Raw genomic sequence first — 135,460 nt, forward strand, 5'->3', positions numbered from 1 at the left:
GGGTGTTTGAGTCCAACCAGTGACCTCTGCTCTATGCTTGCCATAAAATCAAAGCTCTAGGAACACTTGAATAAGGGAGGCCATGGTAGCTCCCGTGGTTGTTGCTACAGTAGCCTATATCATGGGAGTGCCGCGGGGGACGACAGAGGCATCAGGGCACCATGCAGCAACCATCTCCATCCATCTCCATCCATATATTACTGTACTGCAGTCACAGCACCCCCCGTCCTTATCTCTGAATAGTACAGTCTGGGTGTCTTCTGTGTCATCGCTACAGTACGTCTCCTCGCGTTACTTTCCAAATGTCTTCGAGGGAGGGGAAGGAGATCATGAAGTAGCGGCCACATGACTGCCAACTATTATTAACTATCCTAAGCAGCCACACAGGTCAATGCGCTGCTTTGGGTTACATTTGTAAATAGTTGTACATTATAATCAGACTTTTTGTTTTTGATAATTTATGTTATATTTATGGTAAATTATACCCATTCTCATTGTAATCATTTTTACAACCAAAATGTTCTCTGACACAGAGATGGTATGTTCCTCACACATGATGCTGGTCAAACTGTTCTACCTCATGGCAAAGACCCAAGCTTGACTTTAACATGTCTTGTTTTTGCAGAAAAACAATAAAAAAAATATTATCAATAAAATGTAAAGACTGGGAGAAATACACCTGTTTCAGCAGTCTGTTCAATACACGCACTGTGAAAGCTCATTTGATCAGCATACAATCTGTTTATCTGTTCATATTCTCATCATAGCCCTGCCTTCCGTCCTGCACACATTCTGTTTTCAACTTCAGATGTTGTCCCAAAATGTTTAGATGTACATTCTTGAACTAGAGGAAAACGGCGTAAATGTTTAATGCTCTTCTTTATTGCAGCAGTATATTTGGTGTCAGCTGTGGCCAAGAAACTGCTTAGAGGGACAACTCAGTCATTATTGTGCCATATATCCACAGAATGCTCTCAGCATTTTCAGTGGAGGATTTAGAGTTTCACGTTTTAGATATAAATGATGCTCACAGCCATCTGTAGAGTTAGTGGTTATCATTTCCCATTGCTTTAGGACTGGGCATAAAATAGCAAATGTAAAACTGTCATTGGAAGAGACAGTTGAGAAAGATTTGGATGGTACACTTTTCACATATTATATCCAGTGTGTATACTAAGTCACCAAAGCTGACTATCTGTTGAATAATCACTGAGGAAAATTGGAAGCCATGCAAAAGAAAGAAGATTGTCGGCCTGACTGATATCTTGAGAATTTTCATGAGATTCTCAAAGAAATCATAATGTTTTTCTGGTGTTAAATACCCTCCCCTCTATGCAACATGTTGCACTGTACATTTTGCTGCAATAATGTGTGTGTGTGTGTGTGTGTGTGTGTGTGTGTGTGTGTGTGTGTGTGTGTGAGAGAGAGAGAGAGAGAGAGAGAAAGAGAGAGATAGAGGGAGAGAGAGAGAGAGTTTCTCCTGTGTTGGTCAGGACAAGCAGAGGTGACTGTGAGGTCAGCAGACATTCAGAATAACCTTTTCTGGGTGGGCTCTAGGTTTTCTAAGGGTCCGACACACACACACACACACACACACACACACACACACACACACACACACACACACACACACACACACACAGGGACAGAATGGCCTGGTGCCTGGGATTTCCCCTCGTGTGCTAGACCTGCATTCAGTCACAATTTGAAGAGGACAATAACTGGAGAGAGGGCTCTACCATCAGATTATGGTGGCTTTTTGTACGGAGGGTCAGAGGTCAAGTGCCCTTTTGTCTGGACACTGTGTGTGCATTTGAAAGGTACACAAGCACAAGAGAAAGAGGAAACCCTGAAAAGAAAGCAAGAACAAGAAGGAAGAATGTGTGTAACTTCCCTCAGTATTTCTCTCTCTCTCTCTGTCTGTCTGTCTGTCTGTCTGTCTGTCTGTTTCAGACTTAGGCCTGATCTTTATGTAAGACAAGATTGTATGGTTATCTTAGTCAAATCTAATTTTGGTTTTCTTCACTGTGTTTGAATAAAACTGTGTGTTTGACCAAAAGATCACTTTGGGGCAGTTTCCCCATATAGAGATTAAGCCTAGTTGTGGCCTAAAAGTAGCCTGGGTGTTCCCATCCTGCTTTGCGCGGTGATTTCATTCACGCTGCTAAGGCAGCCTGGAAACTAACACCCAAATTTTCGCCTGATGTTGGCGACCAATCACAGAATAGGGGAGAAAGCAAGACTACACGCAGAGACGCATTTGATAGACATCCGTGGCGCCAAATGAACGGATCTGGGCATTTTTTCAAATACGAGAAAATTAACGTCTGGTTGCCAGACCACGTCTCATTTGAGAAGTGGTAGGCGCTAGCCAGGCTAGCCTAAAAGAGCATTTCAATGGCAATTTCCATTGGCAGTTTTGAGAGACAGTATAGGACTAGGCTTAATCCATGTACAGGAGACCAGCAATTAAATGTCTCCTCAACCAACACAGCACTCAGAGGTTCAGGCTTGGTCTGATTCTCCATGGAATGGATCCATAACGTGCAACAGGCCTGTACCACAACCCAGCAAATGCAAACATATATATATATGTATATATATATATATATATATAACATATATAAATATATATATATATATATATATATATATATATATATATATATATATCTCAAATAAACTCCTGGCACAGTTAGAATAAGATATTGTATGGCGTCTTCAAAAGCTAGTTTTTATTAGAGCCTCTACTTCATGGCAAAGCTGCGTAACATTCTCATTAACCTCCGTGAGCCATGTGAGCATGGAGGAGACCTGACCGCTCTGATCTAGCGATTGGCCGGAGATAAACAGTCGCAGAGTAGCGTTTGCGCGCTTGAGAGCGCCTGTTCTGATGACAGTGGTCGGTCGCAGTGTTGGTTTACACGCCGTCCGCACTGGAAATGCGAACCAGATGAGACGGTTTGGTCGGCCGAGAATCTCCCGCGTCGGTGATTAAACGAGTCTGACCACACGCTCGTTACCACGCGTCACGCCCACGGCTCACAAGTAACCTCTCCGTGGTCCGCTCTACATCAAAAGGAAATGACATGAGATGCGCCGTAAAACCACTCGCTCACAAGTTTCCTTCTTTAAAGATCACAGACATGCATTTAGCTGTAATCACCCACAGCTTGCTGTAGTACAACTCCTACAGATTCTCTTTAATCTCTCATTGCTGGATTAATTTGGTCTCAATCAGACACTTGATCACCAATCTCGTCTCCCCTGCTACTCTACAGATTGTTTGCACATCTCTCCTACTGATCAGGTGTTCTTGAGAACTTGACGCAAAGCCACACGTTTCTGGTCCACCTTCCCTTTTCCCCACACACACTCCGTCATCATCTGTGCACCTTTTGGAGAAAAAAAGAATGGCCTTATTGGTGTGGAGGCCTGTGATGTTATGTGTGGTGAATTTGCTCCAGGGATATCATATACCTACCGTTGGCTGACAGGATTGGTTTGGTCCCCCAAGACAAACCAGAGGCAATCATTTCATGCCGCTCAGTGCATTACATATGCTGTGTACGTAGCAGAAAAGTGTTATTGCAGCAGGCTGTGGATCTGAGCTGAGCCTGGTCTGGCCATGTTCCACTCTTTCACCGTAGACTTGATAAAGAGGGCTTCAAAAGTCAACACCATAAGGTGAATGAGAGGATTTGGGAAATTTGAGAAATACATTTGAGGCTGGGTCATTTTACACGCTTGGACACTGCTCAGGGGCCTTCACGCCGAAGGTAAAAATCATTCTCAGATGTATAAACCCCCCCCCACCACCACCACCACACACACACACCCTCAAGCCAAGACACCCTCTGTGTGAGTGTAGGCCTATACCTGGCGGAGGTGGGGAATTAGCGGTATTCTTAGTGACAGGATCGATGTGAGCTTTCAGGTGGGTACAAGTCAGCGTGGGCTTTATTGATTGTGAAGTAGCTGGCCGCGGAGGTGAAACGCGAGCTGTGGCCGGGGAGACGACTCCCGCGTCTGCTCTCCAGGGCGGCTGAGAGCGGGGAGGAAATGCGCTCTGACATTAACAGGAGGGCTGAGGAGGAGGTGCTGATGGGTTCAATTAAGTGCGTGTGTGTGTGTGTGAGGGGGGTAAGATTGTGTGTGTGGTGTGTGTGTGTGTGTGTATGTGTGTGTCTGTCTGTGTGTCTGTATGTGAGAAAGTGACAGAGAGAGAGAGAGAGAGAGTGTGTGAATTATGTATTTATTTATTTATGTATGTGTGTGTGTGTGTGTGTGTGTGTGTCGGTGTATGTGTGTGTCTGTGTGTGTGTGTGTGTGTGTGTGTGTGTGTGAGTCAGAGCCAGTGTGTGTGTGTGTGTGTGAGCCGCATGAGATTGTTTAACCTGAGATAGGTAAATGTATACATGCCTGCATAATGAGCACCTGAACGTCTATGCGAAGAAGGTAGTCATTCGTGTATCCCATTCTCACCAGCGAAACACAGCGCCATCTTTTACAATCACAGCGCTACATTTACTCACAATCACTCCCACGGCATGGTTCCAATTATTCCCTTCAAACTGCCAAAGGACATAAACGGCCATTACACCAGAGTGTGTTACACATGTGACAGTTGTAATAATAATAATAATAGTGGATTTTATGTCTCATCAGTTGTTCTGGCCTCTGTGTTTAGTTACTCCCTGGTTGTTTCATATCCCTATGCACCCAAGACGTAAACGGTTGAGAGTTTACGACAAGTTTTAAATACATTGTTTTCACATACATCATTATCTCCCAAGACGAAACTTAGTATTTGGCAAAGACTTTGGTTGTAAACAGTATAGTTAAACGTTATGTTATGGTTTAGCTCAGGGCATATTTGTAGTGTATGAATTTCTTGAGAAGGTAAAGCTGCCGTGTGAAATACTATTGAACAAATAAGGTATGTGCAACGACTTCATCATCAACAACTCAACCTATTCAGTGACAACTCCACTCATGTCAACATTGACACAGTGTTGCAGCCTTTGAAGTAAAGGGTAGCTCCTGTTGGATTTGTTTAAGACCCATGGTTTGGCCAACACAAGTTTTTAAGCCAACTTACAAAAACGGGGCTTAACAAGCCACACGGACAGAGGTCAGTGTTGCCCGGCGGGCCTTGTGCTCAGCAGGAACTAATCTAAAGTGTCACGTCAATGAGGTGGGGAGCAGCGCCTGTTCCGTCACCCGCGGAGAGCCTGTCAATCTATGGACACCTTCCTTCCTTCCTGAACGGGCTCTGCTCTCGTCAGAGACGCTGGGAGATGGGTGTTTGTCAGTGAGTTGGCGTACATCAAGGGAAGGCTATTGTGACGGATCACAAATGGGTCAAGGCAAAGTTAATGGGGTTGAGGTTGGGTTTGAATTGGATTGGGTAAAAAAATGCAAATGCGTAATTTGAAAATACTATTAGTTGTTGTGTTGTGTTAGTGTCCAGAATATCTCCTGTCACCCGCAGAGAGCCTATCAATCGGTGGACACCTTCTGTCGTCCACTCCCCAGCCTCTGTTCTGAGTCTGACAGAGACGGGTGCCTGTCGGTGTTTATTGAAGATTCTAGGAAACATGCAGGGCAGGGCCATTGAGAAGGATCAGGATACAGCTTACAACACAACCAGCCACCCACCTGAATGCTTTAGGATTAAATATACACTTTTTAAGTATTGATACAATACTCTTCACCAGCCGATGTCTTTAACCTATTTGCATTGCATTGTGTCATGTATTTATCTCTGAATATCTCTTATTATCTCTCATTAGTGTCTGATAAGTATTCCATTTTAAATTAGATTAAGTTAACTTAAGTTAGTAAGGAGTGGTTGGGGGAAAGGAATGAAACTTGATTTGAAAATGCAAATAAATAATTTGAAAATACTATTATTTATAGTGTAGACACCTGTTGACAGCCTTCCAGTCGGTGGATATCCTTCATCCTGAGCAGCCTCTGCTTTCATCTGAGGAGATGGGTCTCTGGCAGTGTCATCAGTGTTCATGCCAAAGACTGTGAAAAACATTGTAGGCTCTTTTCAAAAGAGAAACAACAGAATGGAGATTTGTAGTTATTCTTTTTTTTTTTTACAAAGTATTGGTCAGTTCTGACCAGCTCCCTTGGTGATCAATAAAGTATCTATCTATCTATCTATCTATCTATCTATCTATCTATCTATCTACAGTATATCTATCTATCTATCTAGCTCTGATTGATAGCCCTATTCACGGAGTAGCTGATCATGTGTTTGTATTTTACAGTAATGTAAGTTGTAGTGTGGTGCACTAACACGCTTCAGAGCACAAGGCTCTCTCCATGAATGCTGCTCTACAGTAAATGAGATAATCCAGTTCAAAAAATGCATATTACATTTAATCCAAGCTGCTGTTTATTTGCTTTAGTGGCTAACAACACACTAGGTTAATCCTATCATAAGCATTAGCGCACACACACACACACACACACACACACAGACACACACACACACACACACATGCATACACTCAGAAACACACACACACACACACACAGGCATGCCATACTCTCAGAAACACACACACACACACATACATTAAGTCGAAAGGATGCTTAGCACCCAGAGAGGGAGACCCTCAGCCCTACTAGCTAACCTCTAGGTGTTGATTGCTCCGCAGGCCCTAAACCCAGCTTTGCCCCCCCCACCACCACCAAACCCCCTGCCCCCCCCCCCCCCCCCCCCCAGCCTTCCCATGGGATCACAATGCCTCTGGCAGCTCCCTCTAAAGCCGTTTCAACTGCCCGCTTTCAGGGCCGAGGTGAAGAGGTCAACTTCAGAGCGCAGCCTAATGGTGCCAAATAATGTCAGTCACCTTCAATCAGGGACCCGTCCGATGCGGAGCTGGTGGCTTTCCCTCGGATCCCGAGCGGCGCAGAAAAATGCCAGGAATCCGACTGAAGGGGGTACCGCCGTGGTGCCGTGAGGTGACAGACACTAGGCCCCAGGCCCCGGGGGAACACAGGGGCCCTGGTCCCTAGCCTGCTGCTAATCAGAAATGCCGCTAGTAGCAGTAGCAGGTGTTTCTTCTGGCGTTCATGCGCTAGACGTTTCTGAACAGTGTTATGAGTGAGAGTGAGTGGCTCAACTATGTTGACATTGTCTGTGGCATGTGTCTTGGGTAGAATTAGCTGGGGATGTTTTTTTTGGTGTAATGTTTAACACGTTGACAGAAACTGTAATTAAAGACGTGTTCTAAAAAGCTATGAAATGTTATTACGGTAGGCTAAAAGTAATGCAATTTTGTTTTCTTTTATTTTCTTTTATTTTCGATTAGAAAATATCCTTCATTGATTAATTTTAAGTATGAATGTATAACACAAGCTGAATACAAGTTGCATTATTCCTATTACGTCAAGTAAACGAGTGTTTCTGAGCTTATTTGTGGAATCCTCATTACTAGAAAGAAGAAAGGAAAAAATGGTTTATATGCACCTGATGTGCATTAGATCATCTATCATATCAAATGCAAACAGATGAAAATGTTAGCTTGATCACATCTGAACTCCACAAGAATTCATCAGTGATACAAAAAGCAGAGGCAAATCTACACATCCTATACATATACTGGAGCAGTACGCGCCCTCCACCACACACACACACACACACACACACACACACACACACACACCTTGTCTCTCTTCTGCCCGTCTCACATTCACCTGGGCCACATCCATATCCTTGTCATACTGAATGTGTGTGTGTATGACCGGGTTGGTGTGTGTGTGTGTGTGTGTGTTCCCTTTCCCCCTTAAGAAGCGCAGGCAGCCCCACTGATTTGAGAGCACAGCCTCTCTTCCAAAGTCAACAGTGGAGCAGCCACTTGCCAGTGTTCTGCTCCCTGCTGCGTCCATGGCGGAGGCTGATTGGGCACTATTATCCCCCTGAAACAAATGACATCAACTCCACTCAGCCAGCCGTGCATTCAGACGGACTTGATTATTTGTTTAGGAACAGGCCACTGACCATTTCATTCCCACTCCCTTTCAGATGTGCCGAGGGATAAATTGGAGGTACTGTAAAGACAAAGACATCCATCTTTTGACACAGACATACTGCGTACGTACGTAGTATACTTGTGTAGTTGTTGTAATACAGTACACTGCAAAATGAAGACAACAGCCACACAAATGTTAAATATGGTGTTTACATTAGAACATCCTTCAAGCTGAATATGCTTAAACACTTGTCTACATATTTAAGAGTGTACCGTCACACCGGTGTGTTTGGAGTGTTGGAAAATTAACATTCTAAAGAATGTCTGGGTTCATTGAATTCAACATAGAATTTTAGAATGTTGAATTGTTGCGGAATGGAATCTTGTGTTAGAATGTTCAAAACCCACCCTTTTAAAGGTTAACTGGATTGAATATTGTTTATTCCAACTGAGACTGTATTGAATGCAGATAAACATGTATCGCGGTGTAATAACAAATATTTACATCCTGCTGTTGACCTCAGACCTCACAGCTCTGGGTGTCATGCGGGGCAAGGGAGAAGCACGGCTTAGTACAAGTCGCTATCTGGACCAAATCAGCTCGTTACACACACAACGTCCATTCAGGGGCAACTGATATTTGACCACTGAGTCCGTCAACAGAATGAGGTCTGTGCCTGCTTTAAGTTATTTCGCATTCCAGTCGAATGTCGTCCCCCCGTGGAAAAGGAACCCGGCTATTATCACACTGCATGCCAAAGCATTAGAGCTGCATCATTGCACTCAATGGCAGGTTTTTAGAGGAGAGACAAATTGAATACGGTCCTCAGTTAAAATTCCTCGACGGGGGCAGGACACGGAAGTCGGCCCTTTTTTTTTCCCTGGACATGTTTATGGCGGTTGGCCTGACAGCTGGTCAAAAGGGAGGATTGATGGCAGTCCTGGAGAGGGACAATCAACTGTCCCTGCCCTACGTGGTGGATTCAATGGAGCCTCACATCTGACCCTACCAAGCACCTTGGACCTGAAAGTGTAAATACATACCAATACATTCCAATGCATTCCCACCTAAGGAATGAGATGCAATTTGAACAACTAGCTTCTAGTTTTCAAGAAAGTTTTGAATAAAATTCCATTGTATTTCCATTGTATTCTATTCTCCTCTATTTGAAATAAATAGAAAGGAATGGAAGTTATAAAATGGTTGTTTTGTTACTGTGAGTTTATTTAGATGTATTTGCATGTACATAGGTTTGTTTTTGTTTTGAATTATTGTTTTTGCCCATGTAATGCTGTTTACATCCCCCCCCCCCCCCCCCCCTGCCATCATTGATGTATCTTGTGTTTTAGGCACAAAATGGAAAGCACATTGAATAACGATTGTGAATGGTAACGTGCTTTAAAAATAAAACTGAACTTGAACTAGAGAGCACAGTCTTCCTGCTGGCCTATTAGAGATGTGTCTTTTGTACGTGTCCTGCAATGAAATGATGTGAAGCATAAAAACATCTTTCCCCAAACATTTTCCCTCCTTAAACTTGAAAGGCAGCCGTTTTATCACCCAGCTCTGCAGAAGAAAAAAAAAGGACACGAAAAGGCACTTTTTTTTACAGTCTCCAAGCATCACTGGCCAAACGCAATAGATTAGGCTAATTGCACTCTTGGCCTGATTATCGGCGGACCTTTTAAAATTCACCAAGGTGCTGCTCCAAAGGGTTAATGAGCTGTGTGCGCCACACTGGCCTGGCCCTCTGCCTTTCAAAGGGCCACTTTATCCCCCTGGACAGACCCATAAACACATCCCATATAGACGCCTAGTAAAGTTCGCAGGCTTCCATGTCTCGTCCTCTTTGGTCACTCTGAGGTTGCTGCTAACAGCAACCGCTTACTAATTTACAGTCAAATTGTTCACTTACAGACAGAGGTATTTCTGTAGTGATTGTGTCCTGACAGACGCTCATTACTGATGAAGATGTGTAGACGTTGTTGTTATTTATTGGTTATAATGTGGTTGGTTGTTTATAAGCGCTACCAAAGTCTCCCTGCCTCACTTGTGCGCTGTGGATGAAAGGAAAAGTGAAAGAGGTGCGTGAAAGAAAGTGTAATCGTGTCAAGACACTCTCTCTATCCACCACTACAAACAATCAGCTAGCCTAACTGTTCCCAGTTAGGTATTAGCGCTACTTATTAGTAAATCAGTAGTAAACAATTCTGTATTAACCTGTTGAAAGGAAGTCAGGGAGGAAGGAAGGAAGTATGGAGGGGAGGAAGGAATGAAGGAAAGATAATGCATGTGCTGCTGTAGAGGCCTCACCCTCACCATAGATGCTGTGGGACTGAGCTGTTGTTTGTATTGCAGCTTTAAGTTAAAGGCCAGCATGATGGGTGTAATGCTGTTTAGCACAGTCCCTGACAGAAAGCACACCACCCTGGAGGCTCCCCTCAGATACAGGCCAGATCTGGCCCACATGTGCCCTGGTGCCCGTCTGTTGTGTGTGTGTGTGTGTGTGTGTGTGTGTGTGTGTGTGTGTATGTGTCGGACTCTGTGCTTGGGTGTGCGCTGACCCGGAATGACCCGGGAGTGTCCTGTGAACCCGGGACAAGAGGCGGGATCAGAAAACTCATTCAGCAACCCCCCCCCCCCACCCCTGCCCCCCCTGCTAATGCGTATCTTTGTGGCGGCCGTGAAAACAATCTAATGAGGACGCCGTAATCTACACGGCTTCGCTCTGCTCCCCGCAAATCCTCACGCTCCTCAGCTAGGAGGGGCCGTTGGTGTTCTTACATAGAGTCTAGACAGAAGTTTTGGGGTCACAGTTTAATTTCAATAGCCCATTTGATATAATCTTACGGGAAAAGTTTCTAAATTGTATCTATGCATATGCTTATATAATAGGCCTATATGATAATTGCGTGAAAACATACAGTGTAAATATGCCTCTTTGGAAATGCATATGCTTTATATATGACCTACTTTGCGTGTTGAAGAGCATTTTCAAAGGAAATATGCTAGCAATGCATGCAATTATTATACATGAAAGTATTATTCCTGCATACAAATTTTTACAGACATTTTCAATATGAGGTAAATAGAACAAGTATTATAATGAGGATGGATGATAATCTAAACTGCACCGCAACTTCAAGCCTCCTCAGTTTAAAGGAACTGAGGTTCTTCTGTGTGGACACAGACCAGGGACAGAGATGATTTTTGAGTGACATTTCACTTTACTCCCATGAGCCTACCCACTGTACGGAATAATGAAATCAATTGTTAGAAATTAACAGTAACAGCTGATTGATACTTGTGCTCAGACAAACCCTGTGTGGCAAACGATACGTATGAAACGCAATGTGAGGAAAGTTCACAGGTCCGAGGGCAGACACGATGACAGGACAATCAGGAAAGAGCCTTTCAGCATGTGCTGATGCAGAGATCAAACTCCCCTATAGCCCTATGGCTCAAGGTGACAGGTAACCGCTTTGTTTTCACTAATATCTAAAACAGACTGTGTCAGGCCAGGTGGCTGGGAGAAGGCTGCTCTCAGTAGGCTACCACACACCCTACTGTATGCCTTTCCCATGTTGAGCTGAGCATGTAGTGAAATAGACATGTACTGTATAGCACATTGCTGTGCTTGAAGCACTGGTCATTTAGAGTGGATCACCACTGAACCCAGTGTATGGTGGAATACCACAGTGTTTTAAATGCTTTGAAATGTTCAACAATACGCTGTCCCTACATTGTTGTGCATTTGGCATATATGCAAAAATCAATAGCAATGTATAATACTGAAATGTCAACTCAACAGTAATGTTACAGTAATGTTGCAGTAATGTTACAACACAAACATATTCATATACAGTACTGTTATATATATATATATATATATGTGTAACATATATTCCAACATACAACAGTCTCAAAGCACATAGAAATCAAACTGCAAATGACAGGAGACAGATACATATCCCTAGAAGCATAACACATGTTATATGATTGATTATAAGACATTAAAAAAATTGCTCAGCTAAGATCTTTGGTTTGTAAGAGTGACAGGGTCACAATTCAAGAAAGGTAATTTTCCATTACCACTCCAATCCCAATGGGAATAAGCAAGATTGTAGCTGTCAGCTTAATATATCACTCACATAGTGTGATAATACTAGTTGTCCTTAATCTCACAAACATTCCCTGTGCATGCAGTGTGTGTGTGTGTGTGTGTGTGTGTGTGTGTGTGTTTCTGTATGCGCGTGAGAGAGAGACAAAGTATACAGACTGTCACAGAGAGAGAGAGAGAGAGAGAGAGAGAGACTGAGGTACTGTTGAGATACTGTTATATGACTATGTTGTATATTCTGTTATATTATGCTCTTATATCATTGTATGCTATTTCATTTTGATGTTTTCAACATTTCTGCATCGTGCATGCTTTGGTAACAATGTTTCTTTTTGAATGGACATGCCAATAAAGCATATATAATTGAAGAGAGAGAGAGAGAGAGACAGTGAGAGAGAGAGAAAGAGAGAGAGAAAGAGGTGTATTGTGTGTTTGGGTTCATTTAGGCCATTACAGTAAAATCTATGTGATTAAGGATGGATTATAAAATCAACAACTCTGCAGAAACAACAACAATGTGTGTGTATGTGTGCGTGTGTGTGCGTGTGTGTGTGCGTGTGTGTGTGTGTGTGTGTGTGTGTGTGTGTGTGTGTGTGTGCATGTGCATGTGTGTGTGCATGTGTGTGTGTGTGTGTGTGTGTGTGTGTGTGTGTGTGTGTGTGGCAGTAGAGGGAGTATGCAGTGATGGTGGGTGGGTTGGAATTGTTTTTGGCATGTGAAAGAGCTTGTGCTTCTTAAGGGATTGGTTAATTATGCTATTATGCTGTGCTTTACAGTAATCTCTAAGCAAAAAAAGAATTCCAAAAAAATATTTAAAATGTCAAAGGTTCATCTTTGGCTTTATACAATCATGCTCTACTACGGCAAAAGGAAGTGCATTTACCCAAAACCTCATGATCAAAATGAAAGTCCACTAAATAGCTTTTCCAAAGTCTTGAGCAAGAGCCCTTCAAATAATTCCATACTAACACAGGTGTTATAATGTGTCAAATTGCACAACCTGTTTCAGTGAACAACAGTTCATATTTATAACATATAATGATGCTTTAGTAGAATAGCAACATTTCAGTGAAGAATATCTGATACCTTATTTGTACAGTCTGACTATTTTGCATCAATTCATTCTGGATTCAACTATCAAAAGCTATGGATCATGCTATGGAAATGGCTGATGGCTTTCAAATGTTTGCTAAATTCTCAGATTATCCTTAATGATCATTTTGATACCAACTCAAATTAATAATTGGTTTTAATAATGTAATGTACATTTAAGTAATACATTCTAATGATCTTCTCTACATGTTTTCTCAAGGGGATGTCAAAGTCACTTGCATGTGCACAGCGCCATGCTGTGGCCAGTTAAAGAAAAACTAGTCTCCACATACCAAACGTTTTTAGAATTTTTTTACAAATTTTAATTTAAAAGTAGATTATTTACAAAGTACAAATTGCAGTCATATTGTGCATATAAACAATAATGGACAGATATGTAAACACAGACAATCGTTATTGGATATATACTGAGTCCATTCTCAACATTTTGCCCAGATTACTAATCTGCAGCCTTTATTTACAGTTTTTCTCAGTTGCTTTGCTACATTTCTCGAATCATCCTTGAGATTTGCAAAACAGTAAGTGCATTTCTCAGAACAAGTTGTACAAACAGCAAAATACCATGGATTACCTACAAAAGCGAGTTTCTTGCTCAAAAGCCTTAGTTCATCTCTCAAAACGAAATATCTGTGTCAATGAATGTCAGTGCATCAGAATGACAAGTCCTTATGTCATTGTGTACGGATAAGACAGTCAAATGACATAGTCATGTTGTCAGTATAACAGTGTACCCTGTTCTGATGTAAACTATGGCTCAAGTTTTGATGACAATTTTTGGAAATTGTAGGTTACACCTTAGTGTAGGTGGGAGTTTGATTGCAAGAGACTGGACAGGATTCACATTTACGCTTTTACTGTTTTTTACTATAATTTGTTGACAGATCATGTCATTGCGATTCAAAGATGAAATGGGACAATCCCCTTAGCAAAAACTGTACATGCAGTGCTGTAGGAATAACAGTGCAGTCTTCCTCCACCTCCTGACGTTCCTGTCTTTTGGGCCACAAATTCTCATGACAACATGTTCAACCATTTTGCATGTTGTGGGGGTGAGACTATTCAGCAGAGAATATCATAATATGCATGGATGTACCAAAACATTTGCAACTTGTTGAAAGAAAATGAGAAACTGATTTTTTGATGTGCACAAGTGACGCAATGATGTGAAGATTGAACAAGTAGTTTTGAGAATTTCAATTCTGAGAAATGTACTAAAGCGACTGAGAAAAACTGTAATTGCAATAAATAATCTTTAATTCAACTGCTGTTCCTGTGGAGTGAACAAAGAATGATATGTATTCGGATATGAGTTGTTGTGAAACCCACCTCAAGGTCAGGCGATGGCAAGTAGCTGACCACAGTCAGTCTGAGGTCTTCTCATCATTCCATGCAGCTGACCACATTGTCACGGTAGCAGGCTGAGGACTACCCATCACTGCATGTGGCTAACCATGTTGTCGTGGTAACAGTCCGAGGACTCCCCAAATCAGGCCAGGTCATCTCAGGTCAGGTCACTGCATGTACTGTATGTGAGAACATCATCATGGTCCCAGTCTATGGACTCTCCATCACTGCAAGTAGTCCACGTCGTCATAGTCACAGTCAGACTCGTCCTCCGCCTCTGGCGGCTCCATGCTCACGGGGGAGTAGAGGGGGGAGTCTTCTCCACTAGAGGGGCTTTCTGCCGCCACCCCTGAACAGAACCAAAGATAGAGAGATAGATAGTTAGATAGACAGATAGATAGATAGATAGATAGACAGATAGATAGATAGATAGATAGATAGATAGATAGATAGATAGATAGATAGATTACATTACATTACATTTGGCTGACATGTTTTAAATCAAAGCGACTTACAACAGAGTAAACATTTGAAGCTTTTAAAAGCAATTCTGACATCAATTCCAGGACAGACAGAGAAAGCATTTTGAATTTGAATTCCTAGACAGACCTGAGATCTGGTTAAACAGGAAGGAGAGCTTCAGTGCCCAGACATGTGAATATGGCTCTTTTCTAGTTAATATAGAATAGAATAGAATAGAATAGAATAGAAGCTTTATAGTTTAGAGTTTAGTTTAGCTTTATAGTTTAGAGTTGTGCTAGATTATGGGCCAGGCTACTCCTACAAACATATCCTGTCATATAGTAAAAAATATATAGCTGTGAAAAAGTTGTGTTTGTGCTTATGCACGTGTTTATTGTCTGGCCACATCTTTTGGTCTCACTTGTAATCACTTTATATTCAGATTTTTGCTATCAATTAAAAAATGATCATTCATTTAAGACTATTTGGTATGCTAAGAATACCCTACAGTACATTGGGAGAGTTAATTTGCAGACGTCTCATATTTGCACAAACATTAAATCATGTTGTACACTGTAACTATAGTAAGTTTCATTTCATTTCAGTAAAAACAAACAAACAAACAAAAAAACAGATGCAATTTGATGTTATGATATGATGAAATGATTTATGAATATTCATCCAAATAAAGGACAGTTGTTTCTGCAAATGAACTTTTGACTTGAGTTCAGCTCAGGTACTCTGGGTTGAGAGGTGTGAATGTCCTTATCTACCCTGGCTGAAAGTGTGTGTTGCCGTGAGCTCTCCGTGGTTTCCATCATGTTGCAGGAAGTCATCTGTCTGGTCATAAATTGGTGCCTCTGAGAGAAGAACAAGAAGATACAATTGTCTGTGAAGAGGATTTATTATTGAGCAAGATATTCATAACAATGTTAGTGACTGTTTTTACGTTTATGTTTATGGTGCTAGCACCACATTACAATGTCAGAATAACTGACAATAACAACAGTGTCTGTATCAGTTTGTAGCAAAACAGTTAAAGTACATTTTGAATAATGACAAACCTAATAATGATGACAATTTTCACAATAACAATAACTTTTCACGGCATACACAATTGTGTTCAGAACAATGTGAGTGATTGACTATCATTCCAGTGTACGGTAGATATGTACTTCCCCTAGTAGTCATGGGAGGTGCCATGACATGGGCCATTTGTTTACATTTGTGTCACCAGCAAACCCTTTCATACAGAGAGAGCTATAGTCTTCTGTAGCTAGGTTGGACGTTTGTATCCATGTATGCTGCCTGCTTATGACCTAGGCCAAATTGTTGAACTAAAATGACACCCCATGATAGCAGCAGTACGCTTTGCTGTGAGTGAGTTTACAACTCAAAAAGGTTGTTGTATGCAATTGGCTCATTCACTCTCTGCACTCTCCATCTCAAGCTGATGCGTGTGGTGAGTGTGCTGGCGCATAATGGCTGCCATGCATCACCCAGGTTACATCGGTGGTGGTTAGTGTGGTGTGGTCCCCCTTCACTGTGAAGCACTTTGAGTGTCGAGAAAAACATTATATAAATGTAACATGTTGCTGTTGTTATTATAACAGATGTGTTGACCTGACCATATTCCATCTAAATCAATGTGATGACATGACACCAAAGGAAGCTGCCGGTAAAAGCACACACATGTAGGCAGAAGGTAGCAGATGGTGGCATACTGTAACAGTGAGCATCTCACCTATGTCTGGTAGTGCAGAGCTGGCTGCTTCTACGTTCTCATAGCATTCACCAGACGAAGTGCTGGAAGAGTCAAAGGAATCCACTGCCACAAAGAACACAGGTTTTAATCAGTTTAAATTGGCTTCTTTCAACACTGAACACTAAGCATTCAATAAAATAACGTTCAACGGCAAATTAGATTTAGACTTTTTACATGTGTTTATTTAGTTTTGTAAACACCAAGCATTTGTTAAGATCAAACCTATCAAACCCTCTAGCATCAGCAGTAAACATTGTTGAAAATAAATGTGAATGTGAATATGGAGGTAACAATAAGGGATACAATATAAATCCTAAACCATGATAATGATGCTCTCTTACCACTGGCTGTGCCTGCATAGCTTGTCCTGTTTGGCTGACAGTTGTCCACTAAGTACCCAGCATGCAATGTGGCCATGTCCCCAGCAGGGTTGCAAGCTAAAATAAGACTATAAACTCAGAGGGGGACATGACACATCTAAACACATTAGATCAAAATTACCGCTGAAATGTATGATTCCAGGTTTCTTGTCAATGGGGATTTTAAGAACGTTTGTACTCATGATTAAAGTCATCGAAAGGTTCCAGTTTACTCACCTTCCTCTGTGAGACTGCTCATGTGTGAAACTCCTGCAGTCGGGGTTCTTCTTTCTGAGCTGTATTTCCGTGAATCTGAAGACCAACAACAAAAAAAAAACACAGATAAGAGCACCCACAAAATCATGAACAATCGCAAGTCAGTGGGTAGACTATTACTCCAACTCAGTTTAAATGTCAGATGAATCATTTGCTTTTGTGTGTCTCTGCAGAAGAATTCCAGTGTTGTGTACAGTATGAGATTGTGTGAGAGATTGTGTGAATGTGTGAGATTCCAAAACATCGGAAATCAAATTATTACAGGTAACCCAGGCCTAGCAGTAGAAAATGAAGTACTTTCGTAGGAAAGTATTTCATCTGGTGACTTAAATTGAGATTGTTCATTTTCTTCAGTGCTGCTGTTTTTTTTGTTTTTTGTTTTTGAACAAATTGTGTCAGTTGTACTCTTTTGGCTATGAGTTTGGGTACTGGTTTGGTTTACGTCATAGTGTCTTATTGCATTTCAAACTTCATCCGGTCTGTTCATCCATACTTATGACTCACCATAGCTAACTTCACAGTTTTCTTTCTGTCTTTGTTTTTATATTAGATGTCTTATGATACACTCATCATCAACAACACATGAGCTGGCGTAAAGAGCAGCCACTCACTGCGGAAGGTGGAGAGAGGGTAGGCAAGCTCGACGCTCAGGCTTCCATCACGGTCCGTATCGTAGGACACCGAGCTGTCGATGCTGCTCTGGGGGTAATAAGAAGGGGCAGTCTCCACTGGACAAAAGAAAAGAGTAAAAACAAGTCAAGAGAGTGTGTCTGCCCGCTCTTTTCAAAAGCAAATAAAAACAAATAACGGAATGTACTGTGAAATGCTGTGAGAGAGCATGTGTGTATGAGTCAAACTGTGTGATTAAGAACTTTTTTGCCAGTGGCACTGCTAGAAAATGTGGGCCTTATGACAGACAACAACAATTCATCTTCTACTAGATGTGCACCTCTGCACTTTGCCTGATCCAAATGTGTAATGTGGCACTGTCTGACTAGGGCAACATAGGTAGGAATCCACCTCATCAGCTTTCAAGCCACTGGGGTAATCATTTAAGTCAGAGTAACATCAAAATGAGTTTGAAATGTATTCTAAGGTAAAAGAACGACACTGCGTTGCTTTAATGGACTGTAAAATGTGTAATGTACCCGAGTGATCGGCGTGGTCTGCCTCGTAGTTGTTGCTGGTGACGTTGACCAGGTCGATGCTGTCTCCGTAGTCATTGTTATGGTGCTCACCTGCGCTCTGAAGCACAGGGTGTTTCCGCTGAATCAAAAGCTCTGTCGACGGCACATGTTTTAGTTTAGCACAGCTCAGATGAAGGTGCATCATTTTGTTTGAGTGTGAAGCAGTTCTACCAAACAGTTCAAAATATGAGCATCTAACAGTGAAATACTGTAAATGTGTGACGAAGCAGAGTCCTCTTCAAAGACCAGATTCAATGGGACTTCAAACAGGAATATACAGTACATATTTACACTTTTGTCTATTTTTCCCAAGCAACTTACATACAGTATGTCGATTATGTAACAAGAATTGTTACATTGTCCCCTGAGCAACTCAGGGTTACAGTAAGTGCCTTGCTCAGAGGCACAACGGTGGAAGCCGGGAATTGAACCCACAACCTTTCTTGCTACTGCCATATTAGAAAAAAAATATCACCCACTGTCTTGCCTCCTGTATCGGCAGCAGATGATGATGTTTGCGATCAGGGCGATGAGGAGGGCTGCCGATAGGCCCACACAGCCCAGCTGCTCAAGAGAGAGGGGGATCAACGGCTCTCCGGTTGTCACGGAGACAGAGACCGTGCTCGTAGACGGAGAAACATCTGGACAAACAAAATCAGAGACTTGACGGTCTCAGTTCATCACAATAAGATCATGTGGTACAACTGAAAAGCACATATGAAATATACATAAACGGATAGATGATCACTGAATACAAAAAAAACAAAGACTCAGACATATCTACTATAGACAACATAGAAAAAAAAAAAAAACCTATAGATGTTTTATATACTTAAGACAGATGTTTGACATGTCATTTAGTCAAGGCATCTTTGGTTGCCGGCCCTTTAGAGGAATGAGCTGTGGTATTGGTGTTGTCTTGCCTTTTAGTCTTGTGATCGTTGTGTCCTGAGTAGGGGTTGGAGGCAGCCCGAGTGAGTCTGAAAGCAAAGGGAGGGAACGTCTATTCAGACATCTGACTGAACTCTAATTTACCATTTGGCATCATGGACAAACTGTCTTTAAGATGGCCTTGGGTTCCAGACAGAGGATAAACATACTGTATAACATAACACATAATACAGATAATAATACAGATACACAACACAAATAGGATGCATACCGTATCCATTAATTAATATTCATTCATATGTATGCCTATATGGGCATTTAAAATAAACTTGAACCAAGCCTGATAACAATTGTACCTGCTTCCAAAAAAATCAGTTAAAACTACTGTATTTCAGGATAAGACCAAAAAGTAAATACATATGTGCCAGAAGAAATTTTTCTAGATTTTCAATTAGTTAAACTGGAAACACTCACTTTCACAAATTAATCCTGCGGCTTTTGAGTCAGCACAAAAAGCTGGGTGGTTGGCAAATTCCTCACAAGGCCACAAACTAGTGTTTGCAGTCTTACAGAAGTAAAACCACTTGGTGCTGTTGTCATGGGTGAAAGGTGGATTGAATGCAGAAAAATTGACAGCTCTCCCACAGTTTAGCATTGAACACACAGTGTTGGCTTCTTCCTTGGCCCAGCAGGTATCACACACAGTTCCCCATGTCCCATTTCGATGGATCTCTACCCGACCTGAGCACCGATCAAGACCTCCTGACAGCCTGACATCCTTAAACTCTACAATAAGGTGAGAGAAGACAATGACTTAGTTATGACAAGATGACAATTGTGACTATTTTGTCTTGTGCTATCCAGATGAACCCCACAAAACTATTTATGTACATAGTGATCATGCTAAGAGTTGTAGCAGTTAATGTGAAGTGTCTTGAGTTGTCATTGGCACAGTAAATTATATTTTAATTACAATAAATACATAAATAACTGAATAAACAAACAATATATAACATACAACTGAACTGAATGTGTTGCTGGCTTTGAGTCATACCTGAGCACACCACCCCAGCATCCTCCTTGTGCCCACAGTCATCTGTGCCTCTCCGACCGGGACACTCCCATAGGTTCCCCTCTTGGCCGGTGCAGTTCAAATTGTCCAATAGGATGGAGCCCTTGCCTGGGCCGAAGCGACCATCTTGTCCCGTCACCATGACGGCATAGCCACAGCCCAGCTGAGAGCAGACGATGTTGGCGTCGTTCACGTCCCAGTCATCATCACACACAGTGCCCCACTGCTTCCCCTGCCAAACCTCCACACGCCCTCCGCAACGATGATCTGCACCAACCAGACGAACTTTACTGTGTCCTGGAGTCAAAGGTGGAGAACACAATGAGGTTGGGTTCATATGCACATCATATGTACAGTAGTTGCATATATTTCCATGGAATGGTGATGTACAGTATCTATACAGTAGAAGTCTGTGGGCCAGAGGTCAAAAGGGCATTTTTTGTGACTTGTGTTACTAATTTTGGTCATAGAAAGACAAGTTGAAATCTAGTTGTTTATCCTCTGCCCCTGGTAGCTTTACCGTATGGCAGATCACTGTCAATGTCAAGATGTGCCTGCATCTTTGGGGAATTTTGAGGAGTGAATTTTGGCCATCCCACACTTTTCGCTCTACAATGGGTAAAAGTCGGGTATGATGGGATTTGGTAAATCTCAACCTCTTGACTCTTGTGAGTATATCACTGCTTCACTTCTTACCACATGTGACTTTGGTCAAGACTTTACAGTCATCGGCCACCACCTCTGAGCAGTGGTGCAGTCCTGTATGATCGACTCGGAGGCAGTGAGACAGACACGTGCTGTTGAGCGGTGCCGATGTCTCACTGATACCGTCCACATCTCCGCAGCCCAGGGACTGGCAGATCTGCTGTGTGATTGTCAACCTCAGCTCCTGGGTCAGGCTGATGTTTGACCTTATGTCCCGACGTAGAGTCCACGTGCATGTGTCCTTCAGCAAGGTCACCCAGGGATGAGCTGTTATGGATGCTATAGGGCCTAGGCAGAGGAATCCGGGTTAGTCTGGTCAGAGCTAGAATGTATTTAAGCATCCACTGCAGCACAAACTCCAATGTTACAACCACTGCACAACAGCCACAGCACTAACTAATAGAGGGTGTTTTTTTTTAGATATTCCTCTTGTCAACCCCAAGAAAAATAATGAGAACGTAATGGAATATTTGTATGATAACACATCTTCTCAAGTATTTTGCTTTATATCTGACTTGTGTGCCAGGTAGCTGATTGATTTAAATGTTTCTGAGTAATGGTGATGCACCATAACACTGTCAGTTGCTTAGCACTGTTAGCATTTATGAGACCCGTTTTCTTTTTTTCAAATACAGTGGGCTAGATTATACCCCAGATACAGGCCATTGTTTTTTTTCACAGCAACCAGAATCTGATGTAGGATATCAGCTGCACCTGCACACTATGAAGTGCAATCCGCTACAACAGAAAGCCACATCCTGTCATGCTGCAGAACAACTACAGGAGGTTTTCAGCAGGAGTAGGAGGTTAAAGCTCAACTTATAGCCAATGGTTTAGTTCTGCACTAGTTATTGTACAATTCACACAGTGCAGTTCAGGTGCAGAATTGTACAGTAGATTCAGAATGCGTCATACTGTAGGTGTGATCTGCAGAAGCTGGTTTTCTACTGTGTAGAATCTTGCCTGTCATGTCTCTTCCTCTTTGTGTTCAATGTTTAGTGTTTCACTACTGTGCCAGTTTGTATTTAAAACACTTACTAAAAAACACTAAAACACAAAACACACAAAAAAAGAATTAATCACTTACTTTCTTCCTCAGTCAGAGTTGTTTCTGCAGTTGGACTGGTGAGATATTGGTGTGCTGGGAAAAAATAAAGAAATAAATTATATACATATAAATATGTGCACCAAAAATTCACATTTTAATAAATAGGTATTAGAAAGGTTCACTTAAATAGAATAAAAATCAGCAAATTTAAGTTGACCTTTTTTAGATTCTAAAGGTATCGCACACTCTGGCTCCATATGTTTTTCTGTTTATTGTACATGATAAATATATAATATTTTATGCATATTGTATTATAGTGTAGTATAATATGTTTCAGCCTTCATACTGTCTTAACATCACATCAAACTTCTTGTAACATTTGTTATATATATTGATATTAGAACTCAAGTTGTAATATCATAGTAGCAATTCTGGCCTGTGAAGTATTCCGTTTCAGACCAATGAGGCAGGATCCTCATCCCTGGTTGAAGGATGCTTACTAATGTTTTTGATCATCTAAGTCCACCAGAATTGTTCACATGTATTGTTAAAATACCAAATAAAGCGGTAAAGTGAAATAATAGTTTTATGACTGACATGGTGTGGGTAGCGAAAACAATTCTGAAGTTGAGGACACAAAGACAAATTAGACCATTTACAGTTCATATTGAACTGTATTTATTTATTTATTTATTTATTACCAATTGTAAGGTAGTCAATAAGTAACATAATATAATATGTATATATTCATTATGACATTTAGTGTACAAAGTGCTCATGCTATACCATAGATAAATAAATACAATAAAAACCATTGGTTTACCCCAAGAATTAAAAAGCGTAGTATGCAATGTAACCAAGTAAGAGTATTTATTTATAAATGAAACATGCTACATCATTGCCACTTTGTGACTATAAACGGCGCTATTCCCACATAGAGTTTTGTGTTCCTAGTATGATTTTATTTCAGTTAGCCTAATAGCTGGCTTGATTTGCATTGAGAGATAATCTTATGGAAAGTATCCCCATGCCAATCGCTAGGTATGGGTACGCGATGATGTGGGGCTATTTTAATTCCAAAGCATATCCTGGATCCATGAAATAACTGGCCCTCAATGGGAATTTAGCATGGGGGTGTGTACTGTACTTATGACCCCTGTATTTTAAGACAGAACATTTATTTATTTATGACACATTATTCATTCACAAAGACAATTGGTGTCCTCAAAAGTTGGATTTTTCCTGTTTTTTAAAAGTTAAGGCATTAAAATAAATGTTGAATGATTTTTATTCCTCTTTTTAGTCAACTTTAGCATGGGTTCATGAACATATGACCACAGCTGTAGGCCTACTTTAAATATGGGCTTCAAATTGATCAAGTATTGCACATGCAGACAAAATACTGATTGATGCGATGCTATATGAGAACAAAAATGAGTTTACAAAACCACCAATATCACTAGTTTTGCATTTTGATCCAAATAGGGCTTATGTAAAACTAATGGGCATGAAGTGATTCAGTTATACTGAGAACATGTAGCAGGATAGGAATAAAACAATTGTCAAATTTGGGACCTAAACACTAGGTAGACAAACTCTGAGCAAAATCTGAGATGGTGCAACAACCATTTGCCTGGATTCTGTCTGATTTGTCATGGAATGACCACTTCATAACTCATTCGTAAACAGTACAAAAACAATATTCAACAGTATGAATAATGCTGAATTATTTCAAGAAAGCTTAAAAGTCTGAAATCATTATTATGAGGTATCTACATATCATTTCAACAGTAACCAGTAACCAGCACCAGTAACAATAGCACCATCGCGTGAAGCATCACAGTTAACTTGTGCATGCAAGTATATCTCTGAATACACCTTTTTGGAATACACATTCATTTGTGTTTTTTCTAGAATATAAAAAAAAACATTTGTTGACCTTACCTCCACATCTAAGGATCTGCAAGAACATGATACATATAAACAAATACATCCTTTTCTGTTGAAAGCCTGCTTGACATACATGAGCAAAGGGCGAGGAGAATGAAAGCATCAAGGGAGGAAACAAAAATGACATAGTGGCATTGTGTGTTTTTTTCAACTGCAGTTTCCTCTATGCCGCTACTTTTGTGTCATGTGATGGTATTCTAATTTACATGCTACTGGTTTCAGGAGGATTCTGTGTATGACTGAGAAGTTCAGCTACTCAAAACCCAACAGTTTTCAGGTGAGGAAAGCGATAATCACAATCAGAAGGATGGCTCCTAGCCTGTATGCAATGTATTGTAATGACATAGCCTATATTTGAGGGGAAACCAGTGTCTGTTGCAAATAAGCAGGGTGATTAATGCGTTGTGTTGTGTATTCATAAAGTTGACCCAAGCCAGCACTGAATACTGGATACTATTTTTGATTATACTTTATTTGAAGTTATCTACATAACTTATTAAGAGTGACGTGACACTGTAATGAATGTGTCATTACACATTCACATACACATTTTTACAACATTAAAAACAAGTCATAAATGTTTGTTGCATAACGTTTTTGGCATTAAAGGTCATTCAGTTTTTGTCATGACGAGTTAGGGTTAGGGTTTACAGTTAAGGTCAGGGTCAGGGTTAGAGTTAGTGAGTAAGTTAATAGTGAGAAAGAAGTAAAACCATATACAGGGGTGCTACACATTATTTCTATAATCACTACAGTGTGCATTTTCAAATATTAAAGGGGAACTATGCAGTTTTCTTTTTGCGGAATTTACCTCAACTGAACAGCTTCGGAGTCATTGGAATGGTAATATGTCTTTTTGTCAGCTTGAATGGTGGCTATCTCGCTTCCACCTAGCACCTGTGAGCGGAAAAAAAACCCTTGCAACTTTGGGCCGGCGGGCCGCTGCACTGGCAAACAGAAAGTCCTGCAGCCTCGCGATCATGCTCAATGTAATGAATTGCTTTACTGCACTACACACATACATGCCCGGCACCGTCAAGAACAAGGTAGTGGGCCCCAGCTCTGGCGCAACTGGCTGGGGCACCTGCACAGCGCTCCGGCGAACCAGGTTTGAATCCCGCCTCGTGGTCCTTTCCAGATCCCACCCAGACTCTCTCTCCCATTCACTTCCTGTCATTCCCACTGTCCTATAACATTAACGGCATGAAAGCCCCCAAAAATATACTTACAAAAAAACCAAAAAAAACAAGGTAGTGATGGAGTGTCTCAACCATTTGTCATGGCAGAGCCAGCGAAAAGAAGCAGAAAGTAAACCATTGTTTGAATAGAGAGAGAGGAAACAGCAGACTGACCGATTGAGGAGTGTCTTAAATCTGTAGGGGGAGCTCTGCAGAGAAATCTGCGAGCGAAAAAAGAAATTGTCCAAACTGCATAGTTGATAGTTTCTCTTTAATTTCTAAAGAAACACTAACTTGAAGTATTGATTCATGCTACATTGTTACTTTGACACAGTCTAAATGGTTCTCATAACACCCTTTTGCTTAAGGCATCACCAATTTCAACTTCAATTTAATTTCACTTATAGGCCATCCCCAAACTGTTCTACAAAGTTGGGAGCATGGAATAGCCTGAAGAGTTTAAGTTGTTATAGCTGCAAAGGGTGAACCAACGTCATATTAAACCCTATGGATTAAGAACAGAATCTGACTGAAGTTCATATGGGGGTCAAGGCAGGTGACCCAATACTTTTGGCAATATAGTGTGTGTGTGTGTATGTATATATATATATATATATATATATATATATATATATATATATATATATATATTTGTCTCCCATCTCAGAATCTGCGAGCTGAAGAGGAGTCATGCTGACTTCCATCACGGTCTGTGTCACAGGAAACTGGAAACCGGGCTGTCGATGCTGCTCTGGGGGTAATATGAAGGGGCGGAGGCACTCATCTCCACTGGACAGAAGAAAGAGTAGAAACAAGTCAAGAAAGTGTGTCTGCCAGCTCTTTTCAAAAGCAAATAAAACAAATAATGGAATGTATGAAACGTTGTGAGAGATGAGTCAAGCTGTGTGATGAAGAATTTTTTTTCTAGTGGCACCGCTAGAAGATTTGGGCCTTATGACAGACAATAATTCATCTTGTAATAGATCCAAATGTGTAATGTGGCACTGACTGACTAAGGTAAGATGTGGGAATCTCCCTCATCAACTTTCCAGCCACTGGGTAATCATTTAGCGCCTCAAAAGGGGTGTCCGATTCATCAAAAGGGTCATACTCCTACCTGCAACATTCTCCTTATTTGTGACTTAGAGTGGCATCAAAATGAGTTTGAAACATATTCTAAGGTAAAAGAACTACACAGCGTTGCTTTAATGGACCGTAAAATGCTTAATGTACCCGAGTGATAGGTGTGGTCTGCCTCGTAGTTGTTGCTCATGACGTTATCCAGGTCGATGTTGTCTCCGTAGTCGTTGTCATGGTGCTCACCTGCGCTCTGAAGCACAGGGTGTTTTCGTTGAATCAAAAGCTCTGTCGACAGTATGTTTTAGTTTAGCACAGCTCAGATGAGGGTAGTTTGAATGTAAAGCAGTTCTACCAAACAGTTCAAAATGTGAGCATAGTGAAATGCTGTAAATGTGTGATGAGGCACTTCAAAGACCAGAATCCATGGGACTTCAAACAGGAATATATAGTACATATTTACATTGTTACATATGTTGATTATATTACAAGAGCATTGTTACATTGTCCCCAGAGCAACTCAGAATGAAATGCCTTGCTCAGAGGCACAATGGAGGACGCCGGGAATTGAACCCACAACTTTTCTTGCTGCCGCATGCTAGCCGTAGGCTGGGTGAACCCTGCCTGAACTTGCGGCGAATTTGGATTTCGCCCGGCAGCTCAGGCTGGAAACCTTTATAACTATCTCCTCTGTTCCCTGCCAGAACTTTGGTTCCAATCAGAAACTAGCTAATCCAAAAGACATACCGGATCGCTGGTTTGATTGGTTGAGGGACTATCCAAGCATACAGAGTCATTTGAACAATGCCCATTGATCAACAAAGTGCAGTCTCCCCATACTAATGTTCAATCTTAAAAGATAGCCCAGCTCCTTAACCACTACTCTACCAACGGCCATGCTATGCTACCACACATAAAAAAATAAAAAAAAAACACCCACTGTCTTGCCTCCTGTGTCGGCAGCAGATGATGATGTTTGCGATCAGGGCGATGAGGAGGGCTGCCGATAGGCCCACACAGCCCAGCTGCTCAAGAGAGAGGGGGATCAACGGCTCACCGGTTGTCACCGAGACAGAGACTGTGCTCGCAGACGGAGAAACATCTGGACAAACAAAATTAGAGACTTGATGATCTCAGTTCATCATAATGGATACAGTAGATAGATAGATAGATAGATAGATAGGTACTTTATTGATCCCCAAGGGGAAATTCAAGAGTCATAAGGTAATGTGATACAACTGAAAAGCACATATGAAAGAAACATTAACAGATAGATGATCACTGAATATAGAAAAAACAAACATATCTACAGCATATCTACAACAACATAGAAAAAAAACATAATATGACATGACATGTCATTTAGCCAGGCATCTATGGTTTTCAGCCCTTTAGAGGAACGAGCTGTTGTATTGGTGCTGTCTTGCCTTTTGGTGTTGTCATCGTCGTGTCAGGAGAAGGGGTTGGAGGCAGCCCAAGTGAGTCTGAAAGCAAAGGGAGGGAACTTCAATTCAGACATCTGACTGAACTCTAATTTACCATTTGGCATCATGGACAAACTGTCTTTTTGACGGCCTTGGGTACCAGACAGAGGATAAACATATAACATAACACATAATACAGATACACAACACAAATAGGATGCATACTGTATTCATTAATTAATAGTCATTCATATGTCTATAAGGGCATAATAAACTTGATCCAAGCTTTATAACATTTGTACCTGTTTCCACAAATTTCAGTTAAAACTACTGTATTTTAGGATAAGACCCAAAAGTAAATCAATATGTGCCAGAAGAACTAGATTTTCAATTAATTGAATTGGAAACACTCACTTTCACAAATTAATCCTGCGGCTTCTGAATCGGCGCAAACAGCTGGGTGGTTGGCAAATTCCTGACAATGCCACAAACTAGTGTGATCAGGATAACACATGTAATACCACTTAGTGCTATTGTTGTGGGTGAAAGGTGGATTGAATGCAGAAAAATGGACAGCTCTCCCACAGTTTAGCATTGAACACACAATGTTGGCTTCTTCCTTGGCCCAGCAGGTATCACACACAGTTCCCCATGTCCCATTTCGATGGATCTCTACCCGACCTGAGCACCGATCAAGACCTCCTGATAGCCTGACATTCTTAAACTCTACAACAAGTTGAGAGAAGACAATGACTTAGTTATAACAAGATGAAAACGATCGTGATTATTATGACTTATGCTATCCAAAAGAGCCCTAACAAAACTCTTTGTTGAGCTGTAGCAGTTACTGTAAAGTGTCTTGAGTTGTCATTGATACAGTAAAATATAATTTAATTCAGATAAATACACAAATAACTGAATAAATAACAAACAAAATGTTTAAAGGAATAAATACAAACACACATACTGTACATATAACATACAAAAATACAACAGAACTGAATGTATTGCTGAATATGAGTCATACCTGAGCACACCACCCCAGCATCCTCCTTGTGTCCACAGTCATCTGTGCCTCTCCGACCGGGACACTCCCATAGGTTCCTCTCTTGGCCGGTGCAGTTCAAATCGTCCAATAGGATGGAGCCCTTGCCTGGGCCGAAGCGACCATCTTGTCCCGTCACCATGACGGCATAGCCACAGCCCAGCTGAGTGCAGACGATGTTGGCGTCGTTCACGTCCCAGTCATCATCACACACAGTGCCCCACTGCTTCCCCTGCCATACTTCCACACGCCCTCCGCAACGATGATCTGCACCAACCAGACGAACTTTACTGTGTCCTGGAGTCAAAGGTGGAGAACACAATAGGCCTCTGAAGTTCGCCTACAAAAAAGCTACCATCTTTGCCCAAATAAGGAGATCCGGTATCTTGAGATTTTTTTCTATGGGAAAATAACATGGGGATTTTCAATTATCGCACCTGTTAAACTCTCACAGGGATGATGACATTGGAAATGCAGACGTTTTTCGCTACACAGTTTTGTCCACTGCCGTCTAGTGGATACTGTGATCTTCGGTAGGTGAAGACGGCACACTTTGATCTTTGCTACCCCAGAGCTAAATTACAATGCAACTTGCCATAGGCAGTTAGCTTCAATTAACTCCCGGATCTCCTTATATGGGCAAAGATGGCAGCTTTAGATCCTTTTTGTAGGTGAACTTCAGAGGTCTATGAGGTTGGGTTCATATGCACATCGTACAGTAGATTTTTTCAGGGAATCGTCATGCACACTATCTAGTAGTCTGTGGGCCAGAAGTCAAAACCCGCCTCCACATTTTTTTTGTGACTTGTGTAACTCATTTTGGTCATAGCTTTATCTTATGGCAGATCAATGTCAATGTCAAGATCTGCCTGCATCTTTAGGTAATTTTGAGGAGTGAATTTTGGTCATTCCAGATATTTACACTACAAATCTATTGGGTATGATGGGATTTGGTAAATCTCAGCCTCATGACTCTCAAGAGTATTCATGGATTTCATCAGGTCCCTTTCCACAGGTGTATACAATCAAGCACCTTGATTATCAATGCAGACTGCATGGTGCTTGATTAATACACCTGTGCAAAGGGACCTGATGAAACCCATGAATATCGCTGCTTTACGTCTTACCACATGTGACTTTGGTCAAGACTTTACAGTCATCGGCCACCACCTCTGAGCAGTGGTGCAGTCCTGTGTGATCGACTTGGAGGCAGTGAGACAGACACGTGCTGTTGGGCGGTGCCGATGTCTCACTGATACCGTCCACATCGCCGCAGTCCAGGGACTGGCAGATCTGCTGTGTGATTGTCAACCTCAGCTCCTGGGTCAGGCTGATGTTTGACCTTATGTCCCAACGTAGAGTCCACGTGCATGTGTCCTTCAGCAAGGTCACCCGGGGATGAGCTGTTATGGATGTCAAGCAGAAGACTCTAGTTACTACCACAGCACTAACTAATACAAAGAAAACGAGGGTGTTTTTTTTCCCAGATATTTCTCATCTCTTGTCAATCCCATGAAAAATAATGAGAATTTAATGGAATACTCTTATGATAACACATCTTCTAAAGTATGTTGCTTTACATCTGACTTGTGTGCCAAGAAGCTGATTTATTTAAATGTGTCTGAGTAATTATTAGTGATGCACCATAACACTGTTAGTTGCTTAGCACTGTTAGCATTTATGACACCCCTACAGTGGATTAGATTATACCCTAGATATAGGCCATTGTTTTTTTCCACAGCTGCACCGGCAAGAAAAACTTCTATAAGATCGCACTTCTCGAGACCAATGAGGGTCATTGGTCATCTAAGTCCATCAGTATGTTGACATACATACCAGATAAAGTGGTAAAGTGAAATAATGTGACAGCAACTAGGCTACGTGACACCTGACTCATCGTAAATTAAAGGGAACTTGAAGAAAGAAATACCCGAGGCCTTGACCTCAGTGTCCTCTATGGTAGATACCGCAACAGATTGTCAGTCGTGGGAACCAACATTTCTCCAAAATTTCCTCTAGCCTTCTCATTGTTGCCTTCATGATTCACTATAAAAAAGCTTCTTATATCAAAAAAGAGATATCAATGACAAGGCATTGACATGACATGCCTCTCTCTCTCCCTCTCTATCTTGTGCACGTTGAAGATGCATTCCCAATTACAGTTGTTCAGGGTCTGTCATCAAATTACAGTAAAAAAACAGTAAAAGTGTAAATGTAAATATTGTCGATCCAACTCCCACATACACAAGGTGCAACCTACAATTTACAAAAAATGTCATACAAATTTTAGCCATAGTTTACATCAGAACATCCCTCCAGAGTACACTGTTATACTGACAACATGACTAAATTTGACTGTCTTATCCGTACACGATGACACAAGGACTTGACATTCTGATGCACTGACATGTTCATTGACACAAATATTTAGTTTTGAGTGATGGACTATGATTTTGAACAAGAAGGCTTTTGCAGGTAATCCATGGTGTTTTGCTATTTGTACAAATAGTTTTGTGAAATGCACTTACTGCAAAGGATGATTCGAGAAATGTACCAAAGCAATTGAGAAAAACTGTAAATGGAGTAGCATAACGTTGAAATTATATCTGCTCAGACATCCCAAACTGCAAAAAGTAATTTCAGGGAGGGAAAAAAATAGCCTTTTTAGATACTGAAATACAGATGAGACATCTATAGGCCAGAACTAGGTTTACCGCAAAATATGACCCCCGCTCAGTCTTGCAACTTTGGTGCTCCCAGCGCCCCTTGGCGCCCTACACACACTGCATGATGCACGTTGTGGTATCTATGATATTTTTTTATTCCTCTTTTTAATCAACTTTAGCATGGGTTCATAAACTTATGAGCACAACTGTGCTTTAAAAATTGGCTCAGAATGAATTAAGTTATATGTAGACCAAATATTGATTGATGCAATGTGAGTTCAAAAAATGAGTTAACAAACCCTGAATATCACCAGTTTTGCATTTTGTTCCAAATAGGGCTCATATAAAACTAATGGGAATGCATGACAAACTTTTAATGATCCATTCATACCAAAACACGTTTGGGTAGGCTAGGAATAAAGCTTTTTAAGATATTAAACATGGCCAAACATGGCCTCCAGACATTTTTGAGAGTGTAAATTTATGACAAATCAAGGGTGACACCCTTTTACAAAAACATTGAAATGGAACAAAAACATGTCTTAGTTTTGAGACCTAAACATAAGGTAGACCAACTCTAAAAATAATCTCAAGAAATGTTAAAAGTCTGAAATGATGATTATTAGGTATCTTATAATTTGAACAGTAACAGCGCTTACACCATTACACCAGGTGTGCACCTTACACCATATCACAATTAACTTGTGCATGCATGCATGTCTCTGAATAGGCTATAGCTCAATTTGTTGACCTTACCTCCACATCTAAGGATCTGGAAGAACATGATACATATAAACAAATACATCCTTTTCTGTTGACAGCCTGCTTGACATACATGAGCAAAGGGCGAGGAGAATGAAAGCATTAAGGGAGGAAACACAATAACATACAGTAGGGCATTGTGTTTTTTTTTCAACTGCAGGTTCCTCTATGTCTCTCCTTTGGTGTCATGTGGTATTCTAATTCATGTGCTTTTGGTTTCTGTAGGATCCTGTATAAGATTGAGAAGTTCAGTTCCTCAAAACCTTAGTTTTAGCTGAGGGGAACGATAATCACAATCCTACAAATGTACAGCCATATATGCAAATTATAGTGTAATGTCATAGCCTATGTTTGAGGGGAAACCAGTGTCTATTGCTAAAGTAACCACGGGGATACGATTTTTGGTTACTTTACTTGAAGGTACATAAGACTGACATGACCCTGTCATGAATGTGTCATAAACATATAAACAAGTCATAAATGTTTATTTTTTTGAGCTTCATAATCATTCACCTTAACTGAACAGCTTTGGAGTCATTGGAATGGTAATATGTCTTTATTCAGCTTGAATGATGGCCATCTCGCTTCCACCTATAGCACCTGTGAGTGGAAAACCCCCACCACCACCTTTGCAGCTTTGGGCTGGTGGGCCGCTGCACTGACAAACAGAAAGTCTCGCAGCCTCACGATCATGTTCACAATGTAATGAATTGCTTTACTGCACTACACACATGCCAGGCATCGGCATGAACAAGGTCATGGAGTGTCTCAGACATTCATCATAGCAGAACTAGAGAAAAGAAGCAGAAAGCGAGTAAACCATTGTTTGGTAGAAACTACAGGTTGAGAGTACAAATTGTTGCGTCATTCATGGATATTTTGTGGTTGTCAAGGTTTCAAGTGCATTAGCTTGGCTGGTGACTTTTGCAACAACGTATGAACATAATTCAGATTTAATATAGAGGGAATACACAGACAGCAGTCTATTGGAAAAAAGATCTCAGAAGCATGGTACTGTAGCTATTCTGCATTTTGATTTCGGAGGGGAAAGGCTGTTTCCCATCTGAAACAAGAAAGTTGCTATCGGTAATCACCAACAGAGGGCCGCTCTGACAATGGCAGAAGTTCTGTTCGTCATGTTATGAAATTATGTGCTATCAAAATTATTTTGGAAATGTAATGTTATGCTAAAAAAAACTGTTAGTGGGGCCCTTAACAGTGGAGAGAGAGTTTGAACGACGCAACACACAAAGAATTGCAATTAGATTGGCTATTTGTTCCAAGTCATGCAGCCCTATAGGCTAGTTCCAGTTGATAAATGACACTGACTAACACTACAACCAATTTTTATTGTTGTTGTTGTTGCATTTTTGACCCGAAATTACCATCACCTTGACCATTGCAATATGAACTTCACAGTGGCGGTACACAACTGCACGGAGGGCCCTGGTTAATAAATGCTACACTGTCACTTTAAGACAGTCGAGACGGTTCTCCTAACACCCTTTTGCTCAAGACTCCACCAACTGTAGCCTGGCTTGCTTGCACCACACTGATATCACAAAATTAAGTTATTATGAGCAGCCTTCATTTGCAACATGCAATGACATGTTTCAAGCTTTACATTTCTGTTTGCAATTGAAAGTGAATTATAAGGTAGCCACTTAGCTATCTGAGTGGAATGCGTTTCAACTATAGACTGTAAAAAATAGGCATATACCTAACTAATGAAGACTCACCAATTTGATTCTTCAGATGCAAAGTAGAAGGCTAGCTAATCTAATATCCTTGAGCTTGTTACAAATCACAGTGCAGCCAATATGAAAGAGTACTCTCCTCCAGAGACCCTCAGCACCATCAAAAGTAAAGTATAAAGTCTAACCTGTTACAAAAAGACAATGGAGACATTCAACTGTTCGGAAATAGTTTCAATAGCTTTGAAATGTTTTGCTGTGGACAGCTGAGACACCTGGATGGGAAACAATACAGGCTATTGGGTTTGTTTGTTTGTTTGTGTGTGTGTGTGTGTGTGTGTGTGTGTGTGTGTGTGTGTGTGTGTGTATCTGTGTGTGTGTGTGTGTGTGTGTGTGTGTGAGAGAGAGAGAGAGAGAGAGAGAGAGAGAGCCTTCTAAGCATGGCATGTTTTTGTGTGAAATCTAATCTAAGGCAATACTGGGTTTTACATTTAAATTATTATAATTGTTTGCATTCATCACATTACAATGAGCAAAACTAATAACTGTTTTATTTACAATATTTCTATTATATAACAGGGATCACTGATATTGACTTCTACAAAATATAGGTCAAGGTCATATCCTCAAATGGCCTCTGCGGAGCTTCGATTCCAAAAAATAGAAAAGTGTCATCGCCTACTTATGACAGCAGGGGGCGACATGTGCTGTGTGAGAGAGAACGTATGTAAAACATCCATAAAGTTTTACAAAAATAATAAGTGCAAGTATATATAATATATATAATATTTGTATAATATTATATAAAGGTATATACAAATCTATTGCTGCTATGAGGCAGTTTGGCAGGTGCGAAGGCAGAGATGTGATAGTGGTAGAACTCTCAGCTGTCATTGTAGAGAATTAAGCCAATCTACATTTTTACGACGTTTTCAAGGCTATGGCAAATTATATGCATATTGATTCCAAACTGCATAACATGCCAGTAGAAGAAGAGGGAAGCATATGAAAACTGACCACGTGTGGAGCAGTAGTTGCCACTATGTAGCGTTTGTTTACGTTCTGCTAAAACGCACGTGGCCAATGTGCGTGCTGCTCCTATTGGCCGACACACAGATCAAACTCCTCCCAGTTGAGGAAGTGCAACAGGACTGTCGAGAGAAAACTTTTTTGTCAGGGACCGGGTTGATATTTATCATCAAAAGATATCGTATACATGTTCAGAGACACATGCTTAATTATTTGATTGACAGGACATTATATTCAAGTGCATGCGACGTGCTTGAAATTCAACCGGGAAATAATTAAGTACATGTAAATCTACAAAATAGTTGTTATGGTCTATTTTTGTCAGTATGGGGTGCTTTGAATGAAGGAAACACATAATTTTGTCCTCAGACTAGACAAATCAAGTGTCATATTTGTAAAAAAATAACTATCATTGTAAAAATGCTGTGGCGGAATCCCAGAAATTCTAAAAATTAAACATCTCATGCACACATGCGCATTGGCAACTGTGTTACGATATAAGTTCTTGGCGCCGGCGCGAGCTTGGATACATTCATTCTGCAGAACTCCCGGGTAAGAGACTGGCTTATGTCCTGGCTTGGCATAGTTTATAAGCAGTCTTTATATTTGTTATGTGTGACCTGCCATCATTGATCAGTTATTACTTAGCTATCCATTTTAATGCATTTGTAGTGCACACATATCTGACGTCTAAATAATTTGGAACATATAATCAAGACTGGTAGCAAAATGGCTAGCTAGCATTGAGATTGGTAATTTCAGATGGTGTGATAAACTTCTCGTTTACGAAAACATCGATAGCTCTAGGTCCATAACAGACCAATTCGCACTTTCCCGTGTGTATTTGGAGAACTTGGAAGATTATTGCATGGACTTGGCGCTTTAACTTGGCACAATTACGCTAATCTTTTGGAGGGAGAAGTCCGCATGTGTAATAACTACATCTAGAGAGTTATGTTCATAACATGTTTCATATCAAGCAATGCCATTAATCACTCAGAATGAGTGTTTTATAATATTTATGCAGCGGAGAGACAATAATACCTACATATTACATTTGCATTTCTATGTCGTCGATCGAGCTAATCTTTACTTACAGTTCGACTTCCAGTGACCGCTCTTGGAAAATTGGCGCGTGTGTGGATTCTTTAGCAAAAAAAAAAAAAGGGGATCGAAGCTTTGCAGATTGCTACATGCACCAAAGTATGGATAGTTTAAGTGTGCAAAGTAAACTGTTTGGATATCGACGGTTTTTTTTCGCCGTCTAATTGTCGAATGTGTATACATTCGTCATTTGTACAGTACGCTCGTGGAACAGGAAACTAGCTAAATGTCCCCATTGTTGAAAGCGAAGGTGGACAAGAAAAGCACATCGCTTTATGTTTAAGTTAGCAGTACAATGACTGCATTCTCCTGCTTGTTTTTTCCAGGAACCTCAAACTCGGCAACCTTAATTATTTTTAAGCAGAAATGACAAGACGAAGGTAAGGTTGATTGCTGGGTTGGCATGTTAAAGTTTACGTTAGCTGTCTAAAAGTTGCAGGCCTGACGTGTCTGATCTGACGCCTCATGTGGTAGTCCAATTAAATATAATATCCTGTTCTGTGTTACAGTGGTCGCCTCCAATCCAAATCCGAAAGTGTAACGCCACAGTCCAGGAAAATGACCAGAACGAGAAGAGAGGTTTGTAACCATTCTGGCGTTGAAAATGTAGGCTATGCAATTTTGGTGTGCCATCATTTTTTTTACAATGGGATTGACTAAAATGTGCTCATTTTACAGCAGAGTTACAAAAAGAAAACATCAAAGAGACAAAGTGGTGATGTGCAGGTAAGGATTTCCAAAATCTTCATGTTGATAACTGATTAATATTTGAGCCAATACTCCTGGGCAGCCATTTTGAACTCTCGACCACTGCCCAATGTTGTGACCCATGAGTATTTGTTATGACTAGAATTTGCTTACCATCATGTATGCATGATATGATTGGGCTGCAATGTAGCCCTGTTGCCTGCCACAAATGTTATGTTTATGTTAAGTACACCATTGCTATGTGGCATGACCCAAAGACCTAAATTGTTTAAACCTGTGTTCCCCGCAAACTGTATAATTCTCCCCCCCAAACTGTATAAATCCCCCCCCATTTGAGTCACTGAGGGGGGGGGGAATTCCCCCCCGTTATGAAAAATGAAATTCAGGCCCTGCAAAGTGCATATGTAAATTGCTCCCATTGGACCTTTATGTATTTATAATTGTCACCCATTTCAGAATCAACGGGCTGAAGAAGAATCCTGCAGTGATACCCCAATGGTCGGGATTGAAACCTTAAATGAAATTGTGCTACCTTCACCTCTTCCTACGCTTAGGTTGGTCCATCGAACTACTTCATACTCATGGCTATGCAATGTGTGAGCAGTGTGCAATTTGAAGTAAAGTTGTGTGTGTGTGTGTGTGTGTGTGTGTGTACTGTGTATATGTATTTTTGTATGTGCCAAACAGATATGCATGTAGTTAAAACCTCTCTCTCTTTTCAGCTGGGGCTGTTCAGAAGATGTGTGGGTGAAGATGTTGAGTAAAGACCTGAAGTACCAGCACAACAAGAGTCTCACTGAGCGCCACCCCAGTATACTGCCCAAGATGAGGGCCGTCCTGCTTGACTGGCTTATGGAGGTTTGTACTGTAGGCAGAGGAAGTGGAAAACTATTCGCCACATACCACAGTCACAAGCCACGAGCACTGGAGGGGGAAACTGTCATATCAGTCAGAAATCTTTACGATCGATATCATACCAATTTGATTAAAGTCATGATTGGTCAGACATTTTGAGTAGCACCATTAACAATTGACATTAACTCAAGGTGCTTTACAGAGCTCAGCCTTTTCCTGGTTATGTAAATCTTGGAGTACAGTTACTGTTCTGAGTGGGAGTACAACATTCTGGGCAGGTTCCTGACATCTGAATGAAGCTGGAGAACTAGCACTCTTTTTGGGGAAACTCTGACTTTAAGATGGTAGTTTGGAGCACGTCTAGGTAGCGCTATTGGTATGGTATTAACTGCTCTCTATCTTCCTAAATGTCCAGGTTTCCGAAGCGTATATGCTCCATCGACAGACCTTCTACCTGGCACAGGACTTCTTTGATCGGTATATGCTGACCCAGGAGGGAGTTGACAAGAATCGCCTCCAGCTCACAGGCATAACTGCCCTCTTCATTGCCTGTAAAATGGAGGTAGGCATACAGAGAAAAGAGATGGATAGATAGATAAATAAATGCTCTAATGTAACCTTTGCTCAGGTGGTTACGGTTTGAAATGGGAGTGGTGCTATTGCCAATGTGCTGTCAGTGTGATGTGCCACAACTAGTAATTTAATTGCTTACCCTTGCAATTCCTGTTCCTCTTTACTTGTGTGCAAGGCTCACACAACTGCAGAAAGATCTATAGAACAAGCATAGTTTATACTCATATTAAATAGTTCCAGACTTAATTAAGCAGAGTTTCTCAGTAGCTACTGTGTACCAATGGACATGTTGCTCAGTTTTGCCCATTAGCATTGAAGGTCCATGACCGCAATAACATTGGAGGTCTACTTGCATGTGCACAGACGTGCACACACACACCATTGTTTGATATGGAACTCTTTGGAAATTTCAGGAAATTAATCCGCCGAAGCTTCTGGACTTGGCCTACGTCACAGATGGGGCTTGTTTTGAGGAGGAAATCCTTCATATGGAGCTCATTATGTTGAAGGTAAGTTTCTTTCATCAAACAACCCCCAATGCTATAAGCTCTGCAGGTCAAGTAATATTGACACTTTTAGTCTTGAAGTTCTTGATGGCCTGTGACTGGTTTTTCATTGTATATGCCCTTGAACTTCAGATTGTTGTTCTTTTAAAACCACATGACCGTTTCTTTCTTGATGCACTCCTTCCTGATTCTGTTTAAATTGGATCACTTATGTGCATGTCTGTGTCTTTGTATGCATTTTAAACTTTGCGTGGGGATCTCTCCTTAAACCAGGCCTTAAACTGGGACCTATGTCCTGAAACGGTGATCTCCTGGATGAAGCTCTATCTCCAGATGGCATCTCTGTATGACCAAACCAACCTCCTCGTTCCGCAGTTCTCCACGGAGACGTACTTAAGGGTCACACAGGTAGAGAACACGGCCACGTTTGTTTTGCGTTAAAAGCATGCTGCATGGCTCTGAATCCCAGGCCTAGCTATGTAGAGAGCAGTTAAAAAAATGTGTAAGAATTGGAACCTTTTGGTGAACTAAAACCAGTCGTGCCTTATCCTCCTGAGCACCTAGTTTTCCCACTTCAGCCATCCAACTCGGCAGTACTGTACATGTCGAGCTATACATTATTTGTCTTGTTAAAAATATACTTTCCTTCCTTAAAACTTGAGTCAAAAACGTGTGTGTTTCTAAGCTGGGTAGTAATAATTTTCTATTCTTTCCTTCCTCAACTTGAGTCAAAAACGTGTGTGTTTCTAAGCTGGGTAGTAATCATCATTTTCTGTTCCTCAGCTCTTGGACTTGTGCATCCTTGATGTGAATGCTCTGGACTTCTCGTACGGACTGATTGCTGCTGCTGCTCTGTGTCACTTTACTCCTGTGGAGGTTGTCCAGAGGGTTTCTGGTAAGGACCCTAATTATGCCTGTGGTCTCATAAGAAAATGCCAGTTGTAGTTATTGCATAAGGTCTTAGAGGTATATGTCTACACACTTGACGTGATGTTTCTCCACCTTAACCTATGCACATTTTTTTAAAATGCTGCGAAGTAGTTTAAGAGTCTAGCATGGAGTAAATCTATTTACATTACTCTTGTAGAGTGGATTCCAGCTGGCCTGTATTACTAGTGCAGCAACTTGTGCTTACAGATGTGGTAGAGGTTCTTGTGGTGTGTGTGCACATGCACATTCATGCATGCGCAGGCTGTGTGCGTTCTCAGAATCAAACTCTGCGAGTGTGTCCGACATGGATCTTGGGTTCTCACGGTCTTGGAAGTCATGGGGGGGGGATCTATATTTTGATTGAGCAAAAATATAAAGTATTTGCTTGTAATTAGTAGGCACATGATAAAACTCGAATTGGCAAAGCAAGCGCCGCACACAAATTCAGACGGAAGTCAACAGAAGTTGCCCAAGTTGTGTGTGTAATGCTGGGTTTAATTGAAGTACCACTTCATGTTCAGGCCTCACCTGGGAGAAGCTGCTGCCGTGTGTGGATTGGATGGCCCCGTTTGTGGAGACGTTGGTTGGATACGCAAATGTCCCACTGAAACAGTTTGTGACGGTTCCAGAGGACGACTGGCATAACATCCAGATACACGGCAACTACCTGAACAAGCTGGTGAGTCTAAATTTCAGCGATAAGCATTTGGGCTGAGCCTTCATTGAAAACAAGGGTGAGCATGTATTCCAGGATGGGCTGTATATTTCAAGAGTGTGTAAATTCTTTGCCTTGATTGTAAAGCCGTTTTGGTCAACCCATTTTTAAATGTGCTATAAAAACTAAGTGACTTGGCTGGAAAACAACTTTCAACTTCTGCAGTTCCATGTCCCGCACTCTCCATATGCATCATAGCAGCTATAGCTACAGTATACGTGTCTGTGTGTGTGTCTGTGTGTGTGTCTGTGTGTGTGTCTGTGTGTGTGTCTGTGTGTGTGTCTGTGTCTGTCTGTGTCTGTCTGTCTGTGTCTGTCTGTGTCTGTCTGTGTCTGTCTGTGTCTGTCTGTGTCTGTCTGTGTCTGTCTGTGTCTGTCTGTGTCTGTCTGTGTCTGTCTGTGTCTGTCCTCTGTCTTGGATGGTGACTGAGTGCTCTCTGTGATGTGTGTTTTCAGGATGAGGCCCAGCAAAGACAATTTGAGAGCTCGTTTGTTCCCCTCACCCCACCCAGCAGCTCCGAGAGACCCGCCTTGTCATCTTGAGACCAGACACATGCCGTGCCTGCTGGGAAATGCAGTTCTTCTGTGACCAAAATGGGAGTTCTTTCCCCAAAAATTCTGGAACCACTTGTTTGGGAAAGACCTAAAAAAAATGTAGTTTTGTAAAAGATTGCTTAATTCCATATGGAAATCAGTTGTATTATTATTTTATGATTGTGTGTGTGTGTGGTGTATATATAAATTCATCTTTGTTTTCTTGGGATGGAAAACTGATGCATTACGTGAAACAAGTGTTTTCTATCTTGTAGAGCTCAAATATTTGAGCGAAAATGCCATTATTTATTGTGACTCATCCCTTATTAGTTCCAGTATGTGGTTTCGGCACTAGCTGGCTGTCTTAAGTGATTTTGTTTTGTTCTGTACATCACGAGAAGTTATTTTTGTACATATTGTATGAAACAGTGTAAATGTTGGATAGTCATGAACTATATTGAAGTGCAAATAGCAATTAATTTAATTTTGTTTGAAAAATCCACCAGTCTCCAGCTCTGGGAAAACTTCAATTTGTAATGTGTAAATATGTAAAAATGTTCATAGAATTGTGGACTTGATTGCTGTATTTATATATATAAAAATGTTTATTCTCATGCCCAAATGAGAAATAAAAAAAAAATGGTGCTAATGTACAAGACACAGGTGTGGTTTTTCTGGAGCTAGAAATAGAGCTTGGCCATAGCCTGTAGGAATCTCTTCTTTCTCTTCTGCGCGGCGAGCTGCAGCACGTCCTCGGGGTTACTGGCATTGAGCTCAGACTGACCAATCGCTTTGATCTGTCGGAAACACACACACACACACACACACACACACACACACACACACACAGCCCTTATTGATCTGTATAAATGCAAACAAGAAAGTATCGGCTCTGTTATTGCCTGAATCTAAATGTACTGAATAGTTTCACTTCAAGGCCAGAACACTGATACAAATTCATGTCTTCACTGAACTTTCTAATGTAAATTAGAGGTTATAACAGCACAGAAAAGTTCACGCCTGCCTTGGCTGTGATTTGCTTACAAATATTTGTAAAGGGTGTTACCTGCATTGTTCATGTTAACAGTCCAGAAAACATACTTTTCCAGAGTTTAAAACAAATGAGTTGGTGACCAGTTCATTTTAAAATATATATACAGAGAGAGAGAACGAGGTCAACTAAAGGTTACGGAGCTTCATGTTTAACAGAATATGGGAGCCATCAAAACCACAGGATTGCAATTTGAGGGCACATGGTGGTAAATACAAGTGTGTGAAACTGGGTACTGGGAGAGCTCACTCTCACTAAACACCATGGACTATGTGAGTCATTCGGCAGACGGAGACACTACATCACATGGAAAAACTTAAGATATAAAAAGAAGAGGTGTACTTACAGCTACTTGTCTTTTGTCTGACTCACCCCTCTTATGGTGGATATCTATGCAGTCTGGTTAAGGAGAAATACATTCTTTTGCTCTTGTTGTTGTTCCCATACAGTCTCTTCATCAGGAAGCTTTCTATGAATATTTTTTAGCCACACTGAGACTTGTTAGATCAACAAATGACCATCAATCAAAAGCCAACCAAATTTCCTTCAGTTCAAACAAGGATTGCTCAGTGGGCAATCAGAGCTGAGACTTGTGGATCCAATTACAACTACTACATTCAATCCATACCTGTACAGTACCTTTATAGATCCATACCTCCCTATATTAGGAGAACAGGGAATAAAATGGCCCCGGCGTCCCGCCCATTCAAAATGGCTGCAACATTATTCAGCAATTTCTCACTTTCATAGGACAGCTAATTGTCATTCAATGCTGGAAAGGTCACAGACACAAGTTACTGTAGTTACTTGAGAACTTAACATCAACACTTGCAGAGACTTGGGGCAGGAAGTTTGCATTTTGTTTCAGGGGGATCAAAGCCTCAGTTTGAACTCGTCAGTTTCATCTGTCTTCATTACCCTCAACCTTTGGTCCTGAGTGGTCTACTTAGCTGGGCTAAATTGGATTTTGCTGCAAAACTATGCCTCTGAGCAGAAGGATACGTGTGAGATACTCCAGAATGGTCACGTCCCAGATGTAGTCGTAGTAGGAGTCCATTCCGTCATGACTGTGAACGACATGGGGAGGAAAACGGAGTTGAGAGCACACTGTCAAAGAAGAAGTGTGTGAAGTGAAGTGTGACACTAGAGTGACACTTGAGGAGTCACACAGAAACTCATTTGAATGCTAGAGACCAAAAAGCAAGACACACTTTAAAAGACTGAAACATAAGGCCCAGTAAATTAGAGGGGAGAGTTCCCACTCCCATTTGATTGACTGCTAACCCTTAACCCCAGCTTTAAGTGATGGTATCTCCTGTGTATTAGCCGCATTGTGTATAAAGCCATAGGACAGTGTTTTATGCATGTTAAAAGAAACAAAACCATATTAATGCTATATTAACTGCTCCCATATATTAACCTCATAGCTGAAGGAATTTTGCAAAATCAAATGTATAAGCAGCGGCTAATAGTTGGGAAATGACTGTATGTAAGTGGCAGTGTATGAAGGTGAGAGGGTCTGTACCCGCTCTGCTCCTGCAGTGCTTTAAACGCCGTCATGTAGTCGACCTCCCTCAGGAACTGGCACAGAACAGCCACCTGGAGACAGGAGAGACGAGAGGGGGAATAATTCAAACACAGGAAGAGGAGCACAAACAGAAGCTTAACAAACTAAGCAATAGCATTAGAAACTGAATATTTATTTATGAATTCTGTATTTAAAAGTTCCCGACAGGGGAAAAAGGAGGAATGTGGTGTATGAGCTTGCCTGAGTGTGGCAGTTTAACAGCGAGCAACACTTGATCATTCTCTTCAGGACCTGCAAACAAACATGCACATAAATGAGAAAGTCACATCAACATTTGTCAGAATGGGAACAGATAACCTAGACCCCACTAGGACGCACAGAAATACTAATTTGATTTGCTTTGTGTGGTCAATTCCACCTGTAAATGCAACAGCTGTTTGGCATTTTTCATTCAATATATAACGGAACCCTTGAGCTCTGCTTGTGTGACGCGTACCTGATCAGTGTAGACGTCAGGAGGAACGGCCTTCGTGAAGAAATCTGAAGACACGGCCCCCGCCTGCAGGTAGTAATGCATGGCAGCTGAATATTGGCCTGTAACTACAGAAAGAAAGCAAATATGACCCAACTACTCAATCAGTGAGGCAGCCGGCATATTACTCTTTCTTAGTTTCCAATGACTACTTAACAGGAACTTTATTCAGTAAGACGTGTGAGGTGTGAGCAATTTAGTTTGGTCAAATGTACAAATGAATCTATGTGTATGCGTGTGTGTTTGTTGGTGTGCGTGTGTGTGTGTGTGCGTGTGTGTGTGTGTGATCTTGAGGTGCTCCAGAACTTGCCGAAGTAGATATCTGCCTGTGTGATGAGCCAAGATTGGTTGTTGGGGTTGAGGGTCAGAGCATAGGTCACCAGCTCCTTAACAGTCACAGCCACCGCCTCCACGTCAACTGCCTGCATACTGTTGCCACACACACACACACGCACACAAACACACACACACATACATTCATTGCACCGTCCTCTTCTTCAAATCTGACATGACCATCACTGCCCTAACCTGCAGTTTTGCATGCAGTTCCATCACACTGATCGCCACACTATTACATCTGTCAGATGGTTATGCGCCGTGAGTCTAAAATCAATATCATAATCTAGGCTTTCACTACATTGATTTATTCTAAATGCGCTATGTTCTTACACAACAATATGGGCTGAGGGCTATTTTGGGAGCACAAAGAACTCATACATATAATCACCATTTTCTTTCTAGCTTGTGTCTGTACCAGAAGTTTTGAGATTGAAATACGCATTATTTAATTTAACTTGCCCCGGTCTGTGTTTCCTAACCATGCTGAAACTCATACATACAGTACATCAATAAACCCTTCTCCTCCGTATTGTGTGTGTGTCTGCAGTAACAGAAGTGTCAAGTTTGTGGTGGTGTGTGTTATGTAAACTGTTTGCTAACAGTGCTGGTGGACTGGTGTGTGTACAGACGGCCGGACCATATGACTCACTTAGCCAGTGTGGACGGCCAGATGGACAGATGCTCAGCTGTCACCTCATTAACAATATCGTCCTGGGGGGTACCGAGAGAGAGAGGGAGACAGAGAGAGGGGGAGAGAGGAGAGAAGAGAGAGAGAAAGAGAGAGAGGAGGGGTACGGGCGGCGGAGGAGGGGTAGAGAAAAGCAGGGGGGGCAAGTGGAGTGTGACAGACAAAGATGGGAGGGAGTGAGGGAGGAAGCGAGAGAGAGAGAGTGAGAGAGAGAGGGGGGGGAGAGAGAGAGACAGACAGACAGACAGAGAGGAAGAGAGCAAAGTCAGTCAACTGAACTGTCCAAAAACTATTCTGCTTAGTCACAGCAGGAATGCAAATTTTGGCAAAATATTTACGACCGCTTACCAACTGTCACTAGTTCATGATTAACTGCGTCCTCATAAGCCAAACAATCAAGATCCACATTAAAGAATAAAAATACCACATCTATGGTAGTAGATAAATAAAGCTGTTTTGAGGGTAAACAAATAATAAATCAAGAGCCTAAAGTATCCTAGGAGTAAATATTCCCTCATGTCACTGGTCAGAGCTCATTCCAGCTCATATCTTACAACTCAAATCATGGACAAAATAAAATGACTGCCCTAACTTTGCCTGGTTTGCAGAGAGTGTATATATTTGGTGCTAACTTGTCTGAAGTCTCTGAAACTTGGATCGCGCCATCCGGTCATTGGCAATGTTCCAAATCAGAGCTCCACTGAACAGCACTGATGTCGTCAGTCAACCACGGATAATATTAAATCTAATTAGTCTACAGTCTTAGTATCACAACTCTGTGAACGCAAGTTAACTGATGTTTACCCCTTTCAAGCATTTATATGGCATTTATTCTATTTCACGTTTTTTCCACAAAAAAACAGATACACATACACACAGACATACAGAGACGCACACAGACGCACACACACCCACACACCCACACCCACACTTACCCGGACTAGGCTGTGCAGTCTCACAAACAGCGAGATGAGGGTGGTCAGGACTAAGGGTTCCTGGTGGGATCAAATCAAGTCATCTGTTGAATTAGGCTTGTCATATCACATAATACAATTAGAGGGATTAACATGACTAAAACCACATTACAACTCAATTAAACTTTTAGACACTAAATCTCACATATCCATTAATCTTTTTTTTTTTTTTTTTTAAATCAGAGCAGACATTTGTGGCGAAACATATATGAGTAGAGACCAAAATGTTTGGACTACCTTTACACATTTTGGTCATAAGTATCGGTAGGCATATACTGCACTATGGCTTTAATTTGAAGTTTATTTAGGCTCATTTAGAGTTTCTTCAGGCTATTTATGGCTTGAGATTATTTTACTCAATTCATATTGTTATAGTTCATTTACAACATTATGGCCTTTATCTAGAGTTAATTCACTGTTTGTTGTCTGTCGGAGAGGAATAATGATGGTCACTCACCCTCAGCTTCTTGATGAAGGTGATGAATCTATTCCTGAATAAACCACAGCAGATGCCAAGAATTAGAAAGAGAAACAATCTAATCTGGTTTGAAACACTTCAAAACGTATTTAAAAGACATTGTATCAGACACTCACTGTGCCTACAGGGTGCCACTAACTCCTCCTGGGTTTAACTAGACAGGATATGTTATGGTTATTGTCATGGGAACTGGAAGACTCTTTTGTCCATCGATTATGGAGATCAATTGCCCTCTCCCTTAACAAGATGCCCATAGCAAACATTTATGTGCCACGAGTCATAAAGCCAACATACAGTATATGCCCCCATGGTATCATTACTGTGAGCATGTTGCCCAGTATTCGGTTTTTAAGTGATGATGTGATAATGGGATAATAAATCTCTTTCTGGGACCAACGGCTTTCAGACTCACATATTTTTCTCCATAGACAGTGAAATAAACATGATTTTTTTCTATTCTGAGTAGCTGAGTAGAAAATTGTCATCTTACTACTGACTTGATGACAAAGTTTACAGTACAAGTTGCATAAACCACCTGGCTGCGCTAGTAAACGTCTTTCCACGAAAAAAGCTTTTGGGCCCATGACGTCGGATTTAAGAACCTACAAATTGGGGCATCTCCGTGCTATACGCTGACGGGGCGTCCAGAGGGGTCCTCACCCCACCCCTGCATCTTCTGGGATCCGACCCAGGTGAGCTGCTCCCTGGGAGCGAGCGCGAGCGCGAGCGTGTGCGGTCCTCACCTGGGCATGATGCCGAGCGTGTACTCGCGGTGCTTGATGAGGCTGAGGCGGCCGTCGCTGGCGCGCTTGTGCTGCGTGGACACGCTGCAGACCAGCACCACCAGCTCCCACAGCTCCTTCGCCGTGCGCCGGCTCTCCTTGGGCCCCGGCAGCTCCTTGCAGGTGGACGCCAGCAGCTGGCCCAGCTACACACACACACACACACACACACACACACACACACACACACACACACACACACACACGTGGAGAGAGAGAGGGAAGAGGGGAGATGGGAGACAGAGAAGGTGGGAGTGAAAGAGAGACAGACACAGAAAGAGTGAGCAAAAGAAAGTGAAAGAAATAAAAAACAAAAAAAAGAAAAGAAAGAAAGAGAAAAGGAATGAAAGATAGAAAGAGTGAGCAAAAGAAAGTGAAACAAATCAAAGGGAAAAAAAGAAAAGAAAGAGAGTGAGCACAAGAAATAGCAAAAGAAAAAAAAAGTTAAAGAAAGAAAGCAAAATTAAAAGAAAGAAAGAAAGAAAAAGTAGATCATCACAAAGTCTGTCGTCTATGATCAGACCGAGACTAATAAAATGCCATCAGCAAACCCTTCATGTCTCCTATGCCTGTTGCTGTGAATATCATACATATTATCAACCAGTTTAGAGCAGCTTTGGGTGCCATACGTATTATTAAGCTAAAAGCTGCTTTGAACATGGTGTAATCTTTTTAAATTCTACAGTCATGCCCATAAAGCAGGTTGGGGGAAGGGTGGGGGATGCTTAAACAAAGAAAGATGAGACAAAAAGGAGAGATATTAACAAATTAAAAAAGACAGAGCGTTATAAAGACAAAAAGGCCTAATTAAGACCCAGATTAGTGTAGATGACCATATGCCCAAACTGGCCATCCATCTCCTTAATCAGGGCCATATGCTGCTCAACTATTAAAATAGGAAAATGAATACAGGATTTATTCATCATTATCTATACAGCTTTGTGCGTGTGCGTCCGTGTGTGTGTGTGTGTGTGAGTGTGTGTGTGTGTCGTCTGTATCTTGATGCAGAGACTTTAGTACAACAGAGCTGCAGCGTGGGGTACAGGTGTGTGTGTGTGTGTGTGTGTGTGTGTGTGTGTGTGTGCTGTCTGTATCTTGATACAGAGACTTTAGTACAACAGAGCTGCAGCGTGGGGTACAGGTGTGTGTGTGTGTGTGTGTGTGTGTGTGTGTGTGTGTGTGTGTGTGTGTGTGTGTGTGTGTGTGTCGTCTGTATTTTGATGCAGAGACTTTAGCACAACAGAGCTGCAGCGTGGGGTACGTGTGTGTGTGTGTGTGTGTGTGTGTGTGTGTACCTTGATGTAGGGGTTATTCTGCACCAGTGCTGAGGGCACCTGCAGTGTGAGGTACTCGTTCTCCCTCCAGTTCAGCATGAAGGCCACGCACTCCTCCCCCACTATCTGACGCAGAGGGAGGTCTGGGAAACGGAGGCAACACAGATGCATTCAAGCTTCAGTTAACAAAGACAAAACCCCACAAATCCCATCAAACAACTCCATCAATGGTGAAGGACAACAGCCTCTTGTCAACAAACTGGGGTGATGAAGTTCAGATGACTGTAGTCCTACCTTTCTTAGTTGTTATATGAAATACCTGCTGTCACTGTATGTATGACTGTGTTTTTATGTGTGCCTTCTCACTTAAATGCATCATTCATTGTCTATTCTTTTCATCGCATAATAAAAGCGGACATACTCTTATGGTTTTACTACTGTTGTATCAAAATCCCCCATTCACAGCAATTTCATTTCCCTCCTCAGCCCACACACTGATGTCCTCCCGTGACCCATCAGATCACAGTCAAGAACATGGCCCCAGTCCAGCACTCGTCTGCCTGCGAGACAGAGCTGACAGGTATCTGGCCAATTTGGACAAACAAAGCCGATTTTATTCTAATCAGATTTGGACCACTTTCAGATGGTGTCGCAGACCGGATGCAAACCTAATCTGCTAAAATGAGACACCAGTGAAAAGGCTCAAGTCAGATATGATTTGGAATTGTTGTTTTTTTCCCCTTTAAATACTGTACCAATAATTCAAGGCATGTGCATATGCTACGATCATAACCATTTCACGGGACGACACTTGTGGATTGCACATGTGACCCAAAGCACACGCGTGTGTCATTTTCGACAATGGAGTAGTTCCATTTCCAGAAATAACCCTGACCGTGATGGATGGATCATCACACTGACCATAGAACCACCCACGAGCCATGTTTCAGACTAAACTGAGTGTGCGCATATATGCTCATGTGCGCTCAGCACACATTCTGAATAGCAGACATATTATACATAGGCAAGTGATGTGTGTTGTGGACTGTAGGCATATTGCTGGTACAACAACAGCAACAAAAAAAAAACTAAAATCTTACAACAACTAATCTTGATCTTAGAACAACTACAGTAATTTCCCGCATATAAGCCGCATTCTGTATAAGCTGCAGGACAGTGTTTTATGAGTTAAAAGAAACAAAACCATATTAACACCATATTAACTGCCCCCCTGTATTAACCTCATAGCGGAAGACGTGTGTGTGTGTGTGTGTGTGCACACGTCTTACCGTGTATCCTCATTTCCAGGTACCCCCTGACGCGGCTGACCAGGTCGGGCGTGGGCTTGTCGGTGGAGCCCTGGGCGGCGGCCGCCTCGTGCGCGCGCACCTCCAGCAGCAGCATCTCGTTCAGCATCACCTGCCGCAGCTTCGGCGAGAACTCCGTCACCAGCTCCAGGCACGCCGAGAACAGCTGCCGCGCGTGCCCAAAGTCCTGAGGGGAAGCGCCACAGGAAGGAGCGTTAAAGGGACACTTCAGCGATTAGCATTAAGCTTTGTATCTTTAGAAAACCAGTCATGTTTTTGAATGGTCGTGCATCATTCCCTCAGTTTGCCTTGAGATGGGAGAAATACGGATTTCAATGAAACCCATGAATAGGACTTCCTGCTTTCAATGATGTAAAATGATGATTTTTACATCATTGAAAGCAGGAAGTCCAACATTGAAATCCGTATTTCTCCCATCTCAAGGCAAACTGAGGGAAAGATGCACGACCATTCAAAAACATGACTGTTTTTCTAAAGATACAAAGCTTAATGCTAATCGGTGAAGTGTCTCTTTAAGAGATAGCGCCTTTTACGACAGGTTGAAAGATGTAATTGAAATGAAAACGGATACGGAAAACCTGTATTAAGCGGTAGGCTCTCGACTTTCTTTTTTCGCCTTAAAATAAAAACGTTAGCCTATTTTGCAGACTTCTCAAGATACTTTGGAAAAGAAAGTAAGCAACTAGCCATTAAAATGCGTACATTTGCATTGCCGTCTATGTCTGCTTTAATTTCAATGGCCAAAACTCCTCTGGTGCGCACTGCGGACTGTCTAAAGTGAGTGAATCATTTGAACACGGACATGTGATATGGGCCTCTCTCAAACGTACAGTAGATGTCAACAGGCAGTCCAAAAAATCGGATATAGGCAAGACATCGGAATTGTGCATCAAGGCCTGCCAGTGTAAATGCAGCCTATCTGACGGCGTACACACAGCCAAAGTGCCACTGACCTTTAAAGTGATGCAGTGGAGACCTTTAGCCATGAGGATGTAGACCAGGTCACGGGTCAGGTTGTCTTTGATGGCCAGGATCACGTTGATGTAGTCTACAGGGACCTCCCACTGGATCAAGCACAAGCACAAACAAACAAACAAACAAACAAACAAACAAACAAAGGAGCATTATAGCCGAGTGAAAGACCAATGAAAAGATTGAAAAAGCAGCAGCTAAGAACTGACCTTAATCTTTCCCTAAAGACCACATCATAGGAACAGCTGAGAGCAGAGTTCTAAATTCTAGGCCAGTACAACATTGCACCAAAGACAACTAGACCAACCAAAAAATATATACATTTGAAAAACCCTGTGTGGTTTTTTTGCACCACAACTGGGCCAAACACCATTACAATACTGTGCAGAAGTTTCAGGCATGTTTGAAGCACTGCTGTAGACTGAGCATGCTTCCAAAACGGCATTAATAGTTTTTGCTTACCAACCAAAGTGCATACAAAAGAATGTTTGAAATTTTACAGATATAGACACCCTAATGCAGAAGACAAATGCTGAAAGCCTTCATACAGTTGTTATACACTGTGATTTATAGACTTCTGGCTGTAGATTGTGCCGCTGTAAAGGCTGACTGTATTAATGGTAAATATAGCGCTTATGTAGCACTTTTATCGGTTTCTGTAAGCACCCAAAGTGCTTTACATATCATGCCTCACATTCACACACCGATGGCAGAGGCTGACATGCAAGGCACCAACCTGCTCATCGGGAGCACTGGGGTTAGGTGTCAAGGACACTTCGACAGGGTCAGGAGGAGTTGGGCTCAAACCAACAACCTTCCAGTTACTGGACGACTCCTCTACCTCCTGAGCCACTGCTGCCCCATTAAACAAGGATGGCTAGATATTAAGGACAGTGGCTTTACAGTACTAAGGGACATGGTTATCTCTGCATATAATAGCCTAGGACATGTTTCTCTCCTGTCTTTACTGATGACATGGCTATCTCTGTATAGTAATCTAGGACATGTTGGTCTCCTGTCTTTACCGATGACATGGCTATCTCTGTGTATAGTAATCTAGGACATGTTGGTCTTCTGTCTTTACTGATGACATGGCTATCTCTGTATATAGTAATCTAGGACATGTTTCTCTCCTGTCTTTACTGATGACATGTAGCCTAGAAATCTAGATGCCCCTAGCGGCAGCAAATGTAATTTGGCTGGCGGGGCAGTCTAGCAACGCTCCGTAGAGCTTAGGAGCTGAGAACTGGAAAATCAAGCGGGCCAATCACAGCGTGTATAGAGTCGGTGGGCTTAACATAATGGTGACTGACATGCGACCAGAAGTTGCGACGGTAACGCATCTGTTATTTGAAAACAAGAAGATGACTCGTTTAGCGCTATCCTATTGCGTGGAGAGGGAAGGTTACGCATCCTGCTACTTGAAAACAAGAAGATGATTCGTTTAGCGTTATCCTATTGCAGGGAGGGAATTTGAAAGACAACTGTTTATCCCACCCCTCCGATTGAGCCCTGTCTACGGTGAGTGTCCAGACCCTACATCTTGATGTGGGTCTGGCTCGTCAGGCTAGATGACATGGCTATCTCTGTATATAGTAATCTAGAACATGTTTGGTCTCCTGACCTTGCTGCTGACCCTCCAGAAGGGTCGCTCCGCCAGGCCGTGCAGCTCCATGAGGATCTGGCGGATCCGCCGCGGCTCCAGAGAGAGAACCAGCTGCTGCTCCAGCTGACCGATGCTCACGTTGGCAGACGCTGGAACAAGGAGCGCAGAGATCATGCACTCTAGTGGGTTACTGTGTTTGTGTGCTTTTACACTGTGCAAACAACAACAACAACAACAACCACCTTTGACTGAGCTACATTTTCTTGTCTAAAATACAGTGCTATATAGTGGTCTTTATTACTCAGTATTTAAAAGAGAGAAAAAAACATTGGAAGAAGACAGACTCAAACAGTTGGGATAACATAATCAATTCATCATAAGGATAGAGACCCATGATGAAATCAACACTCAACTGGTTGCTCCCAAATCACAACAACACAATGACACATGGGAATAGAAATGTCTTCTAGAACAGCTCTCCTAATTCTCAATTCGCTACTTGCACTAAAGGCTCTCAGTGCTGTCGTTTGACTTCCGGTGGAGTGTTAACTATATTGAAAAACTGCATCTTCTGCTATATTCTGACACACCGGAAATCAAATGAGCGTATTAGAGCCTTTAGTGCAATCAGCGAATTCTTTACTGACCCCATGCAGTGTGTGGACACACCTGGAGCAACGCACCTGAGTTAGAGCTGGCCGTACCTGGGATGTCATAGAAGGAGGGCAGGGGCTTGGCGCTGAGGTTGACGGTGGACGAGCGCTTCCTGAGGTGCTCGAGGAGAGCCTTCTTCTCCTCGTCCAGCAGGAGCTCCATGAAGACGCGGTGGGACGACACCATGTAGGCCAGAGGCACTTCCTCCAGGCCCTCGCACAGGTTCCTGAGGAACGCCACACACACACACACACACACACACACACACACACACACACACACACACACACACACACACACACACACACACACACACACACACACACACACACACACACACACACACACACATACATTTCAGAGAAACTAAAGCACACTTGGATAATATAAGCAGCCTTTTGCATTCAGAAGACTGAATTCTGAGACTGTGGAATAATATAGGGTGTGAAAGACACATCACATCACAGACATATAACTTTGCATGACAAAACAAACAAACAAATAACTATGAACAAAAACAACTGTCAATGAAAAACAGCAAATTACCAAAAACTACTCTGTATCTGAGAGCATGAACACCCAAGGTGTCACCTAAAAACATAGTACTTCTTACTTGAGGAAAATGCCCATATTTCTCTTGGCAGCATCAGACACGCGATCTTTCTCCAGTGACCTGCTGCACACCTGCAACCATAAAGTGATTAGCAAAAGCCATCGGGAATAAATAAAGAAACCTTCAGACAGGCAAACAATCAACACAGGACAAACAAATCAAGCTATCTAGCTATTCACTAATTCACAAATGCATACATAAATCTTTTTTTTTTCCATTGTGGATAGCTGGGTGAACAGGGCAGTATAATAGGTAACGTGTTTGACCTTTGCCCAGGCGGCGACTGACCTCTAAGAGGAAGCTGATGGTGCGTTTACTGGGCTTGAGCAGAAGCTGCTGGTAGCTCACGCTCAGCACCTGACCCTCCAGAGCGTCCCGCACCGCGTTACACACACACAGCTTATGGCACACCTCGTCCAGGGTCCGGTCCCTACACACACACACACACACGCACACACACACGCACACACACACGCACACACACGCACATACACAACAAAAATGTTAGCAGCTGCTGTTTAACTTCAATAGCACATCTAAGACCTATTATATGTAGAATATTCATTCATTCGATCACTCATCTCTACACAGACTTTGGGAGCCAAGCGGGAGAACAGAGGGTTTCTCATTCTCACCCGAGCTGCACTTTGTGTTGGAACTCAAGCAGAACTGAATGTCTGAAGCTGTTTGGCAAGCTGAGCTGAATGTTGTCCTTCATGAAGGCCTCCACCAGGGCCTACACATAGGAGAAGGGGAGAGGGGGGGTAAATAAAGAGAGATTTAAGGACGGAATTAGGCTCCATGACTCCACTAACGAAAGTCTTCAGTAAAAACAGCCAATTGGGGTGTATGGTTATGGCTACGGGTGAACAAATATCAGAGGATAACCCCGCCCGCCCGCCCAACACACACACACACACACACACACACACACACACACACACACACCTGGTGGTTGTGTGAGCGGATGAAGCTGTTGATCTGGCCGTAGGGGGTCAGCTGTGTGTCTGAGGGGTCAGAAGCCCCGGTCAGGGCTCTGCAGGCGCTCCAGTAGCCGGCCAGCCGCTTCTCGTCCAGGTGACAGTGCAGCGCCCCAGAGTCCATCTGTCACATACACGCACGCACACACACACACACACACACACACACACACACACACACACACACACACACACACACACACACACACACACACACACACACACACACACACACACACACACACACACACACACACACACACACACACACACACACACACACACACACACACACACACACACACACACACACACACACGCAGTCAGAGAAGTGGCCAAAGTGGAGCAGCGACCTTGGTGTGGCTTTTGGATAAAAGCTTCTGTTAAAGAACCAGTCAGCTTTAACTTCAACTTCAAATTCAACCAAATACACTACATCTGTATGCGAACAATGTCATTAAAGTTAACCAGTCACATCATGTTCACAGAGAGTCAAACAGGTTTCAGAGTTATACGAGTACGAATATTCAAGAGGAACTCCATCACAAGGATTCCTCATGAACCATTCAGGACAGCTGTATGTGATTAACAACAAGTTTGAACACCGAGTATACTTACACAAACATCCATAGACACAAGCTCCTGTACCTTTGCGTAGAGCTCCTTGGCTCTCCTGAAGTGCTCCCTGGACTTCTCATAGGCAGATGGGTCAGAACCGCCTTGCTGGAAGTAGATGGCCCCTAGGTCATAGTGCACCTGTACAACACACCAGAACCAGATCAAACCTCAGGCAACCGCATTTGACCAAGAAAGAACGTCTGGATCTGCATCAGTTAATAAAGTTCAATCACACAAATGTTACAAATGTTTTTTTTTTATGTCAATCTGATTTTTTAAAAAAAAAATGTACTCAAAAGTCCTACTAGGGACAAGTGTTGTGAATTAGCGTCAGCTAAAAACACTATGATGCATGCATCAGATAACTTTTCAAGCTTGTCTATGTTTTTGTATCTGTCCCTATCTAAATAAACCATAATAATAATAGTAATCCTGCCTTTAAATATAAAATGCATACAAAAAAAGTCTGGGAAATATGGGTATGTATGTATCCGGGTATGTTATTTTTTTTTAATACATATTCAATTGCATCTATATAGTGCCAGTAACAAATGAACTCATCTCAAGCTGCTTAACAGAGCCCGGAACATGAATACTCCAGATCAAGCATTAACACGAAGGTGGCCAATTTCTACACTCACAACTCCACAACAGGCATACAGCTCTAAGCCTTGCAGACAGGTCCAATTAGCACAACAGGTAAGCTCCTCACCTGGCAGTGCAGCTCGTCGGCACTGATGCACAGGCCTGCGGTGGAGGATTCTGTCTCTCCGTTGGATGTGGACGGGTCAGCAGCCAACAGGTCCAGTGTGCGGACAGTGTGGAGGTAGAAGTCCTTCTTAATGGCCAGAACCCCCTCCAGCACCATTATGGAGTCAGAGGCCTGCTCCTTCAGCTGAGGAGAGACCAGGCGTTTGGAATATCTCATACCATTCTCCACCAAACACACACATACTATACATACCATACTTTACTGCACCTGACACCTGAAACATTTCAACATATGAAATAGCTCCCCGGTTGTCACAAGTATGTGCATGTTGTAATGGCACAACTTCTCAAAACGAAGGACTTCCAAACTCACTCACCACATTCAAAATGTTTTCTGTCAACTCCTTTTCCTGCTGCACCAGATTCATCCTGAACATTAAACATCAATGGATATCAGTCAGTGGTACAACACTCTCTATTGTACAAAGATTCTTTAGAACACAAAAGGCTTGGCCCCGGCAGTGGCGCAACTGGCTGGGGCACCTGCACCGTACGCCGGCGACCCGGGTTCGATTCCCGCCCCGTGGTCCTTTCCGGATCCCACCCCGACTCTCTCTCCCACTCACTTCCTGTCATTCTCTCTACTGTCCTGTCCATTAAAGGCATAAAAAGCCCAAAAAAAAAATAAAAAAAATAAATAAAAAAAAAAGGCTTGAGAGAGGAAATGGAAAACCCACATGTTCATCTGATGGGGTCCCGGTTTCGTCTGTTTCTCAGGAAAGCTGCTTAGCACAATTGTTCGAATGGCCCTTGAAACCCACAAGAAAATGCATTATTTCCAAGTAAGGGAACATGGACGGAACACATGGTAAGAAAGCACTCGTTCTTCAATGTGAGTATAGTATCTACTACAGTAAATAAATGAATATGAGAGTAATTTCCACAGCGCACTCTGACAATACACTTTCCACAAGGCATTCTCAAACCTTTAGCCGCCATTGGCCCGTGCTTACCAGCGGTTGTATATGACGACAGCCATGGCTGTGGTGGGAGGTAGAGAGGACAGATCCAGGTCCACATGCTTGACACCGGGAGGAACTTTGCTGACACACAGGAGTTCATTGAGCAGCATGTTCAGAACAGGAATGGTCAGCCTGTAGCCCACAGAATAAGGATACAGAACCAAATAGATTTTTTTTATTTAGGATTAAGGCATGATTATGGCTTCTTCTTTAAAAAAAAACTACTAACTAAAAAACTACTAGTCTGGCTATCACTGTACTAAGCTAACTTTTTTTTAAGATTGAACATTAGTCTTGGGAGTCTGCGCTTTATGTCTACTGCACAAGAAGCGTGATCAATGCATAGTTCAAATCAAATGACAAAATGCGTTAGGATACTAGTCCTTCAACCAATCAGCCTTTGGATAAGCTAGTTTGTGATTGGACCCAGAAGATGTGGACTGGAAGCAAGAGCGATAGATGTGCAGATGTCCAGCCTGAGCTGAGGTGTAAACCAGCATGAAGGATCGCTTATTGTTAATGTATGTACAACTTTAATGTATGGAGTTGCTGATAGGAATTATGTACTTTCATTCTTTCCCCAGGTCACAATTAGTGAATACAACAACTTTGTAACTATCTGATGTATGGTGGGTTTTGCCTGAGCTGGTCAGATAAGTGATGAATCTCACCCCTTCTCCAGTACATCCAGGTCCCATTTCAGATGAGCAGACACTTTCAGGGCCAAAACCTTTAGGGTCCGGTTCCTGCGATTATCTATTGGTGGTTGCACCTGGTTTTGTTCATTCACAGATGGCTTGGAAGCTTGCTCTAAAAACTGGATAACAAGCGTCACCGGTGACGGGTCTGAAAAGATTAAACGCAAAGAGAAAAGGGGGAGACAAAGCGAAGCAGAGGTTTATTATAGAGAGACGCATTCTATGAGTATACATTGGACACGTTATCATCATGGTATGTGCACACTGACAGTGTAGATATTTTTAGCGATCAAGACCTGGGTTGGGTTTTTGTAAATGTTTCTCCAACAATTCCACGTCCAAAATGAACTCGAACCAGGAGGTCTGCGGTGGCGTGGAGGGTCTGCTGCCAGTAACCGCCTCCCGGTCCGCGGCCTCGGCACTCATCTTCTTGACGTGTTTGAGCTATCACAAACACATCGTTTTAAAAAAAAAGAGCAGTTTCTGTACATGGCACATACTGACAGACAGTGTACTTGGCAAACAACAGCTTGCTATTTGGCGATGACCACAAAGTTCATTCATTCATGATGACTTTCAATTGACTCAGACTAAAGGGAACTTACGCTCATTTTAGAGACAAACCAACAGCGGTGTTTTCCAAATTGTAGACACTACAACCAGTTACGTGCACGCACCACCTCTCAAACTGAAATGAAGAGTAGTAGTACGCTTGCAAAGTTTGCTAGCTATCTAAATAGCCACTGGTTAGCTAGCGATGCTACTCCGCTTGTTAATCAGAAATAATTTGTTGCTTACCGTTTAAATAATTTCACCGCAAGTCGATTATTGTATGTGTCCTTCTTTATTGCAGGTATAACAGATACAGTGTGTTGTTGCACAATAAACAGTTTTATTTAAGACATTGGTTATTCAACCGCACAGGTTTCTAACTTGCATCTTTCTTGCAGAAAATATTCCTCTGTATACTACTACTTCCGGGTCATGAGTTTAAAAACAACATGCATGCGTAAAATCTGCGCATTTTTGGTTCCAATGAATGGTCCACTCTCTACGGGCACCACTAGTGAGAAACAGAATCACGACAGGTTAGGTGGGGTGCGACAAACAAAGTGGACATTTCTCTTTTTGTGTCCATCTTTATTAATGCCTTCCTTTTTTGACAAGGAATATCATACATTCAAAACAAAATAGTTACACAAAACAGGCCTATTTATATCAGAACCTGAAGACAGACACTGGTAATGCACTGTAACAAGGAACCAAAATGGGGCATGAAAAAATCCCCCACTTCCAAACTGGGCAATGAAGTTAGAGTAGCACTTGATCATATGATTTAAGAACAGGCATGGTCAAACAAATGTTGGACTCGATGTTGCTTTATTGTGTTATCATGTGTATGACATTATCTCACAATTTTGCCTTCCCTCATTCATCATTCCAGTAACGTTTTAACAAAGCCCCTGGGAAACACAGCAGGGTCACAGAAATATTTATTCACTGTCCAGTACTGAGAAATGGACGTCCAAATTTTAATGTGCATGTCTTCACTGAACAGACTAGACTCTACATAATGTTTTATAAACATCATGACACATTTAGGATGAATAAAGGCCATGGCATATTGTTTCAGTTTCCTAGCAGCAACACTGTATCAACTGTATTTCCCCTCATTCCTCATCATAGGATCTTCTTCAATTGTCACAAAGCCATAAAAGAGCACATAAACCATGTACGAAAGAACAGTTTCCCTGACATACTGCAACATTTTATACTTTAAAACCCGAACTTGTGATACAAAATATTTATAACAGCTTAAACTGTCATAAACTCCTACAGGTCATTTATCCAAGCTCTAAACAAACAGCTAATGCAACTTTCCAAGTTAACTTAGAAGGTTGCCTACTCACCAGGTTACCTGCCTTGGGCAGGGTATGCAGAGTGACACATGGAGACATATGGGTGTACTAACTGACCAATAACATGGCTGCTATTTCCTTTTTCTATAACATTAATGACCTTAAGTGATCTTCCCAGAGCTTCCTTCCCCATTTTAAGTATAGGGGCTCTAATTAAATAATACAGGGACTGAGCTGCAGGAAGGTCAACATACAGAAACTACATCATTTCAGTACTTTAACTGTTAAATTACCCTTGGTTTTACACGTATGGCATAGAACACATATCTGTACTTAAAGCCTTTACTTCCTTGATACACATACAGAAACAGACTATTCAAAACCAATAAAATACAACCGTCTAAAGAGTTACAGACTTAAGTTGTTTGTATATACTTTGAGACATTGTTAGCCCATTAAGTAAGAGGGGGGTATGATCTTTTTTCCCCTAGTCCATACCACATGTGAGTGTAGCTTTGTGCATTTTAATGTCCTTAAAAACTCTCCCCTACACATTGAAAGGCATAGTAATAATCATTAGGCATGGTCATCAGCGAGACTCAGTAGCCTCAGAACCAGTCTGTGCTACTCAATAGGCAATCTGAGAGGGATTCCCCCTCAATTTCACTTAGACCCCAGCTAACTCAATGAGGGTCAAAGTGAAAGAGAACAAAGACAGACAGACAGACAGACATGCACGCAAACACAGACAGACAGACAGACAGACAGACAGACAGACAGACACGCAGAGAAAGAGGAACAGAGAGATGCACATTCAGGCACACAGGAACATTAATACAAACTATGCTCAACAAATGTAACATGAGAAAGTCATATCTCATTTAAGGCTCACTCACAAATCATTGGTGGATCACGGATAACGGCACCCATGGAGATCTGGCACACTAGTTAGGGTGGTAAACTCATGATGGAGACACTTGCCACTAGTGTACCATTTTACACACATACAAAAAAAGGAAGCACAAAACAAAACAAACAACAAAAATCAGAAATAATAATAAAAAATAAACACACACACACACACACACACACACACATACACCATATAAGAATAGATGAGATTGAGACAATGGACAGTAACCTCTCTCCACACAGACACAGACACAGACACAGACACAGACACAGACACAGACACAGACACAGACACAGACACAGACACAGACACAGACACAGACACAGACACAGACACACACACAGACACACACACACACACACACACACACACACACACACACCAAAAGACACTTATAGAGTGGTATTTCCACAACACCACTCCATGCAAGTCTTTTCCCTCCATCTTTAAACACCATTCATCTTCACCACTGAACGACTGTAGCTCCTCTGTGTGCCATTTTACTCGTGTGACAAACAGAGATTCCTTTCTCTTTTGACCTGATCAGACGTAGAACATGGACATTGACTGAGACTGTGCTCTCTCCCCAAAGAGTCTGAAACACAAAAACCGTGCCTTTGGTCATCCGTCCGCCTCTTGTTTCCGAGGTTACTAGTAGAGATGGAGGACTTGCAGAGATGAGAGGGAGGGAGACGGATGAGACTGATGCACACGTCAGTGGTCAGTACTGAAACGAGATGACGGAGTTGACCTTGTAGACGTGGTACGACCGGTTCCAGAAGACACGCGTGAAGTAGTTGGTGTACGGAGAGTAGTTCATTTTGATCTCGTGACAAAAGCGTCCATGTTTGGAGAAGGCGTACATCTCCCCTTTGTCATAAACCACCTGGCAATGAAAGAGGTCCATGAGAGTTTGCAAGAGAATAAAGAAGTAAGCAGGAGCAATAAAAAAAACTGCAGCCTTGAGTCTACGCCCAAATCACAACCATGCAGATATTCAGTATAACATGCTCTCTTACAGTAATTACCTGTGTATTATCTGCATTGTGTACAGTGTAAGTCGCAGGACAGTGTTTTATGCAAGTTAAAATAACCCACACCATAATAATACCACATTAACTGCCTCTGTGTATTTACCGCAAAGCTGAATATATTTTGAAAATCAATTTATAAGCTGCAGCTAATAGTTGGGAAATTTGTTATTTTGGTATTTAGGTACATCAGTACATGTACACACAGCTTTAGTCAGGGCACCGCATAAAGGTTTTTGTGATTACAATGGTAAGTGTAATTTCACTTACCATGGCAAATATTCTCACACTTACTATACACTTTTGCTGTCTGCTCAGATTGTCTAGAATAAGTGCTTTTGCAGTTTTTCATGACAGATCTCTGTTTTATACAATTTTGTACACATTTTTTGGGCCTTTTTGCCTTTATTTGTATAGGACAGTGGAGAGAGACAGGAAGCAGGTGGGAGAAAGAGATGGGGTGGGATTGGGAAATGACCGCAGGTTGGACTCGAACCTGGGTCCCCATGGGCAATCGGACCCGTACATGGCACAAGCACTGTAGCCTGTTCGTCCCATGACAGATCTCTTCTTGAAGCTTGACTACTGTTCCTAAACGGTAACAGGGGGGCTACACCAGTCGCGTAATTGAAGCGTTTCCGTTCGCGACACGTAAAATCCATTTTAGAAGACTGATCTAATTTTTTCGAATGTACGCGCCACTGACGCATCTGGTGTAGCTGATCCATTGATCATAGTGATTATTAACTGCTGCAGGATACGCGTCGCGAACAGAATACATAAGTTACGCGCTTGGTGTAGCTCCCCTGTAAGTGACTTCAGATAAAAGCAATGGGCAAGTGTCTAACACATAAGCGTACTGGAGCAGTGTATTTGTGACTTACATGGCCGTTGGAGTAGTCCAGCAGATCCTTGACGCGACAGCCCTTGATGGGGCTCATCTCGTTGCACAGAGACTCTTCGATGATGACGTAGCTGCTCTTGTGAGCCATCAGCAGCTTGTAGACGTCTTCTGCGGACCTCATGGCGTACACCTGATATGTCTGCAGGCAAACGCACACATAGGAGTCAGCACTTCAGGCTCATTCCAGGCTGTCAGCTAGCGCTAGTCTTATGGAGCATATTTGATATATCCGCAAAACACTGTGTTAGCCTGGAGTAACAATTTCATGCCAATTGATGACAATTTAAGTATCTATGTACTGTCCTTCAACTGACCTGTTATATTACATCATTATTATATTAACATTACCACTGTTATGATGTATTGCACTGATATATCATCAATAAATAAGTTAACATACAGATTAAACTATCTTCAAGTGTGTGTGTATGTATGTGTATGTGCTTCTATGAAAGGATAAAATAGAACAGAACTGAGAAGTAGTTATTTTCTGCTGATTTAACGACTGCACCTTTAATATCTAAACCCCCAGCACTTTTACTGAGCACAAGGAGAACATCCAGAATCTCATCACCATTAAGAGGCTGTAAATCTTTGTGAGGGAGTAGACGACTTCTATTTAAAAAGCCTGATGGCCTGCTGATAATGACCGGCGGTGACTCACACTCTCACTCCTCCTCAGCAGGCTGATGTCGGTGTAGAGAGGTAGACTGGTCACAGTGAGGCCAGAACACTTCACCATCCCCAAGAGCTGAGGACTGCCCGCAAACACCGCAGCGGTGGGGACCTGGGACCTGAGAGAAGGGGGGGAGGGAAAGAAAAAACAAAAAGAAAGAGATATAGAGAGAAACAGGGAGGGTGGCAGACAGAGAGAAAGTGAGAGGAAGAGAGCATTTGATATTTGTGCTTCTATACTGTATGTACACACGGTCTTCATTGTTCTCATACTTCAGTTTCACACTTCTCTACGCTCATATTTCAGTTCCAATCAATTTACACACTTCCAGGTTATTTTTTTACAGAGTACACTCTCTAAAAAAAAACCTCTAACTACTGTTCTGGCGACTAATAAATCTTCACAAGTAGACGAGACACCAACTTACTTGATCCAGTTCATGAGCTCCACTGTGTCTGGGTCATAGAATTCCTGCAGCTCAGAGAGTTCTGACAGGACCCGTGGAAAATACTAGAACAATGGCGAGACCGAGAAGACTCTCATTATTGATAATATATCAAAGCACCATGTCCAAACTGTCATCTTTTTTTATTACACGTCTCCGGTGTTGGACAGATTTCTAATTATATCCATTTTTATGATATGCATGTTTAAGGTGTTAAAGGTATTTTATTACTGTGAACTATTTTTATAAGTACATCCTGAATAGTGTTCATATCCGAAGAATTAAAAACGGGAACATATTTTATTAGAGGCATGTGTTTTGTGCTCACCTCTCTCCACAGACTGAAGCCAATGATGGTAGGAACAGCTGTGCTAAGAATTAAAGCCTACAGATGAACAAGAGAAAAATACAAAAAAGTAAAAAAAAAACAATGTCAAGATCACCCCAAACAAAATAAACGATACAGATTCAGGCTTCAAGCTGTTTGACTAAAAGAGAGGAAGCCATGTTCCCTAGCATCATGCTGCCAGACAGCATCTCAATCTGCATCCATTTACACTATTAGCATGGTGGCCATAATCATGGTAGTACTCCCTGGATCAGTATATTTCTTATCTGGATAAAAAACGGTTGATTTAAAAGATAATGGCACCTCAGTGAATACAGTGTTATGGTTATGGCTATTTGGCAGATGCCTTTGTCCAAAGTGATATACAAATGAAAACAATACAATAATTAATTTAACACTGAACAATTTAAAAAAAAAGTCAGACAAACGATACAAAAAACAAAACAAAAAAATCAAGCAATAACCTAATGAAAATAAACAATGAATATATAGGAGAATAGCAAATAAACAATAAAGTCACTCAATCATATAATAACAATACCCATGGCATGGTAAGGCTCCCTTAAAGAGAATAGCAATAATAAAATAGCAATGGTTATTCCAGCAATGGCTTAATGAAAACAAAAACTCAACAGGCCTATTGCAGTCAGTTTTGGCAGTTATTTTGCATTTAGGACAGGACCTGTGCCATCCTAAATTGCCACTTAAGTCTGGCAGCTCCATGCAGCCTCTTTTAGACAGTTTTGAAGAAATACAAATCTGGATGGTTAACAACTTCCTTCAGTTAAACGCCAACAAATCTTAAGTCATTGTCTTTGGGCCTTCAAGACCCAAAAAATACATCCTTGCCAACCTTGGTCCCCTTACCCCCTATCTGAAATCTCATGCACGTAACCTGGGTGTCATTTTAGACTCCCACCTTAACCTGAACAAGCAAATTCCTTCTGTTGTAAAGACCAGTTTTTATCAATTAAGAATAATCTCCAAACTCAAGTCTGTTCTTTCATACAATGATCTGGAAAAACCTTACTTACTTACTTACTTACTTACTTATACTTACTTACTAAATTGGTATTCCTAAATTAGGAAATTCTTGTGTTAGGATGGTTCAGTAATGGCCAAATTCTTATATCAAGTTAAGATAGGATTTTGTCCTAAATGCAGTTAGGACAGTTGTAATACCAAAAAGTCCTAAATGCCATCCTAAACTCAGATAATTTCATAGGGAATTACACGCAACTATAGTCCTTTTTCCATCAGATTTTCAAGCTTAAAGCGAATTATCTTTTAGCGATATACTGTAGGCTAAGAAGCGTCAAGACGGTTTTCCATTCAAAAGAGCAATTCTAGCGAATGATGTCATCAGAGCTCTGTTAATGCGCATTTTTCTACTGCGCTGCGCTAGATGGAACACCTCTAGCGCATGTATCAAAGGTAGCGAATGGTACACCAAAACAGACGGTGGAAAAGTGGTGTCAACATCTAATCGCTAGCACTTCTGCTCCCGTGTTTGCCATAGCACGACCCCCCCCCCCCCCCTCCCACAAATGCATGCATGATAAGTAAGTGAAATGCCGCCATTCTGCGCTAAAGTAACACGCAAAAATGTATTTTCATCAACGTGCAATCAGTTTTGTACATATGCTGCCATGTTTAAAGGTGCAAAGAGCGTCAGACACTTGGTGGTAATTCTTATTCGGTTGTTAAGTCCGACCCAGCAGCTATTTTGAGAAAAGACGTTTATTAGCTCAGCCAGACAGTTTTTGCGACTTGTAAACGTTGTCATCACCACCTTGGTTTTAAAACCAAATCGCTAAACTTTAACAAAGTAATCACTGTAGCTATCCCATTATTACATCATCACGTAGGTCCTGGAGCAAGGATCTTTGGCTAAACGTTCGTTTCCCAGCAACCATTGTTACGTAGCCTAAACACTTTACCATGGCATGACGTAATAATAGTTTATTCAATTTCAGGGGATATAAAAAGCCAGGCAGTAGGCTACTTTGTCATTCACACTGAGAGCGGATTCACGGCAGATCGTGCTACTTTGTACTGCAATTCATCAATCCAAAAAGTGATTTTAGAATATTTGTGGAAGGTTAAGGTAAGCACTTTCAAATTCATTACTCAACAAATATCTCTTTATATTTCATATTTCAGCAGTTACACAATGGTAGGCTAGACCTATGTCATTGTGTGGACTGTTAAAGTCCAACCAATAAAAATAGTATCTGATAGATAAATTGACTACTACAAAGTTAAGTGTTTAATATGTCTGAGCCCAAATTTAAGTTTGTCATTCAACATTCCCAGGATTTCCACAATGTATCGGCTAAGCAAAGGTCTGAGAGCATCCCTGCGTCCGGCCAAGGCGTACCAGCTGCACCAGCATGTTGCTGATATGGCCGAGAAGGCACGGCTCAAAGAGCTTGTCATGGGGTGGAAGGCTGAGAAGCTTACAGAGGACATAGCAAAAGCAGAGCAAACTCTGAAGGTAGTCGCTGAGGAGAATCAGAGAGAGAGAGAGAGGAAGGAAGCAGGTAATGGGGCCCCCAGAAGTGATGAGGAGGAGAAGACTTGTGTAACCCTCTCTCTAATGACAGATGAAAAGAGCCTGCTGTCTGAGAGGATACAGATATGTAGACAGGATTTTGTGTCTCTGGAGGAAGAATACCAGAGGATAGTCTCTCTCCTGGAGACCGTGCTTGACTATGATCAAATAGTCGCAGAGCACATTAAGGTAGCGTCTGAGAACTGGGCCAGACTGGGCGAGGAGAGAGTGGACGGCAGCTTATCAGCAGCGCTGACCGCTGCTACCATTAAACAAAAGTGGCTAAAGGATCTGAAAGGCCAAGCTGAGAAACGGATGGCAGTAAATATCACTTTTACTTACACATCCCGCCTAGTCTATAGATCCTCTAAATGTACTTTAATACTACACAACATGGTGGAACACTGAGAAAATGCTGTGTCTCTCTCCCTCAGGTGTTTGATGGGCCTGCTCAAGAGGTCAGCGATACCAAGAATAATGATGGCCTTCAGGTACTTTAACATAGTTGCCATAAAAAAAACCTGAATGAAATGACTGATTATACTTAATCTTATAACTAGTGGTTCCCATTGTGGTTCATAATTAACCAAAAAGATGTTTCTTTTTCTTCTAGTGCCTGAGCTTCAGCAGCCAGAGAGCTGAACAGATCATTGTTCGGAACCAGACCCTCCAGGGACAGATCACGGCGAAGTCGGAGGAGAAGATGGCGCGTCTCATGGCTGTGGCTGCTAAAAAGGAGGAGAAGATCAGGGCCGCTGAGCTGAAGAAGAGGAGGCAGCTCGAGGAAAAGACCAGGAAGGAGCTGGAGAAAGTAAACAAGGCTGAGCTGAAGAAAAAGAAAAGGAGGGAAGCTAAGGAGAAAAAAGAGGCAGAACAACTCGAGAGGAAGAGAGCAAAAGAGGAGAGGAAGAGAGCAAAAGAAGAGATGGCCGAGACCAGACAGCCCAGATGTTGTTTCTGCTGTTTCTGCTGAAAATCTTCCAGACCAGGAAGGACAATGCTCAAGACCTCAATTCTTAAGTTCTTCTTAATTTTTAGTGTTTTAACATTTGTCATCATATCAATCTATAAACTCGATTTTTCGAGTTTAAATAAATCAAAATCAAATAAATGACAGGAACGTCTGTGTGTCTGTTATTCACATATCTCTCAAATTGTTCGTCTGATTGATTTCAAACGTGGCAGGTATAGGCCTATCTTCCTATTGGCATAAGTAAATGTAGAGATAAGATTGACGTTGTTTGGATAAGTAATGCTTAAGATACAGTTAAACATTGTGGTAAAAAAATTCATTCTTAGCTGGATGTATTTCCTAATCATCCAATTTTTAAAGCAGGGATGTAACTGGGCAACAGGTTTTTTACAGGCATGGCATGTTTTAACGGGATCTACACTAGTTAATATTAAGTTCATATAATAAGAGAAGTTTGCACCAAAAATGTACACAAATTACGGTTAGCTTCTGCCTGTTTTTATCATTTATTATTATTATTATTATTATTTGATTACTCATACAGAGCACAGGCCTATAATACAGACGTGATAATAATGAAAGAAAAATGTACATTCATCATTGCAAGTATTTTGAGCTTGTGCATCAGTCTGCTTTGATGGTGTCCACAGTTTATCCAGAGCATCAGGAGATCTTGCTGTAAGAGCACTTATTTAAGTGCAGCGTGATTATCAAGTGTCCATAGCACACAGCTGGTGAACATCTCAAGATCTTCCACTCGGCGCAATAATATCATCACTCTTTCACTCTTGCACAGTTTCACTTTGGAGTGAGAATATTACTGGGCCGAGTCTAAGTTGTTAGTAAGTTTATTTCTTACAGGGACCATGTACAGATCATATTAATCACTTAAAAGAGAAAAGATACACTGTACCAAATTTAGCTACAAGCTATTTTCCATCTGCAGTCCCAGGTGTTCCCAAGTGTTATTCCGCCACACAATACAGTATAGTTATCCCTCTTACCTGCTTAGAAATGCACCACGTTTTATTTTGTCTCCCCATACTTGGTCGTGTGACTACTCGTGTAACTGTATTTTAATAGGGAAAACATGGAGGTGTTTGGTCGTTCTAACTTCATCTCTGTTTGGATCCTAATGAACTGGACTAGCTACTGCTGCTAAGTGCTATCAAAGTAGCGCCGCGCGCCAGAGCCAGTTAGTGCACACATTGAAACGTGAGAGGTATGTATCAACTAGTCTTATACTCGCGCTATACAAATAAAATGACTTGACTTGACTTACCAGCACCACAGGGTGGACAGATTTGAGCCTAAGCCACTTGAAGATGGTCATCCACAGCTCAGGGGAACAAACCCCAAACGCTGTGAACATACACACATAAGGTGTCCACAGGTACTTCAACCTGCAACGGACATACACTTGGTCAGAAAGAGCGTCTTGAAGTGACAAACCCAATCAAGATGCTCTTGGGCAATCTCTTGCAGCATCATACTTTGTACTTTCGTATTAAGAGGATAGAGACACAAATAGGCGAATGTTTGAGTTGTTGAACGTACCCTTCGAACACCATGGTGAGCGCGCCGAAGAGCAAGGTGTGAAAGACGTGATAGGAGACCTCAGGCTGCTCCCCGATCCGTCCGTCTTCAAGACGCAGGTTCAGATTCATCGGCTCACCACTGTCACAAACAAACAAACAAACAAACAAACAAAAGACAACAAAATATATATATTAATGTAAATATACCCCAGGCTGATATGCATTGCATGCTTTCCCTAACAGCCTTGCTTTCCCAAGGCTCATTCCTTCACAGTCATTCCCAACAGCGCTGTCCCTAGACCAGCATGTGGGTTGTGGTGTGGTGTGATTATCTGATCGGAGTCTCTCATAGATGGTATTCAGGCCAGAGCAAAGAGACGTGTGGAAATACGATGTGTGGTGTTGGTGGTGTGGTGTTGTCAACAGCTGACCAGAGTATCCTGTCGTGGGTGCGCCGTGTTGTGTTGTGTAGTGTGTTATGGTGTGGGGGTGGGTGTTGTGGTGTGGGGTGTTGTGGTATGTGGTTGTCTGACCTGAGTCTCCTGTAGAAGGTGTGGTGTGTTGTGTAGTGATGTGCAGTGGTGTGTTATGGTGTGTTGTGTAGTGATGTGTAGTGGTTTGTTATGGTGTGTTGCGTAGTGATGTGTTATGGTGTGGTGTGTAGTGATGTGTAGTGGTAAGTTGTGTGTAGTGGTGTGTAGTGGTGTGTAGTGGTGTGTAGTGGTGTGTTATGTTGTGTAGTGGTGTGGTGTGGTGTGGTGTTGTGTGTAGTGGTGTGTTGTGGTTCTCTGACCTGAGTCTTCTGTAGATGGTGTTCAGGGTGGAGAGCAGGCACACCAGCAGCACCAGCAGGTAGAAGGGGAGCACGGAGGCGTGGGTCAGACGCAGGAAGAGGTCCTGGGTGGGCGCCAGGAAAGCGTCCTGACACAGCAGCAGATTGGTGATGAAATCTCTGGAGGGAGTTGGGAGTGAATTTGATGGTGTAAGCAGTTGTGAGTAAAACTGCCTTTCACATGGCAAAAAGAAGCTGAACATTCCAAAATGCCTACACAGGATTTCTATTTCGCTGATGATTCCATTCTCATAAATTATACAAAGAAATGTCAAGAATATGTCCTCTTCATGCAGAAATCAGTAGACAAGCATTCCATGTGGTCATCCTTTATGATTAATGTACAATTGCAACGTAATTGCTGTATAATCACCCTGGCTATACTTACATCGTTGAGTTGAGTCCAAACTTCACCTGCAGGAACTTCAGTGCGAAGTCATTCTCATTGACATGAAGAATTTTCTAGGAGCACACAGAAACTCATGATGAACACTAGTTAACCACTTTCACTGATGCACCAACATATGAACATAGCTGCGCTGTGTAAAATATAGGAAGTGTCAAAAATATCATCACAATCAGAATACACTTTTATTGACCACACACACTGACACATAAAAGGAATACCCGAAGTTTCCCAACTATTGGCCGCAGCTTATACATTGATTTTGCTAAATGTCTTCAGCTATGACATTAATACACAGGGACAGTTAATATGGTACGAATATGGTTTTGTTTCTTTTAACTTGCATAAAACACAGTTCCGCGGTTTAGACACAATGCGGCTAATACACAGGAAATTACCGTATGTCTCCATTTGTTGATTCTCATTTGGCGATTTTCACAATATACATATTACACACTGACACTACAGTATTACTGCGCAAAATATAAACGTTTTACATAAAATGCAAATGACGGTTTGTAAGGGGCATTCTGGAGCAGAGATCTCTTTGTGGCCTCAGCATAGCACTAGATAATGCTTCTACCTTCACGACGTAGTTGAAGGTAATGGCGGTGGTGAAGACCAGGTAGAAGTGCAGGAGGATCTTGAGCAGTCGAGCCACTAAAGGGCCCATCTTCATGTTCTTCTGTGAACCAACAGGAGAGGTTGAGGGTAGAGACAGTTTACAAACGCTTTTTCACACTTCTTTTGAGGGAACAGGTGCGTTGGAAAAGGTTTTAACCAGTTATACTTGAAAGAGAGAATCCCGCACATTGTCCATTACGCATGCAAACATTTATTCAGTATTCACAACGTTTCGGTCATAGACCTTCCTCAGGTGAGGGTAGAGACACACAGGCAGCAGCATTGTCTAACCTCGAGCAGGCTACTTTTGGGGGATTATACACACTATTGTGGATTAATGGCAAATCATTTCATTTATACGTTATAGGTCTTTGACAACATTCTTTATATATGCACTTTGGGCAACAATGAATGGCAAAAGCTTGCGTTGCAACACAGCAAAAAAGGCTTGTCAATGCAAAACAGTGCATTAATAGTCCTCTGAAAGTGTGTGTGTGTGTGTGCATGTGTGACCAACTGCTGATATCACAAGGATGTAGACTGTGAGATTGCGCAAGATTGCGTCTGTGTGTGTGAAAGTGTCTGTGTGTGTCTGTGTGTGTGTGTGTGTGTGTGTGTGTATATGTGTGTGTGTGTGTGTGTGTGTGTGTGTGTTAAAGAGAGAGAGAGAGGGTGAAAAAGAGAGATATAGATAGATACAGATATAGCTGCTCTTACCTGGAAGTACCTGGCCAGCAGGGTTGCCATGAGCAGACAGAGCAGCGGGCAGCTGAGGAGGTCGCTCTTCTGATGCTGCAGTAGATAGGCCAGCAGCAGGGAGCTCAGGTACACCTTATGGATGTCCGCCATCTGACCGTGAACACACAGATATATGGGCCATTTAGGATATGTGTGACCCTGGAAGGCACACTGATCTTACAGCAACTAATCAATTCTGGCCTAATTCCTTTGGAATGTAAGCATGCATGCTGTGCCTTTATCATTGTGCAGTTCCATCCAAAGTGTGTGTGTGTGTGTGTGTGTGTGTGTGTGTGTGTGTGTGTGTGTGTGTGGACTGTTGCAGGAGGGTACCTTGCGTGGCTGCACAAGGTCGAAGCAGTCGAGCAGGAAGAGAGCGAGGCCCTGCACGAACAGCACGTAGTGGCTCTGCTCCCACACCGCCAGAAACGTGAAGGTCGTCACACTCATCAGGAGATAACAGAACATCTGCAGCACACGCCCGCGCACAAACACAAACACAAACACACACAAAACATGTCTCAGTACAATAACAGCACACTGACTTGAGTGTTTTATATTTTGTAAGTGGGTATGGACCTGCTACTGCAAATGCATACAGTAATTTCCCGCATATAAGCCGCATTGTGTATAAGCCGCAGGACAGTGTTTTTTGCAAGTTAACAGAAACAAAACCATATTAACACCATATCAACTGCCCCCCCCACCTCATAGCGTAAGAAATTGTGCAAAACCATTGTGTAAGCCGCGACTAATAGTCGGGAAATTACGGTAAATACAGCTGGGGTGGAAGTGGTGTTGGTACTGTACCTCTGCGGCGGAGCTGATGTTGTTGCTGAGGAAGCCGGTGAGAGCGGCCACCTGGCAGGAGAAGTACGGCAGGGCCCAGTTTTCTCTCAAAGGGATGGCGTAGTCCACCTTAGTGGTGTCCGGTCTGTGGGAACGCAAACGGAAACACTCAAAGAGTCAGAAAAGGGAAAACAGTCCGTCAGCGTCTCTTTTAGCTTGGGCTTGAGTCTCATAAAAGTTCCTTTTTTCACTTCCCAAAAATGTCCTCAAAGCCTTCCGCAAAGCATATTTGCACAGATTTGAAGAGGTTTATTTGTTTTTTGATTTACCCGCACATGTACAGTGTTTATGAATAGAGAATGATTAGAGAATAGAGAATAAATTAAAGAGAGAGAACGAGAATGCGACCGGAACAGTGTTTCTGAAAGTGAACCTGTGAAACATTATACATTATTGTATTGTTTTTGTTTTCGTAACCGTAACATTTTCCTAATCCTCTTTCTCTTCACTGTCCACTAATCAGTAGGTGTTCCAATCCGATCGGCCTTCTGCTGACCTGTTGATGATGTACCAGGCCACGGCCAGCATGCCGGCCACCCAGGTGCCACTCATGACCCAGCTGGAGACGAACAGGGCTGTGACGTACACCGCCTGCAGCCCGAACACCACCCCGATGTAGAAGTACACCGGCTCAATCACATCCTGGGAACAGAAAAGCAAGCACACACCTCAAGATGAGAAGATATAGCGACATATATAGTATATATGCGGACGGACACGCACAGGTAATTCTACGCAAATGTGACATATTCAAAATACCAGCATTGTTTGGTGTCAGGTCTATGGATGAAAACATTTGCTCATACTGTGATCATCAAACCAACACCTCCTAATTAAATGTCTTTATGGAAAGCATACACAGAATCCATAATTTCAAGGCTAATTTAAATAATCACACATCACATTATATAAATGATAAATAAACTCAACATGTGTTTGAATATGAAGGGCTGCTTTAAAACCTAGTGTTTGCATATTTACAGCATCATAAACATAATTAGATGAGATTTCTCCTGTACTATATTAAATGACTAAACATACTAATGCATATTAAATCTATTACAACAAATATGTAGACATACCTAAGTGAACTCCTTCCTTTCACATCACACACAATCCACAGTTTAGCGATAAAAGAATGTGTAGTACTTCAGTGCACATGCATACCACATCCTGTGCCATCAAGAACCAGATAGGACCAGATAAGATCCGCCAACTTTTGTGCACCAGAAATACTACCTGTTAACTGACTGCAATGCACATCTGTATGAATGCCACTTAGTTCCTTGTATTTCTCAACAACAACAAAAAAGAAGACTTTAATAGTGCTGAGAGAAAGTGGAATTGAGCATTAGGCCCAATATTCCAAAGTGTGGTTTAAAAGCCTTGTCTTTCTCACTAGTGGGTCACTTTGACACTAAAAGTATGATTCTAATTGCCCTGTATGAGATCTGTACCGTTCCTAAACATGGATATTATAAGATGCCCGGGGTCACTGAGTCTGTTCACATCAACAACCATTAATTGGAATAGTCCAGTGACCAGTGATTATCAAACCTTTGCTGTTGGGTACTTAAACCCTGTATAATTATGTATCAAATCAGAGACGCATATTCTAGAGTACACTGTGCTTCATACAGCTGAATTAAACCCAGTATCTTCATTGTACTTCTTCGTGACTGGATCTCGTGTTTCACCATACAGCATAAATTCCTCGTACTTCTTCATACAATTTGACTAAAATTGAACTGAATTTTGACGTCGTGCCAGTTTCCAATAAATGTCACCTTGACCTTGGCATCACTAACAACTTTCCACAAAATCATTCGTTTGTTAAGGTTATAAGAACACGATGCTTTGCTGTCCAGCCATTGCACTGACCTGACTCCCAGTGAGCTTGTAGAGTAGGCTGGTGATGAGCTCTGGGTAGAGGGAGAGCTGCTCTACAGCGTTGATGGTCTGACCAGACACGGTCCTGTTGTCCTGCAGCAGATCATACACACCTGCCAAAATAAAAATGTTTAAAAATCCAAAAGGTAACATACCAATAGGACTGCAGATAACATTTATTTTCCTAGTCGATTGATTTGATGATTGTTTTCTTTATTCCTTGATTAGTTGTTTGATAGATTGAATAAACTCAAACGGATTGAATGATTACTTAAATAGCTGCAGATTAATTTAATAGATGACAACTATTCGATTAATCAATACATTGTTGCAGCCATGCATGACAACATTAAATTACTCATGCCACTGTTAAAAGGAAAACAGGTCAAACAGGTCTGTCTAAAGGATGTTTCTGGAACTGACATTCATAAACCTGATGTATTTTGGCAGAAATGTTGGCCTAATGTAAGTAGAGACGACTTCTCACCTTTCTCAAAGGAGGGGGCGGACAGCATGTGTTTGTAGTAGTAATAGTACATTGCACTACCACCCTGGAACGTCAGTTCTCGCTCCACCTCCTGACAAATAAAGAAATCAGAGGAAACATGTTTCCAAAATTAGCTTTTCATTTTGAAATAGAGCAATACTGAAGTGATTCTCTCTCAGACAGAACCAGTGTGGTATGTGGGCCACCAACAAGTAATGCCCTGATGATGGTCCTAGGACCGGAAGCTTGGCTTTCTTCTTAATACAAAGATGTTTGCAAGGATGCAAGTGTGCAGACAATCATTGTTGATTAAAATCATTGTTGGTTGTTTGTTTATCTGGCACCTTAGCAAATTGTGAGTTGTGAGTGTGAGTGTGGTGTGTGTCTAGTGTATTTAGATGTGGGCCACCAACCTGTCGGGTGGAAAACCAGAATTTTCTCTCATGGTAGGTGGAGAGGTACACAGCGTACATCATACCACAGGTCACAGCTGCCAGGCAACCAAAGAATACCTTCACCAGCCGCTGAAGAATGACAGCTGAAGAGACAGAGTGGATGAGTGTGTGTGTGTGTGTGTGTGTGTGTGTGTGTGTGTGTTTGAGAAGGAATAAGAGAGTGAAAGAAAGAGAGACAGAAAGAGAGAGAGAGAGAGAGAGAGAGAGAGAGGGAAAAAAAATGAAAGATGGGGAGATCAAAGTGGGAGTCATTAAAGTCTTCAAGTAAAACACAAAAAGTATTACTCATACTGAAGAAAAGAGCTTTAGGACCCGGTAGTGTCCATAAATTTATCATGTGTTGCATCTGAGGATGTAAGGCCTGCAACTCACATCTGCTGCTGGGTCTCTTGGTAGGGGAGGTGGTCTCCATCTCCTGCTTCTCGTTCTCCTCCTCCTCAGTGCCATCTGGGGAGGAGTCAACTTTATCTTCCAGAATGGTGTCTGATTCTGGAACTGTGTCTGATTTTGGAGCTGTATCTGTATCTGACACTGGGTCTGGACTGGTCGTTTGGTCGTTTCCCGACTCATCCTCAGGGCAAGAATCTATTGACCAGGAGTGATAACAGTACATTTCTACAACATAACCATGCCACTGAGCAACTGTCACTATTGAATAACAGATGCTGTGTGAGAGTGATTGAGAGAGTGTAGAGATGGAGTGAGTTTATTTTCTGCAAAGTGAATAACTGATGATATAGTCTGTCAAATGATTTTATCCTAAAGCAAGTGCACACAGTATATGAAGTACCCTATTGTGGGTGTAGTGGAAGTGTACAATGCAAGTGTTACCTGAGTTTGTGTGCTGCGAGTCAACTTCACCGTTTGGATGTTCTTTCTCACCCACAACTTTTCTACGCCGCAGCTCAGCCATATCTCTTAACGATGGATAACACAACCTGGGCTCAGTTGATACCGCCTAAACATAACCAAATGCACGTTATCGCAATGTGCAACCTATATTATTAACGGATAACTCACAGGCAGCCACAGTCTCTTGGTTGGCAGGATGGCTAGCTAATTGCATGTCCGCAAAGTCAAGAAGATGCAGCCACCTTAAGGTCATTACACCATAATTGACGTTATTCTATTAAAAACAACAGAATTACGATATATTAACTCGTCATTGATGACAGTCCGGAAGAGGTCTAATCTGTAGAGAAAATGAATTACGCCGTTACCCGGTGTATTTATGCCCATGAGAGGTCTCCTCTTCTGTGAATTGTCGCATTGAAGCTAGTAGGTAGACTTGGATGGGTCACAACTCCACCTTCGAAAGGAACAGATTGCAAGAGCCAAGAGCACAAATTCTCGGTTGCATTCTAATGTGCAATAAATCCTCGTAAGACTCTTCAAACATTTACTTCCTCATCCTACTGTATGTTTCAGGTATCATCACCCGCATCTCGCTAGCGACAGAAACTTTGCTCGTTCAGTCCAGTCAGTAGCTGTTCCTCATACCGACAAATACGGATGCCAATTTAGGACAATAATGCCTACGGCCTTCGCACCGTGGTGACATTCCAACCTGCGCTATGAAGACGCATACAAGAGTGAAAGTAGGGTTGTAGAAGTAAAAGTGAAGATCCAGTCTAATTCCATGTTAAGCTGCTTGAGTCAAAGCCTGACAAAATCCTCATTGTTCCTTGCAAATGCAGGAGGTAAAATGACAAAATACAACAGCTGAGTTGGCTTTTGAGGATCCTTCTGATACAACTCTAGTTTATTTATGACACTGAAATAGCCTATAGGCCTAGAGCTACTAGACTTGAACTAAGACCTAGGCTATAACACGTTATAAGAACTGTAAAACAACAACAATAATTGAAAATATTTTCCTGCACACATTAATAAGGCTACATGATTAAATTGTCATATGGCCCAAAATATAGTAGGCCTATCTGCATAACACCTCAGTGCTATTAGTAAGAGCTGAAACAAGTTAACATAACATGTTAAGGCTTGTATTGCACACTAACAATATAATTTTCTGTCAAGATAATAACACAAAAGAAGCGATGTGAAATGGGATAACTTTATTTCAAAATGAATTGTGATGTCAAATGTCCACAAATTAATATCTTGGCATTACGCTCATTGCATTCTTCACTGAGTCTCCATAAGCTGCACTGTCTCATCAACAACGTCGAGTGTGATTGGAGTCACAGTCTTGGACAGAACAGCTGTAGTCCCAGGTTTGTATCTGTAATTACCTTCCCTGTAAACAAAACAAATATATACATCAACAGGTGTTCTCTGTAATACGGACTTCAATGTGCCTGCTTTGTTTTCTCATATATTTCAATGTAAGCATTTACTTCTCCCAGGCAAGTGGCAAACGCACATCAGTAAGGAATAGCAAATCAAAAAGAGACAGATGATGGAGAAGAGAGAGAAATAAAAGAGGGGAACAGATGGCAAAGGACAGAAAGCAATGAAAAGAATAAAAGAAAAAGAGAAGAAGCAGCAGAGAAACAATGCCTTTAACTTTTAAAAGGAAAAGAAAGCCAGAAAATGGAAAAATAATTAAACAGAATTTCAGAAAACTACATTTCAGTTTGTCTGTATGACTGTAAGGTGTTAGACCGGGTACGCCCAGCTCGATTGGCCGGTGATTGGAAACCTCCATGTTTTTCTATTCTGCTACCACTACAAATCTGCAGGGACCAATCACAAACTGGCTTATCCACCTGGCGCACCCAGATTGTAGGTCTAATTGGTTGAAGGACTAATGCGTACAGAGTCATTTGAACTGTGCCTGTTGATCACGCCTCCTGTGCAGCAGAAAACACAGAGCAGACACCCCAGACTAATGTCCAATCTTAATAGACTGAGCTGGGTCTGGTGATAGCCAGGCTAGTTAGGTACTGCAGTATTACCAAGAGATCCTTAATTACTGACAAGATAGAGCAACATCATGCATCTCTATGGAAGAAAAATTCGAACAGTTCCTGTCTGCTTAAGGAGGCGTGTCGCAACGACGTCATAGTGGGTATCGATCTCTGTCAGATTGGCAAGCAGTTCAGTTCGAATGTTAACAGGTCTGCTTAAAGGGGGATTTAGCCCCCCTCCCCTTTGCGAAGACAGAACGCGGAAATGATCGAACGTTTGCGCCTCTCGCTCCGCTTTAACCCTCTCTGGTATTACCAAGAGATCCTCTTGTAATGTCTGTAGTATTACCCACCTCTTCCCCTTCTGTGTTGGCTGATCAAACGCGCGCAGGTACTGCACTCCTTTCTCCGTTATCACACACAGGTCCACATTGCTGCCTGAGCCCAGGTCACAGAAGATCCCCGCTGCTATGGCGTCTCTCACCAGAGTCTTCGCCTCTTCCAGCTGAACATACAGCAGGTGTGAGGAGGAGAGGGAGGAGAGAGTATGGGTGAGGACTGGATGAGTTACTGATTTCTTCTCAATAACAATGATGTGAGAAACTGTACTTACCTCCATGTTTGCCTTATAGCGGTCCTCAAACACGGAGACAGCTGCGGCAGCCCCTGAGCCTTAAACAGAATGATACAGGACACAATGTCTCAGAGGACCAGTCCCTCTTTGCACACTTTCAACCAAATGTTATCTTCATCTTGAGTTATTTTATCTGAAATAGTTACAGTGAAAAACTTCCATCCAACAATCTTCGCATTCAGAAGTCTATAGCATCTTAGGCTACACAGTCTCTCCGTGACCTATGACTGCACACTGAAGACTACAAGACTACACAACTGAAAAATGTTTACTATCAGCAAAGTACAGTATAATTATACTTTAATCACATCTATGACCATTTATCCAACATACAGAAAAGTTAAGACCGGCGCCCACCGGACACGGCGCTCAGCAGTGTGGGCTTGACGCGCAGGATTTTAAGAACAGTTTTCTGTCCCTGTGTGGCTGCTGTGCAGCAGAAATTTCTAGTGGGCTTTGCTCCGTTAAAAACAACGGAGTTCTAATTGTTTTCTTGTCGCGGCGCGCCACGTACGTGTCTGGTGGGTGCCGGCCTTAATACATCTGCACTACCCCTTTCTGTGATGTCTACAGGAGGACAAGAGAGCTTTCTCAGTGCAGGCTGGAATAGGATAAGCAGACACACTGGGTGTTGTCATAGGAACAGGGTTGAGGGGTCATACCCATGGTGAGGAAGGGCAGCTTGTCATATGATCCATGTGGGTAGACACTGTAAAGGTGAGCACCTGTAACATCCACACCTCCAACAATCAATGAGGAACCAATCTGACCCTGATACCTGCAATAGAGAAGCAAGTCTTTTGAGTTGACACAGGCTGCAAAAGAGGACAACACAATCGTGACACCAGCGGCAGCATTACAATTTGGACCATACAGGCGTAATGTAAAAAAGACATTGGCCTACATCGTACCACATAGTTGAGTGAAAAAAGATGAGTCTGGAGGAAAACATAGGCTATAAAATCTTTCCAATATACAAGATAATTACGACTTTGATTTATTTCTTGTTTGTTACCATGTTTATGTTTATTCAAAACATCATAACATCAAACATCAACATCAACATGATTCTGAAACAGCATCATTGTTAGCCGCCAGGTCATCTGGTTTGAATCTCCCACCTGAACAGCATCTGTTTGAGTTGCCGAGTCACCATGGCAACCATGGGTGGACGTCCTGTGGTCAGAGTGTGAAGCTCCACATTGGATGACATCATCTGCGTGGTGATATCTGCATCCGCCGCCACTCCGGCCCCGCAGCAACTGTGTACACACACGGACAAACATCAGATTTGTATCTTCAAACAATTTGTAAATCATTACGATGTAACTATAATTACAGCAAACCAAGTATGCTAGGGGGCAGAGGGTATTCTAATTGAGTTCATCCCAAGTTTTTTTTTTTTTTTTTTTTTTTTTCAAAGTGCTGGTCGGATTGACATCACAGTTTCATACAAGGTACAGCCAAATCGTATCCGCTAGCATAATGATCCAGATGCTGGAATTGTTTTCTGTCTATGTGTTTACCGGTCTATCTCTCTCTCTCTCTCTCTCTCCCTCTCTCTCTCTCTCTCTGTCTCTGTCTCTGTCTCTGTCTCTGTCTCTGTCTCTCTGTGTGTGTGTGTGTGTGTGTGTGTGTGTGTGTGTGTGTGTGTGTGTGTGTGTGTGTGTGTGTGTGTGTGTGTGCGTGCGTGCGTTTGTGTGTGTGTGTGTGTGTGTGTGTGTGTGTGTGTGTGTGTAAAAGCACTGCAATTTTAAGTTTTTTTAAAATAAAAGCTCTGCCATTCTTCTCCCCATTTTACTTCTCCTGCTGAAAGAGTTATTTCTCCTGTAGTTCAATTGGTCCATTAAGACTCTGTCAGCACTTGATGGTGGGATTAATGCCCTGGAAGCAAATTGATAATCTACCTTCCAGACAGGAGAAGTTGCATTGCGTCAGCTTTGCAGTCGCCTACAAAACAGCTTTTCCTAAAAGAAGTGTTTGTAAAACCAACAACATAGTTCTGTTTGGATAAAGATGTTTGGTAGAAAAACTGGTCGTGTGATTCATCCAAACAGTTCCTATGAATTGTGTGCACATGAAGTGTGTAACCGAACCTAGTTGTGTTGGACTTGGTACATGAGTTCTTAAATCTTTCACTGTAATAGAAACAACCTCGGACACACAACTGGCCTCATCACTTACTAAATCTTCTCAGCAATGTAGTGAATCTTCATACAGTTCTTATCAGCCACGACCATATCATCTGTTGCTCTTGTGTCTGCTCCAAGGATCACCCCATCCTAAGATATAGAAGGTGAGACAGAGAATTAGACTAGGCTACCTATTACATCATGTAATCAAGACAATAACAATGAACATGTGTATAGCCTACCTTGAAAACGAGTCCAGCAATGGTGGTACCTGTTTTTCTTGCCTTTGGAGCACTGAAGCCCTGCTCAGACAAGTTCTGCTCCAACACAGCATTTCTGCATAACATTTTATACGGTCATTAATTTCTAATGCATGGAAAACAAATTCAAAAAGGAAATTACATAGAAATCCAGTCAAATCGGTTAAGGACTTAGACCTTCACTCACCGGCGTGTATTCTCAAATGAAAATCCTTTGCTTGGTGGTTCACAAGGCCGCGTTGTGTTCAGCATCGTTCAAATAACCAACCAAAATTTCAACTTGAGCTTCAATGTTTTGAGACGGATGCTATATGAAAGTGATAGTCTACCACCTGTCCGACTTTTTTCTTTTTAAAGTGTTTCTTCTTTATCGTTTTGATAGATATAAGGATGGCCAGAATGTGTCAGCATTTATTTAGCTTGCTTGAGACGTGATCTCTTTCACTTTCTGTTTTCACATAATACGTTGCACGAATCAAAATTATTCAGGAAGTGTGATATCGAATGATCACTGTCCCTCACAAACTAGTGTCTGCAGCCATTTGAGGTCATGTAGACTATGTTTAACTCTTTAAAATGAAAGAACGGATCAATAAAATAAGAATGATATAGCTACTCAACAGGCTACACTGACCAATAGAACCAGTCAGTGGTTCAAATTCAGGATAAAATCGTCACTATTAAACAGTGGCGCATCATTGTCAAAATACGCTTACAGTAGGCTACATGTCTATGATCCGATAGCCTACTGCGAAGACATGGCCCACAATGCGCGACCCTGCATTTCTACAACACAGAAAAAGTAGCCACTGTTTTTAGTTGTTGTAGGCTAAGCTTCTTGTTGTCTGTTGCTGGTATAACAACAAGTATCACGAAAACATGTTGACTAAACCTTTACAGGAGACTTAGATGTTTTAGATGTTTTTTTCGCTGACTGTTCTGCCTAAGCCCACTAGGGGGTAGCACAAGGTAGTATCGGCCCTAGGCTATTATGCCCCAGACTCTGTTGATCCTAACCATCTACCCTTTCATGGCTGTGATCTCTATCCAGTTTCCTGTGCCATGATATTGAGAAAGTCATTAGACTTCTCACACTTTTTTCCTTTCTTCCTTTCTTTTTATATATAGGCTAGTGACATGATCTGTTGTCCCAGTGCAAACTACTTTGTCATATCTGGTGCGTAGCCTAAATAATGTGCTGTGGAAGCAATCAAAATACTTTCCTACTCCGGCCGTGGCCCCACTTTGCATCTGCTGTTGGTATGAAGTCGCAAGACCAATTCCCATTCTCTTAGTAAATATGACAAACTCCTCTGCCAAGGTAAGTAGGCTACTCTGCAACCCCTGACAAATACAAATACCTTAGGCCCACCCAGATCGTTCAAATCTATTATCCCTTGTATGCTTATGGGCCTTTGTCCCTATCTGAGAACCTGTCTAGTATACTGGCTATAACATCCCAGTAATAGAAATGCAATGGAGTGCAGATCTATGGTCTATAAGGGACCCAGTCCTAAATTCTCACCACTGAGGGACTCTAGCAACAGGACATAGTACTGAATAAGAGTTCTGGCAGACTGTAGAAGTGCTCAGTCAGAGATTTGTAAGACTTTGTCTGAAGGATAAAGGTCTTCAGGGGAACCACAGTGAGACCACAAGAGTCAGTGAGATGAATAACAGTACAGGTGAGCAGTCTGTCGTTGTGAATAATGCTTGGTTGCTTGCCACTGATTTACAATAAGTGTCTAGAGAACCAAGGCACAACTTACACATAGGTAAAATGGAAAGGACCGAGAGATACTGTATATACGTTTCCCTCCCTGAATTTGCAATAAAACATATAGAAAGACAGAACATTTTCCAACACAAAAAAATCATTGCTTTATTTTTCATTTTGAGTCTGAAAATACTACATGAGCATACAGTATGTAATAAAATAAAATAGAAAATCCATAGTAAGTACAAAACACAATATCAACATACTGACTTTAAAAAAGAACAAATGTTAGATGTTTTGCATCCTTATACCCCTTAAATGCGATGGATATACAAGTAATACTTTTAACTGATCTCTTTCTCTTTTCTCAGTAAACTGAATCAGTGTGTTCCTGCCACAACCAATAGACCTGAGGTTCTCATATCCCTCCTCCCGCCCTCTGTTGTTCTGGAGAATACAAACACTGCATGCATTCTTGGGGACTTGGCCAGAGCAGGCACAGTAAACTCTTGTCAGTATCTTTTTTTTTTAGTACACTGTGGTTGGCATGAGGATGATGATGATGGTGATGGTGATGATAATGATGATGTGTTTAAATTAAGTCATAAGTGTACAGTATGAAGTGTGACGTTTTCTTTTTTAAAAAAACCCTCTTGTTTTGGGTCTCCTTCACTTTGAAACTGAGTGTGTGTGTGTGTGTGTGTGTGTGTGTGTGTGTGTGTGTGTGTGTGTGTGTGTGTGTGTGTGAGAATGTATTCTTATCTCTGCATTTAGACTGCCCACATATCAATCAATGTCAAAATGTATACCTTTCAATGTTGCTTCTCAGATTCCAGTTCAGTCACAAAAGTCCTGTAATGCTCTGGATGGTAATAGTTATACAAGGAGTTACTTCCCACTGGAGTCTCGGTCATATCCCACATCGTTTCTAAAAATATCAACACACTCCTCTTGCATGCACATTTGATAGAATGATGATAGATTTCTGATTTTGATAGAATAGTGGTCCCCTAAAGAGTGCTATGTTGGGAGCGACAAATAAATGAACAAACACTAGAAAATTCAACCAGTAATCATAGAGATTACTACATATAGTGGAATTTATTTACACAGGGTAAACAAAAAGCCCATAAAAGCAAGACTGTTTCAAATACATTCATGAAAATAAAAATAAAGAGACATTTTTTTCCTTGCATCGCCGAAAGGCGATTTAAGATGTTCAACTTGTTTTTGTGTCTGAATGATCTTTCTTTCCCTTGCTTAGATATCAGCAAAAAAATAAAAGGCTAATCCACCACACAGGCTTTCCCCAAAGGCAACAAAACTCTCCACACCTCAGACCATGTCTATTTTCTTCTATAATAATATTTCTCAGGATACAGACAAAAGAACGAGCTCAGGCACTTCAACTCAGTACAAAGTGTGAACTCAGAAGATAAAAATAAAGCACCAGTCAACTTCAAACACGTCCACATAAAAACATAAAAAAAACCTCACATAGAATAGTGCTATTTCCATCATCGTCAGGGAAAACCATGTGTATACTGTCAATGGTGGTGAATGTGACTACAGTTTGACCAGAGGTTTCAACCTCCATAGAGAAGTGTAGAAACTGTATCATAAACTATAGTAGTAAAATACATTTTCTGTATCTTGTGTTTTAAAAAAGTAAAAATTGCCTTGTCTCTTTGTGTTCTTTGTGTATGTGTGTGTGTGTGTGTGTGTGTGTGTGTGTGTGTGTGTGTGTGTGTGTGTGTGTGTGTCTGTGTGTGTCTGTGTGTGTACGTGTCAGTGTGTCTGTGGCTGTGTGTAGCATATGCAAGCTGTGTTTTTTTTTTGTCGTAGAGTTGTCTCTGGTTTGTCTCCCTGTCCTGTTCTTAACCCTGAGAAGGAGGTTTGAAGGAGGTTGGACGCATTTTCATCTCGACGAAGGGGATAGAGTATTCTTTGCCCTTCCATGTCGTCCAGATCACACCCTATGAAAGAGAAGCACATAGCTCAGACTCAGACTCAGACTCCCTGTGCTGCGCAGCCTGCGCCAATAAGATATCACAGGCCACATCGCAGCCTGCTAGAAACCGCTTTCTTGAATGAAGTCTCGTTATTTCCACATAGATAGAGGCTGCGTCGGGAAAGATGTAAGCTCTGATCCGAAGTGGACAGAGCAGATCCAATCAAAGACAAGACCACTTCTGGTCACTATCTACAAGTTTTTGTACATATTCTCAGTCAGGCTTGGTTACTTTAAACCTTTAACTGACCTTTATGGCATGTGTGTGTGTGTGTGTGTGTGTGTGCATTATGTGTGAGAGCGCATTTGTGTGTGTTTGCACACAGTGAGTGAGTGTGTGTATTAGCTTGCGCACACGTGTGTGTGTGTGTGTGTGTGTGTGTGTGTGTGTGTGTGTGTGTGTGTGTGTGTGTGTGTGTTTTCTCTTCCCCCCTCTAGGTAAAGCCCCCTCCTCACCTGGTGATTTTTGGTGGTGCCGTAGAGGCCGTTGAGGTTGGCCTCATGGCAGTTCCTGTACCACCAGCCTCCTCTGTAGGATATGGCGCAGACGCGGATGTCTGAGAGGTCCCGGTCTCGGGTGGAGAACACACGGCCATTGTGGTACGTCATTGAGTCACCTTTCAGGAGAATGGACAGACAAGGGTGGAGTGAAGAAAAGGGGAAACATGAATTCACAGGAGAAGGAACAAAATGGGGGTGTTAAACGTTAATGAGACTTTAGACTATTAAAATGAAAAGATCTGGTTTACTGTATCAAATGCTAAAATGTCATGATGTGTAATTCATAACTCTGTGAATTCTAGGGGTCTTGAATATTTTTTATACAGGGTTAGTACATTTCTTTACATTTTTTAGGTCCAGAAAAAATGACAAGCTGTAAGATAATATCGGGAAATACTTTCAAATGTTCATATTTTGACAATGAAAGTTAATCGAGACCCACCTGCATTGCCAGTGTAACCAGACACCCTGAGTGTGTACGTCTTCCCTTGGCCAACGGCGAATGATGAGTATTTGGCAAAGACAGTCTCACCCTCGGCACGCATGTCTACCCGCAAGCTCATCGGTTTCATTTTGGTCATGTTATGAAGTAGGTCATTACCTGAGGAGCGAGAGAAAGACAGGGAAACAGAGAGAGAGAGAGGTAGATAGAGAGAAAGAGTGTGAGAGTTACACGATCCATCAGAGAGAGGGGAGGAGATTGTTCAAATGACTCTTCTTTACTGTCTTTACTCTGTTGTCCACTAGAGGTCACTAGAGTTGTTACTTGAATACTGTGACAAATGACGAATGGGTTTCACTCTAGCAACTGATTTCAAACTGTTTGAGAGTGTGGTTGTGTTGGCAGTAAGACTCAAACAAAAACTGGGTGCAAGCATTAGCTTTGCAAATTTGTTTGACAGCCTTTTAATATATTGACATTGTTCAGTCTACAAGGGCTGTCTGTTTTGTTTCATCTTTCACATAGTTGACGGCCTCTTTGTGGAAAAACAGCTATCATTAAAGCTTTATCCTTCATTACTGCCCTGACATTTAAGCTTTTATGACACCAGCCTGAACGGCTTCTGTTTAAAATAGGGCTGGCGTGCCCCTGTGGAGTGGATCAGATCAGAACAAAAACAAACGCAGTGTGACGCATGACTCATACCCATCCAGAACTCTTCGCTCGGGTCGCCAAATCCGCTGCGGTAGTCTTTCCAGCCCCTGTAGAAGTTCACCTTGCCATTCACTCTTCTCTGGAAAAGCTGTGAATGCGCACGCACACGCACACACACACACACACACACACACACATATGCATGCACATACACGCACGCACGCACACACACACACACACACACACAGACACACGCAGACGCGCACACACACACACACACACACACACACACACACACACATACACACACACACACACACACACACACACACACACACACACACACACACACACACACACACACACACACACACACACACACACACACACACACACACACACACACACACACACACACACACTTAAATAGCTGTCACACACAAACTGAACTGTATTTAATAATCTTGGTAGCAAACTGTCTATATAACTGCTGTGTGAACTGATATATGGCAATGGCATCCTTTGTCGAATAGGCAAATGTCAGCCATGACATTTTGCATTTGCACTTGTCCATGACTAATAATCTTTTTTTTACTCCCTGATTATCTGAGAGAGACGGCTGCAAACATTGACTGAGGGGACTGAGGGGACTAGTCCAGAGCTTGTGAGTCGAGCTAGAACTCCCCCTCAGGGGTGGACGGCTCTTACCGTCCAGCCGCCTCCGTCCGTCTCCATGTCGCAATAAACGGACACTGGCTCGGAGTCCTGGCCGTTGGGGAAGATCTCGACCAGGCCGGACTCGTGCGCGCCGTTCAGAAGCTCCTGGGAGCAATCGGTTGGGTACGGGAACCGGAGACTTCCTGAAGACCAAACACGAGGACAATAAAACGGAGAAAGAGACGCAGAGAAACAGAGACGCAAAGAGCTGAAAGACATGTGGAAGGAACAAAGAAACAAACAGACAGAGATGGAACTGAAATGGCCCTCAGTTTTCCACATGCTCCTAGGCCAAGAACGTATAGCTACTTTTATTTTTCTGTACATTAATACAGTAGCCTATGTTTGCATATGTGTGCATATGATCAATATATTTGTTCTGATTGAAAACGACACTGACACATGTCAAAGGGTTGTAAGACAATGTGTTAGAAACACAGGATCAGAAAAAAAAATTCATTAGCATTTTTATGAAAAATGGCATGTCCAAAATAATTCATAACCCTTTTAAATGATCAGTGGAAACATGTTTATTTGCCATAACAGCAATCAGCATCTTATACACTAATACCTACCAAGCCTCCCCATGATTGTAGACCACACCTTTTTAGCAGCAATCCGGGTTTTGCGGCAGGAATGATTCAGGACCATTACTCTGGCCTTGTGTGACACTTTTTATGGATTGAGGTCTGGACTTTGGCCGGGCTACTCTAAAATGTTGATGCTGTTCTCTGTTAACAATTTCTTGCCTTGTTTGGCTCTACAGTATGTTAGGATCATGTGGTTTAATGGTCCAATGTCGCCTTTTGGGACAGTTCTCTCGGCAGACTGCCTGATCTTTTCCTCCAGAATCTTAATATAGCTCCTTGTTTTAGTGTTACCATTTACTTTGAGAAAGTCACCAGGTCCCACTGGTTTAAAAACATCCCAAAAGAATGTCTCTTATTTAAGAGGGTATAATTAATTTTGGACATGGCAAGTTTTTCATAAAAAAATAATAAAAAAGATAAAAATCACTTTTTTTTCTGATCCCATGTTTCTATCACATTGTCTTACAACCTTTTGCCATGTGGCAGTATCATTTTCCGTCAGAACAAACATATTGGTCAAGATAAAATCAACATTAAATTAATATTTATTTATATTAATAGTTTTGTTCCTAACTGTATACAGTATCTTTCTGTTTTCGTTTATGGTGAATAACACTTGGTGGCACAACATAACCTTTTCTCAGATATGTTTTTGATAACAAAAAAAAAGCCATTTTAGGCAGGACAGCTGGCATCTACATAGATACTGTATGGCGTTGACCTGGCCTGACCAAAGGTTAATGCTCCCACGCTGTGTCACTGTGTCAGTGTTTGGTCCTCACCTGTGGTGAACTCAGTGGTGATGGCCTCCGTGTAAACCCCTCCTATCTCTGCCTGTAGCCGCACGATGTACTTGGCACCCGGCCTCAACCGCACCAACCTGTGATCATTGAGGTCTGGGCCCACAAACGCATCCTGTTTAAAGAGGGGGGGACACAGAAAACACACAAAACCTCACTGATTATGTAATTAACACCAGAAGGGCACTTGGAGAGCGCAGACCCCCCACCAATGCCAAATGGCGTATCTCGCAACATTATTGAACTAAATTCACAGAGCGGAAGGGCACTGTGGCGCAGCAGGCTACAGCGCTCATACCACATACGGGTCCAAGTGCCCACGGGGACCCAGGTTTGAGTCCGGCCTGCGGTCATGTCCTGATCCCACCCCATCTCTCTCCCCCATTTGCTTCCTGTCTCACCCTTCACTGTCCTATACAAATAAAGGCAAAAAGCCCTTAAAATAAATTCACAGAGCCGTCCAGTGAGAGCTCTAACGTCTGCTATGTTCTTCCTTGTCATGTTTCCACCAAGTTTCATGAGGCCTCGGCTTGTATTTTTTCCAGTGGAGTAGATATCAGTACAATACAGTGCAAAATATATACTTTCTTCTTGACATACAATGTGACAAAGTCAGATTTACTCACTGACTGACATACAGTACTAATGAACGATAATACTCACTTGAAAGGCCTGGCCCTCTATGGCGTACTGTAACTTGTAGCCTGAGGCTTTGGAAGCGGGTGGCTTCCATTTCAACACAGCCGAGCGTGGGGTGACCTGACTGGCTGTCAGGTCCTTCGGTCCGTCTCCACCCCGTCCAGAACCTGTCGGAGAAACACATAGCACATTTATCAGGCATTTCTATCATCATCCACGCACATGAAGCTGACTTTTTTGTGAAAAACAAGACAGAATAACTGTGTCAGAAAAGCAGCTGATATGTCAACTAACTAGAAGAAATGCATAGACTACATTTAGGAGAATCAATCTGAATGACAAGAATGATAACAGATACATAATACCCAATGCTGGGATTTCCTCTACAATATCTGATCACATTGGATTAATGTGCTTTTAATATATGGCAGTTTAGTAATCGTGCTTTGGTAGTGTTTTTATAGGTTGTGTAGGCTCTTTAAAAGACGAGTCTTAAACAGGAAGGAACAGAGGCCCACACTCAAAACCCAGGGACAGCCACTTATCTTTACAGGTCTGTTTTACTACACAGACCAAATAAAACGTCCATCCAACAAAAACAAAAATGGCCTTCCCTTTTTCATTTTTGAGCACGGCTTTCCATTCCTTCCTGTTGTATGACATATAACCATAACATGGATCCTGGCTTATATACAGTATATACACCTGGTTAAATCTCTTATGTGGTGCTGATGCTGAGCCTATAGGTGCTTCTCAACATGCCTCCTCGATCCTCGATGCTCGATCCTCGAGGGGCGTTCTAGAAGTAGTAGTGAGGATCGAGGCCAGAGGAGCGAGGGAGGACGTACTGTATAAAAGCCCAAATGAGAGGCACCCTATGTGTCTGTGTGACTGACTGACTGACTGACTTACCCCCGGTGGTGGAAAAGGCAGTGGTCGCTCCATTGCTCGTGCGGTCGCCAAGGTGACTGGTGATTGTGACGCTGTAGTCCGTGGAGGCATCCAGTCCGCTCAGCTGCTGGGCCGCGGCGTTCCCAGACACCGAGATGGTCACATCTGGCCCTGAGAGAAGATTAGAGATAAAACAACACTGGAGTCAGTCCATGGGACACAGCTGATACAGTCTCATAATAGACACTGTGAAATCTCTTCCTTGGGCAAGCTCTGTCAAATGGCTGGATAAATACTGGGCCTGAGAGTCGTATTAAGTGAAATAGAAGTTATAGGGTCTTTGTCTGGGCTCTCTGAGTACCATATTTGGTTTATGTACGTCCCTCGAGACGATTTTCAGTCTCGGGCCTGTCATGGATTGACAACGCAAACAGTCAAATAACTGACAGTGCCTTTAACAGCTGGGCAGCTGAGCAAGCAGAGCTGTAAGATCTTCCCTCAAGTGTTTTAGACACTGATTGCGCCAAGGCCTGCCGAGGATGACCATGCAAGCACCCAGGACAGCAGGCTGTGGTGGACAAGGTTTTACAAGCAGGACTGCATAATGTCCTCTCTGGTGATTTAAACACTGATTGCATTTGATGTTTGAAAAGCATTGTCTGCGTTTTTACATGCCAACAAGTATGAGAGAAAACAACAGTGTCAACGTCATAGTGTATTGACAACGTTTTTGGTTTTGTTCAAAGTTTTTGGCATGTGTATGGACTTCTGAAACATGTCCAATATGAATAAAAACATTTTAGTATAAGAAGGCAAAAGGTATTTTCAAAAATGTTATGGGATGACCTCTAGATACATAAATCCAGAGAAGCTACAAATCACTCATTTCATGTCTATAGAGAAAATGATTAGTTCATTAATTATGATGGGTTTTCAAGAAATAATCCAAGAAACATGTATATCCAGTGTCACTCAGTCGTGTAATGAGAAGAGAAACCATGTAGAATTCATCGCCCTTAAACCAACATATCCTCAAACTGATGCAAATCGCAGAGGTCCATGAGAGAGTGGGAGAGAGAGAAAGACCGACAGAGAGAGAGAGAGAGAGAGAGAGAGGAGGGGAGTGAATGAGAGAAGAGAGGGAGAGGGAGAGAGAGAGAGAGAGAAAGAGAGGAGGGGGGAAAGCCTTGGCACACAGCAGGGTCCGACAGCACACTAAACGCTCCCCGGAGATGTTTTCCGGTTTGTGGATGTGCGCCACCGGCTCTCGGCTCTCGGCTCTCACCTTTCCCTGAGCCGTACACAATGACATAGTTGTCCACGGCTGCCAGCGCCGGTCTCCACAGCAGCAGGGCCCTAGAGTCCGTGATGTTAATGGCGTGGAGGTCCGTGGGAGGGTCTGGCACTGCAGGGAGATGTGAGGACCACATTTTGAGAGGGGTGGGGTGGGAGAAAAAGAAACATGTACAACAATGGTTAATAAATTATTTTATTGCATGTGTATGAATGGCAATCGCCATTACACGCTGAAGAAGGGCTCTGCCCGAAACGCTCGTAGGCGAATAAAGTAAGGAAAATCTGAAGAGTGCTGTCCTTTGCTTCTTTCTTTCATTGTATGTGTATGTGCACGTTTTTTTTGTTGTTTTTCTTCAAATGATTGTTTTGACAACACTATTTTTGGACGCAGACCCACCAATAGAGCTTACTGGGTACAAGAAAGGGCACAGGAGACAAACACATAGTGAGAGAAAGGGAGAAACAGAGAGAGAAACAGAGAGAGGGAGAGAGATAGAGAGAGAGAATGAACAGGAAAAGGAGAGCGTGAGAGGAGGGGAGAGAGGAGGAAGGGGCGTCATCTTGGTGAGCAACGCACCAGCATGAAAATCTGTCAATATGTTTTGGCCTCTACGGAGGAGCGGAACACGAGCCAAAACAAAGCAGTTTGAAATTGGAATTGAAGGGGACCCGGGGGGGAAGCCCTTTGAGAAAATATAAAAATGCTACAAACTTTTCCAGATCCTGCACCTGCTAAACCAATTATGCGTGCAGAGGACCTGCTATAAAAAGGCTTCAAAAAAGAGAAAATACATGAAAGCAAAAGAAAAAAACATGCCTTCAACAATACGAACAAAATAACACATGGTTGCATTTTTTTTAAATCTTCACATGAAATTATGAAAAATTAGAAAGGGCACAAAGGAAAGTGATACGTGGATACCTATCAATCACTTTTTCAATATCAGATGACTAACTACCTGTACCAACTCACCACCTCTAAGGATTAACTGAAAGGTGGTGTCACTAAATCAAACAGATTTATCACACGAACATGTGCATGCACACACACACACGCACACATGCGCACACACGCACACACGCACGCACTCTCTCACACACACACACACACACACACACACACACACACAGACACACACACACACATACACACACACACACACACACACACACACACACACACACACACACACACACACACACACACACACACACACACACACACACACACGCACACACACACACACACACACACACACACACACACTACATTGCAAGACACAAAATGTTCTTTGAAATGAACAAAAGCGGAAGCTACATAAACTTACGTGTTTGGACGGTGTCCTTGATTGGGTCGCTCTCATCCATATTTTGCAGAGAGATGATGCTGACCTCGTAGGATGACCCAGGTGTCAGCTGAGAGAGATCTAATGCCGAGTCTGTTGCACCCACCGACACCGACACTGGTTCACCTGACAGAGAGACAAGGGTAGCTGATGCAGTTTTACTTCATGACATATTAGTTAACATATGGATTTCTAGCTCACTGTTTCTTCATTTGAACAGTTTCTAATTGACATGCTATTGAATCCAGATTGAACATGAGCACCATGAAAAACGATCACTGTTTCTGCTTTTGCCAATTACTGTAAGAAGGGATCACGGCCGTCTGAACGTGAACCTAAATCATGGACACAACACAGATCGGAAGTACACTACTGGCTCTTCCTTCTCATCCATCATTTTCAGAAGTTGAGAAATGATGCATACCACCTTAAAAATGAGCCAACTGTACACTCCAAAACACACAAATCTATACTGCATGGTATGTTCGAGGGCTGCTCTGCTACACTGGGGACCCTTTAATCTTTCAAGGCTTCTCCACCCCCATCTATTGCAATCTTGGAAGCCATTAGTCCTTTCTTCTGGCACATGCATGTGCTGCAAAAAAGATTAGCACGCTCGACATAACCCAGTGAAGTCATCTTGTTGCTTTGAGTTTGAGTTAAGTTGTAGTGTCAAGTTAAGTTGTGTCAATGTGTAGTGTCAGGTGCTTTACACATTGAGTTACAGTACGTGAAAATGCAGTGTCAAGTTAAGTTATATACTGTAGGTGATAAGACATGTTCACAATACTTAACTTAGTCAAAGCAACAGGGTGACTTTATTGGACTAATTAGTGTGTGGCGCTGTTTATTTTACAGTGTGTGTGGCGTGCTAGTGAGTGCTGGATCTTACCCTCGCGCGTGTGAGTGTACGTAACCTTAAAGCCAGTCACGGGGCTCCGTGGTTTGGTCCAGGACACAGACACAGTGGTGTCCGTGATGTCAGTGAACAGGAGGTTAGCCGGAGGCTCGGGACCTGTGCAGAGATGCCAGGAGAGCGGATGAGTAACGGACAGATGTTAGATTCATAAAAACAAAACAAAAAGAGCCATTTCACGGAGAGACATGTCAGACAAGACTTTCCTATTCTAAAGCGTTTCACAGCTCTACACAGACAGACAAGCTACGTGTGTTTACATACAGATGCACTATAAATTGTTTTTTTGTTTTTTTTTCAAATACCTGTCTTTTGGTTTTCACCTTCCTTTTTGTTTTTACCTGGTCATGGTTAAGATTAGTGCACATATGAGTACATGTGTATATATGTGCAAACCAGACATATATACAGTATACACAGCACAGCATATACAAGGAACCAAACATGTATCACATCTGACAGTGATGAACACAAAGGAGCATTTCACACACAGAGGACAGAAGGTACAGTACACAGAGGATGGGGATTAGGTGTTGAACTGGTCTTTTGATCCTGGAAAGAAGAACCATATGGAGGAAAGAAACATGGAGAGAGGTCGAGGAAATATTGATAAAAAAAAATAATATGTGAGAAACAAATTTATAAGTGGCTTTTAGAATTGTGGAAAAAGTGATAAGAGGGTAATGTAGAATACAAGCAGTAAATGAGATGGGGTGTTGGGTCGGAATAATACAACAAAGCCTTTGGGAATTCCGAGGGAAGACAAAATGTAAATAAACCTAAAATAGTGAAGAAGGCATTCAATTTATTAAAAAAAAAAAACATTCAATGTCAGCACATTTTCTTCAGGTTTAGTTGATAGGGATTCAAGGTTACGAAAGGACCTTTTTTGGCCAACCATGGTCTTACCCTGGTGAATGATGTGGGTAGCCAGTGAAGATGGCTGACCGTAAGGTTACCCTGATAGAGAGAAGATCAGACCAGCTTAGAATGAGTCAGTGAGTTAACAAGAGCCCCGCAGAAAGTTTCATGAATACAGAAATATTAGTGTGGGTATTCACAACATCTACAAATGATTTTAATCACAAATAAACAGACAGACACAAAAAGCGATGACATTTCTTATAAGTCACTGAATTTTTAGAACGGCGATTAAAACATTAAAGCCTGATTTTTTTTTGCCACAAAGTCCTTCTTCACATTGACGACAAACAGGTGAGTTTCGCACAAAACACAATGGAAAACAGGATGAACATGAGTTATTATTTGGTCACGTGTTGTTGTTGACATTTGATTACAATTAAAGCTTTGGTCAAACCCATGTAGGGTACCATTGCTTTAATTAAAAGGGAACATGAAGCAGGACACATGTGTTAAGCTTAGCATGATCATGTACAGCAAATTAATACTCAGAGGAGCTTTTTCAATAATTCACTAAGGTGCCATGAAGTATGTGTCTAATATCTAAGCATAGCACTCTCAGAAGGTGCATGTAACTATATAGTCTATCCCATAATAGAGTGAGATAGCTTGGGGACTCTGAAATAGTCTGCATACTGGGCAGATTCTGAGCCCAACCAGACAAATGATAGCTCATTGTGTGCAGTGTACTTGGCTGTATTTAACTTTGATTTATGCCATTATCATGTCAAGTGAAGGTACCAACAGAGTGTGTTGTGATGATGTGTACCTGTGTTTATAGTAACACTGTGCGTTTTCGAGCGAACTCCTGGACCCGTGCCGAACACAGAGAGGATATATTGGGTCTGCGGTCGGAGGCCTTTGAACAAGTATGACCGCGCCGACCCGGGCAGGACTTTGGTGAATGTGTCGTTGGGAGAAGCTCTGGGTGGCTCTGCTATGTCAGTGGATGTTGCTGGACCCTCTGCGTCACCCTCCTCTCCCTCCTCCTCTCTCTCCCTCACCCCCTCAATCGCCACTCGATTGTCTGAGTCGTCTCCTTTGGGGGGCCTCTTTTGAGTGACAACAAAATTTTTGAACATGCCATCAGGTGCACCCCATCTTAGGTTAATTGAACTGGTGGATTCTTTCTGGACACCGACACGACTCAGTTGCTCCCCCTCCTGCCCATCAGTGGTACTGCCTTGTGTTGTGTCGGGTGACTTTGGTATTGGCTGACCTAGGACTGTGGTGTCCGTGGTTTCAGCACTGTCAGTCTTTCCAAGAGGATGCTTCATTGGCTTGTGACCCGGTAGTCGTTGGACAACTGTTCTGTCTCTCTGTCTGATTGTGACACCTGGCTTTGGTTTGGTTCTAGTGGCTGCACCAGAAATGGCGGGAATGCTTATTTTGGAGTCGTCAGGTTGGGTTTGTCCATTAATTACATTTACATCCTCGGTGTCAGTCAGAGTTTCCTCAGTTGGTTGTACGCTGTCTGGAGGGGCGGTATCTTCAGCATGTGGTGCATCTATTCTGTTACCAGTCGGAGGAGGTGTAGTTTTTGTACCAGCAAGTGATCCTGTTGGTGGTCGAACCACTGTGCCGTTACGCCTCCTCCAGGCAACTCCAGGTTTTAGTTTGGTTCTAACTCCCCCATTCCCGCCATTGAAGCCAGGACGTTTAGGTGGCGTTCTTCCTGCAGGGTACCTCATTCGGTCTGCCTTAGGTTTCTCAGTACTGCTGGCTGGGACCTCCTCAGATGAGAATGGGCTGCCAGCACTGGTTTCATCCTCGTCATGACCACTGACCTCCTTATCATAACCGTTCTCTCCATCATCAGGATGTGGTGTTAGAGGATGATCAAAACGAGGAGGAGCTGTGGAGGCTGCGGTATGGGGTTCGGCCGGACGCACTGGTTGTGGTCTTCCAGGTCTTGTGTCATTTCTTTTTCTGAAGACCACGCCAGGTCTTTGTTTAGGATGAGCTCTGGTGTCCGTGGTCTCTCCACTGCCTGGCTGAACAGGGGGTCCTCCGTTGGTGATGCCACCGTTAGGGCCGGCGCCGTTGGGGACGCGATGGGGGAAAGGCCTGCGTATTGGGCCTCTAGAAGGGTTCAGAGGGGGTCCCAAATGCGGCCTGGTTCTGTTTTGGAAAGGTCCGAAGCCGGGCCGACGAGTGAATTTCCCTTTGGGGAAACCAGAGGGCTTGAGTGGCTTTGATCCTGCCGAGCCAGACTCCTCACTCCTCCCAGGCTCACTCTCTGAACTTGTGACGACAGTCTCGACCCTGGATGATTCCTCTGATGCGCTGCTAGAGGAGGGAGAGTCATATTCAGAAGATTCAACAGAATCAAAATATTCTGAAGATGGATGGATTTTTCCACTCGCCCCATTCTGGCTGGAATCAGGGAGCCGCTTAACAGCTGCGTCCGATTCTCTGTCCGAGGGCTGAGAGGGCGTGGACAGTGCAAGGGGGAGCCCCAAAAGCTTAGTGATTGAAAGGTCATTGTCATTCTCAGCGCTGGTTTTACTTGCCAAGGGCGTTTTAATGAAGTCTGTATTTGGGAGAAGTCCTGGTGAAACCTCGAACACAGAGATGTGCAAATTGATGCCGTGCTCCTCGGACGAAGTGTTTTTGGGGCTCGTGTCGTGCCTCTGCAGTTCTTTGACGAGCGCATCGATTTTCTCCTCGTCAGTGGCATGCGTCATGTTTCTGATGACTGGAACTTTCGCCTTGATCGTTCCATTCAAGTGACGGTGTCCCACAATGAGCTTCGAATGACATTTCTTTCCGTTTGGGCGACCAGTGGTGTTTCCAGAGACGTCTGTGGCATGTGGTGCAGGAGCTGGTGGATCCTTGGTTTTGTCAGTCGCAGATGTACCACTGCCAAGCTCCTCCTGAGACCCTTCATCCCTTGGGCCATCTGTCATGGCCCCTGATAGTGGCTCCCTGTCGCTGGTTGGGAGGTCAGGTTGAGGACTTGTCCATCTGGGTCTTCCTGGGTGTACTGCCGGTTGCTTTGGTAGACCACCAGGGTGCACTCTCTTTGGCCCTGTACCTGGCCTCGTGGCATTGAAATGGGGGGGTCTTGGCATACCAGGCCGTCTGATTGTGCCATTTCTAAATGGTTTGGGTGGCAGCCTTTGTCTGGCGGTGTCTGCTGCTGTTGGCCTGGGTTTGGTTTCCGTGGTGACCATGTTTAATGTTTCACCTGGCTCTGCTGAAGGCATGAATGAAGTGTGATTGGAAAGAAGGGTTAAAACAATCTCTCTCTCTCTCTCTCATTTGCTCAGTCATACCCTCTCACTCACTCACAGTCTATTATTCTCCACAGTAAATCTCCAGAAACAATGTGGGAAATAATAAAGCTATTCAAATATGAAAACTGAGGTTAAATAAAAAAGAATGAGTTTGACAAACAAATGCTGACAGACACTATTTTCCAGCTTGCTCTCCACCTGTTTTAAACGGAGAGAAACTGTTTCATTTCCTGCTGAAAAAACGAAGGAGTCATTAAACCGGACCAGCTGAAAAGAGCGTCACTGGAGAAGTGGAATCTCACGTCCAGTCAATAGTGCTGGGGAAAAAAAAAAAAATCTTGGTCCCATTTGATATTAAGAGTCCTGCATATATGTAGTATATAGTTATTTTAATTAGAACAGCTGCTAAATAGAGTAATTAATACATTATTATTAATTTATACATACTTTTTAGTTATTAATTTTGTTGTTAATCAGTTAATGGTGCATTTATTGATGCTTTATAGTATTTGTTTGCATCAAAGGACGCTTAATATTGAAATGGACTAAGATAATAACAGAGAGAGAGAGAGAGAGAGAGAACAAAGGTAAGACAAAAAAGGGAAAGAAAATGTGATAGCACTGCCAATTACAAACAGCAAGAGTATTTCCGAACAAAGGCTGTCCAGTCCTGGAAGGATTTAAAAGTTTATGTTATTTTTTTCTGTTTCTATTTGTCATCTTGGCTTTTCTCTATCTACAGTACACAGAGAAAAGATGAGAAAATTCCATCCAAAGATGGACATAGTCCTATTGCTGTATATCAATTTTACTCATTTGACTTCTCTATTTCTCTATAATCATTTCACCTCACATTTGAATTGAAACTGTTGTGTGGTGAGTAGTAATCTATAACACATTAAAAAGTAAAACAAATGTACATGTTTTCTATGCCTATCATTCTTATTAGTAGCTTTGTGGCCAGCACTAGCAGACAAGTCCAAATAGACAAATTTATTTCCCTGTCTATGAATAAGACTAAATGATGATTTGTCTAGGGAGGCCATTAATTAAGATAAACTGAGTAAAGCCTCTACAGGATCTTCCCATAATCTGTTATATTCCTCATAAATGTGCTGTGGTGCCGTGGGACGGAAATAACTTGTCAACACCGGTTGTCAACACTGTAAACCTTAAAATCACAGATCTGACAGACGTATTCAGCAGATCTACAACTAGGAGGCTTAAGGTCTCCAGAATATCTCCACATGCCATGTCAGTCTGCTGCTATGCCTTGGTAGAAAAGGACACGTACTAAGTTAACATCACACAGCAATGGCATGGAACACAAATGTCATGTCTGTGCATTTTGCATCCTATTTTCAGGAAGATTCTGGAAAGTTCTGGACTCACCGGGAATGACCTGTATCGTGACTGGTGGACTCTGTTTTCCGTCCTTTTCTGCCACAAGAGTGACGTCATAGGGCGTGCCCGCCACCAGGTCATCAATCTGAGCAGAATTGGAGGGCGGCAGGGCTTTCTTCTGCTTGCCCTGGTCTCCGCCATCACTGGGCGCCACAGTCAAGTGATACCTGTCAATCTCCATCTGGGGTGGTTCCCACTGGATGACCGCAAATGTGGTGGATGTCTTCACCACTTCTATATTGGTGGGACCCGAGATCACTACAGTGAAAACACACATACACACACACACACACACACACACACACACACACACACACACACACACACACACACACACATCTCGTGATTTGAGTGACTGATTAAAAAAAAGTATGAAATCATTATTAGATTATCAGATTTATGCTTGAAACACTATTTCAATTATTAAACTGAGGATAGAAAATTGTTCAAATAATTCATTCCCAATATAAACTCTTACAGGAAGAGTAATGTCTGCACTCAACTGAGAGAGCAACATAGTAACGCCGATATGGTAAGATCATCAAGGCTATGCATTCAAAACTCAGGGAACACACAATACATAATTATGAAAATGTATATATAAACTGAGACTGGATCAAAAGAAAAGTGCTTGTAGATGAATAAATGAAAAATGTCCTTAGTCCACGTGCATCAATATGTGTGGAATAAGACCCGAGAACTAATGTGTTCCAAGGAACTAATCTAGCACTAACAACAGATTACGGATACAGAAATCCAATTTATCTAGGATCTAGGTCTAATCTTTGGTCAAAAATAAACATCCTGTATTATTCAAATACATTTTTAAAGCAATAAGTGATATAAATATGGCAAATCTTTAATCTAAAATCAATGAAAACATTTTATTTAGAAAGATTTTGTCATGTAATGTCAACAATTCCCAACAGAAGCCATCACCTTGGTCATGTTCTTGGAATACCAGTGAATAACAGAGTACTATTATGCAATCATGCTAGCCACTTCATTGAGATTCAGGACACTTGGGTAAAAATGCAGACTGCCTGTCACAGGAGCTGAAAATGGCAGATTGCTCTCTCCTGTGTCATGCATATGAATTCATAGGAGGGTCAGGGGAAAGTGGGAGTTTTGGTGTTAAAAGATGGGAGGAGAACCGTAAAATGTGTATAGCAGCAGAAGTCTATTTTGCAGTGAAATATTCTGCCAGGTAAGAGCAGGTGTTAATCCAAATTACGGTTAAATGCGTCAATAAGTGGAACTTTCAAAGACAACAGAATCTCTATTCAGAGCACCAGTTTTGCATTATCAAAAGCTTAAAGGTGAACTATGCAAGTTTTTTTAAGCTTAATTTGCCAGAACTGATCAGCTTCAGAGTCATTGGAATGGTTATTTGACTAATTTCGGGTTGCATGACGGCTGTCTCGCTTCCCCCTAGCGCCTCTGAGCGGAAAAAACATGCATGCAAGTTTTGTGCCACTTCCTGGCACTTTCTAACAGAAAGTCTCCAGCCTCGCGATCATGCTCATGAAACTGAGACTGACCGATTGAGGAGTTTTGTAAAATATACACGCTAAAGCTGTAGGGGAAGCTCTGCAGAAAAATCTGCAAGCATGAAACGAGCGAAAACGAAAAGCGAATGCAAAACTGGCGATAGTTTCCCTTTAACTTTCGTTGGCCTTCCGAATGTCTCACTTTCAAATTCACGTTCGCAGTTCACTTCATTCAACTGCTCTTGTGATTGGAGTATGCCCTTCTCGCAACTAGCGGTAGGAGGTGGAGAAAGGCGTGGATTACCTGATGAACTGAAGGGTTGATAAACCACGTAAACGAAGGAATCACAGTATTCGCTTTCTGTGGGTTGTCCATGGTGCTGATAACGCTACGTTCACAAATGTATGTACAGCACATCCTCAGTGTTATAACTTCATTTGAAATGGTCCTATTTTGCATTGCTTTTTATCAATTAAAAACAGAGTCTGTGACTTGGTTTTGCAAAAGGTTGCAAATTATGCATGCCAGTCATGAAAAGCCACTCAAACTAGATGTCCCGCATTGCTTTACATGGAATGACCGCAGCATGGAGTTGCCATCTGCTACGCAAAGCAAAAAAACCCCAGACATTCCAAGTTCTCTCCATCCCCTACTCTTGTAAATCTTTGTACGTTGAGTGATTGTTTAACAATACAGCACATCAATATACACTATCTTAACTGCTTGGACACGTGTGTGTGTGTGTGTGTGTGTGTGTGTGTGTGTGTGTTTGACAGAGAGAGAGCAAATGAGAGAGAAAGAGATGTGTGTGCCTGCGTATGTGTGCATGTGGCAAGTGTGCCTGTGTGTATACTGTACTGTATGTGTGTATGTCTGTAGAAATTACTGTACACTGTCAATATGTCAGTGTGTGTGTATATGTACTGTATGTGTGTGCGTTTCTTACTCGTAGTGAACTCTGTAGTACTCTCTGCGCCAGGTTGACCGTCCTTCTCTCCCATGATTGACACATGGTACTCCTGGCCAGGAGCCAATCCGGTCTGTGTGTAACTGGTGAGCCGCCCGCCCACAGATGGCGTGATCTTCTGATCCCCTTCTTTCTGCAAGAGGGAAAGAGATAGGTTTCAGTCAAGTGAAGCCAAAAGCCCACTCAGATCAAAAAATAGTCACAAACACCACAAATGTGTTGTTTAGTCTGGTGCATGTCGTCCTGATAAAAAAAATATCCCCATTTTTTGGTCGTTTTGGTGAAGAAAGTGTAGGCTAACGTCAACAGACAGTGTAAATAAATACCTAGTTAAAACAAAACCATGTTCTGGGCACAGATTTCTCTCTAAGGATTACATAACCACAATGGCTAGTCACTAACCGCAGGCTGTCATTTGCTATGGGCTGAACATCCTCATAAGATGTGAGTGCTTGTCGACTCTGTGAAATGAAAATGTGAAATGGCACGTATAATTTATTACCCGCCGTGCCGTCACGGTGCATGAGACACACACACTAAGACACCAGGGAACCGAGAGGCACTGACGTGTTTATGAAGATTGCAGTGTAATCTCCCCGTACAAACACACACACACACACACACACATACACAATGACAACAGGGGGTTACCTGACCTGACTTTCACAGGCTCTATGTTTACTAAGAGCATAATGGGGTGGAACATTCTCTATCTCTCCCTCTGAAACACACACACACAAACACACACACACACACACACACACACACACACACACACACACACACACACACACAGGCCGAGTTCACAAAGTTGGCCCTGTCCTCCCCTCAACCACCAGGCCACACAAGAGGAAGGAAAGAACAGAAAACCCATGTGTGTATTAAACACTTCCAACATATCGGTATGATACCGAGTATATCATTGTGGTGTTCTCAACACTGGACTCCATTGTCGGTATGCCAAATTGGACTTTGGACTAGTAGAGTGATTTCTTTACCATTACCTTTACCATATTCTTCTATGATTGGGTGAATTGCTTCCGAAACCAAATGAAAAACACTCTGCAACCATTCATGTTGACCCCACTACATTTTATATTGCGGTGCCACCAACTGATGACAAAGTTACAATTGTGTCGGAGTTTCTGCATCTTTACATTTCTTGGCAACCATTCTGCTAGAAGAACTATATTCATTTTTATATAGAACTCTATTCGTTCATTAATTAATTTATACATTTCTTGCCTTGCTGTGTCTTCTTCTCAAGTCCATATGTCTGGTCCATATTACTAATAGGTCTAACTCAAACAAAACCTAAAAACCTTATACGGAGAGGAAATGTTTATTTGCACTCTGTCATTATCCCTTAGACTTGACTACTGCAGCATAAACTCTTAAAAAAACTCCACCTCGAAACAGTCAGATTCCAGCACATGACTGCATTTCTTGGGGAAGCCAGGCTTTTTAATAGGCAATGTCAACAGCATTATGCTTTGCTTGTTATTGCTTAATTCGTGCATTGGAAATTTCATTACGCAAACATTTTATCACCACCGTAAATGCAGTCTCACTTCAGTGAGTTCAAATTAGGTTTCCAGCTGTTTCTTTTGCAGGCATTCTCCATCCACATAATTTATTTATGTGCCAACTTGCCTGATTTTTTTTCTGTATATTAGCAACATTTTGCAAATCTAATTATAATGATCACCTCTGGCCTTGAAGCAAAATTTTGCGTTCAAGGTCATTTTGCAACCGTACTGTATGTTTGTGGGACTGATGCCACTGATGCTTCCTTATGTTGTTGTGTCTGTGAGGGAGACAGATAAACATCTTCTGCTTACCCGTCTCTTTCTCTTTCTCTCTCTCTCTTGCTCCTGACTGTGTGTCACAGCAGCTGGGTAGTGATGTCATTGCTCTGGCCAGGACCTTGTTTTTGACAGTGTTTACATCGTCCATGGCAACAAGCAAAGCACATCTGCATCTACTCCTCTCTCTGAATACCATCTCTCCCTCACTCTCTCCATCTTCCTTCTCTCTCTCTCTCTCTCTCTCTCTCTCCCTTCATTTCTTTTTTCTTTTTATTTACGTCCCTACCCTTTCTCTCACCAAGGCTGTCACATTCTTTCTTGCTTCTTTGTTTCTTGTTTTCTCTCTCGCACACGCATACTTCCTTCTCCGATTCCCAAGGGTTCCATGCTATCCATCACTTTACACACCCACCAGGAAAATCTCTCTCTCTTTCTTCCACTGTTTCTCTCTCTCACTCCCTCCACCTCTCAGAAAGTTCCTCTGTCTCTATCTCTCTCTCTCTCTCGCTCTCTCTTTCAATGACTGTGTGACTGTGATATTTTAATTTTGCCACATTACCACATTCCCTTCCCCCTCTGGGAAACATCCGTCTGACACACAGGGCTCTCGGGAGGAACAAGGCTTGGGGTCGAGCCAAGGTCGGGGTCAAGGTCAGGGTCGGGCTAGCCTTTCCTGGCGATCCTGGCACGGAGAGAGTGCTCCACAGAGAGCAAGCAAGCAAGCAGCAGAACCACCCACATACGAAACCCCTGGCGAGGGTGAGATCGGCACGACCGCTGTTTTCCACTGATTCATATTCATTGAGTATCTGGGAAGGCCCATGTCACGCGTTGGAGAACAGACACTAAGCAGGCGACCTTCAGCGGGGCTAGTAAGGTCAGCCTAAAAAACACACACAAGTCAATGCTAATCTATTTCACATTGAACTTGATTCAATTGTATGCATTAATATAGCGCTGTCAACAATCAGCATTGTCCCAGACTGCTTTACAGACCAACCAACTCAGAACAACTTAGCATTAAGACACAGAAACTTCCTTTGACAGAGACAGGACGGATCCTTGAGCAGAACCTAACCCCTATGGGGGACCCTTCTGCCTACAGCCACCTATTACCCTCACTGATGCTAACCTACCAGAGTGGGAGATGGGAGAGAGAGGCTTCTGATATACACCTTGCGCCTGAACTAAGCTTACTGTTAACAACCATAACTGAAATAGAAATGTCTAATGAACTGTAGAGTAGTGTGTAATGTTAATAGAATGTACATAGTTTCTTAGCGGGCAGTGTGATACACACACAGGAATTTGTTCTCTGCATTTGTCCCATCCATAAGTAGTGAACACACACAGGAATTTGTTCTCTGCATCTCTCCAATCCACAGTGAACACACACACACACACACACACACACACACACACACACACACACACACACACACACACACACACACACACACACACACACACACACACACACACACACACACACACACACACACACACACACACACACACACACACACACAGTATGCACATTAGAAGCACATACTATTGAAAATCTACCATGACAGAGCATAATGCATTTCAAACCAGTGCAATAAAAATAATTTCAAGGTCTGCTCACAGGTTGTTTAAGGTCGGAGTTGCTTTCCTTTATGATGGATGACTCATTGACAGTCAAATAGTGATAAATAAAGTGTACCAGAAATCACTCATTCCAACATGAACAGGGAATGAACAGCTGCACGTCATACCAGTTAGCTAAGCGACTTACTTTGTGCCAATTCAATTTTCCTGTGATATAAGATAACTTTGGACGTCGTCACAGCTGGTGATGGTCTTCCCCCTCTCTCTCTGTGACTATACTTCAGAAAAGGACGACACTGAAACAGTATCCCTTGTAGGAAGTCAGCTAAGTCCCAGGGATTTAGGTGGAACAGGGAGCGCTCGAAAACCCCAAAGCGCCCATAGCAAGAGAGATAACAGCTTCCGCATGTCCTAATGAAGCCGAGATTACAACGACTCACTACGGCTTTTCCCCGAGCACTGACAGGTCCAGACTCTTGGGAAGTCCTCCTGAAAACCTCTGACATCATGGAGGCTGAAGTAGATTGCGAGCACATGTTTTTCTAAGAGAACAATTACTTTACAGGAAGAAACGAATATCAAAGGATCTCCCTACATCTGAAAAGAAGTTGTACAAAGTGTGGTTTTGCTCTTGCATTAAATCACAGCATTCTACAATATATTCAAAGGGAAGATCAGAGAGGTGTTTACACACATGGTGGATCAGACTGGTCTAAGATCATAAGGCTGCTGGCCTTAATGATGTTCAGGGTTCATGGTTAACTTATTCCATAGCCATTTGGATATTTTTAGCATAGACTTGCATCCTGTACTCTGCATACTGTTATTATTGACTAAAACTCATTGAACTAATTACCTTCGGCACTCAGCTTTCAGCCTTGTAACAATGACTGAATAACAGCTGTGGGGAAATCCTACCAACACTACTGCCACTTGTGTTATAATGCTTCATTAAATTTAATTGAATTGAACTGATATGCATTCCGCTTAACAAAATGAATGTTTCATCATGAATGTTTTCTAAAATTAACAGATGTGTTTGTTAATACTGACACATTTGTCAATCACATTCAACTAAGAATCATTTCAATGTTTTTTTCTATACTTTAGTGGGAGTCCCAGGCTCTACCTATATAACTTGTTCCACTCAACAACTTCAAAGGATCGGCACATTTACTGAAGTGTCAGTGTTTATTATTACCATCTGTCATTAAACAGGCACGGGTCTAAATTCCTCAACGATTTTTCTTGGCCAGCCGTCTTCATATCTGTAAATTTATAGGATCCATAAACCCTCTAATGCCCTCCACTGGGCAGCGTAGCACTCCCTGCACAGTGAAGCTCTTTCTTCCTTTCCTTCACAGTTCACGCGTGTGTTCAGGCTGAGTGAAATTTAACGGTGAACTTGAGAGAAACAAGTTGATATTGTGAGAACCAATCGGGCGGGAAGCCATTGTGGTCGATGGGCCGTGATTGCTGCTCGCTGCGGAACGACTCAAGAGAGGGCTCGGAACAGGGCCAGGCTAACACCGCGACTGAGCCAGATCTGTTTCTGAGTGACACGTTTTCCTGGGTCTCTTTTCTGGGGCTCTCAGAGACCCATTGGCTGGCAGAGGGAGCCAAGCTGGCTGTCTCCGTTTAGTGTTCCAGTCAGAGTTTTACTGGGGCTCTATGGTCACAAATCAGTTCCTTCCTCAGCTGAAAAACTTCTCAGTGATTTCCACATTTCTGATTCTCCCCATGAAGGGACTTCACACTCACTCTCCAGTAAGGGCACTGTAATGCATGGAGAGTGAGTCCTGAGAACAATTTTGTTTACGTGAATTATGAGGTTTCAAAAGCAAAGAGAGAGGTGTTCATGGTTCTGTTGAAAGGGGTCCAACAACGTTTTTGTGTGCAGAAACTGGGACCTCATTGCCGGTTCTGTTTAAGAATCCACATGGTAAAACTTAAAACCAGATACAATCTCTTAAGAACACTGGATTCTAGATGGTCAGTTGTGCTATACCAAACTCTTAGATTTTTTCCATTGCTGAATTTGTGTTTATGAAATGGCAGTGCCAACGATGAATGCCAAAAACCAGTAGGCAAAATACCCATGAAAGCTCTCATGAACCACGGGAATGTCTGCATGTCACGGATTCAGAACTAACTGACATTTTGATGGCCGGGCGCTTTGCCATCAGAGGGGTCTCAGACTTGTTTTGGTGTATGTTCATTTCCTGTTCACAAACACATCTGTTCCTGGATGCTTTCAACAAATTTAGCATCTGTCTGTGTGGTTATGTCTGCTGTGCCAAAAAAGCTAGACAGGGTCACTGACCTTTTAGATTGAGTGATCCTGAGATTGAGATATATGCCTCAAACATTCAAAATATTTATTTAAGACCTAATAATGAATCACCAGAAGATTCCGTGGAATGATTGTGTGGTGGCCTTAGGTTCTGTTTTGTGACTTGTTGTCTATTCACAATGTTAAGATTCTGCTGTGTGAAAGGTCAGGTAGCAGTAGCCTATCATGTGGTGTCTTGTGGATGGTTGAGGTGATTATTGGCAGTCTGCTCTGAGTGTTTGTTAGTAGGCTATTCCAAATAAGACATTTTGCAGTGTGAGGGATCTGTTGGTGAGTGGCAGTCCGTGTGTGGGGTCTATTGGTTGATAGAGATATTTTTAGCAGTTTGTATTACATGTACGTGGTAGAGATCAAGAGAGATAACTGTTACCACATCACCACACATGTCAGCAAAGAGCAGTGCTTAGTATGTCTCCTGGCAGTGTCTGCAAGCCTGTCAGCTGTGTGTTTCCAAATATAAGTGTAGCCTGGTGTTGTTGTGTCTATTCACGATGTAAGATTAATGCACCTGTTACTACATTTAGCATTAAGCATTAAGCAATATTGACTTATTGTTGTGTTGGTTATGGTAATTGTGTGTTAGCTGTGTCTGTTAGCAATATGAGTTGCACTGCAACTGACATTAAACATTAACGTTACCTTGTGTCCATTAGCATTGTGGTGTTACAGTTACACAGTAGTGGTTAGTTCTGAGGGCGGCTTCCAAACCGGAGTTTAGCTGAATACACAGCTTTAGAAGTTTATTTCCTACTTATCAGCACACAATACTCTCCAGGGCGGCTCACTTTTGATATTATCCGATCATGCCATGCTCAAACTCTAGGCTATTTCTTTGTTTCCTCTGCTCAAACTCTATAGTGACGTTTCAAAATAAAAGTATTTGCATCCTTTCGTAACATAGCCTATTGAAAAAGTGTTTTATCCATTAGCAGTGGGTTGTAGGCTATCTGTCATTAGTGTTTGACGGGACATGCTGCATGAATCCCATTGCTGCATTACAGGCATTGCCTTACCTCACTGGTGATGGTGATATGGTAGGAGTCATACTGCACCGCAGGTGGAGTCCAGGCGAGGGTCACTGACGACTCCGTGATGTCCTTAGGAGTGAGTCTCGTCACACCAGTGAGGGCTGGCAGCAGGACAAGGAGGAGTAAAGGTCAGTGATTTAAATCTTACAGTTGGCTTAATGAATTGTTTCCGTGATGAATTATATCGTTTTTATGTTAATGTTTCCAGTTCATGCTAATAGAAGTATTTTGTCTCAAAGTGGAACGCTAACAAATTATGTTAGGCTTCTTGTTACTGGATAAGATTTGAGTGATAGTCTACTATTTAGCCTACAATTTTAACTCATGCTGATTTGCATGACCTAACCTGCTCAGATGTAATTTCTTGGCATTGGTAGGCCTATTAAACTGCTAGGCCGAGGATATAGTCACTGTATCTTTTACAATATCCAGAGGAAAGGGAAACTCAAAATGAGATCTGTTCTTTGTCTATCTGTCTCCTCTTGAAAGATTTTGGCCATTGTCTCATATTTCTGAATTTCAACTCCTAAGGAACAGCCTATTTGTCTCAGCCCAGTAAATCCAATTTTACTTCAGTTTAAAATCTCAAAAAAACCCCTCCTTTGACAAACAATACGGTTATGAGCAGCAGCAGGCTATTTTCCTCTGGGTTGATAGACAGAGAATTAGCCTATAACCATGGAGTGTTTAAGTAGGCCTACTTTGAGAACTTCTTTATGTAACATGATTGAAAGAGCACTATGATTGTAGGCTGGTAAACACCGGACACTTGTGAGAAATGCTGTTTCCCTTTTAAGGTTAAAGAGTCAATTTGTGCCTGCCAACTGTTCTCTTTGGCTCAGTTTCTGATTGACTGGTGAATATCCAGCATCCCCCCCACACACACACACTCACACACTTTCTCATAACCCTGACTAGCTTGTCTGGTAGGCTGACCTTTCCTAACAGGCATATTTATTCTCCCACCAGAACAGATCCTAAACAGTCACCATGTCAAGGATGGTTAAAAAAAACCAAATATGTAGTGCATGTGAACACTCCTGTGTGACGCCACTGCATAACTACTCAGTATAAGTATGTAGAAATCTAGGTACGCAGTTTAGCATACCTGAAGATCTTACTGTGAGTCAGTGTTTTTTATATGGTACTTTGTGAATATAAAGTAAAAAATGTAGCCTGAATAAGTATGTAGAATGGAAGAAGTACGCAATTTAGCATACCTGAAGATCTTACTGTGAGTCAGTGTTTTTATTTATATGGTATTTTGTGAATATAAAGTCGAAAATATAGCCTGATGTTATTTATTACTGAAGGTTGGCGTTGAGGAGACTCACCTGTAGAGCAGTCTGGGCCGCTCAGACCCGGCTCGCACTCACTGCAGTCGGGCCCGGTGAACCCGCGCCTGCACACACACTTCCCTCTCACACAGCGACCCTTGTTGCTGCAGTTGTTTGGACAGGACTTGGTCCCGCAGTCAGGGCCTGAGAAGCCCGCCTCGCACACACACTTTCCGTTGACGCACCGGCCGCGGTTGTTGCAGTTGTCGGGGCATGCCTTCGTGGAGCAGTCGGGCCCGGTGAATCCGGGATCGCACACACACTGCCCGTTCACACACTTGCCCCGGTTCCTGCAGTTGTTTGGGCAGTCCTTGCCGGAGCAGTCAGGGCCTGTGAAACCACTCTCACACACACATTTCCCATTCACACACCGCCCCCGGTTGTTGCAGTTGTCAGGGCAGGTTGCTTCAGAGCAGTCAGGCCCTGTGAACCCGCTGTCACACACACACTTTCCATCGACACACTGTCCTCTGTCTTTACAGTTATCTGGACACGCCCTCGTGGAGCAGTCCGGTCCCGTGAAACCGGGGTCACACACACACTGCCCGTTGACACACTTTCCACGGTTCTTACAGTTATCGGGACAGCTTCGGGTTGCGCAGTCGGGTGCGGCGAAACCGGGGTTACACACGCACCTGCCGTTCACACAGCGTCCTTGGTTGTTGCAGTTGTCGGGACACGTCCTCGTGGAGCAGTCGGGCCCCGTGAACCCGGGATCGCACACACACTGGCCGTTGACGCACTTCCCTTTGTCGCTGCAGTTGTCCGGGCACGTCGAATCGCTGCAGTCGTCCCCGCTGTAACCAGGGAAACACACACACTTGCCGTCGACACACCGGCCCTGGTCGTTACAGTCGTCTGGGCACGTCGGTGGCTGGGGCACTGTGCAGCCTGGGCCTGAGGAAGATGAGGAAAGACGAAGAGAGACGAAGGGTGATGATGATGATGAGGAAGACGATGATGACGATGATGATGATGATGATGACAACATAGCAACAGAAAACAAACAAAAATGGTATTTACAGGAGCATGAGAGATCATAAAATAGTGCCTCCCACTCCAGATTTGGGTATGGCTTTGGCCAAGGGCGCCGCAAGATCAGGCACAGACCCTAGCTCTTAAGTTAAGTAAGTAACTCATGAGTCAGTCCATTCCCACAGGACTTTTAAATTCACTCTGAGCTGGCTACAAACTCTCGTGAAGGCTGGAAACATAAACACGCCCAAAAGAGATGCAAGGACGATACCCAAATATTTAAGTCAATCTATCCAATGCATCAGGGTGCTACTCATCATCACAGACAAGATGTGTCTGGCTAGCCACTGTTGCCATTGCTAACCTTTACCCTTCAGTCTTCACTTTATTTCAATACATGGCTGAGGTAATTGCAATGTATCTCACTGCCATGTTAAAGTAATAACACGCAGCATTAAAAAATCATTGCAGCGTTTGATTTGAATAGACCCCTGTGAACTGCATCCAAGAGGTGCCCAGAGCCGATCTGTTGGCTCCGGATAGTAACCTCCCCTCCCTCCCATAGTAGTAATAACGACGATAATAACAATAGTGGGATAGTAACAAGGTGGATGCAGGAGGGCGTAGGCTCGAGGAGGGAGAGCAACATGCTGAGGTCAGGCGTGTCTGTGGCCAAGCGCTAATGTGATCATAGTGTGAGCTCAGATAATGAGCAGGCTTGGGGTTTAGAGTATGAGAGAACATTCTGGAAGGGAAAAGTGGAGTGGGGAGAAAGAGAGAGAGAGAGAGAGATTTATATGTATTTATACACAGAGAAGGAGTGGGGTTGGGGGAGTGAGAGATTGATTTGAGGGGTAAAAGAGAGGGATTAGTGACAAAGAGGGAGACAGAAAGAGGCATGAGAGAGTGGGCTTGGCTTGAGAGGTAGATTTCAGTAGCTATAGCTTCATAGTTGGTTGCTGTTGTTTTGTGTTTGAAGGACAACAAGGATCAGATAGGAAATCGGTGAGAAAAAAATTATGAAAGAGGCAATAGACAGACATACATTGTTGGGGACAGGAGCAAGGACACACCACTGACAGGGAAAGAAGAGGGTTGTGAGGTATGAAAGATTGTTGTGTGAATACTGTTGATCTGCTCAGCTAAGTTTATGTGTTTTGTTTGTGTGTGTGTGTGTGTACTGTACACGTGCGTGTGACTACCTTTGGTCTGCCCTGTGATGGTAGAATGACTTGTGTTCTGTGTTCTGTGTGTGTGTGTGTGTGTGTGTGTGTGTGTGTGTACACGTGGGTGTGAGTACCTTTGCTCTGCTCTGTGATGGTAGAATGACTTGTGTTCTGTGTTCTGTGTGTGTGTGTGTGTGTGTGTGTGTGTGTGTGTGTGTGTGTGTGTGTGTGTGTGTGTGTGTGTGTGTGTGTGTACACGTGCGTGTGAGTACCTTTGCTCTGCTCTGAGGCGCAGCAGCCTCCCTCCGGCCCGCCGCACTTCTCCCGGAGTGCTGACACCTCCCTCTCCAGCCTCTCCAGGCGCTCGCGCAGTGCGGCAAACTCGGCCTCACACCCGCTGCACGTGCCGCCCGCCCCCCCGCCCCCAGCGCTCGGCACCAGGCGGATCCGGTGAGTCAGAACCAGCGGCGCGTCCGGGTCCAGCTCAAACTCTTTGTCACCGCCGGCCGAGTCACCCTGGGCGCAGCTGTCCGAGATAATCACTTTGATTGGCTGGCCCTTGGGCTTGGTGTCGCGGGGAACCCTGCCATTGGTGGCCTGTGGGCTCTCGGCGCTGTCGGAGAGGTGGGCGGGGTCTGGGAGGGTGAGGACGAGAAGAGTGAGGAATGGGACCAGCATGATTCTGTTTCCGTGGACACAGTTCTGCACGGCAGGGGAGAGGAAGTTTGCTCAGTCAGAGATTTGGCTACAAGTCCGGCTTTTAGACTGAGCTATAACTCCTCTAGGAGTTAAGTCTGTAGGTTCTCAAGTTTACTGAGCCCCAAATGAAGAGGACGAGCCAAAAGATGTTGAAGTATTCGTTGCTACGACAACGCCAAGACCAGAGGTGCTAAAAACACGTCTTGGTTGCTATGACAATGAATGGGGTTTCTCTAGGCCTCTACTGCCTCATCCAACGCTTGAGTCCCCTTCAGTCTGCCAGAAATGACAGAATGGTGGAGTTCCCTTGGCACCCCCACTCGAAGCCTCTATCCCCTGGCCTCTGAAGAATGTTCCTGAAAGACACAGAGAATAAATAAGAGATAGAAGGAGAGACAGACTGTGTATATGAGCATGACAGCAGCAAGACGGCACAAATTTAAGAATAAGCATAAACTAACGCTCAGACCAAATATTTGTGTTTGGTCGTTCTTTGTTCGTGTGTAATTAGAAGTATAGAGGTATTGAGTTTTGGTCTAGAACTAGCTAACTTTCTATTACAGACTTGACTGGAAAACAGCAGCAACAACACAGGATGCATGTGTACAGGACAAGCTAGCATACAGTACACGGCTAACTGCACTTTGGCTGCATGTTTCAACGCAACCTGCTTTAAGACCTATTGTGTCCCACCCTTAGCACAAAACTACAGAGGATAGTCAAGGCGTGATGGTTAGCAGGAGACCACAGTCATATTTCGTTCTCCTTCATATAAGCCAGCCGTCAAAATTGTTTCTTTCAAAAGGGCACAATGCTGCTTTAATTAAGCAACATAAGTTATTGAGTCTCATGACAATGACAATTTCTTTCATGATTAAGTACAAAAGATTAACAAATGTCCCATGCAATGACGTTTCACAAGAACATTGTTAACGAGACAGTGAGGATTGCCACACTGAAGGAATATCATAAAATGTAAGTATGTTTGTCTGTAACTCTTTAGTTTAGATTCTGAAAATATCTGAAGTGGTGGTGAAGTGGTAAATTGAGCCTTTGTTTGCACACATATGTTTCAGAAAGTCATTTCCTGATGACATTAAATACCCACTTGTCTGGAAAAGCTGTTTACAGCAACATGACCAGACTTTGGTGTGGTTCTGATGGCTCATTTTACAGTGTTTAAACAGTGTTTTAAGAAGATTGGGATCAAAGGTTTAGGATAAGATTTTGTTCTGATCAAGAAAAATGTCATATTGCATCTTTAAAGCATTTGCGAAACAAATGTATGTCAATAAACAAACACATGTGTTTATATTGAATATTTAATGTGATTGATTGGTCCGCACACTGGGTATAAGCTCTTCGACCATTGTTCCCATTGCATGAGGAAGATCCCACTTGAGGATCGAAACGTTGCCTTTGTATTAAAATAAAACGTTTTTTGGAGCTTATACCCAGTGTGCGGACCAATCAATCACATTGTCTACCACTTTTGTCAACCAAACGCCTATATTGAATATTTAGCCTACAGTATGCCATGCTGTTGTAATCAGTCCTGCCTTTTGGCCAGTGACAGTGATAACCAGAGCTTTCTGTTCTCCTCTGTTATCACAGAGAGGAAGGCCCAGAGGCTCTGGAGAGGTCTGAAGCCTGTATTCATCGCATGTGGTCATCACCAAGAACCAGGATCCACCTCCGGTCACAGTAAGAAACTAGAAAAGCACTCCGAGAGTGCAAACCTCCGCCAAGAGAAAACGTAACCGCCTCCTGGATCCAGACGGTGATATGGATCACTCCCAAATGTAATAAGTTTAATAAAACAAACAAGCAAACAGACAGACAGACAGACAAACAAACAAACAAACAAACAAACCCCAATGAAAACATAACCTCCTTGGAGGTAAAGATCAGCATACTCCACGCATACCAATCAAATCATGGTGTCGCTTTGTAGAGCCCAGTGTTTTGTATATAGAAATAGGCCCACATAACTTGACTCAAAGGGAATAAGACAATTGGCCAGGGCTATGGTGAGTGTGTGCTAATCTGTTTTTATTGTTGGGGACAGTGCACAAGGTCCTCATCAGTACCATTAGTCAGCAGGTCGTCTCTCTCTCTCTGTTTTTATCTATCCTGTCCTCATCTGTTGCCACTTTTTTTCCACCTCTCTTTTCTGCTCTCCCTTCTTCTGCTTTCCTTTTATTTTTGTTTTTCTCTCCCTTCTCTTCTGCTTTACCGCCACTCTCTACATATATCCTGCACTCTCTCTCTCTCTCTCTCTCTCTCTCTCTCTCTCTCACCCCCTCTTTCCTGCCAGAGCTGTTGACCTCACCTCCCGACACGGATCGTATCTCATTGGCACCGACGAATAAACAGTCATGTCCATATGTGGGGTGCAAGACCCTGCTTTTTACCTACACACACACACACACACATACTCTGTCTCTCTCCCTCGCTCTCTCTCACACACACACACACAAACACACACATCACACATACCACACGCACACACGCACGCACGCACACACTTGCTCACTTATTGAAATTCATCCACACCTATATTTACTCGCTCATTCACTCACCTGCTCACTTATTTATCCATCTCTCTCTCTCTCTCTCTCTCTCTCTCTCTCTCTCTCTCTCTTTCTCTCTCTCTCTCACACACACACACACACACACACACACACACACACACACACACACACACACACACACACAGACTGATCTCTAACCCAGCTCATCACAACACTGGGACAAGTGTCTGTGCTCTGCTCCATGCATCAAATCAGGGTTGGAAAATGTTGCAACTTTCCGTGAAAGCATCCCCTCAGAAAGCACACACACACACACACACACACATACACACACACACACACACACACAAAGCATCCCTTCAGAAACCCTCACAAAACTCACCATAGCAAACTACTCCAGAGGGTCTATCAGTGCCCCTACTCACACACACACACACACACACACACACATACACACACACACACGCACCTCAGGAAGCCCTCTCACAAATCATCACTGAAATCTAGACTGGAGAGTCTATGGCCAGAACTCTGCTCTCTCTCCAACACACACACACACACACAAACCGACACTAACCAAATATTCCCGTGAGAGAAAACTATTCCAGAAGGTCCCACAAACACACTTGCACACGCTTAAGTAAACACACACACACACACACAAATTACAAATGCGTCAAATTACAATGACAAATTACCCCACACACAGTCAGACAGATATCCACCCACACAGACAGCGAGACAGGCAGACGGACACACACACACACACACACACATATGCACAAACACACACACACATACACATATGTGCGCACACACATCCACATATGCGCAAACACACGCACACACATATGCGTAAACACACACACACACACACACACACACACACACACACACACACACACACAGGTTCTAGTCTTGCAAAAACAGGAGCTGTGCAAAGCCCCTTTGCCCGTAAACGAGCCTTTTGGAGGTTCCTAGAGCGCCAGCATGGAGCGCAGCGAAAGAAAGACGGATAACGTCATGCTTCCCTGGAGGAGCGCGCTGGGAGCGAACGAAGGAAAGCAGGGAGAAAAAAACACACGCAGAGACACACACACACACACACACACTGGAAGATGAAAAGTCCTGGTGGGAGAAACAGTAGCGATGGACAGGAGAGGAGAGGAAACGTAGTAGCCTCAGCCTCACGCGGACGCTCAACAGGTTATTCACTTTTCTGCCGCCTGGAAGAGTTCCAGTTTCATAAATTGTGTGTCTCTGAGGAAAGAAAGTGCTGTCAGCAAAGTCACTTTTATTAACACACTCATACACACACACTCACACACTCTCTCATACACACACACTCACGCTCACACATATGTATAGACACAGAGAGACATATACGCATCTGTCTTTTCTTGTCACAGACACACACACACACACACACACACGCTCACACTCACATATGCACATGCACTCACATCCTACAGACTCAGATGACCACACCACTTCAGTTTGAAGGGGTCTGCAAGTGATCTGTCCCAGATTCAGTATTTCCCTAAGCATCACTATGCCCACCACAACAAACTAACAACACCCCCCCCCCCCTCACACACACACACACACACACACACACACACACACACACACAACCACCACCCACACATGTTTCCCAAAAGCAACCGTACAGTGCCCTCATAACACACAGACACCCAAATGCGTGTGACTAAAGCATCGCCATGCTCCAACCATAGTTATAAGTTCTTGAATTTCCCCTTGGGGATCAATAAAGTATCTATATCTATCTATAAGAGACTGTTATATGCAAATTATAAAATCCATCTTTCGGTTATTTAATGATCTTTTTACACAACAAAGCATCCAAGACAACACAGAGCTTAATTGCTCCAAAACCAGAATCAAAATCAGTTCCAGAATCCGCTTCTATAAAAGCAAAATTGAGCATAAGAGAGAAACAGAGCGTTTTAAACCCACACCACAACTCGCTTCCAGAACCTCACAACACATCTCACTGCATGCTAGTGCCACCGTTCACTGCCTCTCCACCATTATAACAGGCAACTGAGTGGTTTCATTAGTTCAGCCTGCTCCATTATTATCATATTTTCAGGTATTAAGAAAGGTCAGACCTAATAGATTGCAGAAAGGTCAGATGCATTAGATTACTGAAGCTGGATTTGAAGCCCTGAAGCTCTGCCTGTCATTAACACCACAACGTGCTGATGTGAAGCAGATGCTCATTATTATTCTTATAAATGTTATATTATGGTCTGTTGAAAAAAAAAGATAAACATGCACACAGTTACTCAGGTTTAAATCATTAACAAATCCTGTTTGATCAAGTCATGTTCATCTTGCAAAGAGTATTTTGTTTTGTCTCCAATGTAGAAACATATACATCTTAATTCTCAAGTTACAGTGCCTACTTAAATCTCAAGTCACATGATGATTGATCAATCCTATCCTACGGCATACAGTGGATAGCATTTGAAGCATTCAATACTCTACGCAGATCAATGCACTGTGAGAGCATCCAGTACAGCCAGATTGCTGTAATCTCCACTAACATAGCAAAGCAATGCCTTAGAGAAAGTGCACAGAAACAAACAAATCAAACAAAGAAATACATTTAATGAAATAGAAAAAGCACCCTCCAACCATGTGCAAAACTGTGAGTACACCAAGCTTTAAACTACCTTCGGGCAGCGGCAGAGCCATAGACAGTCTCAGGAGCGTCAGTGAAGATGCACTCAAAAGGATGTGCAGACCCCCTCAAGCTTGCCACTGCTCTACAGACAATGTTTATGTCTGAGTGTTTATGGAAAGGTGTGTTGAGTGAGTGTGTGTTTGTGTGTGTGTGTGTGTGTGTCTGTGTGTGCTCTCCCAAGAATGAGTGTACAGTATGTGTGTGTTTGGGTGTGTGTGTGTGTTGATATGCAGAGAATGAGGATGCCTACCTGGAATCAGTCTGGCTCCTAGACACCTTGTGTCTGTCACTGAGATCAGTGCGTTCTCTCCCTACTTTAGGAAAGTTGTGATTGACTAACCGAGGGAAAGGGAGGGGGAGAGAGAGAGATGGAGAAAGAGAGGGAGAGAAAGAGAGAGAGATAGAGATAGAGAGAGCGAGAGAAACAGAGAGAGAGGGGAGGAGAGCTGTAAAATTTTCTCATACTTCAAGAATTTTTCCTCCCTCTCTTCAGCCCCCCTACCCCACCCCACCCCCCTGCACTCACTCTCTCCTCGTCACTCTCTCTCTCTTTCTTTCTCTCCATCGCTCTCTCTCCCTCTTTTCTGTCTCCTCTTCCCCTCTCTCCGTCTTTCTCTCTGATGTAATTCTATGTGCTTTACGGGTCCCCTCTGGGCGGTGGATTTCAATGGAAAACATCTGATTTTTGAGATGTTTCGAGAGGCTGTGCTCGAGCTTTGATGCGATTTCAGGGGATCTCTGTCCTCCCAGACATTTTATGGTATTAGTGAGACAGTCCTTGTTATCTCCTCCTTATTCTCATAGACTGCCCCATGTTTATGTTTCTAAATATTTCTTATTGCTGCCGCTCCCTTCTTCCTTTCTTTCTGTCCTTTCTTTCTCTATCTCTCTTATTTACTTTATTTAAGAATTTATTTCAATTGATTTCTATTACAGTATTATTACTTCAGGAACCCCCACTCCTTTCCTTGTGTGTTTCCTGTAACACATTGTGTGGTGCCTCTTGGGATGTAACCTCTGTATGTGCATAATAACCACTCTGTAGATCTTGCTGTAGACTGTAGGCTACTGTTCATTAAAAAAAACTGCAAGAGTGTTTTACAGGTGGGTAAGCTAAAGGCTCATGATCTACAATTAAGTTTCATGGTTTCGCTAATTCTGACCATTAAAACATCTATTAGTAGTCAATGGAGGCCATTGTATCTTTTTCGAATTACTCGTTAGGCGAGGCTGTGTGAGGTTACATGTTTCGAGGCTATATATAAAGTTTGGAGCGAGCCAAGAGACGAAGTCGTAAATGAATTCTGCTGTTTTGAAATAGACACAGAGCGTTGGGGATTAGCTAAGTCTTGGTTTTTGGTCCCTTTATGAGGGCCGGAGGGATTTGGAGGAGACATAACATTTTTCCAATAATGTGTTCACTTCCTTATTTTCCTTATTTTCATTAGTAATGAATCATGCCCTTGAGGATGATGACATATTATCACTAAATCTCTTTTTCCCCCTGAGGACTGTTTATCAGCGCAACGTTTAGAAGTTGAGCATGTTTGACAGCGAAAGCTGAATACTCATATTTATTTATTTCTTGTTTGTTTTGTTTGTTCATTAAAATAACCCATCCATCATTTGGTAAAGTATTGTTTTGCTCAGCATGGGGTTGTTCAGATGATCTCTATTTGTTTTGGAGTATTTTAGCTTTAATGAATTGTTTGAATTTTCTATATTTTATATTCATTCGGAATAGAGACCAGCAGGAGTTTGTTTTTAATTTTGAATATGGTATGGGGCAAACAGGGTAATAATAATAATTTATGGCGCCTTTCAAAACACTCAAGGTCACCTTACAATTTAAAAAAAAAATCACGCCAACGACTCCAGTCTTGGTGGGTGCGTTAGTCTCATGAGTGTATCAGTCCCTCAGTCAAGAGAGAACTCACACACCAATGTTGCCGATGCCAATTTTAATCCAACCAGTGATGAGAGGTGCAAAGTTGGTCTGAATGGGACTGAAAATGTTTGCACATTGGTAGCACTTTGAACAACTCTTCACTGGTTGGATTACAATTTCATTTAAACTATTTTAAACTCCTTTGTTGAACATTTCTTTTCAGTATCATTAGGCTATATATCATCATCATCGTCACCATCATCATCATCATCTATCGTCATCAACAACAAAGGACTTTATAAGCTCATTACGGGTGATGTGATCTTAATTAAGCCTAAATCCAGATGCATGATTTGATTGGTACCCAGCAGACCACAGGTGTTTTTGAATTCAGCAAACAGAGGCAAATATTTTTGTTTTCTTTTAAGTATTGTTTTAAATTGTTCCATTTAAACAGTAAACCTTTGTTCAGCATCACATGCTTGATTGCCTTCAAGAACTCCCTCTGACTATTGCCACCATTGCAGTGAACTCAATGTGAACCAAAATACTTTTTGACAATGTTTTCAAACTTTTAACTCAGTTTGCCATTTTTAACACACATCATTGGCCAAATTTCCTTAATCTGTATCTGGGCAATATAATACTGGAGTTCGCCCTGTGAGTGTGTGTGCAGTGGACGTCCATTTTTTTTGAGAAATGACCTCACTGATAGATGTTCTCATTGCTTCCCTCCATGCATGCTTTCTGCTTGTTGACCTCCATACCATCAAGCATTACTCACCCAGCTCCACAACTGAAGCACGATCCACCTGCGGCCCATACCTCGAACCGCCATCAATCAGTACACGAGGCCTGTGTGTTCTCTTCCAATAATCTACGTTCCCCGAATCACCCGACTCGGGGAAGAGAAGAAAGAGGAGACAGGATGACGGAGTGCAGGGCGGTTATTGAAGCAGTTATCTAAAGACGGATTGCCACTGAACATCTCCCGGGACAGGGGAGCATGCAAGGGGAGGCTTATAAGGGGCTTCTTAAAGGTATTGATACAGCCCGGCTGTGGTTATTTTCTGGGTAGATGTTCCAAGGGGTCAGCCGGAAAAGCATTTTCTGTCAAACATGCTCTACCCAGTCGGCGCTCGTCTGGGGGGAAGCTTGGAGCCCCAGAGGTCAGTCAATGAGACAGGAGCTGAGAGAGTGGACAGATAGGAGACGGGCGGGGATGAGATCTGGGCCAGAGGCCTCATCCAGCATTCAACTGCTGGCTGGAAATCTTACGAGAGTCTTTAGAGAGATGCTGGTGTCTGTTGGAACATTATTTAGTGACTGCTGGACATGTTTAGTGCTCACCGCTTATTCCTCTTTATCTCTTTTCTTGTCTTATCTTATCACAGATCAACATCGAAATGCCATTCCAGTCCAACTCCTGCCCAATGACAACAGATGCAAATTAGTCTCTGGGCTACAATCCGGCTGAGTTATATACTGTGCACTGTCCCTGTACAATAAAGACATAGACAAATGATGCATCTGGTAACATCACAGAGGAAATTCTGTCTTTCTCTGGCTTGACAGTCAGGACATGGATGGGACTGAGAGCTGAGATCTACTGTAAGACAGAGATTTGAGACCTCTCCTCCCCAGCCTGCTGGGTGGAAGTCTTCTACAGATTAATGGTGGAATTTGCTGGACATAGTGTGTCTATTAAAATCCCAGAGGAAACTCCTGTGACTATGATTCATTTATCGATTGACTCACTTGTTGGGTGGAAGCCTAATTGAGAGCGATGTTGGTGCATGCTGGACTGTGACGGGTCGCATGCTCACCGTCACGGTAGCGATGCGCTACCTCGCTAAAACAGTCTGTGTATTTGTTATCTGTCTTTGTCTGACGTGTCTATGTTTTCAGTTGACCTCCATTCTGTTCTAAAATCGTTTGCTAACATTGTCATTCATCATACACCTCTGCTGTAATCCCGTAGCTGTTCTAAATGAGTTAACATTACCATCTAACACTACGGTGATTTATTACATGCTAGCAACCACCATCATTACATCGTTTACCGTTTACACCCATTTACTATCCACTTCACATATTTCGTTGCAATAACCAAACAACACATGTCTTTGTCTGTACGTTTATTTAGCCTATTAGTTACAATGTTATCATAGAGTTATGTTTGTCTCACCGGTGTTTCGTCTTGCGTCTTTGTTTGTTAGAGAATGTTTGCCGCATTTCTCTGGTTTAAATTGTAGTCTGAACTTCCGGGTCGACAGGAAGTGACCCGAAGTTTATATATTTCATATTTTCGCTGTTTTATATATTTTGGCTATGCCAAAATGAGCGACATTATGAGTTATATTCATACTGGAGATTCCTAGCTTTTTAGGAGAGTGTATTATGGCTGTATTAGCTTTTCAATTGTATTTTCCTAGAACACCCCTGCATTTGTTCTATATTGGTATGTTCCAATTTGAGTGGTGTTTCGTAGGCCTATTTATACTGTGTCTCACAGTCTATTCGGGAGAGCAGCAAGTGAAAGGACATGGGTCCTGAGTGTTCTCGTTTGTGACCTGCTACAAGGTTGATTGTATTTGCCGGCTTTATTTATTATATTATTATGCTTTTTGACTATCATGTCAGTTTTTATTTCATTTATTGAAAGTATTTATTTTTCTTTCTTTCTTATTCTATTATCTTTATTGCCAAATATTGGCCTTAATTGGGAAGCTGCAATAAAAATCCCATCTTCCAACTTACTCCTTGCCTCCTCCTGAGTGTAAACCACCTTGCTCAAGACGCACATCCACATCTACCCTTAACATTTGGTGGCAGCGGTTTTCCGGGTAACCAGTGCTGAGCAACACTCAGTGAGTCGAGATGGACGAAGGCGGTATGGCACCCTCCAGCGTCTGTTCTGCAATGGGGACCAGGCCCAGGTCTGCAGCATCGTACAGGCCCCCAGCTCCCCTTGTTGAGGACCAGACAGTTCATTTGGAGCGGCTTATGGAGTCGGTGGTCGAGGCTCGGGGACGTCAGCTTTACCACCTAGAGGCGTCTTCGCTTCGCCAGGCCCAGAGGTGGAAAGCCATGGAGCACCAGGGCCATCAGTTACTGAGGCTGGGGAGAGCCGAGCCAGCGGCGACGCAGGCGACTGGGCAGTCAATTACTGGACTGCGGCCTACCAGCGCCTGCCCAGCTTCCGCAGCATCGGATTCTCCTCTCAGCATGTCCTCTTGGGAGATACCAACTCCGCTGATGGGTCCAAGGCAGCAACCGGCACCTAGCTTGCGGAGCTCCATGACCTCCACTTATTTTGCCGTACTGCACCCCCAGACCTTGAACTGGGAGATGTGACACCCCCTACAGTGGGTGCAACACATTTTAAATTTTACTGCCTGTTTCATAGGTTGGTGTCTGACTCTAGGGCCATTAGGATCCATTGGATTCCTGGTCCACTCTTCTCCCGGGGAGAGGACTCCCATGACATCTTCTGTGAGAGCTGGGAGGGGGACGCTCCTCGCCGGCCTTCTGACATTTGGTGTCGTGTCTTGCCTACATGGAAGGAGGTGGGCCACATGGGCTCTAGGGTGCATAAGAACCTTGTCCAGGTACAGGCCCGACAGAACCTGGTGCAACCAGGCTGCAAGCAGCCAGGTCGTCACGTTTGGACGTTTGGTCGTCACGTTTGCATCGGTTCTGTCGTACAACGGGTCGGGGCGGACTGTGGTCATCTATATCGTCCAGCCCTATCCAACAGACCACCACTACTGGGCATCAGTGCGACTGATCACCGTGCTGAACCAGGAGGTTCAGGTCATGCTGGAGATTGGGAGACTCGACCGGGTATTACCTGCCCTTTTGTTCGCTGGCATACAAGTGCTGGCGAGGGCACATCGGACATTCGTTCGCGCCACAAGTTGGGCGCTCCTTCTTAAGGAGGGGGGTGTGTGACGGGTCGCATGCTCACCGTCACGGTAGCGATGCGCTACCTCGCTAAAACAGTCTGTGTATTTGTTATCTGTCTTTGTCTGACGTGTCTATGTTTTCAGTTGACCTCCATTCTGTTCTAAAATCGTTTGCTAACATTGTCATTCATCATACACCTCTGCTGTAATCCCGTAGCTGTTCTAAATGAGTTAACATTACCATCTAACACTACGGTGATTTATTACATGCTAGCAACCACCATCATTACATCGTTTACCGTTTACACCCATTTACTATCCACTTCACATATTTCGTTGCAATAACCAAACAACACATGTCTTTGTCTGTACGTTTATTTAGCCTATTAGTTACAATGTTATCATAGAGTTATGTTTGTCTCACCGGTGTTTCGTCTTGCGTCTTTGTTTGTTAGAGAATGTTTGCCGCATTTCTCTGGTTTAAATTGTAGTCTGAACTTCCGGGTCGACAGGAAGTGACCCGAAGTTTATATATTTCATATTTTCGCTGTTTTATATATTTTGGCTATGCCAAAATGAGCGACATTATGAGTTATATTCATACTGGAGATTCCTAGCTTTTTAGGAGAGTGTATTATGGCTGTATTAGCTTTTCAATTGTATTTTCCTAGAACACCCCTGCATTTGTTCTATATTGGTATGTTCCAATTTGAGTGGTGTTTCGTAGGCCTATTTATACTGTGTCTCACAGTCTATTCGGGAGAGCAGCAAGTGAAAGGACATGGGTCCTGAGTGTTCTCGTTTGTGACCTGCTACAAGGTTGATTGTATTTGCCGGCTTTATTTATTATATTATTATGCTTTTTGACTATCATGTCAGTTTTTATTTCATTTATTGAAAGTATTTATTTTTCTTTCTTTCTTATTCTATTATCTTTATTGCCAAATATTGGCCTTAATTGGGAAGCTGCAATAAAAATCCCATCTTCCAACTTACTCCTTGCCTCCTCCTGAGTGTAAACCACCTTGCTCAAGACGCACATCCACATCTACCCTTAACATGGACATTATGCATCTGAAGTGGAAACTCTCTACCCCTGTGGCTCAGCGTCTACAGAGAGAGATGATGGCATCTGCTGAGCCGAACATGTTATGCATGTGTTAACATCGGAGCGGAAACTCTGAACCCGTGTCTCGGTGTCAGAGAGATAGTGGTATAATCGGTGGGGCTGGGCTGGTTACGCATGTGCTGACATCAAAGCAAAAGCTCTGTTTTCCTCTGTGGATGAACTCCTACGTCAGCTAGAGAGGTGCAGAGAAGACTGTTCCAGAAGGGTCCTCTCTTGATTATTTATATTACCGCCTCCAACTCTTGTGTCACCCAGTGGCTTAATAGTGTTGCCCTCTGGAAGAATGGAAAACATAACAAATTCGCACGATGAATGTGTTCCTGCAGCCCAGCTGGAACGCCAGGAGGATGCTTGCTGGGTCATGGATGAGAGCGGCCCTCACTCGCAGTTGTTTCTTTTTCCCCCCAGCTGTCCCGAGTGCTGCACCGAAGCGATAACTTTGAACGACCAAGTAAAAAGGCCACGCTTTGCACATTTTGTATTATGCCAGAATGTTTCTGAACAGTATGCAAAGTGCTGCATTAGGTTACGAAGAGCAAGATAGCAACAGCAAGATCATTATATATGTCAACTATGTAATATCATGTAACTGTATGTAACTCACATGGATATCGGCTGTGTTTCTCTGGTGCTAATAATAAGGTACAGTGACGTTATTGATAAATCACAGTTGGACAAAGTGCTTATTAAGAGTAGGTATAAAAAGTGCATTATGTATCTCCAATCTGTTCAGGATGTGTAAGAGGGGTCATGCTCGTGGCTGCTAGAGAAGAATCCAGGTTTTCTTTATTGCCACGGTCATGGGATTCCAGAATTTACTTTATGTGTGCAAAATCAGGCCACTTAGAAATCAGGTTACAGGGATCATGTGATAATTATGTTTTTGGCTTGAGTTTCTTTTCCATCTTTGCTCTTTCTGGGTTTGTTTCCCCTCCTCTGGTCACAAAACTGGAAGTAAACATATCGAGTGACTTTTTTTTTTACCCTTTTATGATGAAATGACAGCCTAAAAAGAGCTTGTTGATCTGCCAGACATAAATACATTCAAACTAAGATTAAAGACTGATTAATTGTTTACCAGGACCATATGCTCACCTATTTTTCAAAGGCTTTCTGAGCACATGAATTCCAGCTTTAATTTAATAATGAACCAGGTCTTGGAATGCATTTTTTTAGAGGGCCTCCAGACACTTGTTTTAACATAAATCAAATACATAAATGCTCATTGAAGGGGAATTTAGGGCAATTCCTAGCCAATATACTTTTTGTCACATCCTCATGATCCGCTAGCAATCCATTCGGTGTGTCTGCTGAAAAACAATCTGGTGTTCATGCAAAGCCCTGGTTTTTGTAAATTGGAAACAAACACAAGGGTACAGACCCAGACACAGAACACTAATTCCAGCCAAACAACAACCAGTGGCATTAGCACTGGTGCACAGGGCAGTGGGAAGGGGTGAGACAGTTCAAAACTATCGCATTGTGCAGAGCACTGAAGGGAGATGTTTTCAGAAGGATAGATAAATAGTTTACTTTACTTATTCATCACCAAGGGGAAATTTGCAGTGTTGTAACAGCAATGGATTTATTTTTTCTCTCTTTTTTTCTTTTTAAACTACACAGCGTTATTCAATTTACTGACATCCTGAATTGAATTTAGTCTCAGGTACCATCTATTGGGCATGAATAACTGGACACTGGATAGGGCTCAGCCCTGATGTGATAGGACCTTTCTAGATCAGAGCCAAATCTGTTCAAGAGGTGTCTGTCTGCTATAGGGGAGGCGGCCTCCTTGGAGACTATTAGACAGGACCGTAAATACAGCAAGGAAATGGCTCAAACACATGGTCAAGTGTTGCTCCCTCCCCCACGGATTTTGTCTCCTTGTTAAAGACCCTCAACAGATGCCATCCATGTTCTGAGAGCTGAAAGCTGCTCCAGTTCCCATGTTATGTTTTTTTTTAATGTGATGTTGCTGTTAACAAAGAGCTGGTGGATTTTGGCTGTATCAAGGTCTGCACTAAACCAGATGCAGTCTATGTTCCTGCAGCATGAGACATGTTTTGTTTCAGGACATGGCTTGGGGTGGCATGTTGTTAAAATACAGTAGTACAGTTACCAATGGGTTGTTAGGTCGGAGGAGTTCAATTTCAGCACATTTTTTGAAGGGGCGAAGTTCGCACAGCTGGGGGAGGAAGTTGCACCAAACAGCCAAAAAACTGCCAAATCTTGACTGATGTCACCAGAGGGCCAATGTCCCTAGACTAGACTGGAAATGGCACTGTCATCCTGTCATCAAGAGCTCTGTCACAATACTGAAAGGAGGAGGAGATGGAGTCCGCAGAAGGTAGTTAACTGTGCTCAAGGTACACTGTAGCATATGGATATTGTTGGGTGACTAGGTGCAGAGTGCAAGAGCAGGGTTTGGTTTTGGTACAGTACAGTACATACTCAGGGCTGTAGTGGTGGCTAAATGCAAGTAAAGGCAAGTTTCCACCTCTGAAATTTCAGAAATAGACCCACCTCTCAAAAGAGTTTATTACCTCTGCCAAGGAGGTTATGTTTTCATCGGGGTTTGTTGGTTTGTCTGTCTGTCTGTCTGTCTGTCTGTCTGTTTGTTAGCAAGATAACTCAAAAAGGAATGGGTGGATTTCAATGACATTTTCTGAAAAGACCCAAGGAAAAAAACGATTAAATTTTGGGAGTGATCCGTAACACCGTTTGGATTCAGGGGGCGGTTATGTTTTTTGTTTAGCGGCAGGGTATTGCCATGTGGTGGCGATCTGAATAGTTTAGGTACAATACAGGCGGAGATCTGTGCTCTCTGAGTGCTTTTCTAGTTCACTGACTGCAACTTTTAACATTCAAAAAACACTGTATTATCCACATTCACAAGATGTACTCTCATCAACACATAAACATTGGACAATGACTTCCGCCATCATCAAAAATGTTCTAAATGCCTTTTAAAAAAAATCTGATACTGCATGGCACAGTCCACCTTACCGTGACCACAGAACTCATAGTTTACCCACCTCTTATTTTACCACTACACCTCCGTACCTACTGGAGAGTATGGGCTAAGGCTTCAGGACAGGACAAGAGATAGATGGTAACTGGCTTTGCTCATGAAGAAGAAAAGGAAGTTAGATGATCAACAGGGAGTGTGTCAAGTGAAAATAGGGCAATGGATGAACTGATGTGATGTTGATTAGAGCAAGATCAGCTAATTATTATCAAGCTAATGATGAAAGCCTAAAGTACAGTATATACTGTAGAGCTGGTAGCAAAAGCAAGGCAACAAGGCTGGCAAGCACACACAAAACCAATTGAGAAGTTAGAGGAGTGAGAAGATTTTTTGCAGTCAACTAAACTCACTTGGGATTTGTTTTACAAGGATGGTCACTAAAAAGAGCTGTAGGGCTTGTTTTATGACTCGGAGGGAGATATCTAAATATTGTCATTGTGCCTCGGAGTCGGGAGTGGTACTTGCTGCTATCTCTGTCCCAGTGCTGCTAACAGTGTCTCTGGGTCTCAATCGATCTGGCCGAGATGTGAAACAATGTCAAGGCCGATTAGAACTGACCCGGAGAGAGGGAGTTGCGACACTCTTTGATGTCACCACCACATGATCAAAAGTAAAAAAAACCCTGCTGGACGGTGGGATGTATATCTGGAGAGTAACTCATTGACTAACTGACCAAGTGTTTGGCCGTTTTCAGTTCCAAAACTCCCATAAAATGGAAAATCCGGAAATCTTTTTCCACGTCCCTTAGGGGAGTGTCACCACTCTGTTTTCTCTACCACTCTGAACTGACTCAAGATCTGTGTTCTTTGCACGGAGTCCAGGCCCCATCCCCAGTGCTGCTAACAAATGTTACTGTGCAAGGGACCTGACAGGACCAATCAGAACTGACCCAGATGTCGTCTGTGGTCCTCTAACTGCTGCCTGCAGGGGCCGTGGCTGAAGTCCATTCAGTTCCTGGTTCGTTATTTTTTTTATGTATTTTTTTAAAATGAATTATTATTCAATGCTGCTAATCTTGTAGCTGTTTTAGGAAGGTATCTGCCAAAGTCCTGATATCATGGTTGGAAACCAATCTGCTTTGACAGGTGCTAAGTTACCAAAGTACTGTTTAGCCATAATAATCACTGGATCCATGCTAGCACTGTTGTGAATGAGAGACATGTTTCAATAAATGACTCAAACTGGTTTTCTTTTCTTTTTTGTTGTTGCTCAATAAACACCTTTTATGCTCCAAATGTTGCACCCTGAAGAAGAATTCCTGTTAGTCACATCGAGTATTTTATAAATGAAATAGGAATGCGAATGACGCTAACACATGGTGAAGTGCGTCTCTGATCTTCCTTCAGCAGGTTTTAGGTCCTAATGAAATAATGCTGTCAAACAGACTTCAACAGAATGGCGTTTCCTACTCAGAGCGACAGGCTTCAGGCATGACAGAGCTTGAGGATTTAACTTGTGGCTGATGTTTCCCAGCACTGCTCTACACGCCACCCTACTGCACGACCCTCTCGCTTAACACATCTCCCGTGCGCAGATGGACCTCAGAAAGTAATCCAACAGCCCCTGTTGTTGTTTTTTCTTTTTCTTCTTCTTCTTCTACTACTTATTTTTTTCCTTCTCCTTCTTCGTCTTCTTCATATCTTTCCCTCCTCCGTGACTGCAAGTCAAGTTTCCTGTATTTTCAAAACAAGTTTCAACCCTCCGTCAGTTCCCTATGGTGTTGTTAGCCGAGGTCGAGCTCGGCGTGTTTTTGACAGAACGGTCGCAGGCTCATGAGAGGCCGAAGTATTGGACCTCTCTCATGTCCACCGCTGTGTCCAGGTTGACGTTTGATGGATGCACCGTGTGTGTGTGTGTGTATGTGTGTGTGTGTGTGTGTGTGTGTGTGAGAGAGAGAGAGAGAGAGAGAGAGAGAGCACGGTCGACGATGTCCATCCATCAGGTGAAATGATTCAGGCCATAAACACGAGTTGTGTTTCGACTCACGGCAAGGGACCTTTGGAAAAAGAAACAACACTGTGATAGACATCAGACCTTTAAGGAAACATACCCTCAGTTTACAATCGCATGTATCACTTTCTTCCTCTCTTCATCTCTCTGCCTCTCCCTCTCTTCTCTTTCTCTCTCTCCATCTCTCCATCCCTCCATCTCTCTCTGTGGCTCCCAGGACCATATGCATATATTTAGGATAAGCGTTTTGGCTGTGACTAAGAACATAGAGAGATTTGTCATCTCCATAAAGATGTCTGGTGCTCACACAAATGGCATTCAAGGGGAACACTGGGGGGGCAATGGATTTGCATTGTATTTAGAGGGGCAGCTCATAGAGAGGAATCACACATTTGGTGTGTTTACACAGTAGAACTTGGCTTCGTGGCTTGGCTTTTGAACACCGCATCTAGGCTCAGGGACAACTCCAAAACGGGGCAGTGAAATATGTCCCTTTAAGATGTCCAAACTGTTATGTCCAAAACATTTCACTCCAAAATGTGTGTGTGTGTGTGCGCGCGTGTTTATGTGTGTGTGTGTGTATGTGTGCACGCACATGGAAATGTGTGTGCATGTGCGTGCGTGCACTTGCACAAACGTGTGTGAGAAAGACAATCTGTGCTTTTTGGGATGTGTGCAAGAAAGCATGTAAGGCAGAATATGTGTATATTTGTTTGTGTGAGGCTGCAAATAATAGAAACATACTGTAGCTCATACCACATCTCTGTGTTGTGTTTTATTTGGATATGCGACCGTTGACAACTGCGGGTCAGACAGTCAATCCAAAGCAGATGAAAGCCTCCCCGGCTATTCCCAGGCTTATGACTTGCATTGGAAACCATGTAAAAATCGAACAACTTTTACCGCAGCTTGCCGTAAAAATATCAGAATGGCAAGACTATTGCCAAAATTCATCAATAATCAAAAGTAGATGTGATTTGTTTGTTGGCTTTTAGCAAGACAGCCTGCAGTCCTAGACACAAACTCTCCAATGCCTCTTTAATGCATGGACACACAGTTCCACTCTCAGTTGTCCACATGGCATCAAAATGAATTTGAGGACGATAGCAACAGACACAAACCCAAGAAACGGTTGAAAATGGTTAAGATATGAGCTTTTAACATATTGGCACTACTTTCTGCACATCAAAGGCCTCAAGCCACTTGCTGTAGGTCAAAGCGCATGCATACGGTTCTTATCATCCACTAGAAGCGTCCAACCATTTTCAGCTTGGAGCTCTTCCTTTGGAGTAGTCCACCAGGGCTGGTCTACAAGTTTTACATCTGCTGCGGAGGGGTGCATCTGCCAAGGGCTCCCTGATTGTTCAAACATTAGTTCCCCTTTCCCTTTTGCTTGGACATGTGTCTGATGACAACTGCATCTGTATTAGTCAAGCGTAAACAGACACTAGGAGTGCTTCTCAACATCTCTCCTCGATCCTCGATGCTCGGTCCTCCACGCTCGTTCCCACTGATCTATAACTAACATTGGATGGATAGACTATCCCATTGTTGCCGCCCCATCATTCTTTATGTAGATCAGTGAGGACGAGGATCGAGGAAGGAAGGGAGGATGTATAAAAGACAAAATGAGAGGCACCCTTTAAGGAGCTATGCTGGTAAGACTTTCCTATACTAACTATAATGTATATAGTTGTAATAATATAGTTACAGTTTTAGCCCATTTTTACTCTTTCAGATAACATACCATCAAAATGTTGAACACAGTCGTATGTATAAAATCGGCACAATACCTCTTTAACACATTGATGGTAGCAGCAATGGTAGGGAAAAATCAGGAACAATCAGGAGTTTTATTTACAGCGTTGTGTATCAAAAGAGAGACAGCTCCACCAACATGTCAAACTAGATAGTAGGATATAGTTAGGGGGTTTCAGTATCCTTCCAGGTTGACGGAAGATGGCATTGGTCATTTCATCTTATGTGGACCAAACTGAATCAGACCCTGAGTAGGGCCAACCTGGCAATCTAATGCAGGGAATGCATCTGGAGCAGATAGCTCCTGACGCGGGGAATGCATTCATGCTGAACAGTGAAACACTGCAAAATCATAACATCACCTGCTCTTATCTCTAAACACAGTCACACACAGATATACTCAGGGACAGTACAGGAGCAGAATAAAATACCAACAGTCATCTCATATGTGGAAAAAAGCACATAGAAACATCAGGCTATTAACCACTTATGAATATAAAAATCGTAAGTTCCTATTCCAATACTCTCAACGTGGATGCATCATTTACCAAAGTAGAACTCATGCCTTGGTCCAGTTGTTGTCCATCAAGGTACTGTACATGCGGCTCTCATCACCCTCTTAAGAGTCCAGACCAGTCATGTTCAGCCTGGAGCTCTTCCTTAGGCGAAGTTCGCTGGGGCTGGTCTGCATGTTTTGCTTCTGCTGTGGAGGAGAGGGTCTGCCAAAGGCTGATGATTGTTCAAACCCAAACATAAGTCAGTCAAACAGTTAGACTTTTCTCTGCTGTTCACAGCTGTGTGACGGTGAGAGTTTACAATTACAGAGGTCAGAATAACAAGGCGTATTTTGAACTTGCCTTTCATTACAAATGAATTCAGTAGCCTTTCATAACAGTTACTTTACTCATTGTTCTTTTCCCATGACCACCCCAGTGTTCAAATGTGTTTAGTTATTGTATTAATCTCTATGTTTGGGATGGCGTTTTGCCTTTATTGAGATAGAAAAGTGAAGAGTGATAGAAAGTGAGTAGGAGAGAGAGAGAGAGAAAGAGAGAGAGAGAGAGAGAGAAATATGGGATGGGATCAGAAAATGACCATGGGTCAAATTCTAACCCGGGCACTTGGACAAGAAAGTGGAATGGACACTTTTATCCAACAATAAGTGGTGAAGCACAGTATAAAGTGCAAAGTGAGAATGCCTTCAAAATGACATTAATAGTTTTCTATCAATTAAAAAACATGCAAAGTCCAAACAAATAAATGTATGATCATCTAAATATACAGACAACTTTCGGCAAAAGATGAAAATAACTGTTCAGACACATGTCAAAAAATTCCCCACAGTTCTGTATCTCTTTGCTTTGGTTTAAAGTTAGGGTTGAAGTTTTAGGGGTAATTTACTGTATTATCAGGAGTGCACGGGCCTATCAGAAATCAAGAAAAAGTAAAAGGGCGGAGGCTCCTACTACTGTAGGTTTAGCTGACAGCATGCTCTTGGAGTTCAGCTGCAGCCACACATTCATCTAGTGAATGTGTTCCTACTTCCCTCTCATCCCCTGGGCAACCCTATCGAACCACTGCTGGGTGACACAAGAGTTGGCTTGGGGAATATAAACAAACACGAGATGACTTCTGGCTATAAGGAGGAGCACTCTGGCCTCATCCAGAACCCTCTCCAAAGTCTCGTCTCCAGAAACGGCCCTCCTTACCGTCTGCCTTTCAGATGAGTAGGCAGCCGCGGTCGTGATTTACAGCCCGGCGGTACCGTAAAGGAACCGGGGGTTCTAATAGGAGACGGCGAGGTGGTGAGACAGAACACAGGGGGAGACACATCTTGAGCCGATCAGGGGGCTGTAATCTACCGTGCACCGCTAGGAGCGGGCCGCGACCCCTAAGGCAAGTTTTCCCCCATGGTGCAGTTAAAAAAGATCAGAGGGCAGCCCTGCACCCTGTTTGCTTCATACCAAACATACTGTCTGCCTTGGCCATGTAGGAATGGATTATTTTAGGGTCACTACTCCAATGGCTAAGTATATATTGTACATCAAAGGAAAACCATGTTGTAGGTGTTCATCTAGATTTACCGACATGTCTGTTGGATTTATTTTTACTGTAAAAGAGGTCGGCATGCTTGTCTTTTGTTCTTTTTTTTTCGGTTCATATTTGGAAGTTTACGAGCATCAGTTTATCAGCACTGGCAATTACATCTTCCAGCAGAGTGATGCTGTCATACGATATCATCGTCGTCATCATCATCATCAGTCATTTTTATCCTAGCCATCTTTCATTTTTATCATCAACATCATCATCATCATCATCACTGTAGCTATTGTTGTCATCTCCATCATCATAATAGCAATCATAATCCTATGATTATGGTCATCATCATCATGGTCATCCATCATGTGCTGTGCGATGCCCATCCCCATCCCCAGCACATGTGTTTATTCCTGTCTCCAATTATCTCATTCTGAGATGACATTACAACTTTTAGCCTTACTCTGACTCATATCTGACAAATATGTCGTCATTGTATATGCCATTCATGGACTGTCTCAGCCGTATGATAATTGTACTGTATGTGTGTGTGTGTGTGTGTGCGTGTGAGAGAGCGTGGGTGAGTGTTATTGTGGGCAGCCACCAACTGACAAATAATTAATCTTATGACATCACTGTACAACAACATGAGACAGACATTACAATGTCTGATACATCTTTCTGTTAAAAATGGCGGTATGTTACTAAATTGTCGGTAGGTAACGCGTTACTTTACTTTTTCCCTCAAACATAAGCTGGAACCATGATCCACACAAATGATTTCACACCGAGAGAAATTCTAACGAAGGGCAATGGCATGTGTAGTAGGCCTACACACAGTCATGCATTTTCATGAAATTGTAATGGAGTGTTGAAGTCACAGGGAATGTTTGGCTGTGTCACATTTCCTGAGGGTGGTAGTTATGACAGAGAGAGAGTGAGAGAGCGAGAGAGAAACAGAGAGAAAGAGAGAATGAGAGAATAGAAGAAAAAGAGGAGAGAAAAAAGAGAGCGATATAGTCTCACTCATAGAAAACGAATGGTATTCAGTGGGGACTGTGTGGGAATTGCGCTGACGAAGTGAATTGGTGTTGGCCTACATCTGAAAGGTTAAAGTGGGTGGTCATGAATTCCCATGCTCTCTGTGTGGATTTACTCAATGAGATCAGCCGCATTGCTTAGTAACCCTTCAAACTTTTCCTCCAAAATACTCGAGAGAAAATGGTCCCTTAGCTTATAAAAACACCTCCTGTGCTTGATCATTTGCACACACACGCCCGCGCACACACATTCACACAAGTACAGACCCAACATGTGCGCACACACACACACACAGACGCACACACTCACTCACACACAATCAAACCTGACATGTAGGCCTTCCCCACAGCATGTTTCAAGCATACCACACATTAGAGAGTACCTAAGTGTGTGAAACACACACACACACACACACACATGCGCGCACACACACACACACACACACACACACACACAGACACAGCTTGATGTATACACGTCTAGTTTACATCATGGTTTTGTCTCGACACCGCCTGCCTGCCACTTGAGGCCTTGAAATAAATCATCAGCTTCATAAATGCCTCGTGTGCGAGGGTGTTTGGCGTTTTACTGGTGCGTGCACTTCCTGTGCGAGTCGTCGCGGAGAC

At 42.6% G+C, this 135,460-nt stretch overlaps 6 protein-coding genes across 12 annotated transcripts; 1 reads left to right on the forward strand and 5 right to left on the reverse strand.

The window, feature by feature from the left end:
* Window positions 1-13,532: 13,532 nt before the first annotated feature.
* LOC134073014 (T-cell differentiation antigen CD6-like) lies at window positions 13,533-24,367 on the reverse strand. Its single transcript, XM_062529945.1, has 14 exons — window positions 24,282-24,367; window positions 22,377-22,430; window positions 21,281-21,577; window positions 20,567-20,881; window positions 19,987-20,298; window positions 19,545-19,601; window positions 19,101-19,262; window positions 18,583-18,714; window positions 18,046-18,162; window positions 17,396-17,470; window positions 17,141-17,236; window positions 16,779-16,862; window positions 15,808-15,894; window positions 13,533-14,921 (listed from the first exon to the last, which is right to left on the reverse strand). The coding sequence occupies exons 1-14, from the start codon at window positions 24,328-24,330 to the stop codon at window positions 14,797-14,799; spliced, it is 1,962 nt and encodes a 653-aa protein (XP_062385929.1). The 5' UTR covers window positions 24,331-24,367; the 3' UTR covers window positions 13,533-14,796.
* An 11,327-nt stretch (window positions 24,368-35,694) lies between these two features.
* LOC134073016 (G1/S-specific cyclin-E2-like) lies at window positions 35,695-41,656 on the forward strand. Of its 2 annotated transcripts, none has more exons than XM_062529946.1 (12): window positions 35,695-35,714; window positions 36,593-36,646; window positions 36,776-36,845; window positions 36,945-36,992; window positions 37,431-37,528; window positions 37,697-37,832; window positions 38,245-38,391; window positions 38,816-38,911; window positions 39,182-39,316; window positions 39,692-39,803; window positions 40,360-40,517; window positions 41,009-41,656. In XM_062529946.1, the coding sequence occupies exons 2-12, from the start codon at window positions 36,633-36,635 to the stop codon at window positions 41,093-41,095; spliced, it is 1,101 nt and encodes a 366-aa protein (XP_062385930.1). In that variant the 5' UTR covers window positions 35,695-35,714; window positions 36,593-36,632; the 3' UTR covers window positions 41,096-41,656. The 2 variants fall into 2 exon arrangements, with proteins under 2 accessions (XP_062385930.1, XP_062385931.1); XM_062529947.1 differs by having other exon boundaries at window positions 35,700-35,714; window positions 36,948-36,992.
* ints8 (integrator complex subunit 8) lies at window positions 41,649-58,905 on the reverse strand. Of its 3 annotated transcripts, none has more exons than XM_062529941.1 (28): window positions 58,733-58,905; window positions 58,231-58,378; window positions 57,908-58,082; window positions 57,228-57,368; window positions 56,952-57,023; window positions 56,592-56,643; window positions 56,216-56,398; window positions 55,534-55,641; window positions 54,854-55,009; window positions 54,541-54,641; window positions 54,194-54,335; window positions 53,906-53,976; window positions 53,322-53,518; window positions 52,657-52,787; window positions 51,014-51,124; window positions 50,022-50,226; window positions 48,754-48,875; window positions 47,420-47,604; window positions 46,656-46,689; window positions 46,160-46,219; window positions 45,186-45,247; window positions 44,508-44,626; window positions 44,162-44,265; window positions 43,906-43,956; window positions 43,663-43,736; window positions 43,140-43,204; window positions 42,484-42,527; window positions 41,649-41,883 (listed from the first exon to the last, which is right to left on the reverse strand). In XM_062529941.1, exons 2-28 carry the CDS (start codon window positions 58,358-58,360, stop codon window positions 41,767-41,769), a joined length of 3,012 nt encoding a protein of 1,003 aa, XP_062385925.1. In that variant the 5' UTR covers window positions 58,361-58,378; window positions 58,733-58,905; the 3' UTR covers window positions 41,649-41,766. The 3 variants fall into 3 exon arrangements, with proteins under 3 accessions (XP_062385925.1, XP_062385924.1, XP_062385923.1); XM_062529940.1 differs by lacking the exon at window positions 58,733-58,905 and adding an exon at window positions 58,540-58,644 and having other exon boundaries at window positions 53,343-53,518; XM_062529939.1 differs by lacking the exon at window positions 58,733-58,905 and adding an exon at window positions 58,540-58,644.
* Window positions 58,906-58,983: 78 nt separating this feature from the next.
* LOC134073013 (probable C-mannosyltransferase DPY19L4) lies at window positions 58,984-76,945 on the reverse strand. Of its 2 annotated transcripts, none has more exons than XM_062529944.1 (20): window positions 76,678-76,945; window positions 76,289-76,415; window positions 75,830-76,042; window positions 75,416-75,540; window positions 75,003-75,093; window positions 74,507-74,628; window positions 73,122-73,267; window positions 72,587-72,710; window positions 72,110-72,244; window positions 71,756-71,887; window positions 70,998-71,096; window positions 70,397-70,470; window positions 69,970-70,128; window positions 69,196-69,315; window positions 68,921-69,041; window positions 64,091-64,147; window positions 63,745-63,827; window positions 63,306-63,435; window positions 62,622-62,780; window positions 58,984-61,592 (listed from the first exon to the last, which is right to left on the reverse strand). In XM_062529944.1, exons 2-20 carry the CDS (start codon window positions 76,368-76,370, stop codon window positions 61,428-61,430), a joined length of 2,337 nt encoding a protein of 778 aa, XP_062385928.1. In that variant the 5' UTR covers window positions 76,371-76,415; window positions 76,678-76,945; the 3' UTR covers window positions 58,984-61,427. The 2 variants fall into 2 exon arrangements, with proteins under 2 accessions (XP_062385928.1, XP_062385927.1); XM_062529943.1 differs by having other exon boundaries at window positions 58,985-61,592; window positions 70,998-71,099.
* A 572-nt stretch (window positions 76,946-77,517) lies between these two features.
* Window positions 77,518-81,817, reverse strand: psmb10 (proteasome 20S subunit beta 10). The gene is made up of 8 exons (XM_062529948.1): window positions 81,541-81,817; window positions 81,336-81,429; window positions 81,146-81,243; window positions 80,083-80,223; window positions 79,624-79,739; window positions 78,941-78,999; window positions 78,681-78,832; window positions 77,518-77,714 (listed from the first exon to the last, which is right to left on the reverse strand). Exons 1-8 carry the CDS (start codon window positions 81,603-81,605, stop codon window positions 77,603-77,605), a joined length of 837 nt encoding a protein of 278 aa, XP_062385932.1. The 5' UTR covers window positions 81,606-81,817; the 3' UTR covers window positions 77,518-77,602.
* A 2,314-nt stretch (window positions 81,818-84,131) lies between these two features.
* On the reverse strand, window positions 84,132-118,409 carry LOC134073010 (tenascin). Of its 3 annotated transcripts, none has more exons than XM_062529936.1 (18): window positions 118,346-118,409; window positions 112,425-113,207; window positions 110,009-110,908; window positions 108,660-108,775; window positions 101,875-102,028; window positions 99,426-99,695; window positions 95,564-97,990; window positions 93,850-93,972; window positions 92,940-93,083; window positions 91,601-91,720; window positions 90,337-90,486; window positions 89,449-89,591; window positions 88,768-88,900; window positions 87,387-87,538; window positions 86,730-86,826; window positions 86,025-86,183; window positions 85,538-85,698; window positions 84,132-85,046 (listed from the first exon to the last, which is right to left on the reverse strand). In XM_062529936.1, the coding sequence occupies exons 2-18, from the start codon at window positions 112,828-112,830 to the stop codon at window positions 84,948-84,950; spliced, it is 5,754 nt and encodes a 1,917-aa protein (XP_062385920.1). In that variant the 5' UTR covers window positions 112,831-113,207; window positions 118,346-118,409; the 3' UTR covers window positions 84,132-84,947. The 3 variants fall into 3 exon arrangements, with proteins under 3 accessions (XP_062385920.1, XP_062385919.1, XP_062385922.1); XM_062529935.1 differs by having other exon boundaries at window positions 95,564-97,993; XM_062529938.1 differs by lacking the exon at window positions 95,564-97,990.
* Window positions 118,410-135,460: the final 17,051 nt, after the last annotated feature.

The sequence above is a fragment of the Sardina pilchardus genome, chromosome 24, assembly GCF_963854185.1.
Source record: "Sardina pilchardus chromosome 24, fSarPil1.1, whole genome shotgun sequence".
Taxonomy (NCBI): domain Eukaryota; kingdom Metazoa; phylum Chordata; class Actinopteri; order Clupeiformes; family Clupeidae; genus Sardina; species Sardina pilchardus.

Coding starts and splice junctions, on each gene's coding strand:
- LOC134073014 (XM_062529945.1), bottom strand. CDS start 24,330: ATGTATTTGTTTATATGTATCATGTTCTTGCAGATCCTTAGATGTGGA. Junction 21,578..22,376: donor AACTCTGACTGAGGAAGAAA/GTAAGTGATTAA, acceptor TCCTCTGCCTAG/GCCCTATAGCATCCATAACA. Junction 16,863..17,140: donor CTATGCAGGCACAGCCAGTG/GTAAGAGAGCAT, acceptor TCTTTGTGGCAG/TGGATTCCTTTGACTCTTCC.
- LOC134073016 (XM_062529946.1), top strand. Junction 37,529..37,696: donor TCACCTCTTCCTACGCTTAG/GTTGGTCCATCG, acceptor CTCTCTTTTCAG/CTGGGGCTGTTCAGAAGATG. Junction 38,912..39,181: donor TGGAGCTCATTATGTTGAAG/GTAAGTTTCTTT, acceptor TCCTTAAACCAG/GCCTTAAACTGGGACCTATG.
- ints8 (XM_062529939.1), bottom strand. Junction 46,690..47,419: donor ACGCTCGGCATCATGCCCAG/GTGAGGACCGCA, acceptor TGGTTTATTCAG/GAATAGATTCATCACCTTCA. Junction 42,528..43,139: donor CATTCTGGAGTATCTCACAC/GTATCCTTCTGC, acceptor CAGACTGCATAG/ATATCCACCATAAGAGGGGT.
- LOC134073013 (XM_062529943.1), bottom strand. CDS start 76,370: ATGGCTGAGCTGCGGCGTAGAAAAGTTGTGGGTGAGAAAGAACATCCA. Junction 75,541..75,829: donor CAAGAGACCCAGCAGCAGAT/GTGAGTTGCAGG, acceptor CTGTCTCTTCAG/CTGTCATTCTTCAGCGGCTG. Junction 75,094..75,415: donor TCTGGTTTTCCACCCGACAG/GTTGGTGGCCCA, acceptor TTTATTTGTCAG/GAGGTGGAGCGAGAACTGAC.
- psmb10 (XM_062529948.1), bottom strand. CDS start 81,605: ATGCTGAACACAACGCGGCCTTGTGAACCACCAAGCAAAGGATTTTCA. Junction 81,244..81,335: donor TTGCTGGACTCGTTTTCAAG/GTAGGCTATACA, acceptor TCTATATCTTAG/GATGGGGTGATCCTTGGAGC. Junction 79,000..79,623: donor GCTGCCCTTCCTCACCATGG/GTATGACCCCTC, acceptor ATTCTGTTTAAG/GCTCAGGGGCTGCCGCAGCT.
- LOC134073010 (XM_062529935.1), bottom strand. CDS start 112,830: ATGCTGGTCCCATTCCTCACTCTTCTCGTCCTCACCCTCCCAGACCCC. Junction 110,909..112,424: donor CGCCTCAGAGCAGAGCAAAG/GTACTCACACGC, acceptor CATCTTCCTCAG/GCCCAGGCTGCACAGTGCCC. Junction 93,084..93,849: donor GTACACTCACACGCGCGAGG/GTAAGATCCAGC, acceptor TCTCTCTGTCAG/GTGAACCAGTGTCGGTGTCG.